Source organism: Choloepus didactylus, chromosome 3 (genome assembly GCF_015220235.1).
Source record: "Choloepus didactylus isolate mChoDid1 chromosome 3, mChoDid1.pri, whole genome shotgun sequence".
NCBI classification, from domain to species: Eukaryota; Metazoa; Chordata; class Mammalia; order Pilosa; family Megalonychidae; genus Choloepus; species Choloepus didactylus.
Genome location: NC_051309.1, coordinates 208,217,308 through 208,361,486, shown reverse-complemented (window position 1 = coordinate 208,361,486; position 144,179 = coordinate 208,217,308). Strand labels below are relative to the sequence as shown.

The 144,179-nt window shown below is 37.0% G+C and overlaps 1 protein-coding gene and 1 long non-coding RNA gene across 2 annotated transcripts; one reads left to right on the top strand and one right to left on the bottom strand.

Annotated features, from left to right (window-relative positions):
- Window positions 1-39,586: 39,586 nt before the first annotated feature.
- On the bottom strand, window positions 39,587-88,847 carry LOC119528965. The gene is made up of 4 exons (XR_005215791.1): window positions 88,793-88,847; window positions 75,382-75,624; window positions 73,797-73,963; window positions 39,587-39,806 (listed from the first exon to the last, which is right to left on the bottom strand). It is a non-coding gene; the product is annotated as an uncharacterized LOC119528965 (long non-coding RNA).
- Window positions 88,848-108,934: 20,087 nt separating this feature from the next.
- Window positions 108,935-110,293, top strand: LOC119528964 (12S rRNA N4-methylcytidine methyltransferase). Its single transcript, XM_037829123.1, has one exon. The coding sequence runs from the start codon at window positions 109,070-109,072 to the stop codon at window positions 110,291-110,293; it is 1,224 nt and encodes a 407-aa protein (XP_037685051.1). The 5' UTR covers window positions 108,935-109,069.
- The last annotated feature ends 33,886 nt before the right edge of the window (window positions 110,294-144,179 follow it).

Below are 144,179 nucleotides of genomic sequence, written 5' to 3'. Positions count from 1 at the left end.
TTTCTAATAGCTGAAGTTGGTTATCAATTTTCCTTCTATTAAATAGTGAACTAATGAGAATTTTAATTTCTTTAATCTCTATTCATTGTTACTAGAGAAACTGAATTACAGAGCCATGCTTTGGCTATTGCTTTTGGATCAAGAAAGAATAAAATCACAGCAAACAGAAAATAATATTATTTTCCTTAGAAAAACACAGGTCTAAAATATAGTGTCAGGGAATAACTAATAGTTAACAGTTAACTGTGATACCGGAGTCCAGAGACTGAACAAGCACTTGCCAATTATTTATATCTTGCTGGCAACCATGCTAGATGCTGGCTGCCTAACAAACTCACTATGGCTGAAAACAGTCTCTTTTGTTTAGCTTTCTTTGTGTGTTAAATCTTATTATGAATTAGTCTTGTCACTGGAATAGGAAGGGAAGCCAAGCAAACCAAAGGTTGGAGTGAAAGAAAATACAACATGAATCCATTAAATATTTAAAGTGCAGTTTCTCATGTTGACAAAAAGCAAAATGTATCAATTCTAGCAGAATTCCTGCCAATCTCCCAACTCTTGTGCTCTTTTTATAAATTTCCCCAAATTTTCAATTGTGTATCATTCTATCTACCATTTTCCCAACTTATGTTTCTATATTTTTATTATTGCATAGTATTCTATTATGTATGTACTATAATTTTACTGTGTATACACTATAATTTATTTAGCCAGTTCCCTAACAGAAACACTGTTGCAATGGCCAGCCCATATATATGACGATGATGTAATTTCATGTACGTGGGATAGAGTCTTTGAAGTGGAATTACTGGACTAAGGTTAGTTTTGGAATGTACTGCCAAATTGCCCTCACAGAGGCTGAGAGAGAGGGACTGTTTCCTTCACCATCACTCAAACATTCATTACAAAACTTTTTGTTCTTTGCCAATCTACTGAGGGGAAATTGTATCTTAGTGTAGGTTTATTGCATTCCTCTTAACATTAAACACCATTTTATATTATTTGTCCTTTATAATATGAGTTGCAAATGCATTTGTTTTTCATTTATCTTGTCTTTGATTTTAGTGAATTTTGCTATGCAAAAATTTAAGATTTTGTTAATTTCATTTATCAGTCTTTCCTTTCATAATCCTGGGTTTCACGTCATACTTAGAAATGCTCCTCACTTTGAGATTTTGAAGATGTCTTCTGATGATTTCTCCTAATATTTCTCTGGTTTTTGTATTTTAAATTTAAGTTTAATTCATCTAGGAGTTATTCATATGTATGAATCCAACTTTTTTTTTTACTAGATGGCTACCAAAAAATCTCAACATATTTTGATTGGTACATTTTTTCTTCTTTAGTCTGAAAAGCCACATTTATCAAATATATACCCATATGTATTTGAATTTATTTCTGCACTTTCTTTTCAGTTCAATTTGTCTGTCATACTATTTATGAGAAAGTATGACACAGCTTTCTTTTTATGTTTTTATAATGTATTTCATTTATGGTTCTCCCAACTTCCTTCTTATCTTCTTTTCCATGTTGTCACCCAAAAAATAGTATTGGAATCTTTATGATTTTGAGACTTCTTATTCCTGAACCTCATATAAGCGTCCAGTATATCAAGTCTTCATTTTTATTTCTTACCAGAATTTTACGTTTTCTTTATATTGATGTTGCACATTTCCTATTAAATTTATTCCTAGATTTTTCAGGTATAGAAAAATATTTATCATGAGTATAGCTCTTCTTTTTGAGTTAGTGTATTGTCAAATTCTTTTTCTTTTCTCAATGTGTTGAATAGTTTCTCCAGAATAAATTTAATAGTCATCATGATCATCATCTTTAACTTGATTTCACCTCCAGTCGGGATGCTTCTATCATTTCTCAATTAGGCACAATGCTGGCTTTTAGGTTGAAAGAAATATATTTTCTCATGCTAGGGAACTGCTTATTCTTCTTATGAAGAGTTTTAATCAAGAATAATGATAAGTTTATTACATGTCTTTTTAACATCGTAGGAAATAATTGAATTTTTTTTCTATAAATATGGTGAATTAATATATTTCACAATATTGAACCAATTTATTCCTAGCCCTGGTGTATCATTCTTTTTAAATATTTTTGGTTTCTCTTTCTAATAATTTATTTACAACTGTGCATCAATGAGTCAAGGTAAAGTTGACCCATAGTTTCTTTCTACTGCATGCTCTTTATATAGTACAGAAATTATATAGCATTGTACAGCATTGTAACTTTCTTTTCTTAAAAATACTTTCAGAAATTTTTGCTATTTTTATGCTTTGAAACAGTATTGGAAGTATAGACTACTTAGAGGTTTGGTAAAATTCACCTGTCAAATAATCTAGGCCTTGTACATATATTTTTGAAGGCAGAAAATTCTTCAATAATTTTAGTTTTCTTTTATAGATTTGTCCTTTCTGAAATCAGTTTTATAAGTCATATTCCTCTAGAAAAATGATCCTTTATGCTCATATTTTCAAATTTATTTATATAGAGTTGGCAAAATAATTTTCTATGATTCTTAGAATTTTCTCCATATCTCCATAATTTTCCTATCATTTATTATTTTGCTTTCCTTTGTTTTATTAATTTAGACAATAGGTCCATCATTTTACTTATTTTTAAGATAAGGATTCAATTTCCTTATTAGTAAACAATTTTTTGGTTTTCTAATTGACTAATTCATGCCTTTATATTCTTTTTTGTATTTTTTCAACTATCTTTTTTATCTTAGCTTTTTATTGTAGAATATAACATATATACATAGAAGTGATAACTTTCCAAGTGCAATTTAACAAGTATTTAGAGAGCAAATTTCAAAGAATGTAATGGATTACAGTTCCACTGTTTCTTTCACTAACTTCTTGAGTTGGTTGCCTAATTACTTTTATTTCCTTTTCATTAATATTCAACATTATGAATATTCCTCTGAGCATTGCTTTATACATGCTTCCATACATAATCAGCTTGTCCATTTCTGCAAAGTAGTCTGTTGGAATTTTGATTGGGTTTGCATCGAATCTATAGATTGCTTTGTGTAGAACTGACATCTTAACAATATTTAGTCTTCCAATCCATAAACACAGAATAATCTTTCATTAATTTAGATCTTCTTTGATGTCTTTAAACAATGCTTTGTAGTTTTCTGTGTACAAATCCTTTAAATACTTGATTAAATTTATTCCTAGTTATTGATTTTTTTAAGTGCTATTATTGTAAATAGAAATTTTTTCTTAATTTCTTCTTCAAATCATTCATTTCCAGTGTATAGAAACACTACCAATTTTGGAGAGTTGATCTTGAACCCATTCATTTTACTGAATTCATTTATTAGCTCTAATAGCTTTTTTTGTGGATTTTATAGGATTTTCTGTATATAGGATCTTGTCATCTGCAATGGGAAAGTTTTACATCATCATTTCCAATTTAAATGCCTTTCTTTTTTCTTGCCTAATTTCTCTTGTTAGAACTTCCAGTACAATATTGGATACCAGTGGTGACAGAGGGCATCCTTGCCTTGTTCCAAAGCTTTTAGTCTTTCACCATTAAGGGTGATGATATCTGTAGGTTTTTCATATATTCCCATTATCATGTTGAGGAAGTTTCCTTCTGTTCCTAATTTTTTAAGTGCTTATATCAAGAAGGCTGCTAGATTTTCTCAAATGCCTTTTCTGCATAAAATGATATGATCATGTGGTTTTCATCCTTCATTCAGTTAATGTGATAAATTTTAATTGATTTTCTTATGTTTGAACACCCTTTCATACATGGGCTAAATCTCACTTGATCATGGTGTAAAATTCTTTTAATGTGCTGTTGGATTTAGTTTGTTAGTATTTTGTAGAGGATTTTTTGCATCTATGTTCATAAGAGATGTTGGTCTGTAATTTTATTTTATGTAGTATCTTTATCTGACTTCAGTATGAGGATTATGTTGGCCTCACAGAATGAATTAGGGAGTGTTCCCACCTCTTCAATTTTTTGCAAGAGTTTGAGCAGGACTGTTGTCATTTCTTCTTTGAATGTTTGGTAAAACCCCCTTATGAAGGATTCCGGTCCTTGGCTTTATTTGTTTTGGGAGGTTTTTGGTTACTGATTCAATCTCTTTACTAGTTGTTTCTTTTTTTTTTTTTTTTTTTTTTTTTTTTTTAATCATCATTTTATTGAGATATATTCACATACCACGCAGTCATACAAAACAAATTGTACTTTCGATTGTTTACAGTACCATTACATAGTTGTACATTCATCACCTAAATCAATCCCTGACACCTTCATTAGCACACACACAAAAATAACAAGAATAATAATTAGAGTGAAAAAGAGCAATTGAAGTAAAAAAGAACACTGGGTACCTTTGTCTGTTTGTTTCCTTCCCCTACTTTTCTACACATCCATCCATAAACTAGACAAAGTGGTGTTTGGTCCTTATGGCTTTCCCAATCCCATTGTCACCCCTCATAAGCTACATTTTTATACAACTGTCTTCGAGATTCATGGGTTCTGGGTTGTAGTTTGATAGTTTCAGGTATCCACCACCAGCTACCCCAATTCTTTAGAACCTAAAAAGGGTTGTCTAAAGTGTGCATAAGAGTGCCCACCAGAGTGACCTCTCGGCTCCTTTTGGAATCTCTCTGCCACTGAAGCTTATTTCATTTCCTTTCACATCCCCCTTTTGGTCAAGAAGATGTTCTCCGTCCCACGGTGCCAGGTCTACATTCCTCCCTGGGAGTCATATTCCACGTTGCCAGGGAGATTCACTTCCCTGGGTGTCTGATCCCACGTAGGGGGGAGGGCAGTGATTTCACCTTTCAAGTTGGCTTAGCCAGAGAGAGAGGGCCACATCTGAGCAACAAAGAGGCATTCAGGAGGAGACTCTTAGGCACAAATACAGGGAGGCCTAGCCTCTCCTTTGCAGCAACCGTCTTCCCAAGGGTAAAACTTATGGTAGAGGGCTCAACCCATCAAACCACCAGTCCCCTATGTCTGTGGTCATGTTAGCAACCATGGAGGTGGGGTAGGCGAATACCCCTGCATTCTCCACAGGCTCCTCAAGGGGGCACTACATCTTTTTTTTTTTTTTTTTTCCCCTTGTTTGTCTTTTTTGTTTTTTTTTTTTGTTTTTTTTTTTGTTTTTTTTTAACTTTCCCTTCTTTTTTCAAATCACCTGTATGAAAAAAAAAGTTAAAAAGAAAACAAACATACAATAAAAGAGCATTTCAAAGAGACCATAGCAAGGGAGTAAGAAAAAGACAACTAACCTAAGATAACTGCTTAACTTCCAACATGTTCCTACTTTACCCCAAGAAAGTTACATAATATAGCAACATTTCAGTGAACTTGTTCCTACTACAACCATCAGAAATTAACAGACCATAGTCATTTCTGGGCATCCCCAGAACGTTAAATAGCTTATCTGTTCTTCCTGGATTATTGTTCCCCCTTCCTTAATTGCTCTCTACTGCTAGTTCCCCTACATTCTACATTATAAACCATTTGTTTTACATTTTTCAAAGTTCACATTAGTGGTAGCATATAATATTTTTCTTTTTGTGCCTGGCTTATTTCGCTCAGCATTATGTCTTCAAGGTTCATCCATGTTGTCATATGTTTCACCAGATCGTTCCTTCTTACTGCCGCGTAGTATTCCATCGTGTGTATATACCACATTTTATTTATCCACTCATCTGTTGAAGGACATTTGGGTTGTTTCCATCTCTTGGCAATTGTGAATAATGCTGCTATGAACATTGGCGTGCAGATATCTGTTCGTGTCACTGCTTTCCGATCTTCCGGGTATATACCGAGGAGTGCAATCGCTGGATCGAATGGTAGCTCTATATCTAGTTTTCTAAGGAACTGCCAGACTGACTTCCAGAGTGGCTGAACCATTATACAGTCCCACCAACAATGAATAAGAGTTCCAATTTCTCCACATCCCCTCCAGCATTTGTAGTTTCCTGTTTGTTTAATGGCAGCCATTCTAACCGGTGTTAGATGGTATCTCATTGTGGTCTTAATTTGCATCTCTCTAATAGCTAGTGAAGCTGAACATTTTTTCATGTGTTTCTTGGTCATTTGTATTTCCTCTTCAGAGAACTGTCTTTTCATATCTTTTGCCCATTTTATAATTGGGCTGTCTGTACTATTGTCATTGAGTTGTAGGATTTCTTTGTATATGCAAGATATCAGTCTTTTGTCAGATACATGGTTTCCAAAAATTTTTTCCCATTGAGTTGGCTGCCTCTTTACCTTTTTGAGAAATTCCTTTGAGGTGCAGAAACTTCTAAGCTTGAGGAGTTCCCATTTATCTATTTTCTCTTTTGTTGCTTGTGCTTTGGGTGTAAAGTCTAGGAAGTGGCCTCCTAATACAAGGTCTTGAAGATGTTTTCCTACAATATCTTCTAGGAGTTTTATGGTACTTTCTTTTATATTGAGATCTTTGGTCCATTTTGAGTTAATTTTTGTGTAGGGGGTGAGGTAGGGGTCCTCTTTCATTCTTTTGGATATGGATATCCAACTCTCCCAGCCCCATTTGTTGAAAAGACCATTATGGCTCAGTTCGGTGACTTTGGGGGCCTTATCAAAGATCAGTCGGCCATAGATCTGAGGGTCTATCTCTGAATTCTCAATTCGATTCCATTGATCTATATGTCTATCTTTGTGCCAGTACCATGCTGTCTTGGCAACTGTGGCTTTATAATAAGCTTCAAAGTCAGGGAGTGTAAGTCCTCCCACTTCGTTTTTCTTTTTTAGAGTGTCTTTAGCAATTCGAGGCATCTTCCCTTTCCAAATAAATTTGATAACTAGCTTTTCCAAGTCTGCAAAGTAGGTTGTTGGAATTTTGATTGGGATTGCATTGAATCTGTAGATGAGTTTGGGTAGAATTGACATCTTAATGACATTTAGCCTTCCTATCCATGAACATGGAATATTTTTCCATCTTTTAAGGTCCCCTTCTATTTCTTTTAGTAGAGTTATGTAGTTTTCTTTGTATAGGTCTTTTACATCTTTGGTTAAGTTGATTCCTAGGTACTTGATTTTTTTTAGTTGCTATTGAAAATGGTATCTTTTTCTTGAGTGTCTCTTCAGTTTGTTCCTTTCTAGCATATAGAAACATTACTGACTTATGTGCATTAATCTTGTATCCCGCTACTTTGCTAAATTTGTTTATTAGCTCTAGTAGGTGTATCGTTGATTTCTCAGGGTTTTCTAGATATAAGATCATATCATCTGCAAACAATGACAGTTTTACTTCTTCTTTTCCAATTTGGATGCCTTTTATTTCTTTGTCTTGCCGGATTGCCCTGGCTAGCACTTCCAGCACAATGTTGAATAACAGTGGTGACAGCGGGCATCCTTGTCTTGTTCCTGATCTTAGAGGGAAGGCTTTCAGTCTCTCACCATTGAGTACTATGCTGGCTGTGGGTTTTTCATATATGCTCTTTATCATGTTGAGGAAGTTTCCTTCAATTCCTACCTTTTGAAGTGTTTTTATCAAAAAGGGATGTTGGATTTTGTCAAATGCTTTTTCAGCATCTATTGAGATGATCAATTGATTTTTCCCTTTCGAGTTTTTAATGTGTTGTAATACATTGATTGTTTTTCTGATGTTGAACCATCCTTGCATGCCTGGAATGAACCCCACTTGGTCATGGTGTATGATTTTTTTAATGTGTCTTTGGATTCGATTTGCAAGTATTTTGTTGAGGATTTTTGCATCTATATTCATTAGGGAGATTGGCCGGTAGTTTTCCTTTTTTGTAGCATCTTTGCCTGGTTTTGGTATTAGATTGATGTTAGCTTCATAAAATGAGTTAGGTAGTGTTCCATTTTCTTCAATGTTTTGAAAGATTTTGAGTAAGATTGGTGTCAGTTCTTTCTGGAAAGTTTGGTAGAATTCCCCTGTGAAGCCATCTGGCCCTGGGCATTTATTTGTGGGAAGATTTTTGATGACTGATTGGATCTCTTTGCTTGTGATGGGTTGGTTGAGGTCTTCTATTTCTTCTCTGGTCAGTCTAGGTTGTTCATATGTTTCCAGGAAATTGTCCATTTCTTCTACATTATCCAGTTTGTTGCCATACAGTTTTTCATAATATCCTCTTATAATTTTTTTAATTTCTTCAGGATCTGCAGTTATGTCACCTTTTTCATTCATTATTTTGTTTATATGGGTCTTCTCTCTTATTGATTTTGTCAGTCTAGCTAGGGGCTTGTCAATCTTGTTGATCTTCTCAAAGAACCAACTTTTGGTGATATTTATCCTTTCTATTGTTTTTTTGTTCTCTATGTCATTTATTTCTGCTTTAATCCTTGTTATTTCTTTTCTTCTACTTGGTTTAGGATTGGTTTGCTGTTCATTTTCTAGCTTCTTCAGTTGATCCATTAGTTCTTTGATTTTGGCTCTTTCTTCCTTTTTAATATATGCGTTTAGTGCTATAAATTTCCCCCTTAGCACTGCTTTTGCTGCATCCCATAGGTTTTGGTATGTTGTGTTCTCATTTTCATTCGTCTCTATATATTTAGCAATTTCTCTTGCTATTTCTTCTTTAACCCACTGATTGTTTAGGAGTGTGTTGTTTAACCTCCAGGTATTTGTGAATTTTCTAAGTCTCTGATGGTTATTGACTTCTAATTGTATTCCATTGTGGTCAGAGAATGTGCTTTGAATAATTTCAATCTTTTTAAATTTATTGAGGCTTGTTTTATGTCCCAGCATATGATCTATTCTGGAGAAAGTTCCGTGAGCACTAGAAAAGTATGTGTATCCTGGTGATTTGGGATGTAATGTCCTGTAGATGTCTGTTAAATCTAATTCATTTATCAGATTGTTTAGGTTTTCAATTTCCTTATTGGTCTTCTGTCTGGTTGATCTATCTATAGGAGAGAGTGATGTGTTGAAGTCTCCCACAATTATTGTGGAAACATCAATTGCTTCCTTTAGTTTTGCCAATGTTTCTCTCATGTATTTTGTGGCACCTTGATTGGGTGCATAGACATTTACGATTGTTATTTCTTCTTGCTGAATTGCCCCTTTTATTAGTATGTAGTGACCTTCTTTGTCTCTCAAAACATCCCTGCATTTGAAGTCTATTTTATCTGAGATTAATATTGCTACACCTGCTTTCTTTTGGCTGTAGCTTGCATGAAATATTTTTTTCCATCCTTTCACTTTCAATTTCTTTGTGTCCCTGTGTCTAAGATGAGTCTCTTGTATGCAACATATTGATGGTTCATTTTTTTTGATCCATTCTGCGAATCTATATCTTTTAATTGGGGAGTTTAATCCATTTACATTCAACGTTAAAACCGTGAAGGCATTTCTTGAATCGGCCATCTTATCCTTTGGGTTATGTTTGCCATATTTTTCCCTCTCTCTATTAATATCCTTTATTGTACCCATACCGAATCTCTTTAGTACTGAACCTTTCTCCAAGTCTCTCTGTCCTGTCTTTGTTTCTCTGTCTGTAGGGCTCCCTTTAGTATCTCCAGTAGGGCAGGTCTCTTGTTAGCAAATTCTCTCAGCATTTCTTTGTCTGTGAAAAATTTAAGCTCTCCCTCAAATTTGAAGGAGAGCTTTGCTGGATAAAGTATTCTTGGCTGGAAATTCCTCTCTCTCAGAATTTTAAATATATCGTGCCATTGCCTTCTCGCCTCCATGGTGGCTGCTGAGTAGTCACTACTTAGTCTTATGCTGTTTCCTTTGTATGTGGTGAATTGCTTTTCTCTTGCTGCTTTCAGAACTTGCTCCTTCTCTTCTATGTTTGACAGTGTGATCAGTATATGTCTCGGAGTGGGTTTTTTTTGGATTTATTCTATTTGGAGTTCGCTGAGCATTTATGATTTGTGTATTTATGTTGTTTAGAAGATTTGGGAAGTTTTCCCCAACAATTTCTTTGAATACTCTTCCTAGACCTTTACCCTTTTCTTCCCCTTCTGGGACACCAATGAGTCTTATATTCGGACGCTTCATATTATCTATCATATCCCTGAGGTCCATTTCGAGTTTTTCAATTTTTTTCCCCATTCTTTCTTTTATGCTTTCATTTTCCATTCTGTCATCTTCCAGGTCACTGATTCGTTGTTCAACTTCCTCTAGTCTTGTACTATGAGTGTCCAGAATCTTTTTAATTTGGTCAACAGTTTCTTTAATTTCCATAAGATCATCCATTTTTTTATTTAGTCTTGCAATGTCTTCTTTATGCTCTTCTAGGGTCTTCTTGATTTCCTTCATATCCCGTACTAGGGTCTCATTGTTCATCTTTAGTTCTTTGAGTAGCTGCTCTAGGTGTGTCTCTTCTGGTCTTTTGATTTAGGTGCTTGGGCTTGGGTTATCCATATCGTCTGGTTTTTTCATATGCTTTATAATTTTCTGTTGTTTTTGGCCTCGTGGCATTTGCTGTCCTTGATAGGGTTCTTTTAGGGTTTGTAGACCAGTTGATGTCCTTATCTCTAATTTATCAGATCTACAGCTTCGTGGAGCACACTTTCTCTAACTAACCAGCAGGTGGCGTCCACGAGCCACCTGTTCTCCACAAGCCAGATCTCCCCTGCTTAGCCTTTTTGGTGAGTGGGGGAGTGAGTCTTGTGGGGCCCAATTGGTGTCCCAAGCTTGCGTGTGTAGTTGGTGTTGCCTGCCCTGTATGTGGGGCGTGTTTCTGGGCAGTCGGGGAGGGGGGGTGGCCCTAACAATCAAATCTCCCTGATGATCCTAGAGTTTTAAAGCTACTGCAATAGTCTAATCCTTCAGTTCAGTCCTGCCACAGTTTGTCTCTGCCACTGACCCACAAGTCTTTGGTATTGGCGTATGGCTCCTGAGACTTGCAAGTGGGCCCCTCTTCCAGGCTGTGCACCCCGGGTCCTCTGTTGAGGGATGACTGTGCTATGTCACAGGTGAGTGCCGTCCCCCCAGGGCAGTTCTGGGCTGCTGGGCTGTGTTGGGAGGCTCCCAGTCTGCTCAAATGATGGCTGAATGGGGCTCTGTTAATTCACACTGCTCCCCCTTCCCAGCTCTGGGACATTCAGCTGAGGTTGCAGGGAAGGCTAATGTCCACGCCCAGTTTTGTGGTGTGTGCCTGTTATTTGAAGCACTTCCGTCACACTGGGTTGTCTGGGGCAGCTCTGGGCTATGGGGCTGGCGATGGGCAGGAGTGTTTCCTGTCCACCAGGATGGTGGCTGTGAGCGGACACCCCCCTTTTCTTGGGAAGTTGTGTTGTTTAGTGAATTTTCTCAGCCACTGGATTATTGCCTTTTGTCTCAGAGCTCTCTTATTTCTGCTCTTGACTTGACGTGCCCAAATTTCAATTCTTTGAAGCTTTCTGTATTGAGCTTCTTAGAGTAATTGTTTTAGGAAAAGCAAAAAGGATTTAAAAAAAAAAAAAAAAAAAAAAAAAAAACGGCCCTCCTCAGAGATCTAATGGGTTATTGAAATGCTAATAGACAAAGCAACCAGGGCCATTAAGGAAAGGTGCCCTGGGCAGAGAGATCAGCCTTGCTTCGGGATTTGCATATGCGCCTCAAGGCCTGATCTCCGCCCTTCCCCTTTCTGTGTTCACCAGAACTCCAAAAATCCTCTGCTTTTACTTTGGAGCTTCTCGTGTTGTTTTCCTTCTATGCCCGTCTCCTCTCTGCTGGGCTGGCTGCTCTCAGAGTCTCTGGTGTCTGGCCTCAGTCTATCTATGGTTGGAGTTTGAATCAGTAGAATGAGTTTCCGATGAGAGCAGCCACTGCAATTCTCCCTTCTCCTTCCTGGAGCTGACAGCCCCTCCTCCCCCGGGACTGAGCCTGGCAGGGAGGGGCGCGGGTCCCCTGGCCGCAAAAACTTACAGATTTCGCTGATCTCAGCAGTTCCACGTTTTCATGAGTGTTGTATGAAGTATGCCCAAAGACAGATTGCTCTGTGGTGTCCAGTCCACGCAGTTCCTGGCTTTTTACCTACTTTCCTGGAGGAGTAACTAAAACATACAGCTCACCAGTCTGCCATCTTGCCCCGCCTCTACTAGTTGTTTCTTGAGATCTACTTCTTGAGTCAGTGTTGGTAGTGTGCATGTTTCTAGGAATTTGCTCATTTTGCCTGGGCTATCTAACCTGTTGGTGTACAGTTGTTCATAGTATCCTCTTCCAGTCCTTTTTATTTCTGTGGGATTGGTAATAATGTCCCCCTTTTCATTTCTGATTTTAGTTATTTGTATTCTCTCTCTATTGTCTTTGTCAGACTAGCTAAAAGTTTGCCAATTTTATTGAAATTTTCAGTGATCCAACTTTTGGTTTTATTGATTTCTCTATTTCATTTTTCTCCACTCTGATTTTTGCTTTTTCCTTCCTTCTGCTGGTTTTAAGTTTAGTCTGTTCTTTTTCTGTTCGTCATGTTTTGTGGAGTTCTCTGATTTGAGATCTTTCTTTTTCAATATCACATATAGAGCTATAAATTTCCCTCTCAGTACTGCCTTTACTGAATCCCATAAGTTTTGGTATGTTGTGTTTTCATATTCTTTCTCTTTCTTTATCTTGTGATTTCCTCTTGAACCCATTTATTGTTGAAGAGTACATTCTTTAATTTTTACATATTTGTGAATTTTCCATTTCTCTATTTTTGGTTTCTAGATTCATTCCATTGTGGTTGGAGAAGACACATTGTATGATTTCAACATTTTTGAATTTATTGAGGCATGTTTTGTGAGGTAAGATATGGTCTTTCCTGGAGATTGAGCCAATTGCACTAGATAAGAATGTGTATTCTGCTGCAGCTGGGTGAAGTGTTCTACATATGTCTGCTGGGTCTAGCTGGTTTAGAGTATCATTCAAGCCTTATTGATCCTCTGTCTAGATGTTCAATCCATTACTGAAGTAGCATATTAAAGTCTCTTACTATTAAGTTAGAATCTTCTATTTTCCCTTCAAATCTGTCAATATTTTTTTCATATATTTTGGGGGCTCTGCTGTTAGGTACCAATATATTTATAGTTGTTACATCTTCTTGTTGAATTCACCCAGTATATAATGACCATCATTGTCCCTTGTTACAGTTTTTGTTTTAACATCTATTTCATTTGATGTTCGTATCACTTACCCCAGCTCTCTTTTGGTTCCTTCTTTCATGGTGTATTTTTTACATCCTTTCACTTTCAACCTACTTATGTCTTTGAATTTAAGGCATATTTCTCATAAACAGCAAATAGGTGGGTCATGGTTTTTTATCCATTAAGCCAATCTCTGACTTTTGACAGGAGAGTTTAGTCCATTTTCATTTAAAGTAGCTACTGATAATGCATAATTTTCTTCTGCCATTTTGCTACTTAGTCTTCATAAGTCTTATACCTTTTTTACTCTTCATTTCTTCCATTAATTCTTACTTTTCATATTTATTTGATTTTTTGTACTACACCATATTGAGTATCTTCTCATTTCTAGATACATTTTCTCTATCTTTATATGTTTTTCATATATTTTCCTTGTTATTACCATGGGTTTAAATACAAAGCAATCATATTTGATTTAATACTAACTCAATTTCAATAGAACGTACACTGTTCCTATACAACTCCATTGCCCACCATTTTTGGTACTTGTTACAAATTTTATCTTTATACATTGTATGTGCAAACCCATAGATTTATTAGTTTTTATGAATTTGCATTATAGGGCCTGTAGCAAGTAAGAAGTAGAGATACCAAAAAATACACTAAAATAGTACTGACATTTCTAATGACCTGTCTGGTTACCTTCACTGTAAGTCTATTTCTTTATGCTGTGATGAACCACTGTCTAGTGTCCTTTCTTTTCAGTCTGAAGAACTTTCTTTAGAATTGCTCGTAGTGCAGGTCTAGTGGTAATGAACTCCCTCAGCTTTTGTTTAAGTGGGAATATTTTGGTCTTACCCTCTGTTCTAGTTTCTAATGCTGCGGAATGCAAAACACCAGAGATGGATTGGCTTTTATAAAAAGGGGATTTATTTGGCTACACAGTTACAGTCTTAAGGCCATAAAGTGTCCAAGGTAACACATCAGTAATCAGGTACCTTCACTGGAGGATGGCCAATGGTGTCCGGAAAACCTCTGTTAGCTGGGAAGGCACGTGGCTGGCGTCTGCTCCAAAGTTCTGGTTTCAAAATGGCTTTCTCCCAGGACGTTCCTCTCTAGCAAGCTTGCTCCTCTTCAAAACGTCACTCACAGCTGCACTGACTTCCTTCTCTTTGAGTCAGCATGTTTATATGGCTCCACTGATCAAGGCCCACCCTGAATGGGTGGGGCCACGCCTCCATGGAAATATCCCATCAGTTATCATCTACAGTTGGGTGGGGCACATTTCCATGCAAACAACCTAATCTAAACATTCCAACTTAATCCCCACTATCATGTCTGCCCCACAAGATTGCATCAAAGAATATGGCTTTTTCTGGGGGACATAATACATTCAAACCGGCACACCCTCATTTTTGAAAGAAACTCTCACTGGATATAAAATTCTTGGTCAGTGATTGTTTTCTCTCAGTACTTAAGTATTTCAACAACTATCTTCTTGTCTCCATGGTTTCTGATGTGAAATCATCACTTAATTTAATCAGCACTTCCATGTACATAACATGTTGCTTTTGTTTTATAATAAGCTTTCAGAGCTCTCTCCTTGTATTTTCCATTCAAATGTCTGACCAGTATGTTTTCATATGTATTTCTCTTCAAGTTATTCTGTTTGGTGTTTTGTGGCTCCTTGGATGTATATATTCACATTTTTGCTAACTTTGGGGAGTTTTCTGTCATTATTTCTTTGAATATTCCTTCTGCCCCTTTCTCTCTCCTTTTCTGGGACAACCATAATATGTATATTGGTACACTTAGTGGTGTCTCACAGGTCTCTTAGGTTATTTTCACTTTTTATAATCCTTTTTCTTTTTGCTTCTCAACCTCATTTCAATTGTCTTGTTTGTGAGTTGACTGATTCTTTCTTTTGCTAGTTCCAATCTGCTGTTGGAACCATCCTGTAAATTTTTCACTTCATTTATTATGCTCTTCAATTCCAGTAATTTTGTTTGACTCCTTTTAAAAATTTCTGTCTCTTTGCTGAGATTCTCATATTATTCATTCATTGTTTTCCTGATATCCTTTAGTTCTTTCTCTGTATTTTCCTTCAACTCCTTGAACATAGTGAAGATTATTTTTACAAGTCTTTTCTTGTGTATCCACAGTCATCTTCATTGATATATTCTGGATTTTTATCCTCTTTCTTTGGATCAGCTGTCATTTCCTGTTTCATTTGCTTTGTAATCTTTTTTTCACATAGTACATTTAAATATTTTAAAATATTTTAATTATATTTTAATATCATATTTAATTCTGGGCTTGTGTCTTACCCTGTGCTTGTGCTTGCTAGGGGCCTTAGACATTCCCCTGTATACAGGAATTTGAATACCTCTTCTACTCCCCAGGAAACAGATCTACTCCCTCTCCTGGGTGTTCCACTGCAGAACTTAAAACAGGTAAACCTTTGCCTCATGACAACCAACTCAATTGTTTCTTACTCTGCTTTTGCTTCCTCAAGCTGCTTTTGCCTGGAGGGCAATTCAGGGAGGGAGGCTTGCTGGAGTGGAGTTGTCCAGGTCAGTGTTTCCCAGCTGGAACAGGGCCTGGGATCCATAAAGGGAGTGCCACCTGGCTCCTAGGGAAGGGAGAAGGGTGGGACCAGGAAGGATGCTGTGAGCTTATTTTATGGCTCCCCAAAGCTGTGTTTTCTTGACTTAGCACCTTCCTAGCAAATGCAGCCCCTCAGCCATCCTCCACAGCTATGACAAAGTGTACCATCCTTAAGTTTCCTCCACTATCTTTGGGATGGGTTGGACCAAAGGCTGCTCTCAGAGCCAGGCTCCCAGTGGCTAAAGTAGCTAATTAAAAGCAGTGATTAGTGATGGGACCATACATCCCTGGATCTTGGGGGACTAGGTCTTTATGTACCACCCTAGCACTACCACAGTACCTCACTGCTGCCAGCTGTGAAACTGGGGGATGGGCTATGGTAGCCACCCATGGAGACTGCAATTCACTGGTATTTACCATAATTTGCCAGTGACTTCTTTCTGCTCCTCCGTGGATGCTGCACAGTGTTCTACTGGATTCTGGAGTTTCAAAATAGTTGGTTCAGACAGTTCCTGCCCATTTAATCATTGTTCTGGTGGCGGGACTGATTCCTAGAACTTCTACTCTGCCAACTTTACACAATACTCTAAGGGACTTTGTTAGTTTTATTTAATTCTTTGTAAGTTGAATTTAACTTTGCCTTTTATTAAGATCAAAATTGCTGGTTTATTTTTGTTCATTTCTTGGTTTATCATACTATCGCTTCATTTTCATTATAAAATTAAACTTTCATTTTATCAAAAATGGTATAGCACATAGTTTATAATTATAGTTCATAGCTTATATAGGTTTAGTTTATATACTTTAAAAGTAATCGAAGAGTAGGAGACTTAAATCAAAATACAGTGGCTCCCTGCTCCACTATTTCCCCATCACTTCTGGTCCAGATTCTTTCCCAGAAGAATAATAATTTTACTTTAAAACTCTTTTGGTTGATTCCCTAGTGTATATTAATGTATTTACCCTTCCACCATTTCAATAATTAAATTTCACTTGATTTTATGTTCTCAAGTATTTACCTTTTCATTTTTACATTTACTTTCACATCTGTTACTTTACTAAGTCTGAATAATTTTTGAATTCTAGTTATAAAGACAAAGAAATTACTACATTTAAATTGACTTCCTCTCTATCTCCCTATATTATTTCCAGATTGCAAGCATTTGTGACATATTCATTCTGAATAACTTTAATGCCCACATTTATTTGACACTTACAACTGAATAGATTTATTACTAACAGCTATTGTTTTGCCATAATTTTCCATGCATTTTTGGTTGGATGAACTTCACTATCTAATAGATTCTGTAAGAAGGGTACACAAACAAAATATTTTTTGTATGTTCAATAATACAGGTCTGATTTCTTCAATCTTTATTGTTTGTCTGAGTATGTAACTCTAAAATTATTGCTTATTTTCTTGAGGGATATTTAAAAGTCATCACTCTACTGCCTCCTAACATTGGATGTTGTTGATAAGCCTGAGGCTAGCAATACACCTTTACTTTTATAAGTGACTTTGATATTTGTTGAAATTTTGAAAAGGATTACATATTTATTTTTCAAATCAAGTAACTTACTAGAATATTTATTGTTATTTTTCTCAGTTTTTCCTTAAGGTAAAATGTGCTCAGCCAAACTGTAAATTTAAATCTTCTTTTATTTCTGGGGAATTTTATGGTACTATGTATTAAATATACATTCTTTAGTACTGTCATTATTTGTTTTAGTTTGCCCAATAACACATATATTGGATCTCATTTGCTTGTCTTCTATATCTTTTTCTCTTTTATCCTTTTAAATTCTTTATTAAATTCCATTTCATTTTCTTGATTCTCTTCTTCCTTTTCTCTATGTCCTAATTATTTTGTGTCGGTTCCGATCTCTTCCCTAGATCTGTGATTTTTCCCCTTCTATTTCTTTTCTGAGATTGGCCAGCCTAGCTCATATTTAATCTTTTTCTTTAGCCTTGTTATCACTCATCTGAATTTCTTTGTCTTTGTTTAACACCCTCATTTCATGTCAATTGATTCAAATTCTTTAAATTCATGAAAAACATTTGATTATAATTTTTATCTGTTCTGTGACAATCATTTTCTGGTGAGCATTCTTTGCCTACACTTGTTTCTGCTTTCCCCATCCTCCTCTAGTTTCTTAGTTTATATCTTATCTTGGATCCTTTTAAATTATTCATCTTTGAATAAAATCAGTTTTTTTCAATGAAATCTTTACCAGGTGTTTGTCTGAGGGCGAGTTCAGGGCTGTATTTCATACAAGCAGGAATTTTCATCATGACCTACTATGATTTTTAGGCTTTTCTTTCCTGCAGCAGTTGGAGGTAGGCAACTATATAGTTGCTTATAAACTAAAGTCTCTCTCTCTGCCCTTGCCTTATCAACAGACCACCACCTGAAAATGTGGCTTGTCTAAAAGAGTCCCTGTTTTGCTCTGAAAAGGTTCTAGTAGTCCTTGAACCACATTTATATTGTTGTAAACAAGGGATTTGGTTTAGCACCTTGGGGCGTATCTCTTACCTTTGAGACTTATACTTTTTGCATTTATAGAGACATACAACCTACACATCCTCTCTCTGATGTATTTTTCTCCTTAGTTAGATTATCAGTGCTTCATAGTTACTGTAGTTATTTAGCAGTTTGGAGTTTTAAATGATATATAATTTAATCAAGCCATAGTTATAATGCCAGCAGGGCTCAGTTTCCGCACTCAGCCATATCCCATGATCATGAACACGCCTAATACATTACAGATTTTTGAGTGACATGGAGGTCTCCTTCACACTCAGACCAAAATCTTGACTGATTTCTGGCTCTGAGAAGTTGACATCTTCCAAGGGAAGAATTTACTTTGAAAAGTTAAGAGAGCAGAAACAAAGAATAAAAAAATCTTAGAGAGATGTAAGAGAATAAACTAAGAATTAGACTAAAGAATTTGGAACTTTCATAGTTGACACTATTTAAAAATGTAAATATAGTAAAAGCAGAAGATAGTAAGATGATATGGAAGAGAGGAAAGAGGTGTGGGATTATAATTCTTGAAGTCTCCAAGTATTAATTTCTGGTCAGTAATCACAACAGCTTTGTAAAATTAGAATGCAAAGACAGATTTCTGCTAAAAAAATTATTTCTCAGAATAATTGTGATAAACTTGTAGCATGTTTATCCATAGCAAATCTCATCATGCCTATGATTTGCACTATGAAAGAAACAAATTGCTCTTTTTAAATCAGTTGCAGGGCCTCCTGGATGCAAATGCCAATACGATAACTACAAATGAATGTAGGTCCCTGAGCTTAGCTAATGACAGAGTTATAATAAATAAGAAGTAAAGGCACTAATTTAATGGCAAATGCAGTATTCACATAAGGATTAGAGTTGAAGCAAAAAATTCTTTTTGGTTCACTGTTTTATTGAAAGCAGTTGCTAGAGGACATTTGTTTTGTGAGTTCCTAACACCGTTATTAACATCCCTAGGAGTTCCTTCAGTTCAATTTAAAATCTATGTTTATATTTTCCATTAGCTGAAGTTGTTCCCTGGTTTGGCATTAATTATCACAGGCATGTATCTAGTATCCAAATTTATGGTTCATCTGTTCTTCAGCTGCTGTAAATATTAAAATTGCATACATAATATTTCCTATAATTCAAATACTTTTAAAAAAATCAGTTTGTTTTAGCTTCTTTATTTTCAGAGTTATAGTTCTAAACTCTGTATTCTCTAGCTTTTCCAGAATTAGGATTGAATTTCATACTTTAACACAAGTCACAGTAGTAATAATGGATTTAATGGAAATATTCAGTAAATAAATTTACTATTGAGGTCAAAAATCCTCTGTTCATTTTATTTGTATGAAATTTTATTCTGATGTAATCAATCCAAGGGAATTAAATCTTATTACTTTCTTAGGAACTGTTACACTGATCACTATATAAAGAAGTTAATCTTTTTTCTGCTATAATGTGAGACAATAATGTTCTTTGTTTAGTGTATATTTGCAAATGTTTTCCTTCACTTCATTTGGAATGACAGCAGTTTACATGCAATTCATATCTACCAAATCAAGTGTTTTCTTCCTGTGCCTTATTTTAAAGTCCTAAATATTTCCCCAGTTTGTTCTTTGAACTGTAAAATGTTGCTGGTTGAATTCAATCATTATCCCATTAGACGGCTCTGTTAGTGACTTGTCTGAGAATGTTACCCACATTCCTAACTCCTGATAGCAGTAGAGCAAATGTTTATTGAGTATCTATGGTGTGCTAGTCACTCTTCTAGGCACTAGGGACACCCTGATGAACAAAACAGATGAAATCCCTGCTCGGAAGAAGCCACAACCTAACACAGTCACGTGACCTAGATTACCAGCTCTTCCCAGCTGAGTAACAGCAGAGTGTTCTTGAGCTATTTACTCACCCTCTGAGTCTCAGTCCCCTCATCTGTAAATCAATCCTAATTCCTACCTTGTATGATTGTTATGAAGACTAAATGTGGTATTGCACGTAGAACACATAGCACAGTAACTGGAACATAATAAAAATGATATTTTTTTTTCATTGATTTTTTTTTTCATTGATTTTTTTTTCATGATAAGCCTTTGAAGTTTTTATTTCTTATTTTCTTTCTGACAGTAAACATGACCCAGGACATTTCTAAACCAGAGGCAGACTGAGTTTATTTACCAAGGGCCTTGGCATTGGTTTCCCATGCGCCAGTGCCAAACAGGGTGATGTGATGAGGGCAGATATCACCTGTGTGTGTGAAGGAGGGGTTTGCACCACAGGAGAGGAATCCGAAATTATGAATACTGGGGCTTATGTAGGAGATAGACAGCTGCCTCTCCTCCCTTCATAAGAGAGGAAGAGAAACATTTTCTCTCTAATGTAAACAAATCCTCTCTGGGAAGATAAGGAGAAAGTTCTTAGGTTTATTAAAAATTTTTTTTTAGTAGAGACATTGTAGATTTACAGAAAAATCAAATCATGCAGAAAATACAGAATTCCCACATATCCCTCCCCATGCACAGAGCTTTCCATATTATTAACTCTTTGTACTAGTGTGGTACCTTTGTTACAATGCATGAAACAATATTATCATAATTGTACTACTGATTATATTCCATGGTCTACGTTAGGGCTGGCTGTTCATGTTGTAGAGTTCTATGTTTTTTTTGAATTTTTATTCGAATAACATATATATAACTTAAATCTTCCCCCTTTTAACTATATTCAAATATATAATTTGGTGGTGCTAAATACACTCAAAATGTTATTCTACCACTACAGTCATCCATTACCAAAACTTTTCCATCAACTCAAACAGAAATTAAGCATTAATTCCCCATTCCCTACCCCCAACCCAGCCCCTGGTAACCTACACTCCAGATTTTCACTCTATGGGTTTGCTTATTCTAATTATTTAATATCAGTGAGATCCTACAATATTTGTCCATTTATGCCTGGTTTATTTCATTAAACATTATGTCTCCCAAGTTCATTCGTGTTGTCACATGTCAGAACTTCATTCCTTTTGATAGCTGAATAATATCCCATTGTGTGTATATACCACATTTTGTTTATCTATTCATCTCTTGATGTACATATGGGTTTCTTCCATCTTTATCTCTCTAACAAACAAATCCTCTCTGGGAAGAGAAGGGGAAAGTCCTAGAGACATTGTAGGTTTACAGAAAAATCATGCAGAAAATACAGAGTTCCCACATATCCTACCTCAATTGTGAATGATGCTGCTAGGAACATCGGTGTGCAAATATATGTTCAAATCCCTGCTTTCAATACTTTGTGGTATATACCTAAAAGTGGCATTGCTGGGTGGTATGGTAATTATATATTTAACTTTCTGAGGAATCTCAAACTGTTTTCCAGAGAGCCTGCACCATTTACATTCCCACCAACAGAGAATTACTGTTTCTAGATCTCCACATCCTCTTCAACATTTGCTATTTTCCTTTTTTCTTTTTTTTAGTAGTAGCCATTCTGGTGGATGTGAAATGAAATCTCATTGTGGCTTTAATTTGTAATTTCCTAATAGCTTAAGAAATATTTCAATGCATTTACTGGCCTTTTGTATATCTTCTTTGGAGAAAAATATATTCAAGCCTTTTGCCCATTTTGTAACTGGGTTATTTGTTGTAGGATTAAAAAACATTCTGCATATTAAACTATTATAGGATATGTGGTTTCCATATTTTTTCTCCCAATCTGTAGGTTGTCTTTTTACTTTTATAATGAAGTCCTCTGATACACAAAAGTTTTAAATTATGATTAAGTTCCATTAATCTATTTTTTTTTCTTGTGTTACTTGTGGTTTTTGAATAAAACCTAAGAAACCATTGCCTAACAAGATCCTGAAGACACTTCCCTAAATTTTTTTTGCCAGGAGCTTTATAGTTTTGGTCTTATATTTAGGTCTTTGATCCTTTTTCAGTTAAGTTTTGTATAAGGAGTGAGGTAGGTATCCACCTTCTTTCTTTTGCACATGGAGATCCAGTTTTCCCAGCACCATTTGAAGAGACTGTTCTTTCCCCACTGAGTGGACATGGCAGCCTTGTCAAAAAATCAATTAGTTACCAAAGTGGGGGTTTACTTATGAACTGTTAATTCAGTTCCCTTTGTCTATATGTCTTTCCTGGTGCCAGTATCATACTGTTTTGGTTACTGTAGCTTTGTAATAAATTTTAAAATCACGAAATGTGAGTCCTTCAACTTCATTCTTCTTTTTCAAGACGTTTTTGGCTATTTGGGACCCTTACCCTTCTATATAAATTTTATGATTGGCTTTCCCTTTCTGCAAAGAAGACTGTTGGAATTTTGATTGGGATTGCTATGAATCTGTAATTTGGTTTAGGTAGAATTGACATCTTAACTATATTTATTCTTCCAATCCATGAGTACAGAATGTCCTTCCATTTATTTTTATCTTCTGTTTCTTCTAGGTCTCATTTGGTTACTATTTACATGGTATACATTTCATCCTTTCACTTTCAATTTACTTGTGTCTTTGAATTTAAGGTGAGTCTCTTGTATACAGCATATAATTTGGCCATGCTTTTATCTATTCTCTGACTTTTGAATAGAGTTTTATCTATTTACATTTAAAGTAATTACTGATGATGCAAGACTTTCTTCTGCCATTTTGCAATTTAGGGTTTGTAAATCAAACCTGTTATGTCTCTCAATTCTTCCATTAATGCCTAGTTTCATATTTATTTGATTTTTTTATATCGTACCATACTGAGTTCTTTCTCATTTCTCTCTGGATATATTTTTAAGATATTTTCTTTGTGGTTACTATGGGGCTTAACTTTAACATCCTAAATCTATAACAATCACATATGATGTTATACTAACTTAGCTTCAATAGCCTATCCCCACCTTTTTGCTGAATTTGTTACAAATTATATCTTTATAAATTGTATGCCTCAATCCATAGATTTATCATAACTTTTGTGCACTTGAATTTCAGAACCTCTAAATAGCAAAAAGTGAAGTTACATACCAAAAAATAAAATACAATAGTATTGGCATTTATTATTACCCATATGGTTACCATTACTGAGGTCTTTTTATTTAAGCCAGTTCAATCCACTCACTAGTGTCCTTTCATTTTGTTTTGAACTACTCCTTTTTAGCATTGCTTTTAGGGAAGGTCTTGTGGTGATGAACTCCCTCAGCTTTTTTTTTTTTTTTTTTTTTTTTTTAATCATCATTTTATTGAGATATATTCACATACTACGCAGTCATACAAAACAAATTGTACTTTCGATTGTTTACAGTACCATTACATAGTTGTACATTCATCACCTAAATCAATCCCTGACACCTTCATTAGCACACACACAAAAATAACAAGAATAATAATTAGAGTGAAAAAGAGCAATTGAAGTAAAAAAGAACACTAGGTACCTTTGTCTGTTTGTTTGCTTCCCCTACTTTTCTACACATCCATCCATAAACTAGACAAAGTGGAGTTTGGTCCTTATGGCATTCCCAATCCCACTGTCACCCCTCATAAGCTACATTTTTATACAACTGTCTTCGAGATTCATGGGTTCTGGGTTGTAGTTTAATAGTTTCAGGTATCCACCACCAGCTACCCCAATTCTTTAGAACCTAAAAAAGGTTGTCTAAAGTGTGCGTAAGAGTGCCCACCAGAGTGATCTCTCGGCTCCTTTTGGAATCTCTCTGCCACTGAAGCTTATTTCATTTCATTTCACATCCCCCTTTTGGTCAAGAAGATGTTCTCCATCCCACGATGCCGGGTCTACATTCCTCCCTGGGAGTCATATTCCACGTTGCCAGGGATATTCACTCCCCTGGGTGTCTGATCCCACGTAGGGGGGAGGGCAGTGATTTCACCTTTCAAGTTGGCTTAGCCAGAGAGAGAGGGCCACATCTGAGCAACAGAGAGGCATTCAGGAGGAGACTCTTAGGCACAAATACAGGGAGGCCCAGCCTCTCCTTTGCAGCAACCGTCTTCCCAAGGGTAAAACCTATGGTAGAGGGCTCAACCCATCAAACCACCAGTCCCCTATGTCTGTGGTCATGCTAGCAACCATGGAGGTGGGGTAGGCGAATACCCCTGCATTCTCCACAGGCTCCTCAAGGGGGCACTACATCTTTTTTTTTTTTTTTCCTTGTTTGTCTTTTTTCTTTTCTTTTTTTTTTTTTTAACTTTCCCTTCTTTTTTCAAATCAACTGTATGAAAAAAAAAGTTAAAAAGAAAACAAACATACAATAAAAGAACATTTCAAAGAGACCATAGCAAGGGAGTAAGAAAAAGACAACTAACCTAAGATAACTGCTTAACTTCCAACATGTTCCTACTTTACCCCAAGAAAGTTACATAATATAGCAACATTTCAGTGAACTTGTTCCTACTACATCCATCAGAAATTAACAGACCATAGTCATTTCTGGGCATCCCCAGAACGTTAAATAGCTTATCTGTTCTTCTTGGATTATTGTTCCCCCTTCCTTAATTGCTCTCTACTGCTAGTTCCCCTACATTCTACATTATAAACCATTTGTTTTACATTTTTCAAAGTTCACATTAGTGGTAGCATATAATATTTCTCTTTTTGTGCCTGGCTTATTTCGCTCAGCGTTATGTCTTCAAGGTTCATCCATGTTGTCATATGTTTCACCAGATCGTTCCTTCTTACTGCCGCGTAGTATTCCATCGTGTGTATATACCACATTTTATTTATCCACTCATCTGTTGAAGGACATTTGGGTTGTTTCCATCTCTTGGCAATTGTGAATAGTGCTGCTATGAACACTGGCGTGCAGATATCTGTTCGTGTCACTGCTTTCCGATCTTCCGGGTATATACCGAGAAGTGCAATCGCTGGATCGAATGGTAGCTCTATATCTAGTTTTCTAAGGAACTGCCAGACTGTCTTCCAGAGTGGCTGAACCATTATACAGTCCCACCAACAATGAATAAGAGTTCCAATTTCTCCACATCCCCTCCAGCATTTGTAGTTTCCTGTTTGTTTAATGGCAGCCATTCTAACCGGTGTTAGATGGTATCTCATTGTGGTCTTAATTTGCATCTCTCTAATAGCTAGTGAAGCTGAACATTTTTTCATGTGTTTCTTGGCCATTTGTATTTCCTCTTCAGAGAACTGTCTTTTCATATCTTTTGCCCATTTTATAATTGGGCTGTCTGTACTATTGTCATTGAGTTGTAGGATTTCTTTGTATATGCAAGATATCAGTCTTTTGTCAGATACATGGTTTCCAAAAATTTTTTCCCATTGAGTTGGCTGCCTCTTTACCTTTTTGAGAAATTCCTTTGAGGTGCAGAAACTTCTAAGCTTGAGGAGTTCCCATTTATCTATTTTCTCTTTTGTTGCTTGTGCTTTGGGTGTAAAGTCTAGGAAGTGGCCTCCTAATACAAGGTCTTGAAGATGTTTTCCTACATTATCTTCTAGGAGTTTTATGGTACTTTCTTTTATATTGAGATCTTTGGTCCATTTTGAGTTAATTTTTGTGTAGGGGGTGAGGTAGGGGTCCTCTTTCATTCTTTTGGATATGGATATCCAACTCTCCCAGCCCCATTTGTTGAAAAGACCATTATGGCTCAGTTCGGTGACTTTGGGGGCCTTATCAAAGATCAGTCGGCCATAGATCTGAGGGTCTATCTCTGAATTCTCAATTCGATTCCATTGATCTATATGTCTATCTTTGTGCCAGTACCATGCTGTTTTGGCAACTGTGGCTTTATAATAAGCTTCAAAGTCAGGGAGTGTAAGTCCTCCCACTTCGTTTTTCTTTTTTAGAGTGTCTTTAGCAATTCGAGGCATCTTCCCTTTCCAAATAAATTTGATAACTAGCTTTTCCAAGTCTGCAAAGTAGGTTGTTGGAATTTTGATTGGGATTGCATTGAATCTGTAGATGAGTTTGGGTAGAATTGACATCTTAATGACATTTAGCCTTCCTATCCATGAACATGGAATATTTTTCCATCTTTTAAGGTCCCCTTCTATTTCTTTTAGTAGAGTTATGTAGTTTTCTTTGTATAGGTCTTTTACATCTTTGGTTAAGTTTATTCCTAGGTACTTGATTTTTTTAGTTGCTATTGAAAATGGTATCTTTTTCTTGAGTGTCTCTTCAGTTTGTTCATTTCTAGCATATAGAAACATTACTGACTTATGTGCATTAATCTTGTATCCCGCTACTTTGCTAAATTTGTTTATTAGCTCTAGTAGGTGTATCGTTGATTTCTCAGGGTTTTCTAGATATAAGATCATATCATCTGCAAACAATGACAGTTTTACTTCTTCTTTTCCAATTTGGATGCCTTTTATTTCTTTGTCTTGCCGGATTGCCCTGGCTAGCACTTCCAGCACAATGTTGAATAACAGTGGTGACAGCAGGCATCCTTGTCTTGTTCCTGATCTTAGAGGGAAGGCTTTCAGTCTCTCACCATTGAGTACTATGCTGGCTGTGGGTTTTTCATATATGCTCTTTATCATGTTGAGGAAGTTTCCTTCAATTCCTACCTTTTGAAGTGTTTTTATCAAAAAGGGATGTTGGATTTTGTCAAATGCTTTTTCAGCATCTATTGAGATGATCAATTGATTTTTCCCTTTCGAGTTTTTAATGTGTTGTAATACATTGATTGTTTTTCTTATGTTGAACCATCCTTGCATGCCTGGAATGAACCCCACTTTGTCATGGTGTATGATTTTTTTAATGTGTCTTTGGATTCGATTTGCAAGTATTTTGTTGAGGATTTTTGCATCTATATTCATTAGGGAGATTGGCCGGTAGTTTTCCTTTTTTGTAGCATCTTTGCCTGGTTTTGGTATTAGATTGATGTTAGCTTCATAAAATGAGTTAGGTAGTGTTCCATTTTCTTCAATGTTTTGAAAGAGTTTGAGTAAGATTGGTGTCAGTTCTTTCTGGAAAGTTTGGTAGAATTCCCCTGTGAAGCCATCTGGCCCTAGGCATTTATTTGTGGGAAGATTTTTGATGACTGATTGGATCTCTTTGCTTGTGATGGGTTGATTGAGGTCTTCTATTTCTTCTCTGGTCAGTCTAGGTTGTTCATATGTTTCCAGGAAATTGTCCATTTCTTCTACATTATCCAGTTTGTTGCCATACAGTTGTTCATAGTATCCTCTTATAATTTTTTTAATTTCTTCAGGATCTGCAGTTATGTCACCTTTTTCATTCATTATTTTGTTTATATGGGTCTTCTCTCTTTTTGATTTTGTCAGTCTAGCTAGGGGCTTGTCAATCTTGTTGATCTTCTCAAAGAACCAACTTTTGGTGATATTTATCCTTTCTATTGTTTTTTTGTTCTCTATGTCATTTATTTCTGCTTTAATCCTTGTTATTTCTTTTCTTGTACTTGGTTTAGGATTGGTTTGCTGTTCATTTTCTAGCTTCTTCAGTTGATCCATTAGTTCTTTGATTTTGGCTCTTTCTTCCTTTTTAATATATGCATTTAGTGCTATAAATTTCCCCCTTAGCACTGCTTTTGCTGCATCCCATAGGTTTTGGTATGTTGTGTTCTCATTTTCATTCGTCTCTATATATTTAGCAATTTCTCTTGCTATTTCTTCTTTAACCCACTGATTGTTTAGGAGTGTGTTGTTTAACCTCCAGGTATTTGTGAACTTTCTAAGTCTCTGATGGTTATTGACTTCTAATTGTATTCCATTGTGGTCAGAGAATGTGCTTTGAATAATTTCAATCTTTTTAAATTTATTGAGGCTTGTTTTATGTCCCAGCATATGATCTATTCTGGAGAAAGTTCCGTGAGCACTAGAAAAGTATGTGTATCCTGGTGATTTGGGATGTAATGTCCTGTAGATGTCTGTTAAATCTAATTCATTTATCAGATTGTTTAGGTTTTCAATTTCCTTATTGGTCTTCTGTCTGGTTGATCTATCTATAGGAGAGAGTGATGTGTTGAAGTCTCCCACAATTATTGTGGAAACATCAATTACTTCCTTTAGTTTTGCCAGTGTTTCTCTCATGTATTTTGTGGCACCTTGATTGGGTACATAGACATTTATGATTGTTATTTCTTCTTGCTGAATTGCCCCTTTTATTAGTATGTAGTGGCCTTCTTTGTCTCTCAAAACATCCCTGCATTTGAAGTCTATTTTATCTGAGATTAATATTGCTACACCTGCTTTCTTTTGGCTGTAGCTTGCATGAAATATTTTTTTCCATCCTTTCACTTTCAGTTTCTTTGTGTCCCTGTGTCTAAGATGAGTCTCTTGTATGCAACATATTGATGGTTCATTTTTTTTGATCCATTCTGCGAATCTATATCTTTTAATTGGGGAGTTTAATCCATTTACATTCAACGTTAAAACCGTGAAGGCATTTCTTGAATCGGCCATCTTATCCTTTGGGTTATGTTTGCCATATTTTTCCCTCTCTCTATTAATATCCTTTATTGTACCCATACCGAATCTCTTTAGTACTGAACCTTTCTCCAAATCTCTCTGTCCTGTCTTTGTTTCTCTGTCTGTAGGGCTCCCTTTAGTATCTCCAGTAGGGCAGGTCTCTTGTTAGCAAATTCTCTCAGCATTTCTTTGTCTGTGAAAAATTTAAGCTCTCCCTCAAATTTGAAGGAGAGCTTTGCTGGATAAAGTATTCTTGGCTGGAAATTCCTCTCACTCAGAATTTTAAATATATCGTGCCACTGCCTTCTTGCCTCCATGGTGGCTGCTGAGTAGTCACTACTTAGTCTTACACTGTTTCCTTTGTATGTGGTGAATTGCTTTTCTCTTGCTGCTTTCAGAACTTGCTCCTTCTCTTCTGTGTTTGACAGTGTGATCAGTATATGTCTCGGAGTGGGTTTTTTTGGATTTATTCTATTTGGAGTTCGCTGAGCATTTATGATTTGTGTATTTATGTTGTTTAGAAGATTTGGGAAGTTTTTCCCCAACAATTTCTTTGAATACTCTTCCTAGACCTTACCCTTTTCTTCCCCTTCTGGGACACCAATGAGTCTTATATTCGGACGTTTCATATTATCTATCATATCCCTGAGGTCCATTTCGAGTTTTTCAATTTTTTTCCCCATTCTTTCTTTTATGCTTTCATTTTCCATTCTGTCATCTTCCAGGTCACTGATTCGTTGTTCAACTTCCTCTAGTCTTGTACTATGAGTGTCCAGAATCTTTTTAATTTGGTCAACAGTTTCTTTAATTTCCATAAGATCATCCATTTTTTTATTTAGTCTTGCAATGTCTTCTTTATGCTCTTCTAGGGTCTTCTTGATTTCCTTCATATCCCGTACTATGGTCTCATTGTTCATCTTTAGTTCTTTGAGTAGCTGCTCTAGGTGTGTCTCTTCTGGTCTTTTGATTTGGGTGCTTGGGCTTGGGTTATCCATATCGTCTGGTTTTTTTCATATGCTTTATAATTTTCTGTTGTTTTTGGCCTCGTGGCATTTGCTGAACTTGATAGGGTTCTTTTAGGGTTTGTAGACCAGTTGAAGTCCTTATCTCTAATTTATCAGATCTACAGCTTCGTGGAGCACACTTTCTCTAACTAACCAGCAGGTGGCGTCCACGAGCCACCTGTTCTCCACAAGCCAGATCTCCCCTGCTTAGCCTTTTTGGTGAGTGGGGGAGTGAGTCTTGTGGGGCCCAATTGGTGTACCAAGCTCGCGTGTGTAGTTGGTGTTGCCTGCCCTGTATGTGGGGCGTGTTTCTGGGCAGTCGGGGAGGGGGGGTGGCCCTAACAATCAAATCTCCCTGATGATCCTAGAGTTTTAAAGCTACTGCAATAGTCTAATCCTTCAGTTCAGTCCTGCCACAGTTTGTCTCTGCCACTGACCCACAAGTCTTTGGTATTGGCGTATGGCTCCTGAGACTTGCAAGAGGGCCCCTCTTCCAGGCTGTGCACCCCGGGTCCTCTGTTGAGGGATGACTGTGCTATGTCACAGGTGAGTGCCGTCCCCCCAGGGCAGTTCTGGGCTGCTGGGCTGTGTTGGGAGGCTCCCAGTCTGCTCAAATGATGGCTGAATGGGGCTCTGTTAATTCACACTGCTCCCCCTTCCCAGCTCTGGGACATTCAGCTGAGGTTGCAGGGAAGGCTAATGTCCACGCCCAGTTTTGTGGTGTGTGCCTGTTATTTGAAGCACTTCCGTCACACTGGGTTGTCTGGGGCAGCTCTGGGCTATGGGGCTGGCGATGGGCAGGAGTGTTTCCTGTCCACCAGGATGGTGGCTGTGAGCGGACACCCCCCCTTTTCTTGGGAAGTTGTGTTGTTTAGTGAATTTTCTCAGCCACTGGATTATTGCCTTTTGTCTCAGAGCTCTCTTAGTTCTGCTCTTGATTTGACGTGCCCAAATTTCAATTCTTTGAAGCTTTCTGTATTGAGCTTCTTAGAGTAATTGTTTTAGAAAAAGCAAAAAGGATTTAAAAAAAAAAAAAACAAAAAAAAAAACGGCCCTCCTCAGAGATCTAATGGGTTATTGAAATGCTAATAGACAAAGCAACCAGGGCCATTAAGGAAAGGTGCACAGGGCAGAGAGATCAGCCTTGCTTCGGGATTTGCATATGCGCCTCAAGGCCTGATCTCCGCCCTTCCCCTTTCTGTGTTCACCAGAACTCCAAAAATCCTCTGCTTTTATTTTGGAGTTTTTCGTGTTGTTTTTTTTCTATGCCTGTCTCCTCTCTGCTGGGCTGGCTGCTCTCAGAGTCTCTGGTGTCTTGTCTCAGTCTATCTATGGTTGGAGTTTGAATCAGTAGAATGAGTTTCCGATAAGAGCAGCCACTGCAATTCTCCCTTCTCCTTCCTGGAGCTGACAGCCCCTCCTCCCCCGGGACTGAGCCTGGCAGGGAGGGGCGCGGGTCCCCTGGCCGCAAAAACTTACAGATTTCGCTGATCTCAGCAGTTCCACGTTTTCATGAGTGTTGTATGAAGGATGCCCAAAGACAGATTGCTCTGTGGTGTCCAGTCCACGCAGTTCCTGGCTTTTTACCTACTTTCCTGGAGGAGTAACTAAAACGTACAGCTCACCAGTCTGCCATCTTGCCCCGCCTCCCCTCAGCTTTTGTTTATCAGAAATATCTTGATCTAGCCGTCCTTTTTGAAAGACAGTCTTGACAGATGTAAAGTTCTTGGTTGGCAATTATTTCCTCTCAGAACTTTAAAAAATATTATTCTTCTTCCTTTTTGCATGCATGGTTTCTAACGATAAATCAGCACTTAATCTCATTGGAATTCCCTTGTACATAATATATTGCTATACTCTTGCATCTTTCGCATCTGTATCCTTGTTCCTGGTATTTATCAGTTTGAGTATTATGTGACTGGGCATGGTTCTCTTGGAGTTTATTCTGTTTGGGGTTTGTTGGGATTCTTAAATATGTATAATCATGTCTTCCATTAAATTTGGGATCTTTTCTGCTATTATTTATTTGACTATTCCTTCTGATTCTTTCTATCTTTCTTCTTCTTCTCAGACTCCCATAATGCATATATTGGTACAACTGATTGTGCCCTACTGTTTTAGTTTTCTAAAGCTGCCAAAATGCAATAGACCAGAACTGGTTTGGCTTTTAACAATAGGGATTTATTAACTTACAAGCTTACAGTTCTGAGGCCATGAAATGTCCAAATCAAGGCATCAACAGTTGATACTTTCTCCCTGAAGACCAACCATGGCAATCCTGGACTCCTTTTGTCACATGGCAAGGCACATGCCAGCATCTGTTGGTCTCTCCCTTTCCTCCCAGATTTCATTGCTTTAGCTTCCAGCTGCTCCATCCAGGACTTTCCTTCTGAGCTTTCGTGTCTTTTTCTCTGTGTCTTACTCTGACTTTCATTCTCATACAAAGGACTCCAGCAAAAGGATTAAGACCCACCTGGGGTACACCACAACTGAAATAATCTAATCAAAAAGTCCCACCCACAATAGGTTTACACCCACAGGAATGGATTAGCTTTTAGAATATGATCTGCTGAGTCCATAAATATTCAAACCATCACAGGCTTTATTTGATTTTTCCATTTTTAAAAATTTGTGCTCCTCAGCCTTAATTTTTTTGATTCTGTGGTCTTCAGGTTCACTGATTCTTTCTTCTGCAAGCTTCACTTTGCAGTTGAACCCCTTCATGGAATTTTTCATTTCAGTTATTGTGGTCTTCAACTCAAGTATTTCTCTTTGGTTTCCTTTTAAACTCTCTTTATGGAGAGTCTCATGTTTTTCATCCATCATTTTCTTGATATCCTTTAGTTATTTTTCCATGTTTCTTTTATCTCCATGAGCATTTTGAGCATCATTTCAAATAGTCTTGTTACATCTCAAGTGTAGTCCTCTTCATTGATGATTTCTGGATTTTCATCTTCTTCCTCTGGATGGACCATCATTTCCTTTTTCTTTGTTTATATTATAATCTTTTGTTGCACAGTATACATTTTGATATTTTAAAGTATTAAGTCTTGGATTTGGACTCTGAGATTTCTGTTCCTTAAGTTTGTATGCAGCCTGCGATATGACAGAGATATCCTTGAGTGCCAGTAGCTAATACAACACCAAAAACAATGGCAAAAAAATAAATAAATAAATAAACCCTCCAAAAATGTCATTCAAAGTCTTTGCAAATTGGCTTTGCATTGGCTGCTGCTCTGCTTCCTATCCAGATCAACCTGAGGCAAATGTGAAGTGGAGGGTCTTCTATGTTTTTTCTGAGCCTGTGTCTGGTCCCAGGCTGGTGTTCACTCACTTGTAGTCTTAGGAATTCCCCCCCTATAGGAAGTCCAATTTCCCCCTCTATGAAATAGACCAACCCCTCTCAGGTACGTTATTATATTTCTTAAAGCAAGTAATCCTTTGCCCCAGGTTAATTTGACTTAATTGTTTCTTACACTGTGTTACCTGTCACAAGCTGTCTCTGCCTGCAGAGCAAGTTCTGGGAGGGTAAGCCAGAGAGGAATTTCCTGGTTCCATCTTTCAAACTGCCAAGCAATAGACTGGCAATGACATAGAGTCACCTTAGTATATACACAGGGTTTACTCTGATTGGCCTGGAACTGGTCCATGAACCCACAATGGGAGTGTAGTCTGGCTCCATATTGGGCCAGGGAGGGGGTGGGGGGAAGGCCATAAAAGGTGCCATAAAAGAGTGCCTTTATAAGGTTGTGTGTTTTTTTTGATTTGGCACTTGCCTAGTTATTGCAGCCTTTTAACTACTTTCTAGGGTTTTGAGGAAGAGAGTTGTACCAGTTTTTGCTAGTTGTCAACGATTCTGTCACGGAATGGCACCTTGGAGTTTTATCCCACCATCCTGGCCAACCAGAACATGTTCCTTAGGTTTTTACAACCTTCTGCATCTAAACAAATGGCTTCAGGGGAGATAAACCTGTATATCTCTCTGGGATATTTCATTATCTTTAACCTTCAAGGTTTTGCCCCTCATTTGCCCTTTTAACCAGGGTGCCAGTTTTTGCTCAGAAATCCTAGGCCATGCAAAAACATGAAAATATTCCTATTGTTTTCTAATAATGCCCAGTAACCATTAATGCTTATTGGTATCTTTTCAGCAGCAGCTACAGCATAGGAACACAAAAAAGGGGAATTCCTGAGGAAGGGCATTATAAATTGAGAGCATTTATCCTCAGAGTCTTTTGCTTTTCCTTTCTGTACTTGTTTTACCACTTTAAGGACCTTTTCATGGGTATTGCCAACACACTACCCTCCCCTGCCCTGATCTTTTATATGGCAAGAAAATTATAATATATTGATGTTAATTAGTTTACCATGTCCATGTTCTGTGCAATCCTAGTTAAACATACTGCTTGAAAAAAGAGATCTGAATCAAATGTTTGGTAACATATGAAAAAAGAGTTCCAGATCAAATAAGTTTGGTAACATATGAAAAAAGAGTTCCAGATCAAATAAGTTCGGTAAAGTCTGTGGTATTCATTTCCCTTCTTCAACACTCACAATGCAAAAAAGCATACTATGTCCTTTAAGCAATTCTGCTAAAATTTTGACTTTTCAAAACCTCCAAGTAGTGGAGCAAGAAAAATTTAAAGGCCTCAATCTACAGCAGTGGGTTTCAGATTTTTGGATAGAAGAGATCACTTCAACAGTTGTACATTCTTAGCAGCCCAGAAATCATGACATAAGTGAACTCCAGTGCAATAAAATTCAAGATATATTTCATAATTTAGAATTTAATATGTAAATATTTGTGTGTATATAATCTCCCACTCTATGCCAATATTAGGGACACAAAGATGTCTTGAAAGGTATGGCTTTGCCCTTGAATACTTCCTGTATCCATAAGGTTTGTCCTGAATTGTTAATTGAATCTCCTATAATTATTGCATAAACTCTCAGGACAATCCTCCTTTATGCTTTACTTAAGGTGTTTGTTTTTAGTAAATCAATCTATTTGGTTTATTGGAGGAGAGAAGTGACATCTTATTTCTGGAAAATCCATTAGATATCCCTTCTCAAATGTCCTAATCAATTTCAGTAAATCTGTAAGTAAATCACCTTCCCAATCTATTTTATCTCTAAAGAAGTAATGATGTTTTTGTTGTTAGTGTAGAAGAATCCACCATAATGACAAACTGTTTTAAAGAAAGTGAGACAAAAAATAATGCCCCTGGGTTAATTCTTTATCACCCATGCTTGAATGTGCTGGATGTTTACTTATTAAAGCTTTTATGTGACCTATTTACTAACCCTCAGTTTATGAAGCATGCAGAACTTGAGGTTATTTCCTTCCCTCAGTCACTCAGTCATTAACTCAACAGATATTAATTTAGCATTTGGTATGTATCTGACAAGTGCTGGGTGCTGTGCTTTCAAAGTTGAATACGACAAATCTCAGCTGTTAACAAGATAAGAGTCCATTTGAGGAGACATAAATAGGAATAACCATAGCAACATGTTCAAGATAGAGGGGGAGAACAAGGGAGGATGCGATGAACACAACTGCTGTCTGAGGAGACTGGAAGGAGGTCAGAGAAAGACCCATGCCCATAACTCAGAACTAGGTTGTTCACTTTTTTCCCTGCCCCTGAAATAACAAAAAGATAATGGCTATGTATAATTATATTGATAATTTCCACTATTGCTATGATACATAGCTTTATAACCTTTCATTTTTTACTGGTCCTAGGAAAGTCATTCTTTGAGTCTGTGTATTAAGATAAGCATGCCTACTTCATCAGAAAACTTGACACCACCTACTTTAGATTACCATCCTATGAATTTCAATAGAAGTGATTCTGGCTCAGTGCTTTTAGAGCTTATTTTTTCTAGAATCTCATTTTATTTTAAAGCAATTTAATGGAGCAGTATGAATATCTGATACTCTAAGAACCATCCTAGCGATGATCATGAGTGGTCTTAAATTTTTTACCACCCCTTAAAGCAATATATTACCCTGACATTTTGAAATAACAAGAAAAGATGAAAATAAAATACAAGGGAAACAGATCAGAAAATGCAACAAATCAAATGGAAACAGTGCCACCTAATTACCAATCTCTTTTAATTTGAACCCATCTAGAAAGCTACTAATAGCTTTGGATAAAGCTTAATCATGAATTACAAGAATAAGAAAAAGCCTGATGCTTAACTTACTGCATAATTCAAGTCCCTCATATAATGAGTTGCTGCAATTTGGGTGATAACTCTAATCAGATGTAGGCTAAGCATTGGGATACCTGGTCCTTACGTGCTTCAACACCAGTTAGCTATGCCACTGGGCAAGAGATGTGAGCTCTGAAAAATGAGGAGCTTTGATTTAATGGAGGGTTCACCTGGCTCAGGAATTCTTCATCTGGTACCAAGCAGCTAAAGAAATCCCTGAACACCCTAAAATCGCATTCAAATTTTTGCATTAATATACATATGTGCATTTTTCCGGAGAGATAGTCCCAAACTTTCATCAGATTCTCTTCACCCACAAAAAAGGCTAATAACCACTGAACCAGATGATCTCTAACATTGCCTTTTGTCTAAAACATTTTAGGGTTCTGTGACTTTTACGGTTTAATATTTTAGTCACATTTCTCAAGGCTTAGGAAGCTTTCAGAGTGAATTGGATCCCTTGACACAACTGACCCTTTGAAGCCCTGAGTACACATTTTTTTAGGGGGTGAAGTATTTTGTTCTGCTCTAGGGGTTTGATCACAAGCCCTTTACTCATTTCCAGGCTGTGATTATTTCACAACAGTTATATGCATATTCAAACATTATAGGCCAGCGTTAGTATTACTCATTCATAAGAGAGTTATAAAGCTGCTCTCAGGACAATTCTTTTTCATTGTGGGTGTTTTACATATAAATATTGAGATTCCTGTGGTTACATAGTCAGCACAAATTCACATGCTTTAATGTTTTTTAAGATTGCTTCACTTAAAAGTGGTAAACTCCAGTCAGACAGCCTGGAAACCCATGGATTTAAGCTAGAGAAAAGTGATTCTGTAATTTGTGCTTCCTGTTCCCAACCCCCCACACACGTGCCCAAGTCTCAGACTGACAGGTAGATAGTGCCCCTCAAGAGGAATTGCTGGGTACCACTCTAAGCCCCCAGCCTCTACAAAACAGAGAAAAAGGCAGACGAATTTTTGAAACTAGATGCATTCCTGTATATCTCTTCAGTCCCATGGATATCAAGAACACTTCTTGGCAGATTTGCATAGATTGGCCAGGGACTGGAAGTAGGAGGGAGAAGCAGCAGAGGAATTTTGAACCACTGTGTTCTGACATGTATGTGGAGGGAGGTGTGAAACAGGAGAGTCAAGAGGAGAGAATGTATTTTTATATGTATTCTCCAGTCAAGGAAAAATTACTTTGGGTACACTTGGTTCATTTCTCTTTAATGCCTTTTAGACTGCTAGAAATAGTATCTGAATCCTCTCTCAGCTGCATCTGATTCTGAATGCTTCTCTCTGGGTGTAAATCTTAAGGTGTGTGGGTCTGAACTCTAAATCCCTGTCACCTGTGTACTTCCTCTGGCCACAATATGTGGACAGGCTTATCCTCTTCCTCTCTGTTCTGCACCCATGTCTCTTTTGCTTTCTGTACTTCTAACATTTTCTAACCAAAAAGAGGTTTACCTAGTTGACACCACTTTCTCTGCTGCCTTCTCACATGGCAGGCTGTGAGTTGTAATGGAAAGGGCATAGATTTTAAAGTGTTGTAAAAATGACTCTGGTTTGGAAAGCTAATATTTTAATTTCTAAACTTTTGATCTTGCAAATATTAAATAACATCTCTGAGTTCATGGGAGTAAAATGTAGAAGCAGAGTGTATGTATGAATCCTGGAGTTCAATCTCCAATAAGTCTATTTTCTATAATATGGAAGGGAATAGAGGATCTCTTTGTACCCCTGTGTCTATCACAAGCCCTGGTACCCAACAGGTTATAAGTGAACATTTGCTGATTGAATAATTTCTTCATTGAAATGGGGAGTATCACACCTTCCAAGATTTTTTTGTGTGAGAAATAAATGTGATCATTCTTTCATTCATCAAATATTAATTGCTATATATAAATCACTGATCCATATGCCTAGAACACAGTGGACAGGCAGTACATACTAGCTCACTTTTTCCTTCCTTGCCTGTCCTTGACTCACTGCAGGAAGGTGCTGGGACCCGTCTTATTTCCCAGTGCCAGTTCTGACCTGTTGTACTGTCATCCTCTCAACAAGTACAGTACATGTCATTTGTCTGGGATCAACCACAGGAAGCCAACTTACCTACACTTATCTGTGGTGGGTCAAGGACCTGCTTTAACCCTTGCCTGCTGTTGTTCCAGAGCAGTAGTGACATTGGGGTACACATCATTCAACTTGGAGCACACACAACAGTTTGAACAGGTTCCTGAGTTCATTTGGGGATAACTTCTCTGGGGTTATCTTTCATATCCATCAAACAAGGGGATTGAAATAGTTGATTTCTACAGTGCTTCTGTTTTAAGTTCTAGAACTGATTTAGCATGTAACCTCATACAATAAGAGTATCTTACTATATTTGCTTTTATTTCAGGCCTTATTTCCTCACCTCAGTTGAAAGTTTAACAGGCCAAGATTATGCCAGATATTTCTATATCCCTTACATATTCAGGACACTCTAATGAAGTAAGAGCTCAAAGCCTTATTTGTGAATTAGCAAAGAGGAGTAAAGAATTTTTCAGATTTGTGTAACAGTCTGCAAGGCCTAAAAATAAAAGATATTCTATTTGGTCATAGTCCAAACTGAACATTTGGGACAGTTTAAAAACCATAACATAACATCCCACTTCTGTCAAAATATTTGAGGGTGATTTTATATATATATATATATATATATATATATATATATATATATTCACCTAACATCTAAAATCATACTTTGGGAATAACAGAAGAGATTCATTTCACAGAAGAGATTTATAAAGGCATAAACTTTATAATTCATTTTATGAAAGACATAGACCTTTCTTATAAATGTCCATCAGTTTCCTAAGGAGAAAGTTCCCACCTGGAGAACCTGAAAATCAAGTATACTGACTTTGGGGAAAGTATTATGTTAAGTCTGCAGGAGATAAAGTAAACAAACAAACGAAAGAAGAAAAGAAACATGAAAAAGAGAAAAGAAAAAGAAAAATAAAGCCCAAATAAAAGAAATCTACCAGGAGTTACAATTTACCCTCCAGCATTACTTTTAATGGAAAGCAACCTGGACAGAAATGCTCCAAGCATCCATACCTCTTGTTGCAGCTTCCCCTCCATTCCTACTTACTTTGCTTTGGATTCCTGCAGCCCCATGCTCCCATTTTCCATCCCATCCCAGGATTGCTCAGGCAGTACAGGTGGGGATGAGGGATAAAGGAAGGGAGAAGGCAAAGCCCTCGTTCAGCATTCCTTATCCTGTCCCTCTGCTACTGGGTTTTCTGTTTCCAATAATGATCTCCAGCCCCATGCTATCCTTTCTTCCTTTCTCTCCTTCCCTCAGGCTCCACTCAGTTATGACTTATTGCACAAAACTGGTCAGTACTCGAGCCCAGCTCTTATTTTCTTGCCATTTAAGAGTACGGTGAAAATTCACTTTAAAAAAATACCTTGTTTTTATCTACCATGTCTAAATGAAAAGCACAAAGAAGTAAATATTTGTCTTTGGGATTGATGGAGGTTGTGAGATTTAGAAGATAAAACCATTTCCTGAGTGCTAACACTATGCCAAATAACATTTTAAGCATTGACTAGGTATGATTTGCTTAATCATCACAATAACCTGGAAAAGTAGAGGTTATTATTATTTTATAGGGGTATAAACTTATACACAGAAGGATCAAGAAACTTGCCCCAAATAATCCAGATATTAAGCATAAAAAAATTATTTTATTACAGGATAAAAACTGTGAGTCTATTATCCCAAAGAGTCCTTTGATTTTCTGAGCTGTGGCTCCATACCCCACAACTGCCAGCAGAAAGGGGAGAAGGAGAGCCCATTACTGGAAGCTCATAAGAACAGAAATGGCTGTGTCTAGGTAACTGTCAGGACATGAAACATTGCCACGTGTTGACATAACTTACCCTTGTACTTCCGAAGGGTCCATCTCTGTTGTCCTCACCCTGCTGGACTACTCGCCTCAGGCCATGGGAGCCGCCATTAGGTCTGGGAGGGGCAGAGCTCCATCCCTGTGGTGTTAAGAGGGTGGGGCAAGATACTTAGGAAAATGCTCCCATGTGTTACCCATAATAGGTAGAGTTTGTAGTACTCTTTGTCTAGGCACTTTATCTCAGGCAATTTATGGATCAAATAAGCTTTTTCTGTTTTGTTACAAAAACTCTACGGGAAAATGTCCTTTGTGTTCCAAACATGCTTTTGGAAAATAAAGTTGGCAATGCTTGTATTTCTTATATTCCATTATGCTACTCTAAACACGGCTGACCCAAAGTAAACCTTGTCAGGTGCTTACTGGGTTTGATTGAGAGATGCCTCCAAGATTTAGTTAACTTCCCTTTGTCCCACTAGCTTGGCCACATCTTATAAATGATGCCACAAGATATAGGGGGTCAAATGAGAGCCTGTCCGTACCACTACTGAAGAAAGAAGTACCACAAATATTTGTACATAAGATTCTGAATTCTCCTCAAGCTCCTGCACAGAAAAACACTCATTTTAAAGGTTTTACTCCAATCCATTTTTGCCTTTTTTCATATGGCGCTTACCACATTCAAAACTGTTGGTAGGAAGAGAGGAATAAGTAAAAAATAGTCTTCTCAGGACAATTATGTGTTTGCCCCTTCATTTTAGGATATAAACATATGCATTCATTTAAAATATTTTCATGGCCTTTTGCTCAAGTATGTAGCAAGTAATTAAACTGTCACCTAACAACAGATGTTTTAGTAAGAAAATAAAAAAGATAAGATGAAGGACTTTGAAGCAAACAATAGTGCAGCCACCTATTTTTCAGAGGAAATAATAATTTTTTTCATACATATTCATTGCTGAATAAAATTATTACTTTTTCTTAAATCTAACAGTGAGAATTAGAAAACATCAAATACTTTTCCTGGAATTTGCATAAACAAAAGAGAAGATGTATAACATAGCTCTACCCCTGAAAAAAATGTCCCTCATTAATTTAATAATAGATCATCTTAATGCTGCTTTATAAAGTTGAAATGGACATGAATGAATTTAGCACAAATTTTCCTAGGAACAAAAAGGGCAAAATAATGGTCTTTTTTTTCCATTTACTGTTATACATGATCTTCATTTAAACTAATCACACCACTATAAAGGGAACTATTTGCAGAAAATATCACCTTAGAACAAATGAGAGAGCTTTAAACTTCAATATACAAATAGCTTGTGCACTCCCCACTTTTTTGTTTTATACAGTGCAGTAAAAACTCGGCAGCATTTTTACACAGATCGTGAGGAAAATTCATCTGGGATCTACCTCTGCTTGACCCTAGTCTCACTTTCATCTCTGTATTGACTCTACATAATCTGCATTAATGGGGTGGGAGGTGAATTTGTGATTTGAAACCATCTACCTGCCCCATTTGCTTCAATGGGTGTGCAAGAAATCTGTCTGACACCCCCAGCCTTGGTTGTTGAACCCCACTGAATTGAAATGGCTCAAGGAAATCCTTCTGAACCAGCTTAAAATATAAATTGTTTGAAAAGGAAGGAAGCTGTTGAATTGCTTCAGTTTCCTTAATGTTATATGGGAACCCAAAGGCAAATATTGTTCAGAAGTTTTCACAGATTGATTTATGTGCAAGATTTATTTCTGTCCTCTGACTTGAAGAAAGCTTCCAAGCAGGCTGAAGGCCAGAGAACAGCAGGTGCTGGGGAAGCTCGCATTCTTCTCCTTGACAGACTACTTCATCAGTAAACATAGAAAACAATTGTTCCCACCAGATGCCCTTGAGTGAGGCAAAGCTGCTGCAAGGATCAAATCTTCCTTTTGTCTGTCTCTCTGAATCCCAGATTCTTAACTTTTGAAAGTTCTCTACCTGCTTTGCTTCAGCTCTTGCATTCCTGGTGCCAACCAAAATTGGTGATAAACATAAAAACAAAAAACATTCCCTTCATATATAAACTACAAATCATTATTAAAGAAGGGAAATTAGAGGATTATTCAAAACTACATACAAATTCATTTGCCATTAGCAATCCTATTATTGATGGTAACTGGCTGATATTTGATTTGCAGGGTTTTTGCTGTAGTGAATGAGGATGTATAATGTAGTGGCAAGTATACAGACTTTGAAATCTAACATGTGGGCTCTGCCACTTTGTAGCTCTGTAAACCTGGACAAGGTTCTCAATCTTTCCAAACCTTACCGAAGCCACCCGAAAGAGTTCAGCAACACATTATACTTCGTGAGACTACAAAGATGTATTGCAATCAGGCACTCAAGATGACATTGAATTCTCAGCTACATGAGGATAGTCAGCTGATTTTACTACAAAAAATGTATTGAAATGAAGTCTATTCAGCAGAGCATTTCTTCAGGCAGGTACGTGGAAACAGAAGGCTGATGACAGCATCAACAAGCAAAGTCTCTCATCAGATTTCACCGATTCCTCGCAGAATTGGTCTCTTCACATGGCTTTACTGCCATTTTGGAGGCAATGAGGTGCCCACGTTTCCTGAGAAGAGGCTTTTCATTCTGACTCTGCTGCTCTCATTCTGGTTGGCCCCTGCCGTTTATTTACTCTGAGTCATTTTCAAATTATCTTACTTTTTAAACAATGCTTTTCTCACTGTAGCATTGTGATGATAATACCAAATTTACATGGATATTGTGGGATTTAAAAACAAAGATGTCTGGATGATGCCTATTTTTGTCTCAGTTCTCCCTCTCCTTTCCAGTTGTTTGATGGCCAGGAGAAAGCATGTACCTATGACAAAATCAGGCAAAAAAATTCTCACTCCTGGCTACAAGGGGAATTTTGAGCATGCTCTAGGCAGGGTCCTTATCAGTTGTACTAAGCCTTAGAAACTGAGAGGCTTCATGGAAAGCTGATCTGCTCATTTATGATTAGGACAACTAATGAAATCCATGGTATTTGAGAAATTGGTCATTAATAACATTTGTAGGTACGACATAAGAATTTTGCACGGAAAATGTAGAATCCATAAGAATAAACATCTCCAAAAAATAGAAATTTAAATACTGTCCTCAGAGCATGCTATTTTATATTTTGTTGTATCTGGAATATCTTCCTAATAATTTGGCTTTCAGACACAACTTAACTTACACAAGGGCTAGGATTAGATGCCAACAAAAAAGGAACTCAATATGATTTTGTGAGAGTAAAACTTTCTCCAGTGTTCTCACCCCCACCCCAGAAGGAATTAATCCCTCCATCCTGTATAATTCTTCTATGTGTGGGGTGGTATCTTTTCTCAGTGTATATTTCTAGTATTATGCATTATACTGAGTTTGTTCACATGCCTGATACATGCCAGTAGACTGTTAGCTATCTGAGATCAGGGTCTGTATTAGTTTCCTAGGGCTTGTGGTAACAAAACATCCACCACCTGTGTGGCTTAACACAACAGAAATGTATTTTCACACAGTTCTGGAAGGGTAGAGTCTGAAATCAAGGTGTCTGCAGGGCCAGCTCCCAATGAAGGCTCAAGGGGAAGAATCTGTTCCATGCTCTCTTCTCCCAACTTCTGGTGGTGGCCTGCAAATTCTTGGTGTTCCACGGCTGTGAGTGTGTAACTCCAGCCTCTGCCTCTGACTTCGCATGGCTTTCTCCCCTGTGTGGGTGTGTGTCTCTCTGTGAATCTTCTCTTCATATAAAGACACCAGTCATATTGGATTAAGGACACGCTCTACTCCATTATGACCTCATTTTAACAAATTCCATTGGCAATGACCCTATATTCATATAAGGTCACATTCTGAGGTACTGGGGATTAGACATCAATATTTCTTTTAAGGACATACAATTCAACTGATCACAGGGTTTTATTCATTTCTATATTCTCAAGGCTTGGCACAGTGCCATGCACAAGAAGCGTTTTTAGAAAAAAAAAAAATGGATGGATGACAAAAAAGGCTGCATATGTAGGAAGACTTGTTTAGGGAATTATTGTTATTATTTAGGGCATTGATATCCATGTATTAAAATCCAAGAAGAGAGAAATGCTAGTGTATCACTTCTTAGAAGAACAAACTTTTGTCTTAAAAGAGATTTTAAAAATATGACTTGGTTATTAGCAAATCTCATTTCTTTTTCAATGAGTGGTGTATTAGTCAGGGTTCTCTAGGGAAACAGAACCAACAGGAGATATCTGTAAATATGAGATTTTATAAAAGTGTCTCACCAAACTGTGGGGATGCATGATCCAAATTCCATAAGGCAGGCTGCAAGCTGGCAACTCTGATGAAGATTTTCAGTGAATTTCCCAGAAGAAGCTGGCTGGCTGAAGTAGAGAAGAAAATTCTCTTTGACTGCTGAAATCATCACTTCTTCTTTTGAAGTCTTCAGCTGATTGAACTATATGTCTCTCATTGCTGAAGACGCTCTCCTTAGTTGACTGTAGAAATAATCTGCCATAGACGCAATCAACTTACTGATAATTTAAGTCCATGAAATGTCCTCATAGTAACAGGTCAGTGCTTGCTTGACCAGACAACTGGGCACCATCACCTGGCCAAGTTGACACATGAACCTATCACATGTGGTCTCTGTTACCTGAGGAGCAATTAGGAATTTCTTCTGTTGTCTTTATCATCTGGCTTTTATCTAGTATCTTCTGCAATTTTTCTCCATCCTCACATCCAACTTGAAGACTTGCCTATAATCAACATCATCTTCAAGTCTCTTTGTCAATCACTGTGCTGGTTTGAATCTATTATGTCTTCCGCAAAAGCCATGTTCTTTAATGCAATCTTGTAGGGAAGAATTATTAGTCCTGTGGTTAGCGTGGGAACTCTTGATTAGGCTGTTTCCATGGAGATGTGACCCACCCAACTGTAGGTGAGACCTTTTGATTAGATCATTTCCATGGAGGTGTGACCCCACCCATTCTGGGTGGGTCTTGATTAGATCACTAGAGTCCTTTAAGAGAGCTCACAGAGAGAAGGAGCTCAGAGAAGCTGAGAAAGGCATTTTGGAGAGAATCAAAGAGATGTAATCTAGAGTTTGCCCCAGGAAGAAGCATCTAAGAGCTGACAGACACTTGGAGATGCTAGGAGATGCTGAGAGATGCAGGACAGAAGGATGTTTTGAAGATGATAAGCTAAAAGATTGGAAGCCCAGAGTTGCCCTGGAGAAGATAAGAGAGGACACCCAGATGCTTAGTGAGAAACACCCCAGGAGAACCAAGTCAAGAGCTGAGAGAAGCTAAGAGAGGCAGAAGCTCAGAGACATTTTGGAGAAAGCCATCTTGGATGAATTAAATTAGAATCTTCAGGGATGAGACATAAGCATCAGTACATCAGTACTTTTTAAAGCTCTCTGGGTGATTCCAGTGTTCAGCCAATTAAGAACAGCATCCCTAGCAGGCATAGAGTTTTATGCTCTCTGAAAATCCATTCTGCAAAGGGTTCAAACAAACATGAATTGATGACAGTTTGGAAAGTGGGCCAAAACTGAAGATTTTAGTTGGTTTATTATCATTTTAATCTCAAAATGCATTTAAATATGGATACCATGTACACAATATATATTTGCTAATATGACTTTATATCAATTATAATGATAATGTTGTTAATGGTAAGATTTTTATGAAAGGGAAAATTTGATTTATTTTTTAATGACAAATCAAAGAATCTAACCATGAGAAATGAATAGTGGGATGGTTATTTTTTGAAAAGTAATTTATTTTTCTTCAGACAATAGTCTCTCAATTGGATAATGCTTGGTTACTTAGCAATCAATTTTTAAAATTTTCTCTTCCTATTTTGAATTTATTTTATCCTTTAAATAAATACTCCATGAGGTGGGTTGGGTGGGTGAAAAGTGGCAGGCAGACGGTTCATTTTTTAAAGCAGTTTTTTTTTAATTTTCAAGCATGCTAATCTCAGTATCTTCTAACAACTTAAAATTATTATTCTATTTTTTAAAAGTTGTAAATAAAAGAAATAAAATATAGTTAAACAGACAGATTTTTCAGAATTTTGTTGAAAACTTGGAAAATCAAACTCTGTAAAAATTCTTGTGGATAAATTGCATTTTTTATTACTTGGGAGAATTAAATTGATTATACTAGAACAAAGGAAACTCTCTTCACAAATACACCTCACGTGTTTTCTTTTTTTTTCTCTCCCTTTTTTTGGCTAAACCAACTATTTAGCCCATAGATCACCAAAATAATGAAGAGAACCAGAAATGAATGAAAGGAGAATGGACATTAAATGGAAATCATGCTCTCTGAGAAAACTGTTCAATTGTATCTCTTCTATAAGAAGTAAATGTAAGATGGCAGCATGGTGTGGCACAGAATTTAGTCTCTCCTCTAGAGCAGCTGATAATTACCCAAGAACTATGTGAAACAGGGTTTTTGGGGTCTCCAGTAACCAGTCGCACATCAGACACAAGGTTGGAATCAGAGGAAAAGCTGCGATTGCAGTGAACATTGTAAGTTCCCCTGACCAGGGGATGGCACCCCTCCTCACCCAGACCCCATCGACTGTCTTGCTGCTGGCTCCTGAAAGGGGAAACAAACAAACAAACAAAAAACAATCTGCTGAGGGCAAAAAGGGGGGCTCAACCCAGCCTCAAGTGTAGAATTAATTAACAAATTAATTAACTAATTTTTGGAGCTGAGGGTGCTAAAGAAGGGCTGGGCTCTGAGAAGGGGGGGGGCACATAAAAGTGGGCACCCATTCCCAGGCTCCAAAAAAGCCTTTTTTTTTCCCACCCTACATTTTGTCCCTTCTCCCTTCTCACTAATTCCTTATCTTTTTGCATTTCAATAGCCCCTGGCAGTGGTGGAATTGATGCTGTTGGAGAATAATTATCAGACAGTAGTCCAAAGTACATCTTTAAAAGCTCTGTTCTGACACTGACAAAACGTCCAGGCTGGGGAAAGGCTTTTAAAAGAGACTCCTTTTTTTTTTTTTTTCTTTTTTCTTGTTTTTCTTTTCTATTTTTTTAAATCTAAAAGTAATATATGTGGTTATTTTCTATCAGAAAGCCCAATTTGAAGGACTAGGCTAGTCTTGGGGGGAGACAGAATACCCAGAACTTCTTTGAATTCCAGATTTACTTCTGAAGAAGGTCTCCACCCCCATCTTTAATTGGCAACTCAGGCTGACCAAGGAATTAAGCTGGAGTTTCCCCAAAGAGGAGAGGGATGAAGGGAATAGTACCCCTAGGAGACAGATGTAGTTCCTAGGATTGAAGGGTGGAGGGAGGTCCAGCTCAACTGGCAGCCCTCCTTCTGGGAACTCAGACCCCAAGGGCTGGAATTCAGATTACAGCTTCAGTCAGCGAAGCCCCCAAAAGGATTAGAGTCACCAGAAGAATTAAAGTCTCCATAACTCCTTACACTGGTAGGGGAGCTGAGGGTTGGCAAGTGCCACCTGCCAGACAGGAAAGGAAAAGCACTGATTCTAGAGGCCTCATAGGAGGGTCTCATTCTCAGGGAAATCCCATACCCTCTTCATGAGACCTGGCCTCTCTAGACTGGGAAAATCTAACTGGGGTCACCATATCTGAGGGGACCCTCTCACAAAAAGGTTACATAGAGGCAGGGCAAGAAACAGAAAAACAAGAGGTAGAAAATTCTGATCAACTAAACAGAACCTAAGTTAGGGGTCTATAATAAGTTGAACTGAACAACAGTCTTTGGTCAGAGAACAAAGCCAACCAACAAGAAACCTCTAGGTAAAAGAGTGAAAATGAGCTCCAGAATAAACTAATCAAGAAAATCAGATGCCTAGACAGCTTAAGATAACAAGCCATACCAGGAACACAAAAATATGGATCAGCCAAAGGAACAAATAGTTTAACCAAGATATAGGAGTTGAGGCAACTAACGCTAAATCAATTCAATGAACTGAAAGAAGATATAGCAAAAGAGATGAGGGTATAAAGAAGACACTGGATGACCATAAAGAAGAATTCATAAACTTGAAAAACAAATGGCAGAACTTATGGGAATGAAGGCCACAAAGGAGGAGATGAAAAACACAATGGAGGGACACAACAGTAGATTTGAACAGAAGACAGGATCAGTGAACTGGAAGACAAGACATTTGAATTCGTACACACAAAAGAACAGATGATGAAAAGAATGGAAAAATATGAGCAGGGTCTTAGGGAGCTGAGTGACAAGAAGAAACACACAAATATACATGTTATGGGTATCCTGGAAGAAGAAGAGGGGAAAGGGGGCAGAAAGAATAATAGAAGAAATATTCACCAAAAATTTCCAAACTCTTAAGAAAGAAAATTAGAGATTCAAGAAGTACAGCATATAGCTGTTTAATCTGGGACAAGTTAACTAACTTTATATGCTTCAATTTTCTCATCTGTAAAATAGGGGTAATAATAGTACCTGCCTGATGAGAGTGTTGTGAGAGTTAAATGAACTAATTTATGTAAAGAACTTATAATGGTACCTAATAAACATTACCTACCATTAAAAAAAAAAAAAGAAGAAGAAGTACAGCATACCCTAAACAGAACAGATCCCAATAGACGTACTTCAAGACATTTACTGACCAAATTGTCCAATGTCAAAGACAAAGAATTCTGAAAGCAGCAAGAGAAAAGCAATCCATCACAACCAAGAATTTTAAATCTGGCAAAACTGTCCTTCAAAAATGAGGGAGAAATTAAAATATTTTCAGAAAAAAAAAACACTGAGAGAGTTTGTGAACAAGAGACCAGTGCTATAAGAAATACTAAAGGGAGTGCTACTGCCTGATAGGAAAAGACAGGAGAGAGAGAGAGAGAGTTGGAGAAGAGTGCAGAAATGAAGACTATCAGGAAAGGTAAAAAGAGAGAGGAAAAAATAAGATATGACACATAAAATCCAAAAGACAAAATGGTAGATGAAAGTACTGCCCTTATAGTAATAACACTAAATGTAAATGGATTAAACTCCACAGTAAAAAGACACAGACTGGCAGAATGGATTAAAAAACAGGACCCATCTATATGCTGTCTACAAGAAACTCACTTTAGACACAAGGACAAAAATAGACTGAAAATGAAAGGTTGGAAAAAGATATTTCATGCAAACAACAACCAGAAAAAACTGGGAGTAGCTATATTAATATCAGACAAATTAGACTTCAAAAGTAAAACAATTAAAAGAGACAAAGAAGGACACTATATATTAATAAAAGGGTCAATTCACCAAGAAAGCATAACAATCATAGATATTTATGCACTAAGCCAGAATGCCCCAAAATTCATGAGGCAAACACTGAAAACACTGAAAAGAGAAGTAAATAACTCCACAGTAATAGTTGGAGACTTCAATACACCGCTCTCATCAATGGATAGAACATCCAGACAGAGGATCAATAAAGAAACAGAGATGTTAAATTGTATGATAAATGAACTAGACTTGACAGACATTTTTTTTAATCTTAATTTTATTGAGATATATTCACATACCACGCAGTCATACAAAACAAATCGTACATTCGATTGTTCACAGTACCATTACATAGTTGTACATTCATCACCTAAATCAATCCCTGACACCTTCATTAGCACACACACAAAAATAACAAGAATAATAATTAAAGTGAAAAAGAGCAATTAAAGTAAAAAAGAAGACTGGGTACCTGTGTCTGTTTGTTTGTTTGTTTCCTTCCCCTATTTTTCTACTCATCCATCCATAAACTAGACAAAGGGGAGTGTGGTCCTTATGGCTTTCCCAATCCCATTGTCACCCCTCATAAGCTACATTTTTATACAATTGTCTTCAAGATTCATGGGTTCTGGGTTGTAGTTTGATAGTTTCAGGTATCTACCACCAGCTACCCCAGTTCATCAGAACCTAAAAAGGGTTGTCTAAATTGTGCGTAAGAGTGCCCAACAGAGTGACCTCTTGGCTCCTTTTGGAATCTCTCTGCCACTGAAGCATATTTCATTTCCTTTCACATCCCCCTTTTGGTCAAGAAGATGTTCTCCATCTCACAATGCCGGGTCTACATTCCTCCCTGGGAGTCATATTCCATGTTGCCGGGGAGATTCACTCCCCTGGGTGTCTGATCCCATGTAGCAGAGAGGTCAGTGATTTCACCTTTCAAGTTGGCTTAGCCAGAGAGAGAGGGCCACATCTGAGCAACAAAGAAGCATTCAGGAGGAGGCTCTTAGGCACAATTATAGGGAGGCCTAGCCTCTCCTTTGCAGCAACCGTCTTCCCAAGGGTAAATCCTGTGGTAGAGGGCTCAACCCATCAAACCACCAGTCCCCTATGTCTGTGGTCATGTTAGCAACCATCGAGGTGGGGTAGGCCAATACCCCTTCATTCTCCACAGGCTCCTCAAGGGGGCTCTACATATTTTTTTCCTTGTTTTTTTTAACTTTTTTTGTTTTAAATCAACTGTATGAAAAATAAAAAAATAAAAAAAATAATTAAAAAAAAAACATACAATAAAAGAACATTTCAAAGAGACCATAACAAGGGAGTAAGAAAAAGACAATTAACCTAAGATAACTACTTTACTTCCAACATGTTCCCACTGTACCCCAAGAAAGTTACCTAAAATAGCAACATTTCTTGACAGACATTTATAGAACACTACACCCAACAACAGCAGGATATACTTTTTTCTCAAGTGCTCATGGAACATTCTCTAGGATAGACCAAATGTTGGGTCACAAAGCAAGTCTCAACAAATTTAAAAATATTGATATTATATATGAAGTAAATGAATGACCTTTAGTTTCCTTTCATTGGGGAGGAGGTTGATGCATGCATTTGTGTTTGTACATGGGAGAGTTTAATCATTGTAAGTGGGTGCATCTTTTGAATTGCATGTGGGAAAAGAAGAGCATATTTGTTTTGGACATCCAAGAAGTGTACTGTAGAAGATAATTTTTGCAGTGTCTGTCTAGTTCACAACTTCTGTGAAAATCATACTCCATCAAAAAAAAAGTGGATACTAATAGCTATGTTTGTGCTATTACAAGACTAATCACTTAATACTCTTTGGAACTGAGGGAGACACAAGATGAGCAAATCAGGTTTTTTCTCAAGAGAATTTGAGTTGGGAGGTATAGAAATTAAAAATGAGGAGTCATGTTATTAGCAGAACAATAGTGTGAAGATTCATAGGTTTTTCTCCTGAGGTTCCATAACTGCCTGGTTCCCACCCTTCCTGAGTCCTGTTTTACAACATTCTATGGTATTTCATGATATATCACAGTATACTGTCAATAAAATATCTTTTTGTTTGTTTGATGTAGTTTGATGCAGTTTTCTGTTACATGCAGTCAAGAGAACCATGACACAGGTTCTCAGCTTTTGAGCATTTTGAAATCCTCCTGAATACCTTACATTTTTTAGATTAGTGAATTGAGATTTGAAGATGTTTGTTCAATTGCACCGTTACAAAACTATGTAAAAACATATCTCAAACTTGAAGCTTGATAAAATACCCATCATACATTTTCAAGTTAGTATCTTTATATAAAGAAAAAAATAGAGCATATGCTTTATAAAAGGATTAAAAAAATAAGGAATAGAGGTCATAATAATTTAATAACACTTAAAACAGAAACTTGAATTAATTAGATACATACTATTTGTTATTTGTGTTGTATATATTATTCTGTTAATGCTAAACCATAGCTGAAACTTTAGCCTCTACAAATTAGGAAACTGAGGAAAGCAATATTAATTTGTTCAAAGTCTTCTGCTGGTAAATGAAGATGGATTTGGGATATAATTCCAGCTCTTCTTGACTCCACTGTTTGTGCTTCAATTTTTCTATGGCCTATGATGTAAAATGAATCTTGGGAAACAAAAGCTTACAAAAATCCCAGTTTATTTAACAATGAACCTTCTTGAATAATTGTTTATCAGTGCATTTTAAAAATAACTGAGCATCCACAGATTCTATACAAGGGTATCTGACAATTCTCATCAATAGAAAGGTCTTCTTCATAACATAAGTAAGGTATATCTGATGACAACAAATGATTTACCAAAGAGCTCAGAGCCATGAAGGGAAAATGAAAAAAGTAAAAATCACTTTTAAAAGGATACTAAACAGCAAAATCAGACTCTAGACATAGTGAAAATCTGTCTGCTTTTCCTTCTTGAGGGTGTTTTCTATTTATTTTTTACTGACATTTAATTTTTTGTCCATTGTACTGGAATTCTATCATTTTAAATAAATGATCAGTATTCTGAACTAATTGTTCAAGGCCAGATCCAATGTGAACTTAAAACCGAATGTTCACCTTCAAGTCTTTACTGTGATCTCAGTGAGTTATACCTTGCTACTTCCCTATACTCAAATAATTAAGTATGTGTACATGTATGTATGTACAGAAAGTTCTTAGATGACCAAGTTATAAATCAGGTGTAAGTACACATTATTTACCATCAAAGAAATTTAGAATATAGAAGGAAAAAGAGGACTGTGCATATACTATAAGGGATGGATTTGGGAGTGGGAAAAGAAACAGGGATATACTTTATGTAGAATGTATACGAAAGCAGCCAGCCTCAAAATTTGTAATACAATTATTGGTGCTTTGCTGTGGTGATGGCATCTTTATATTTATCTTTGTTTTGGTGTTCTTATTTGAGAAACTTACTAAAATTGGAGAGCCCTAGAACTGACTGGAAGCAAGGACAGATTATATCTCCAGATCTAGGTGGTAAAGTCATCCAGAAAGAGCAGTACCTTAATTTGTGTTTTGTTTATGATAGCACTTCATTTGTATTTTATCTGCCATCTTTACAATAAATTTCAGTGCTAAGTCATGTGAAATATACTGCTTTTTTATTGTAACTAGTTGTATCTAGTAAATGATTTTGTTCTCTTCATGAATTCTATAATCATTCTAAGCAGGTTCACCTAATACAATTTAGTGCAGTTATTTTGTAACATGTAGCAATTCATAAAATACTGCTTACATGGTCTGTTCACATGGCACTATTCTGTCAAATGGCACCACTGTTTTTATTTAGTACAATATACTGAGTCCTTCTATTCCATGTATTTATGTATATTTGTATGTATTTTTAACTCAGAACTAAGGAGGGCAATGAAATAATTAATAGTAAAGTAACCCTTATTATGAGATAAGCAATTTCTCTTAAAATTGACTCAACGTGTAGATATGATATAGAAGTATCCACTTAATAAAAGGTTTGTTTGAAGCACTTCTGGAATGGAGGGACTAAGGGCCCAAAAAAATCCACTCCTCCATAAAAGCAATAAGAATACTGGCAAAAATTGTTAAAATCAACTTTTTCAAAACTCTAGAAATTAACTAAAATCTTGCAATAATAGAAAGAGCATTTATTCAATAAAACAGCTGAATCTCAGGAAGAACAATGTTTTAACTTGCCATATTTTCGTTCCCCACTCTCAACTGTGTTGTAGCCTTGAAAATCAACAGCCTTGCAACCACAGTAGCTGTGAAAATAAGCAGCTTAGCAGCCAAAACCCCATCCCCACAGATTTGTCACTATTTGGAAAGTCTTATAGTAGCCAGGAAAAACTCAATCATCACAGTCTGTCTTTATTCAATCCAATTCAGAGCTTGTTATCCTCAGACATTTGTTGAAAAAAACTTAGTAGCAATTGGTTAATATTGCAGCTGCCTGAGGTAGAAATCACTTTGAGGAGACCCAGAGACTAACCAAAAATGTAAAATGAAAAATTGGAGAATGACATGTCTATAGGGGGCTTTGAAAACCTCCAACTAGAACACACACAAATGCACAGCTGTGCACATGCTCAGGAAAGACTGATAAGACCCTAATTTCTCAACTCTGACTGACCATAAGGCTCTGAACAGGAAGTGAAGTGTAACACAGATCTGTAAACTGCCTGCAGAAGTTCACATACACACGCTCAGAGCTCTATGGCAAAGGCAAGAAGGCAAAGGCTCAAGGTTTTTAAACAGTAAATCTCTGTCCAATCATTAGCTAGTCTAACCCAACCAAGCAGAGACTTAGTGGCTTCACAGAATTAGTGCATGAAAACACTAAACAAACAGTAATAATAAAAACAAACAGCAACAATCACAAACACTGGGGGGTGGTGGGGTAATTTGATTTCCAGAGGTCACACATTATATTACTTTAAAAAAATGGTTTCCAACCAAAAAAATGGTCTATCAATGAAGGATGGGGTGGGAAATTGGGTGCAGTTAATAGAAACTACCCTGAGGAATCTGAGACATTGGACTTACTAGAAAAAGACCTTGTCAGTTTTTATAAATATGGTCAAATGAAACCACAGCTGAAGATTTAAAGGAAATAAGAATTATGCCTCACCAAGTAGAGAATGTCAATAAATAGGAAGAAATTATAAAAAGGAAAGAAATAGAAATTCTGAAGTTGAAAAGTATAATACCTGAAAGGAAAAATTCACTAGTGGAGCTCAACAGCAGATTTGAACTGGCAGAAGAAATAATCAGCAAACCTGAAGATAGGCCAGTTAAGATTATCCAGATGAAGTTTAGAAATAAAAAAGGATGAAGTAAAGTGAACAGAGCCTTTAGAGACCCATGGGGCACCATCAAGAATACCCCATATCACATAATGGGAGCTCCATAAGGACAAAGGGACAGAAATAATAACTGAAGGCAGAATGGCCAAAACCTTCCAAATTTGATGAAAAACATTAATGTATGCATCCAAGAAGTTTAAAGAACTCAAATAGGCTAAACTCAAAGAGATCCACAACTAGATACCTCAGTCAAACTGCCAAAATACAAAGAAGGTGGTAGATTATTAAAGTCACCTAGAGGTAAATTACTTATTGTATACAAGGGATTGTTGATAAGATTAATAACAGACCTATCATCAGAAACCATGGGAGTCAGAAGGCAGAGGGATGACAAATGAAAAATGCTGATAGAAAAAGACTGCCAACCAAAAAGTCTACTTCCTGCAAAACTATCCTTCACAAATGAAGGAGAAATTAAGACACTCCCAGATGAACAAAAACAGAGAGAATTCATTGCTACTAGATCTGCCCTACAAGAAATACTAAAGGAAGTCCTTCAGGTTAAAGTAAAAGGATACTAGACAGTCACTCAAATACACACAAAGAAATCAAGAGCATGCACTAAGATGACCACAAGGTATATATAAAATCAGTATAAATGAATTCTTGTTTGTAACTCTCTTCTTATCCTATCTAATTTAAAAAACAACTGCACAAACCAATAATTATAAAACTATAAAACTGTGCTGATGGACTTATAATTGTATAAATATGTAATTTGCATGACAATAACCAAAATTGGAGAAAGAATGAAGCTATATAGTAGCAAGGATTTTACTAATGAAATTAAATTGCTATTAATTGGAATGAGATTGTTTTAGGTTAAGATGTTAATTGTAAAAATATAGTAAGAGGAAAAACAAGAGAATTTAAATGATACACCAGGACATATTGATTTATACCACACACAAAAAATGCAGTAATTGAGGAATAAAGGAAAAACAACAAAACATGACATACAGAAAGTAAATACTAAATGGCAGATGTAAAGCTAAATTATTAGCAATTATTTAAAATAGAAATATGAACACTCCAATCAAAAGGCAGAGATTTGTAAAGTGGATAAAAACATGATTTCACTAGATACTATCTACAAGAGACATATGTTCAGTTAAAATAGTTGAAAGTAAAATAGGTTGAAATTACATGAAGTATCTTCTCTCTGACCACAATGGAATGAAATTAGAAATCAATTACAGAAGTTAAACCTGGAAAGTTCACAAATATGCAGAAATTACACAATATACTCCTAAATAACCAACAAATAAGGAAGAAATCAAAAGATAAATTAGGAAATATTTTCTGAAGAATGAAAATGAAAAAAGATACCAAAATTAATCAGTGAAGCTAAAGCAATGCTTAGCAGGAAATTTATACAGTAAAAGCCTGTATTAATGAATGACAAAAGACCTCAATCCAGTTGGGTTAAATTTTTACCTTAAGAAACCAGAAAACTAAACCTAATGCAAGAAGAAGGAAAGCAATAATAAAAATTAGAGTGGAAAAATGAAATAGACAAAGCAGAAGAGAAAAATCAATAAAATGAAAGGAGATTCTTCAGAAAGTTTACAAAATTGACAAACCTTTAGCTAGACTAAAAAAAAAAAAAGAGAGAACACTCAAGAATTGAATCCAAGAATGAAAGAGGGGATATCACCACTGACCTTACAGAAATAAAAAGATTATAAGGGACTATTACTAAGATAATCTAGATGAAATGGACAAATGCCTTGAAATATTTAAACTACCAAAACTGACTCAAGAAGAAATAGAAAATCTGAATAGACCTAAAACAAAGGAAAAGATTGAATAATTAATCGAAGCCTTACTCCAAAGAAAGTCCATGCCCATATAGTATCACCGGATTCTACCAAATGTTTGAAGAAGATTTATTAACAGTCTCAGAAACTCTTTCAAAAACATGATGAGGAGGGGACACTTCTCTTCACATTGCATGAGGGCAGTATAACCTTGATACAAAAAAAGAGGAAAAGAAATGACAAAAAAAATAAAACTACAGATGAATATCCAATATCCATTATAAATATGGTACACAAAGATCTCAATGAAATACTGGCAAACCAAATACAGCAGCATATAAAATAATTATACTTGAAGACTAAGTGGGGGTGGACTATTTCCACATTGTGCTCTGAACTGGCTGCCATTCAGAGCAGCTCCTGAAACCATCCAGAGAAGCTCCTGATTTCAGGACAATGTGGCTAGACTTCCACACCCTGTAGGTAAGCCCTATAATAAAAGCTCATGTCTCAGAATGTGTCCTGTGCTTTCTTTAGTCCTTTGGCTACAAAAGCCCTCTTGGGCCATGACAATTGGTGTGCCAGCCTGGAGACTAAAGAAATCCCAGCCACTGATGACATGAACTTGGGGAAGGGAAAGGGGAAGTCCCCGGGTGGGATACTGGGGTGGCCTGTGACACTTATGTGGGGAGGAGTGGCTACCCTCCTAGATGAATGGGGTCTGCTGAGGGACTATGGAGATGCATATGACTCCCTGGCTGGACTAAGCTCTCCTGCTTCAGGCTGCAGGACTAGTAGGATTTCATGAGAAAAGGAAAGCTGCCAGGCTGCTGCAGCAGTAGCCTGGCCCTTCTTGGAGGCTGTGTGTGCAGCTACAGAAAAGGCCTTAACAGCTGATGTGGCAGTCTGCTGCTTAGAAGAGGAATTGAAGTTAGAAAGGGATATGCAATTGACCCAAGATGAATTGAAAGACACTCTGGATAAAAGTTTAGAAATACTGGCATGCCAGTACACTAGAGTAAGAGGGCATAAGCTGCCCAAAGGGCAAGTTAGGCATACCCTAGCTTCCCCTGACTGGAACCCTAAATTGTGGGACACTGTTGATTCCTCATCAAAAGATGATGAGCCCCTGTCTGACCGTGAAATTAAAACTGAGGAAAGTAAGCATGCGTGTCCTCTGGTCCAACAAAAGGTGCCTTCCCCCAGATGTTCTGTGGCAATATATCAGTATAAATTACCAGGGTCATTTAATAGCCCTGTCTGGCCAATGGAAAAAACTAATGGTACCTGGCAGTGACTACTAATTATATCTAACTTAATTTAATAACTTCTTTGTTTGCAGCTGTGTTGAATATAGCTATCTTGTTGCAGGATTTGAGTACTCAATTAAGCCAATTTCACTTTGTGTTAAAGCTTGTCAAAGCTTATTTAGTATTTTAGATCCCTCCAGCCAGACTGCATCCACTTTCATGTGGGAAAACCAACAATGGACATTTGCTGTGCTTCTACAAGGATACCCCCACAGTCCCAGCATCTGCCATGGACTGCTAGCACAAGATTTAAAGAAAAAGACACCCCCTACGTTTCACTATAATGATGATATCATGCTGTTCTAGTTTGCTAATGCTGCTGGAATGCAAAACACAGGAATGGATTGTCTTTTATAAAAGGGGGTTTACTTGGTTACACAGATACAGTCTCAAGGCCGAAAGTGTGCATCAACAGTAGGATACCTTCACTGGAGAATGGCCAATGGTGTCCTGAAAACCTCTGTTAGCTGGGAAGGGATATGGCTGGTGACTGCTCCAAAGTTCTGGTTTCAAAATGGTTTACTCCCAGGACGTTCCTCTCTAGGCTGCAGTTCCTCAAAAATGTCACTCTTAGTTGCTCTTGGGGCCTTTGTCCTCTCTCAGCTTCTCTGGAGCAAAAGTCTGCTTTCAATGGCCATCTTCAAACTGACTCTCATCTGCAGCTCCCGTGTTTTCTCCAAAGTGTCCCTCTTGGCTGTAGCTCCTCTTCAAAAGGTCACTCTCAGCTGCACTGAGTTCCTTCTGTTTGTCAGCTCATTTATATGGCTGCACTGATCAAGGCCCACCCTAAATGGGTGGGGCCACACCTCCATGGAAATATCTCATCAGAGTTATCACCTACAGTTGGGTGGGGTGCATTTCCATGCAAACAACCTAATCCAAACCTTCCAATTTAATCCCCACTAATATGTCTGCCCCACACAATTGCATCAAAGAATATGGCTTTTTCTGGGGGACATAATACATTCAAACCAGCACACATGCTAACCAGTAATTCTGTTCCAGAACTAGAAACTGCTGCTAGCACAATGGTGACCCACCTTGAAAGTCGAGGATGGGTGATAAATCAAAGCAAATTACAAGAGCCTGGACATTCTATCAAGTTCTTGGGTATTTCTGGTTGGGTAAAATTAAAGCTATTCCTTTAGCTGTTGTTGTTAAAATACAAAGTTATCCTATACTGCTAACTTCTAGTTTTTCTGAGTTTATTAGGTTATTGGAAACTGTTTATACTCTATTTAAAAATTTTAAAACTTTTGTACACCCTAATTAGAAAAGGAAAAGCATGGGAATGGGATTTTCCATGGAAGGCTGTGTTTATAAAAGCACAAACACAGGCTTTAAGAGGGCTGGACCCCAATATATCCTGTGAATTGGATGTGGCCAGTGCCAATATTGGCTTTAGGTGGGGTTTGTGGCAAAGGCAACAGGCTAAATGTGTAAGCATTAGATTCTGGTCCCAACTTTGGAAGGACACAGAACTCAGATATAGCCCACTGGAAAAACAATTGTGTGCAGCTTATAATGCTCTGTTACAAGTGGAAGGTTTAACTCAAAATTGCTGGGGCCACACTCATACAGGGGTGGACACAGGCAACTATAAGTAAGCCCCATTCAGGGAGTGCTCAGCTAAGCATGCTGACAAAATGGAAAGCTTATGTCCTACAATGCTGAATTTTTAACAATAGCCCTGTGAGTGCAGAGATGCATGAAATTTTAGGATGGGTCTCCCATGTGGAAGAGCAGCATGCCCTGCCTCCTGTTGATCCTCCTGAGGTGGCTCCCCCCATGCCCACTGTTGATGGACAAGGGAGTATACCTGACTCTGCATGGTATACTGACGGATTGGCACTTGGGCAACATGCTATCTGGATGGCCGTGACTGTCCAGCCAAGTACTGACATCATCTGGTGGGAGACTGGAAATTTGCAAAGCGGCCAGTGGGCTGAGCTGCTGGCTGTATGGATGGTAATTGCCCATGAACCACTTGACTGTCTGCCTAGATAACTGGACCATATAGTGAGGCCTAACAGTATGGACGGCCACGTGAAAGCAGGAGCAATGGATGGTGGTCGACCACCCCATATGGGGGAAGGAACTGTGGGAAGACATCTTGATGGCCTGCCAGAAATGTAAGGTAACGGCTTTCCATATTGCTGCCCATAATGTTAACTCATTGCCAGGTAATGCAGAAGCAGATGCCCTAGTGAAATCCCACAACCTAACAGCAATGATGCATGAGGTGACTGAATGGCTGCATCAGAAAACTGAGTACCAAGGGTACCAGACCCTGTGGAAGCTGGTACAGCAGTTTCAGCTGCCTATCACCCAACAAGAGTTAAAAGGAGTAGAGGACGCTAGCCCCTCCTGCTGGCTGCAACAGCCCAGAATGCTTCCTCACCATCTTGGACCCATCGGCCAAAACCAGATTCCTCTCACCTGGTGGTAAGTAGACTATATTGGCCCCTTCCTCTGTCCAAAGGGGCAAAATATGCCTTCACCACTGCAGATACAGCTACAGGACTGCTGCTGGGCTCCCCAGGGATCAAGATCAGCTAGTGAGCTACCATACGTGGCTTAAAAAAAAAAAATTAAGTGCCTTTTCTGGGGTCCCCACACACATGGACAGCACTAGGTGCACCTCCTTCACAGGGCAATTAACCCAGCCTGGGCTACAGAACATAATGACCTTTGGACTTTTCACTTGCCCTATAATCCCACAGCAACTGGGTTAACTGAAAGAATGTATGGCCTTTTAAAGGATGATAGAAACTCCTTACAACAGTGGACTTGACAACTGTACCAGCATTAACTCCAGACCCAAAGCAACGGCTCCAGCACCTGTGGAAATGGTAACCAGGGGGCCCATGCAGGCCTTATGAATTCAAATAAAGGGGGGCCAGCAGTCTTCACACCACAGTGAGGCAACAATAATATTCTGCTCTTGCCTGTGCCCAAAACACCAGAAATTAGGGAAAATAAGGTCAATTGGCTCTGGTTCTGGCCCATGCAGCCAACCTGGTTGAGAATCCTAAGCCCATGGAGTATTATGCCAAAGGTTATTTGTATTCCCCATCTGGGATCCTCATCCCCCAGGGAACTGTATAACTTTGCAACCCCAAACTAACTGTAGATCTGACCTAAGGGCTCCCTGCAGGGGGAAGAAAATATGGCAGTTAAAAACCCTTACTGGGGGTTCATGATGGTGGATTGGTGAGGTGTATGTTTTAGGTATTCCTCCAGGGAAGTAGGTAGAAAGCCAGGAACTGCATGGACTGGACACCGCAGAGCAATCTGACTTTGGGCATACTTCATACAACACTCATGAAAACGTGGAACTGCTGAGATCAGCGAAATCTGTAAGTTTTTGCAGCCAGGGGACTCGTGCCCCTCCCTGCCAGGCTCAGTCCTATGGGAGGAGGGGCCGTCAGCACTGGGAAGGAGAAGGGAGAACTGCAGTGGCAGCTCTTATCAGAAACTCATTCTACCGATCCAAACTCCAACCATAGATAGACTGAGACCAGATACCAGAGAATCTGAGAGCAGCCAGCCCAGCAGAGAGGAGATAGGCATAGCAAAAAAACAGCAAGACAAACTCAAAAACAAAAGCGGAGGCTTTTTGGAGTTCTGGTGAACATAGAAAGGGGAAGGGCCGAGCTCAGGCCCTGAGGCAAATTTGCAAATCCCGAAGAAAAACTGATCTCTCTGCCCCCTGGATCTTTCCTTAATAGCCCTAATTGCTTTGCCTCTTAGCATTTCAATAACCCATTAGATCTGCCAGGAGGCCCTTTTTTTTTTTTTTTTTACATCTTTTTTTCTTTTTCTGAAACAATTACTCTAAGAAGCCCAATACAGAAAGCCTCAAAGGCTTGCAATTTGGGCAGGTCAAGACAAGAGCAGAACTAAGAGAGCTCTGAGACAAAAGGCAATAATCCAGTGGCTGAGAAATTTCACTGAACACAACTTCCCAAGAAAAGGGGGGTGTCTGCTCACAGCCATCATCCTGGTGGACAGGAAACACTCCTGCCCGTCGCCGGCCCCATAGCCCAGAGCTGCCCCAGACAACCGAGTGTGACAGAAGTGCTTCCAATAACATGCATACACCACAAAATTGGGCGTGGACATTAGCCTTCCCTGCAACCTCAGCTGATTGTCCCAGAGTTGGGAAGGTGGAGCAGCATGAAGTAACAAGCCCCATTCAGACATCATTTCAGCAGACTGGGAGCCTCCCTACACAGACCGGCAGCTCAGAACCGCCCTGGGGGGACGGCACTCACCTGTGACATAGCACAGTCATCCCTCAACAGAAGACCAGGGGTTGCAATGCCTGGAAGAGGGACCCACTCGCAAGTCTCAGGGGCCACACGCCAATATCAAGGACTTGTGGGTCAGTGGCAGAGACAAACTGTGGCAGGACTGAACTGAAGGATTAGCCTATTGCAGCAGCTTTAAAACTCCAGGAACACCAGGGAGATTTGATTGTTAGAGCCGCCCCACTCCCTGACTGCCCAGACATACGCCCCTTATACAGGGCGGGCAACACCAACTACACACGCAAGCTTGGTACACCAATTGGACCCCACAAGACTTAGTCCCCCACTCAGCACAGAGGCAAAGCAGGGGAAAACTGGCTTGAGGGGAACAGGTGGCTAGTGGATGCCACCTGCTGGTTAGTCAGAGAAAGTGTACTCCACGAAGCTGTAGATCTCACCAATTAGAGATAAAGATTTCAATTGGTCTACAAATCCTAAAGGAACCCTACCAAGTTAAGCAAATGCCAAGAGGCCAAAAACAACAGAAAATTTTAAAGCATATGAAAAAACCAGACGATATGGATAACCCAAGCCTAAGCACCCAAATCAAAAGATCAGAAGAGACACAGCACCCAGAGCAAGTAATCAAAGAACTAAAGATGAATGATGAGACCATGGCATGGGATATAAAGGACATCAAAAAGAGCATAGAACAGGATATAAAGGACATCAAGAAGACCCTACAAGAGCATAAAGAAGACATTGCAAGACTAAATAAAAAAAATAGATGATCTTACGGAAATTAAAGAAACTGTTGACCAAATTAAAAAGATTCCGGATACTCATAGTACAAGCTGAACAACAAATCAGTGACCTGGAAGATGAAAGAACGGAAAATGAAAGCACAAAAGAAAGAACGGGGGAAAAAATCAAAAAAATTGAAATGGACCTCAGGGATATGATAGATAATATAAAAGTCCTAATATAAGACTCATTGGTGTTCCAGAAGGAGGAGAAAAGGGTAGAGGTCTAGGAAGAGTATTCAAAGAAATTGCTGAGGAAAACATCCCAAATCTTCTAAACACCATAAATACACAAATCATAAATGCCCAGTGAACTCCAAATAGAATAAATCCAAATAAACCCACTCCGAGACATATTCTGATCACATTGTCAAATATGGAAGAGAAGGAGCAAGTTCTGAAAGCAGCAAGAGAAAAGCAATTCACCACATACAATGGAAACAGCATAAGACTAAGTAGTGACTACTCAACAGCCACCATGGAGGCGAGAAGGCAGTGGCACGACATATTTAAATTACTAAGTGAGAAAAATTTCCAACCAAGAATACTTTATCCAGCAAAGCTCTCCTTCAAATTTGAGGGAGAGCTTAAATTTTTCACAGAAAAACAAATGCTGAGAGAATTTGCTAACAAGAGACCTGCCCTACTGGAGATACTAAAGGGAGCCCTACAGACAGAGAAACAAAGAAAGAAGAGAGAGACATGGAGAAAGGTTCAGTACTAAAGAGATTCAGTAGGGGTACATTAAAGGATATTAATAGAGAGAAGGAAAAATATATACGACAAACATAAACCAAAGGATAAGAGGGCTGATTCAAGAATGCCTTCATGGTTATAATGTTGAATGTAAATGGATTAAACTCGCCAATTAAAAGATATAGATTCGCAGAATGGATCAAAAAAAAAAATGAACCATCAATATGTTGCATACAAGAGACTCATCTTAGACACAGGGACACAAAGAAATTGAAAGTGAAAGGATGGAAAAAAATATTTCATGCAAGCTAGAGTCAAAAGAAAGCAGGTGTCGCAATATTAACCTCAGATAAAATAGACTTTAAATGCAGGGATGTTTTGAGAGACAAAGAAGGTCACTACATACTAATAAAAGGGGCAATTCAACAAGAAGAAATAACAATCTTAAATGTTTATGCACCCAATCAAGGTGCCACAAAATACATGAGAGAAACACTGGCAAAACTAAAGGAAGCAATCGATGTTTCCACAATAATTGTGGGAGACTTCAACACATCACTCTCTCCTATAGATAGATCAACCAGACAGAAGACCAATAAGGAAATTGAAAACCTAAACAATCTGATAAATGAATTAGATTTAATAGACATATACAGAACATTACATCCCAAATCACCAGGATACACATACTTCCCTAGTGCTCACGGGACTTTCTCCAGAATAGATCATATGCTGGGACATAAAACAAGGCTCAATAAATTTAAAGATTGAAATTATTCAAAGCACATTCTCTGACCACAACGGAATACAATTAGAAGTCAATAACCATCAGAGACTTAGAAAATTCACAAATACCTGGAGGTTAAACAACACACTCCTAAACAATCAGTGGGTTAAAGAAGAAATAGCAAGAGAAATTGCGAAATATATTGAGACGAATGAAAATGAGAACACAACATACCAAAACCTATGGGACGCAGCAAAAGCGGTACTGAGGGGGAAATTTATAGCACTAAATGCATATATTAAAAAGGAAGAAAGAGCCCAAATCAAAGAACTAAAGGGTCAACTGAAGAAGCTAGAAAATGAGCAGCAAACCAATCCTAAACCAAGTAGAAGAAAAGAAATAACAAGGATTAAAGCAGAAATAAATGACATAGAGAACAAAAAAACAATAGAGAGGATAAATATCACCAAAAGTTGGTTCTTTGAGAAGTTCAAAAAGATTGACAAGCCCCTAGCTAGACTGACAAAATCAAAAAGAGAGAAGACCCATATAAATAAAATAATGAATGAGAAAGTTGACATTACTGCAGATCCCAAGGAAATTAAAAAAATTATAAGAGGATACTATGAACAACTGTATGGCAACAGACTGGATAATGTAGAGGAAATGGATAATTTCCTGGAAACATATGAACAACCTAGACTGATCAGAGAAGAAACAGAAGACCTCAACCAACCAACCACAAGCAAAGAGATCCAATCAGTCATCAAAAATCTTCCCACAAATAAATGCCCAGGGCCAGATGGCTTCACAGGGGAATTCTTCCAAACTTTCCAAAAAGAATTGACACCAATCTTACTTAAACACTTTCAAAACATTGAAGAAAATGGAACACTACCTAACTCATTTTATGAAGCTAACATCAATCTGATACCAAAACCAGGCAAAGAAGCCACAAAAAAGGAAAACTACTGGCCAATCTCCCTAATGAATATAGATGCAAATATCCTCAAGAAAATACTTGCAAATCGAATCCAAAGACACATTAAAAAAATCATACACCATGACCAAGTGGGGTTCATTCCAGGCATGCAAGGATGGTTCAACATAAGAAAATCAATGTATTACAACACATTAACAAATCAAAAGGGAAAAATCAAATGATCATCTCAATAGATGCTGGAAAAGCATTTGACAAAATCCAACATCGTTTTTGATAAAAATACTTCAAAAGGTAGGAATTGAAGGAAACTTCCTGAATATGATAAAGAGCATATATGAAAAAACCCACAGCCACCATAGTACTCAATGGTGAGAGACTGAAAGCCTTCCCTCTAAGATCAGGAACAAGACAAGGATGCCCGCTATCACCACTGTTATTGAACATTGTGCTGGAAGTGCTAGCCAGGGCTATCTGGCAAGATAAAGAAATAAAAGCATCCAAATTGGAAAAGAAGAAGTAAAACTGTCATTGTTTGCAGATGATATGATCTTATATCTGGAAAACCCCGAGAAATCAATGACACAGCTACTAGAGCTAATAAACAAATTTAGCAAAGTAGTGGGATACAAGATTAATGCACATAAGTCAGTAATGTTTCTATATGCTAGAAATGAACAAAACTGAAGAGACACTGAAGAAAAAGATACCATTTTCAATAGTAAGTTAAAAAATCAAGTACCTAGGAATAAACTTAACCAAAGATGTAAAAGACCTATACAAAGAAAACTACATAACTCTACTAAAAGAAACAGAAGGGAACCTTAAAAAATGGAAAAATATTCCATGTTCATGGATAGGAAGGCTAAATGTCATTAAGATGTCAATTCTACCCAAACTCATCTATAGATTCAATGCAATCCCATTCAAAATTCCAACAACCTACTTTGCAGACTTGGAAAAGCTAGTTATCAAATTTATTTGGAAAGGGAAGATGCCTCGAATTGCTAAAGACACTCTAAAAAAGAAAAACCAAGTGGGAGGACTTACACTCCCTGATTTTGAAGCTTATTATAAAGCCACAGTTGTCAAAACAGCATGGTACTAGCGCAAAGATAGACATACAGATCAACGGAATCGAACTGAGAATTTGGAGACAGACCCCCAGATCTATGGCTGACAGATCTTTGATAAGGCCCCCAAAGTCACTGAACTGGGTCATAATGGCCTTTTCAACAAATGGAGCTGGGAGAGTTGGATATCCATATCCAAAAGAATGAAAAAGGACCCCTACCTTACACCCTACACAAAAATTAACTAAAAATGGACCAAAGATCTCAATATAAAAGATAGTACCATAAAACTCCTAGAAGATAATGTAGGAAAACATCTTCAAGACCTTGTATTAGGCAGCCACTTCCTAGACTTTACACCCAAAGCACAAGCAACAAAAGGAAAAATAGATAAATGGGAACTCCTCAAGTTTAGAAGTTTCTGTACCTCAAAGGAATTTCTCCCAACTCAATGGGAAAAAATTTTTGGAAACCATGTATCTGACAAAAGACTGAAATCTTGCATATATAAAGAAATCCTACAACTCAATGACGATAGTACAGACAGCCCCAGTTATAAAATGGGCAAAAGATATGAAAAGACAAGAAATACAAATGGCCAAGAAACACATGAAAAAATGTTCAGCTTCACTAGCTATTAGAGAGATGCAAATTAAGACCACAATGAGATACCATCTCACACCAATTAGAATGGCTGCCATTAAACAAACAGGAAACTACAAATGCTGGAGGGGATGTGGAGAATTTGGAACTCTTATTCATTGTTGGTGGGACTGTATAATGGTTCAGCCACTCGGGAAGTCAGTCTGGCAGTTCTTTAGAAAACAAGATAGATACCCTTCGATCCAGCGATTGCACTTCTCGGTATATACCCGGAAGAACGGAAAGCAGTGACATGAACAGATATCTGCAAGCCAATGTTCATAGCAGCATTATTCACAATTGCCAAGAGATAGAAACAACCCAAATGTCCTTCAACAGATGAGTGGATAAAGAAAATGTGGTATGTACACACGATGGAATACTACACAGCAGTAAGAAGGGACAATGTCGTGAAACATGTGACGACATGGATGAACCTTGAAGACATAATGCTGAGCGAAATAAGCCAGGCACAAAAAGAGAAATATTATATGCTACCTCTAATGTGAACTTTGAAAAATGTAAAACTAATGGTTTATAATGTAAAATATAGGGGAACTAGCGATAGAGAGCAATTAAAGTAAGGGGCAACAATAATCCAAGAAGAACAGATTAGCTATCGTGGGAAAATTTAACGTTCTGGGAATGCTCAGGAATGACTATGGTCTGTTAATTTCTGATGGGTATGGTAGGAACAAGTTCACAGAAATATTGCTATATTAGGTTACTTTCTTGGGGTAGAGTAGGAACATGTTGGAAGTAAAGTAGTTATCTTAGGTTAGTTGTCTTTTTCTTACTCCCTTGTTATGGTCTCTTTGAAATGTTCTTTTATTGTATGTTTTTTTTAATTTGTTTTTTAATTTTTAATTTTTCATACAGTTGATTTAGGAAAAAAAAAAAAAGTTAAAAAAAAAAAGACAAAAAAAAAACCCTTACTGGAACTCTTCTATCCACTAATGAAAACTCAGCTTATATATTGTTCCATGTGCTATTAATTCTTGTAAAAAAAACCTGTATATTATTGTTTCAGTAAGGCATTAACTAAAGTGTTGTATTTAGTATTATTCTAACAAGTTTTAATTTTAGTAGTAATTGTATGCTGTAGAATGCCTGCTTGAAAATGGTTTTCAAAATTATTTTGGTAACTTAAGTATAAGAGGTATAAAGAATGTTTTGTATGAAAAGGATAAGGAAAGTAGTTTTGTCCTAAATGACTGGTTGTTTCACAATGGAAAAGAGAAAATGTAGGACAAAAACCTAGATGATTATAGTGAGTTGCACAAAGTTTGCAGAAAGGGGAATTTATTTCTGTGGACAAAGTTAGGAAATGGTAAAAAAAAATAATAATAAAAACTAGGTATAGAATAAAACAGACTGCCTGGTAGTTTTATCCTTTAGCTATTTTAGCCCCAGGTGTACCTGTGCTTTAATTAATATTCAATGTTGTGTATATGTACCTGATAACTCACAATATGTAACATGAGCTCCTGATCATATGCCAGATCATACTGAACATTTATCCGACAATCCTTTGTTCAAATGGTTTAATTCTTTAACTTGGCCATGGTGCCATGGGGATTACTGTCCATATGTACTGATTTACTTGTACTCTGCTATTTAATGTATTGTTGTTGTGAATTAGGGATGCAATGTTTGTCCTATGGTCAATGCAAATCATTGTGTGGGGGTGGAATGTAGAAGCCCCTGGCCCCTCAGTGTATTGAGAACTGCACACAGCCTTTTGCTTGACCTAGGACAGCTGAGGTTTGACCTATTCTCCTTGTAATATCAGATACTAACTGTAATCTGTACCCAAAACTACCTTCTCCCTGAGATTCCCTGAGATATTGTATCTCTATAATCCTCCCCTCCTCCCTGTTGATTACAAGGAACCCCTCCCTACGTTGCACTACCCCGCTCCCTGCCTTATGCGCTCATACCCATTGGAATGTCGAGACCTTATAACCAGCTTATTAAGCCCCACAAAGTGTGGACTATTTTCATGTTGTGCTCTGAACTGGTCGCCATTCAACTGGCAGCTCCTGATTTCAGGGTAACGTGGCTTGACTTCCCCACCCTGTAGGTAAGCCCTATAATAAAAGCTCATGTCTTAAAAAAAGACTAAGTGGGATTATCCATAATGAAAGATAGTTTAATATAAGAAAATTAATCAATATAATATACCGTATTAATGGAATAAAGGACAAACCCACCTGATCACCTCATTAGAGGCAGAAATAGCATTTGACAAAATTTAACAACCTTTCATGATAAAAATGCTCAACAAACTAGGAATAGAAAGGAACTTCCTCAACCTGATAAAGGACATCTATGAAAACCCACAGCTAACATCACTAATGCTGAAAGATTAAATGCTTGCTCCCTAAAATCAGGAACAAGATAAGGACGTCTGCTCTCATCTCACTTTCAATCAACATTGTACAGGAGGATCCTGCTAGGGCAATTAAGCAAGAAAAACATATAAAAGACACTCTGATTGGAAAGGAAGAAGTGAAATTCTATTTTCAGATAACATGATCTTGTATATAGAAAATCATAAGGAATCCACAAGAAAAATAATGAAATTAATAGAGAAGTTCAGCAAAATTTCTGTATACAATAACAAGATATAAAAATAAAATGTTTCTATACAATAACAATGGGCAATCTGAAAATGGAATAAAGAAAACAATTCCCTTTACAATTTTATCAAAAAGAATGAAATATTTAGGAATATATAATAATATATTAATAAAATAGTAGATTCTACAGATTATATGCAATCTTTCAAACCCCAGTTGCCTTTTTGCAGAAATTGATAAGTTGATCATAAAATTCGCATTGGAAATTCAAGGGACCCAAAATAGCCCAAACCATCTTTAAAAGGAACAAAGTAGGAGGTCACACTTCTTGATTTCAAACTTTACTATGAAGCAACAATAATCACATGAAGATAAACATTCAATAGAAGGGAACATAATTGAGAGTTCAGAATTAAATCCTCACATTATGATCAGTTGGTTTTTGACAATGGTGCCAAGACAATTCAATGGAGGAAAGAATGGTCTTTTAAATGTATGGTGCTGGGGCAAGGGGCTATCTGCCTACAAAAGAACGAAGTCGGTCCCTTACCTCACACCGTTTACAGAAATTAATTCAAAATAGATCAAAGACTGAAATGTAAGACCTAAAACTATAAAATTCTTAGCAGATAACATAGCTGTAAATCTTTGTGACCTTTTATTTGGCAATGATTTGTCAGATACGACCCAAAAAGCAAAAGCATCGTTAAATAAAATAGATCAATTGGGCTTCATCAAATGGGAAAACTCTTGTACCTGAAAGGAAATATCAAGAGAGTAAAAAGACAATCAACAGAATGGGAGAAAATATATGTAAATCTTATATCTGATCAGGCTAATAATGTCATTATTTTCTCCCAATATTTTGGATGGATTTTTCTTGTAGTTTGGATCTAAGCTGAAAATGGGTTCCTCTTTGGGCAGATATGCCACACAGGAAACACATATTATACATCAGTTTAATTTTTCCTGGATACAGGAGTTTAAAGGATTAACATTTAATTATTTAACACCTGTATCATATGGACCATAATAAAATTTATCAATATATTTAACATAAACTATCACTCTACAAATGCTTACAATAGTGAATCTAATTCCTTAAGGAGAAAAAATGTTTATGCTTTATGTAAGAAGAATATTTATATTTGCTATTTAAATTTTGATTTACAATTATATAAATAAGTCATTACACATGTCTACTTTAAGAATTTTACCAGCTAATGAAAAGAATACTGAAAAATGAAATTTCCATTTGTTCATGCATTCATTCATTTCATTAACAATGTACTGAATGTCATCTATATGCTAAGAGTTTGTTCTAGGCACTATAAATATATCTTCATTCTTTGAGTTACTGATATTCCTGGGAAGTTCCCTTTTTAATGCAGATTATCTTTTACAAAAGAAAATAACAGAGTGTAAAGATACCACAGTTCATTCTCATCTATCCATTTTGGAATCATGTCTTGATATACACATACAAGTGCTGACTAATTCTTTATAGTGCCTTCTTCAACCATCAGTTAATTTTCATTTCAATGGCTGCAACTCTAATTTAAGTCCTGAAAAATTCAATAACTTGCTTTACTGGTTTCCTTGTGTTTAGATTCTTTGCCAACTATTTAAAAAAGGGCAGTCTTATTCTACTGTAAACTAGGCAGATATTGTACTAGGTTCCAAAACATGTAAGATTAGTAAGACCATTTCTGTTTTCAGATAAGTTATAATACAGGTTGAGAAGACAACTATTAATACACAAATATGTATAGTCAAAGGTATGACTTTTAAGATTCATAAAAGAAGAGAAAAAAGCATGTCTGTAGTATTACAAAAACTAAAAGAATTGTGTAAGTTCCATTCAAAAATTTCAATTACTTCCCATAGAAAAAGGTTACAACTGCCTAGCTGACATTAAATTTTTTTCATATACGTTCCTATTTTAATCATATCAATCAGCTAGATTAAATAAATACTCTAACAAAAAATCATCTATTGAACCCGAAAAACATTTGTTCTTTCTGCTTTCATGCCTTTGACCTCCTCTACTCTCTGTCTTAAAAGACCCAGTAAAAATCTCACTTCTTCCATTAAAACTCTCTGCTTACCTCAGATAAGTCTTAGTGAACTTGATTTCTTTCATCTTTACAATAGAATAACTATGTTTTGGCTTCTTTGGTGATTATATGCACACACCCAGACACACACACAACTGATGGAGAGTGTCTCTCTCCATCAGTTAGAATTTAGCACAGTGCTTTGTAGGGAGTAGGTGCTTGAAAAATATTCAATTTTTTGATTGACATAAGTTTTGCTTGACAAGTTTTTCTGGGTTTGTCTTCTAAACTCCTTTTAGAAATAACATCTTATTGCTATATTCACTCAGTTCATGATCTTAACCTGGATGTGACTGAACGTGTCCATCAAATTTAACATTTCTATTCTTTTGAATTTTCAGTGACTGCATGACTGTTTTTTCCCCCTTTCCTTTCTTCTTTCCAAAATGAAAACAGATTATACTTCACATTGTCATCGTTACGGTTATCTGCATTCAGTTGGCATTTACTTAAGACTCAGTTGGCACTTACTCAAAAGCTCTGCCTTCAATGTCAGAAACTTGCATGGAATCTGTTCTCTAAGTTAAAATCCCAAGTGTCCTTTTTTTGATGCTTGCTTTCATTATAACATTAATTCCTTTAACATTTAACACTCATTGGGATCAAATCTAGCATTTGTTTTACCCATTTGAACAAGCCTAAATTTTACTACACTATGGTGAGGCAGATATTTTTGTTTTCATTGAACTTTCAGCTAATTGATTATACATTTTCCTACATATAGATGCATTATTTTCACTACATTACTCCCAATTTCCCACTCCTAAATTCTCCATCAAAATATAAGACCCATTCAAACTGTAAAGATTTTTAGTTAATCATTCATGTATAAACGTATGTGTGTACTATCGCTCACATACAGAAAAATTCACAAAACAAAAATGAACTGCTCAAATGTTTACCACAAAGTAAACATTTAAGTTACAATGCAGGTCAAGAAAGAATATTATCAGCACCAAAGAAACCCTTTCCAGGCCCTCTCCCATTCACTACTCACCTTTCTCCACAGCAATGGTAACCACAGCCCTGATTTTCTTGCTTTTCTGTATAATTTTATCTCTCAAACATGTATCTCCAAATACTATAGCTTACATGGAATCATATCGTATGTGATATTTTATGGCAAGCTTCTTCTGCTCAATATTAAGATTGTGAGATTTGTTCATATTTTTGCATATAGTAGTCGGCCATTCATATTCAGTTTTCTTCCATAGTATTTTATTGGTAAGTAAAAAACAAAATACTAATCCTTTCTAATGGTGAGGGACATCTTGCCTATTTTCTGTTTTTAACTTATAAATAAAACCATTGTGAAAGTTTTTACTAATCTCTTTCAGGCACATGCACTTATTTGTTGGGTAGATACATAGAATTGCTGGGTTGTAGAATACACATATGTACAGCTTTTGTAGATATTGCCAAACAATTTTGCAAAATATTTTTACCAATTTACAATCCCACCAACAATGGACGGAGTTCCACTGATACCAGATATTTGCCAAAATTTGGTGTATTCTTTTTATTTTTCGCAATTTTGGGTGTGGGGATGTGTGTGCTGGTACTATTACTTTTAATTGTGCATTTCTGTGGTGACTAATGAAATTGAGCATCATTCATATATTTATTGACTGTCTGGCTATTCTCTTTTTGTTAAATGACTGAATCTCTTGTCCATTTTTCTATAGAGTTATCTGTCTTTTTCTTGATTTGTAGTTTTTGAAAATAAAATTCTGGATATAGATCATTTGTCAGTTATATGTGGCTTGCCCTTTCACTTTCTTAATTTGTTTCTTGATGGATAGAAAGTCAATTTTAATGTGGCCATTTAACAACATTTTACATTCTATTTAATGATTTTTATGTTTTTTTAAGAAAGAGAATGCTGATTTCAAGAAGGTATTCTCTTTATGATTTGCCTTTTTCACTTAGATAGACCATTCATCTAGAATTGATTTTAGTATATAGTGTGAGTTGGCATCAATTTAAAATTTCCCTTTTAGGCATATCCATTTATTCCAGGACTATTTATTAAAAAGGCCCCCTTGTCCTACTGCTCTGCAGTACCAACTTTATCATAAATAAATTAATACATTTTTGGGTCTGTTTCTGGTCACTATTAAATTGGCCTGATAGTCTATCCTCCCACAAATGCAACACTGCATTAATTCCTGTAACGTCATTTCACCTGATTTGTTTTAGTGTGTATCTCTAAAGACTGAGGACTTAACCAGGAAACTCCCACTTGTACCTCAGATGTACAAAGTTGCAGGGCAACATGCTTCTAAAAAGAACAAGCCAGGTAACCTACAAAATTATTGTTTAAAAATTATAGCTGAGGATGCAAAGCAACCTAAATAAACTAAATTCCAGAAAATGATGAGCCCCTTTTAGGACAGAAGCTGTCCAACACTATGTTTCATCCTTGGCAGTGGGAGGAGGGAAAAACAAACCCATAGACTGGGTGAAATGAAACCTAGCTAATCAGTTAAAATTTTTTGATTGTGGTCTGGCTCAATGGTTTAGAGTCCCCAGAAGCTCCAGTCAACCCGCCCCCCCAAACCCAAAAAGTCAGGACTCACCTGCTAGCATACTTAATGGTTCTTCATTAAGTGCTCACACAGAAGACTGAAGGAAAGTGAGAGCAGCCGAGAGAATCTTCTGAGAACTGAGGGAGAGGTTGCCACTGCTAGAGGAGGAGCAGGCGTTCTACGCGGGTCCTCCTGGAGCTCCCAGGGCCTGCTGAAGGCTGAGAACAAAGCAGGGATTGCAAAAAGCCTTTCAGGCCTCCATCGAGTTAAATCATGGGAGAAGGAGAGTAACAGCTGAGAGCCCCACCCTCCATCCACACTCAGGCCCTGCTGAAGGCTGAGGGCACCACAGGAGAGCAGAGAAAAACCCCCGGGGCAATCAGATATCAATCAAGTCCTGCTGAAGGAAGGTAGTGATTGTGCCCTGAAATCCTTTGAAGTCAGTGATGAACCGAATCTAACCAAAGGAACAACTCTCTACAGATGAGAGTGATTCAGCTACCACTATGCCCCTCTCCACCCACCACTAGCAGTTTAACCAAAGGTGCTTGTCCTTTTCTGAGTGTATGTGCCTCAGTTTTACTGGTTTTACACGTAACATGTGACATACAGAAACCATCTTGAGACACCATGAAGAAGCAATAAAGTGAGACCCACCATAGAACCAGACCCAGGGATGGTCCAGATGTTGGAACTATCAGAAAGGAACTTTAAAACAACTGTGATAAATATGTTAAAGTAACTAGTGGAGAGGGTGCTCACCATGTGTAAATCGACAGGCAATTTCAGCAAAGATCAAAACTATTAAACAAAAAAAATCAACCAATTGGAAATGCTACAAATGAAAAATGCACTGTCAGAGGGGGAAAAATAGCCAAGAAAACAATTTCATGCTAACCCAGTAACAATAATTCCTTAATAACATCAAAGACTGAGTCAACATTCAAATGTCCTAAATGTAAGAATTTTTTTTATAGGTAGTTGAAATAAGGCCCATACATTGAAACTACTTGGTTTGGTTTGGTCCCTGAAGACCTTTTAATTAATAGCTTCATCTTCATCTTTTTTTCCCCCCATGCAATTTATCAACCAAAGAAATTGGGTTATTTGACAATTTCCCACCCTCTGTATTTTGCTAAATTCATATCCAGGCTATCATTTAACATGTTTCTGTGTTCCCTGTATTTCCTGTAAACTGGTAGATCTAGATACTTGATCAGATTCAATTTCAAGTTTTGATAACTGTCTAGTATTTCCATTCTGATTCTTTGAAGTCTTTATTATTCTGGTAGACTGTTTTGTGTTTCTTTGTTATTAGACCATGTGTACTTGTGCCTAATAATGCTAACTGAAAAGTTAAATATTTGAGTTAACCATTTCCAGTTTTGGGGCATTTACATCACAAAAAATTACAACTAAGACAGATTCCTTTTTGGATTTTTTTAAAGAATTCTTTTTCACTGAATTACTTTGGCTTTTCCACTGTGCAGTTTCCTGTTTTTTTCTTTTGAGCTCACAGACCCATTCCCCTTTAAATTTCCCATTGCATTTTTATAGGGAAATGATCCATCAGTCACCCTCACAAGCTAAAGCTCCTGCTGAGAGAATGGTGCCTTTGGGCTCACCAAGTACGCACTAAAAAAGATGTCTGCTGAAGTCCAGTGATTGGGGGGTGCAGAGCTGCTTCAGGACTTGCTACTCCGGCGTTCCCGCTTGCATCTGCGACTCTCCCTAGGCTGCCAGCCCAGGGGATGAGGTCTTCTCCCCAGGAACAAGCCCCAGACAGGGCGTGGTCCCGCTCCTCCCAGAGAGCGCTCGCTGACGGGGGCTCACTCTAAGATGGCAGTGGCACCAAGAAAACACATTCCTCTTCTTTAGTCTCAGAGGGAAAAAAAAGAAAAAACAAATCAGCTTTGAAAAGAATTAAATCTGTTCCTAAATATCCCCACTGCATTGAGTACCAGAAAATAAAACAAAACAGACTTGAGGTAAAGCTGTGATTCTGAATTTTGAAAAATAAATATGCTTTGATTAATCTTTACATACACTTGAATGCTATCAATGACTGCCCTTCTCTGGCAGACTGACATTTAGATGAGACCATGACCTTCTATTCTGGTAAGATCGGCAGAGAAGAAAGAAGGGAGATAAAAGAGCCACCTAATTACAGTGATTTTTGTTATGGATAAAACCTTAGAATAATTTATTTGACCCAATGGTCTTAAGTCAAGTAAGTTTACACTTACTGACCATCTGCTATTTTTGGGCTTTGCAGCACTTTCAGATCATCAGTACTGATAGGGCTTAGGTACAAATCCTCCTGTTCTATGGCCCAATGACCTTTTAAAATCACTTCTGAAGCCTCATATCCTTCAGGGCTTTGGGGTTGGCTTGTCTGTTTACTTAGAATAAAAGTGTCAGAGTAGGAGAGTAAGAATTAAAAGGACGTACACAAAAGCAGGAGCTGGGGAGAATCAAATAGCATAACAACTGAAAAGTTGCATTTATTATGTAGTATTATCTTATTAAAAATCTTATGTTTGATATAATGAGCATATATTCATAATATTCATATATAATATATGTATATATAAGCTATTGAATTATATGTATATATATAAGCTACCTAACTAAATGGAATCATTTCTTCAGGGATAAATTACTTTTAAAAATGGCTCCATTTTGTGAACAGCTGCTTTCATTTATATCACCTGCATTTAATTCAGAGTTAGGAAGGCAGCATATTAGAGTGGCTCTCTGGGCAGGTTTTCATGTCAGTCAGTCTGTCTGGTTTCAATATCTGGCTTCACCACATTAGGTTGGTGAATTTGGGCAGCTAGCAACTCTTTTTTCTTTCTTTCTTTCTTTCTTTCTTTCTTTCTTTCTTTCTTTCTTTCTTTTTTTTTTAGTATTTTGTGTACTTTATGTATTGTGTTATTGGTTTTTTTTTTCATTTTTTATTAGAGACCAATAATGCATAAAATACAGGATTCTCATACACCACCCCACCACCAAACCTGCATTGGTGTGGAACATTGGTTACAATTGATGATAGTACTTTCTTTGGTAATTGTTCTAATTTTTTTTTTAAATAATAGTTACTTTTGTTAGAATTCGTGAAAAATTATTAAAACTACTACTATTAACTATTGGCCATGGTTTACAATACGTGTTTTTTTTCCCATATAAAACGTATTATTATCACCTTGCATTAGTGTTGTACATTTGCTATAATTCATGAAAGAACAATCTTGTACTATAAATTATAGTCAATTGTTTACAATAGGGTTCACTGGTTATGTAATCCTATGCTTTATCTTTTAATTTTTATTCTAGTAACATATACAACCTAAAATTTCCTCTTTAACCACATTTACCCATATAATTCAGTGATGTTAATTACACTCACAATAATGTGCTACCATCACCATCCACTTCCAAACCATTACAGTCAACCTAAATAGAAACTGTACATTTTAAGCATCAATTCCCCATTCTCTAATCCCTAGTAACCTATTAAATTCTATATTCTAACTCCATGAATTTGCTTATAATAATTAGTTCATATCAGTGAGATCATAAAGTAACTGTCCTGTTGTGTCTGGCTTCTTTCATTCAGCATAATGTCCTCAAGTTTCATCCATGTTGTCACATGCATTTAGGACTTCATTCCTGTTTACAGTGGAATAATATTCCATTGTATGTATATACCACATTTTGCTTATCCATTCATCAGTTGATGAACAATTGGGTTGTTTCCATCTTTTGGCAATTGAGAACAGTATTGCTATGGACATCGGTGTGAAAATGTCTGTTCATGTCCCTGCTTTCAGTCCTTCCAAGTATGTACCTAGTGGCAGTATTACCAGATCATATGGCAATTGTAAACTTAGCTTCCTGAGGAATGGACAAACTGTCTTCCACAGTGGCTTTCAGCAGCTGTACCTTTATCTTTCCACCAGCAGAGAATATTTGTCCTTTTGTTTCTGACTTCTTTTACTCTGCATAATGTCCCCAAGGTTTCTCTTTCTCCACATCCTCTCCGACATTCGTAATTTTCTGTTTTTTGAATAGTGACCATTCTATTAGGTGTGAAATGATATCTCGTTGTGGTTTTGATTTGCATTTCCCTAAAAGCTAGTGTGCTTTTCAACCATTTATAAATCCTCTTCGGAGAAATGTTTATTCAATTCTTTTGCCCATTTTTTAACAAGGTTGTTTGTCTTTTTTTCTTGAGTGTGAGATTTCTTTATATATCCTGGATATTAAACCCTTATCAGATATGTGGTTTCTAAATATTTTCTCCCACTGAGTGGGTTCTATTTTCACTTTTGTGACAGTCTTTTGATGTGCAAGTTTTTAATTTTGAGAAGGTTCCATTTTTCTATTTTTCCTTTTGTTGCTTCTGCTTTGTGGGTAAAGTTTAAAAAACTATGGCCTAAGATAAGATCCTGAATATGCTTCCCTACATTTCCTTCTAGGGGTTTTATAGTCTTGGTTCTTGTATTTAGGTACTTGATCCATTTTGAGTTAATTTTTGTACAAGGTGTGAGCTGGGGTCCTCTTTCATTTTTTGGGCATTTGGATATCCAATTCTCTCAGCACCATTTGTTAAAGAGACTATTCTTTCCCAGTTGAGTGGACTTCGCATCCTTGTAAAGTTATTTCAGGATATCATGCTGTTTTGACCATTGTAGCTTTGTAATATGCTTTAAAGTCAGGAAGCATGAGTCCTCTGTTCTAGTTTGCCAATGCTGCCAGAATGCAAAACACCAGAGATAGATTGGCTTTTATAAAAGGGGGGTCATTTGGTTGCACAGTTACAGTCTTAAGGCCATAAAGTGTCCAAGGTAACACATCAGCAATTGGGTACCTTCACTGGAGGATGACTAATGGTATCTGGAAAACCTGTGTTAGCTGGGAAGGCACATGGCTGGCGTCTGCTCCAAAGTTCTGGTTTCAAAATGGCTTTCTCCCAGGATGTTCCTCTCTAGGCTGCAGTTCCTCAAAAATGTCACTCTTAGTTGCACTTGGGTATTTGTCCTCTCCTAGCTTCTCTGGAGCAAGACTGCTTTCAACGGCCGTCTTCAAACTGTCTCTCATCTGCAGCTCCTGTGCTTTCTTCAAAGTGTCCCTCTTGGCTGTAGCTTCTCTTCAAGATGTCACTCTCAGCTGCAGCTGCACTGAGTTCCTTCTATTTGTCAGCCCATTTATATGGCTCCACTGATCAAGGCCCACCCTGAATGGGTGGGGCCATGCCTCCATGGAAATATCTCATCAGAGTTATCACCTACAGTTGGGTGAGGCACATTTCCATGCAAACAACCTAATCCAAATGTTCCAACTTAATCCTCACTAATATGTCTGCCCCACAAGATTGCATCAAAGAATATGGCTTTTTCTGGGGGGCATAATACATTCAAACCAGCACAGCCTCCAACTTCATTATTCTTTTTCAAGATGTTTTTGGCTATTTGAATCCCCTTACCTTTCCAAATAAATTTGATAATTGACTTCTCCATTACTGCAAAGAAGGCTGCTGGAATTTTGATTAGGTTTGCATTGAATCTGTAAATAAATTTGGGTAGAATTGACATTTTAACAATATTTAGCCTTCTAATCCAAGAGCATAGAATGTCCTTCCACTTATTTAGGTCTTCTTTGGTTTCTTTTAGTAATGTTTTGTAATTTTCTGTGTACAAGTCTTTTACATCCTTGCTTAAATTTATTCCTAGATATTTGACTCTTTTAGTTGCTATTTTAAATGGAATTCTTTTCTAGATTTCCTCCTCAGATTGCTCATTACTAGTGTATAGAAACATTACTGATTTTTGCATGTTGATTTTATACCTGCCATTTTGCTGAATTCATTTATTAGCTTTAGTAGCTTTGTTGTAGATTCTTTAGGCATTTTTATATATAGAGTCATGTCATCCACAAATAGTGAAAGTTCAACTTCTTCCTTTCCAATTTGATAATTTGATTTTCTTTCTTTCTTTTCTTTTTTCTTTCTTTCTTTTTTTTTTTGCCTAACTTCTCTGGCTAAAATTTCCAGTACAATTTTTAATGGCAGTGGTGACCACATCCTTGTCTTGTTTCAGATCTTAGAAGGAAAGCTTTCAGTCTTTCACCACTGAGTATGATATTAGCTGTGGGTTTTCTAATATGCTTTTTATCATGTTAAAGAAGTTTCCTCTATTCCTATTTATCTAAGTGTTTTTATCAAGAAAGGATGGTGAATTTTGTCAAATGCCTTTTCTGCATCAACGGAGATGATCATGCGGTTTTTCCCCTTCGATTTGTTAATGTAGTGCATTACATTAATTGATTTTCTTATGTTGAACCACCCTTGCATACCTGGAATAATATCCTGTTGGTCATGATGTATAGTTCCTTTAATGTGCTGTTGGATACAATTTGCAAGTATTCTGTTGAAGATTTTTGCATCTATATTCATAACAGTATTGGTCTATAATTTTCTATTCATGTAGTATCTTTATCTATTTTGGTATTTAGGTTATATTGGCCTCATAGAATGAGTTAGGCAGTGTTCCCTCTTCTTCAATTTTTTGCAAGAGTTTGAACAGGAATCATATTAAATATACTTTGAATGACTGGGAGAATTCACTTGTGAAGCCATCTGTCCTGGTTTTTTCTTTGTTGGGAGGTTTTGATGACTGATTCAATCTCTTTACTTTTAATTGGTTTGTTGAGGTCTTCTATTTCTTCTCAAGTCAGTGTATGTTGTTCATGTGTTTCTAGGAATTTATGCATTTCATCTAGGTTGTCTAATTTGTGGGCATACACTTGTTCACAGTATTCTCTAATGATCCTTTTTATTTCTGTGTGTTCAGTAGTAATGTTCCCCTCTAATTTCTGATTTTATTTATTTCTGACTTCTCTTGTTTTCTTTGTCAGTCTAGGCTAGGGGTTTGCCAATTTTATTGATCTTTTCAAAGAACCAACTTTTGGTTTTGTTAACACTATTGTTTTTTAATTCTCAATATCATTTACTTCTATACTAATCTTTATTTCTTTCCTTCTGCTTGCTTTGGGATTAGTTTGCTGTTCTTTTTCTATTTCTTCCAGGTGTGAAGTTAGATCTTTGATTTTAGCCCTTTCTTCTTTTTGAATGTATTTAGGGCTATAAGTTTCCCTCTCAGCACTGCCTTTGCTGAATCCCATAAGTTTTGATATGTTTGTTCACATTTTCATTCATCTCAAGATATTTACTGATTTTCTTTGTAATTTCCTCTTTGGCCCACTAATTATTTAAGAGGATGTTATTTAATTTCCATGTATTTATGAATTTTCCAGTTCTCTGCCTGTTATTGATTTCCAGCTTCCTTCCATTATGGTCAGAGAAGATGCTTTGTATAATTTCAATCTTTTTAAAATTATTTTAAACCCGTCATGTGGTCTACCATGGAGAGTGAGCCCTATGCACTTGAGAAGAATGTATATCCTGCTGTTTGGGGGTGCAGTATTCTGTATATATCTGTTAGGTCTAGTTCATTTATCATATTATTCAAGTTCTCTGTTTCCTTATTGATCTTCTCTCTTGATGTTCTATCTATTGATGAGAGTGGTATATTGAAATCTCCAACTATTATGTAGCGGTGCCTATTCCTCCCTTCAGTTTTGCCAGTGTTTGCCTCATGTATTTTGGGGCAACATGATTAAGTGCATAAATATTTATGATTGTTATTTCTTCTTGGTGGATTGCCCCTTTTATTAATATATAGTGCCCTTCTTTGTTTCTTATAACAGCTTTTGACTTAAAGTCAATTTTGTCTGATATTTGTACAGCAACCCCAGGTCTTTTTTGGTTACAATTTGCATGGAATATCTTTTCCAAACTTGTCCTTTCAATCTATTTGTGTCTTTGGGTCTAAGGTGAATCGCATATAAACAACATATAGTTAGGTCATGCTTTGTTAATCCATTTGTCACTCTGTCTTTTGATTGGGAAGTTTAATCCATTACCATTCAGTCTTATTACTGTAAAGACAGTCCTTACTTCAGCCTTTTCAGTCATTTCGTCCTTTGGTTTTGGCATGTTATATCTTTTTTCAGCCTCTATTTTCCTTTATTGCAACCTCTTTTTCCATATAGTGGATATTTTGTTATATATCTGACAGATCCCTTTCTCATTTCTGTTTTTGTATATTTTAAAAAATATTTCTTTGTGGTTACCCTGGTGTTTATATTACACAACCTACATCTATAACCTACTAATTTGAAAAGATACCAACACAGCTTCAGTAGTATACACGTTCTGTGCTCCCATATCCCTCTCTTTCCCCTCTTTATGTGTTTTTGTCCCACTTTACCACTTTATATTTTGCATGTTCATTATCAGGAAATGTGCCTTTTTCTTATTCAATTATATTCTGACTCCTGCAGGAATTAAAGACTAGACTTCTATATTGAGGATACAGTATCCTTTATGTTGGGTTTTGCATTTACGCTTTTATTTATCCTTACTGATCTTCATTTTTTTCCGTATATTCCAAGTCATTCTCCCCAGTCTTTTTCTTTCCACCTCAGAACTCCCTTTAGTAAATCTTGTAGGGTAGGGCTTTTGTTGACAAACTGTTTCAGTTTCTGTTTATCTGTGAATGTTTTAAACTCCCTTCATTTTTAAAGGATGGGTTTGCCAGATAAAGAATTTGGGGTTAGAAGTTTTTCTCTTTCAGTAGCTTAAATATATCATACTCTTGCCTTCTCACCTCCATGGTTTCTGATGAGAAATCACCACTTAGTCTTACTGAGAATTCCTTGTATTTGACAAATCACTTTTCTCTTGCTGCTTTCAGAATTCTTTATTTCTTGGCACTTGGCATCCTGATAAGTATATGTCTTGGGGTAGGTCAATTAGGATTTATTCTTTTTGGACTACGGCATATTTTTTGGACATGTATATTTCCTTCTTTCATATGAGTTGGGAGATTTTTGGCCATTATTTCCTCAAATATTCTTTCTGCCCCCTTTCTCTTGTCTTCTACTTCTGGGACATCCATGATGCATATATCTGTGTGCTTCATGCTGTCACTCAAATCCATGAGACACTGCTTAATTTTGACTTTTCCTTTCTCTTTCTCTGTTCTTCCCACTGCATGATTTCGATTGTCCTGTCTTCAAGTTCACTGATTCTTTCTTCTGCCTGCTCAAATCTTCTGTTGTATGTATAGTGCATTTTTAATCTCTACTATTGTCTACTATTGTGCTTTTTGATCCCTGTAATTTCTATTATGTTTCTTTTATAGTTTCAAATTCTTCTTATGCTCATACATTTTCTTCTGAATATCCTTTAGCTGTTTATCCATATTTTTTTATCTCCTTGAATTGATTTAGAAGATTTTTTGAAATTATTTGATTAGTTGTTCCAAATTATGAGTCTCCTCTGCAGTTTTAATTTGTTCCCTTGACTAAGCCATATTTTCCTGTTTCTTAGTATGGATTGCAATTTTTTTGGCTGATGTCTAGGCATCTGGTTACCATGATGAGTTAACTCTGAAAGACTTTTTCTCCCTTTGTCTATGGTTTTATTGTCAATTGGCTTTGTGATAAGGCTCTTCTTTTGAGGCTAGGTTCAACTTATTCTAGACCTTCAGAATAGCCTGTGTTTAACTATCAGATTTTCTCAGCTTTTCTTCATCTGATTCTTGCCTTGGATATGTGGTACAATTTTTAAGACTGTGTGTTTTGTATAATTGTTTCATCTCCAGGTGAAAATTTCCTTTCCTCTGTTCTTTCTCCAGGAGTCTTGATCTGTTCTGTTTTTGTGCAGAATTTTCTCCCCTTCTCCTCCAATTTGTTTAAGTTTTCTCCCTCTCTCAGTGCCTTGTTTTCCTTACTGTTTTCATTTCTAGGACTCTCCTGTCTTACAGAAGTTCAGTATCACCCTCCCCCACATTTTTTCTCTGTGATGCTTTTCTGCCTCTGATTTTGACTGATGGGCATTATGCCCTGAGAAGCCAGAAGGCATGAATCCAGAAAGTGAGTTTCTCCAGAAAAGTCCTTTCTGTGGTTTGGTGGGTCAGTCAACAGAAATTAGATCAAGCAAGTGCAGCACTTTCCAGCCACAGTTTTACCATGATCCCAGTCTCTCTCTCCCTCTCTCTCTCTCTCTTTCTCTCTCTCTCCTCCTGGGGGACCTTTCGTATGCAGGACTTCTCAGTGGCTTGTGTTCTGTCCCAGGTGTCTGTGGACTTGGGTTCCTGTGCCTAGATATTCATGGGGTTCTATCACTGCTGTTACTGGTTCTGTTGCCACTGTTTTCAGTGGGAGAGAGCCAGGTCAGTGCCTCTGAGCAACTCCCAAGCTGTATGAGATTGAGTTGGTGAGTGGACTAGCAGATCCAGGATCAAAGTTTCCTACCTAATGTTTTCTTTTTTCTCTGATTCAACATTTGTGAAGTCTTTCTCCCGTCTCTACCAGAGTTCTAAGCAAGTGGAATTTGTGCTTGTATTCACAGAATCTTGGGGAGGTTTTTTCAGGGGATGCCTTACATTGCTATGTTGATGACATCCAGCTATTAACTCCTGTGTGTGTGTTCTTATCCTCAGGTATGGAAAGAAATAAATTGACACATTTTATAAGATTGTGACAATCGATTAAATTTATATTAATGAATATATTTATCATCTCTATTTTAGGATAAGGAAACTCACATGCAAGAGTTTAATAGCTACTCTAGTTTACAATTTATATAATTAAAATTAGCCAAATTATGTATGCATTGTATTATTCAGGTATCTAGAATGAACTAGAACATGCAACCAGCTGTGTGGGTTCCCATGGTAATAGATATAATGTAATTCATTGGCATGCATTCATTGTAGTTGAACTGAAAACTAAGTCCTGGAGTGTGATGGGGGCCTCAGTTTCCCTATCTGTAAAATAGGGAAAATATTTTCTATTATAGAAAGTTGTTGTGAATATTAAACTAGTTTATAAAGTCCCTGACATACAATAGGTGCTCAACAAATATTATTAGCATTTTTCTCCTTCCCTCTCCTTAACAATCAATGATTTGATAATACAAAAATTGTTCACACTAAAAATATTTACCCTAAGGCTGAGAGCTGGAACCATACAACTTTAAAAACAGTATCGACATCTTTAACTATATGCCATGATATCTCTTTCTCTGCTCTCAGTAAATAATATGTGCATTTTATCTTTACAAGATAAAACAGATTATATAACTTTGATGGTAAATCAGAAGTATCTTTTCCTCTATAAACCACATTGGGGCCATCCTTATCCACAATGCTACATGTCAGGAAAAATGATTTTTCTGCTTCTGGAGTCTTGGAACTTTTCTACTTTGGCTTGAATTTTTCTTATAGTTATCAAAATTCCCTTCCATAAGCTTGTCCCAACTCTTGCCCAATTTTTCCCTGTCTTGGGGATTCCAAATTTAAGAGGAGAATTTTGTCTACTTTTGGAATTCTGCAACATTTTTAAGTAAAGGAAACTGAATGCATGTTATCATTTCTTTTTAACTATTTCAAATAACTATCTTATTCCAAGATAAGTTTAAGTTGTCCCCTTGACTAAAACTTTTAGTTTGTACTTTTATCCTTTTTTAAATATATAACTAGTACATGAAATTATCATTTCAAAATGCTGAGTAATAAGTCTTTTCGAATTCTCGTTGCAAATATTAGCTGCAAACTTATTCCACTGCATTGGAAGGGCATTCAATTTCACAAACACTTGTTTCAATGCATTAATATACATGGATGATAACCCCCTCCCCATTTAAAAACTGGTTTATTTTAAAGTGTCACTAGAGGCTTTGGCCATTTAAGTTCTTACAGTTAAAGAAATAAACCCCATCATTGTCATAAATACATATATGTACATGCACATCCAGCAAAGAACATAAATATGACAAAGTTTATCACTAAACAGATTTGAAAAAGTTCTCTCTAAACATTCTTGTGCACTCTAAAAATTTCATGTAAGAAAACCAGGATGTCCCCCATTTACATTCTCATTAAAGAGTTCCACTCTTATTTTACCACAGACTTTAATAGCAGGCTATTTACTGGGTTGCTTTGTTCATAAAATCTCAGTTTGGCCAGGGAATTTATAGACATCTAGTATTTGTCAAACCTGATTAACCTGGATTACCTAAGAAGCTTTTAAAAAATACAAACTTCTCCATGCCTGGAGATTGTCATACTGTCAGTGAGGGTAAAGACCAAGAGTCTGTCATTTTAACAATTTTTAAAGGTGTTTCCAATGATAAACTAGATTAGCAACCATCCATTGTAGAACTGAATCTTCTCTATAACGTCTTTGCCAAATTGTCATTTGATCTGTGATTGAACGCTTTTGGTGACAGAGAACTTGAAGTAATGATTTTCCTTTTTGGATATTTGTCTCTGGACATTTTTCCTTATACTGGGTGAAATCTACTTTTCTGTTGTTTCTAACTACTCATCTCAGTTGTCATTTGTGGCAAGAACAAGTAGTTCTTTGAATATTTAAAGATTCCTTAGAAGTCTTCTTGAATCTTATCTAGGAGTAGTAATCCCAATTTAAGTTTATTTTTGTCTTAGATGATTTTTTTTTTAACCTTTTTGCCATTTGGTGGCTCTCCTTTGAACACTTTTGCATCTGCCCCACTGTTATAAAGTATCATTCTCTTCATGGTATGGAGAGCTGTGTTTTAGACATTTTAGTTCCCTGAAGCTAAATTAGGTTGAAAGTAACCCTGCTAATCCATAGGAACCTCACTTTCAACTAAAATTATTTTTTCCTGACATGTGCTAAAGCTAAGTCATGTCCTCCCCATCAAATTAATATGTGCATGATTGGTTTTTGTACTCTAGTTTTAAAATTTATCTTGTGTTTAGACCATCAGTGCAAGTGTTAATAATATTTTCAGATGTTGCTCTTCAAATGTATTTACTATCCTTCTTAGCTTCATGCCATTCTTGATTTTGATGAACCTACCCTATGTATCTTTATTAGGTTTCAAGGATACATGGCTGAAAACAAAGACCTAGAATCCTCATCTAGACATCTCTGTACAACTTACTATCACTCCAGATATGTGAATGAAGTTATTTAATGTGCTTCTGAATGCTCCTGGACAAACTTACATTAGTCTACCTTGTTTCCAAGAAAATAGTGGGAAACCTTGTAAAAATCTTACTGAAGTCCAGATATCCATTTACCAGAATTGTTCTTTCATTACTTGCTTTCTTTTCCAGACTCTCCCAATGCACCTTTCTTTTCATATTCCCTCTCATATTTTTAACTGGTGTTATTGTTAAAGTCTCAGCTTTGTGAAATCCACCTTCCTTCCGCAATTTGTAAAATTGGACCTTAATGGGCAGCCTCCAGTGCCTCTTTTATTTGCCAAGATTTCTCAAAACCAACTGACGGTGTTTCTGGGATATCACTTATAAGCTCTCTGTGACTCTGGCTATTTTCAAATCCCTCTAGATAGTTTTGAACTTCTTTCATGGCAGCAAGGACAGGGAAAGAAATGAAGGTAGAAAGCTGCCACAGTGGCAATAACTCAAGTTTATTATCAAAGGCTATCAGGAAAGTGAGCTCTATTACTTCCTAGACCTGAGGTTCCTTCCCATATGGCAATATGCATCAGGGAGGACAGAGAAAAAATGTAGACAATTAAAGCCTTAGTTCACTGATATCCAGTATGACCATGCCTGCAGAAAAGATAACAGATTTGTAGCACTTGAGAGGTTTCTGAAGACAGGGGCTCAGTAAACTTCCTTTAATTTAGAATCTACTATAATTTATTCCTGAACTCATCTTTTGTCCACTGCACAACACTCTCCCAAACTCCTTCTCTGACTTTCTGACAAAATGAAATTAAATGGTACAGAGAACATGCATTGCTCAAGCTCAGGTTATTGCTCACTGCTTTAGTTCCCTTTGCATTCAGAGGAGCCCTGTTGCCATGGCAATCGTGAGGAGGGTCTACAGAGCATAGATTCAAATCATCACCTTCAAATCATCAAACCAGCCAACTAAGTCTCATGGCTCCTTCTTGTAAGTATGGTCCAATCTACTTACCTGTTCCCTTAGTAGCACTGCTAAATTTACAGACTTAACCTATTCCATTTCTGTTAACTGAGCCTAATTCATTTTCCCACTCAAATATGATAGATTTTGCCTTCTGATCAATATTACCCAGTGCTCTGGGGTGGAAGACCTGACCTCATTTAGAAGAGTTCCTCTTATTGTCAATGTCTATCCTACACATTCCAGTGTGGAGATCAGTCTCTTTACTGAGAAAGAGAGACAAAATAAGAATTGCAGAGTTCTATTTCCTTCCTTTTCTCCAATAAACATCCATTTTTCAACCTTCTTTGCCTTCACAAACAGAAAGATATCACAGCTGCTTTTCCACATGATTCTGTGAGAGTTCTTCAAAAGCAGTTTTTCCTTGTTGGTCACAATCAGGCCCAGAGTTGCTCCTATGTCTGCAGTTTATTGATTAATTCCTATTGTCTCAATTCCTTGTGATTTTTCTCAATTTTAAATTTCACATGTTTTGTGCCTACTCTGAAATCTTTTGTTCTTGCTTGATAAATTAGAAGAAAACAATGCAATCTTTGAGTCATTTGTGAAAGCCGTATTCCTCTCTGAGTAGCTGCATCTTTTTCCTGGCTTCGGAGAAAATGGGAAATCCCCTCCATTAGTATTTATCAGCAGTGCTGGTTTCTTGTCATTTCATTTCCATGGGAATCATATTTATTAGTTTTTGATCAATATTCTTTCAAGTATATGTATACGCTAGCACTCTAGCATAAAACTGTGATTATTTAAAGTCTTGTTTTGTATTAAATATATTTCTCATTGAAACGAGGAAAACAGTATGGCTTTTAAGGGGAAAATATGCATTATGCATTATGACATAAATTAAGAAAGATCCTTGGTAAAGTTTTAATTTACATATGTATTAGTTAGGGTTCTCCTTGGAAACAAAATCAATGAGAGATGTCTCTGATTATCAAATTGTAAAAGTGACTCACGCAACTGCGGGCACTCACGAGTCCAAATTCTGCAGAGCCGTCAACAAACTGTCAACTCCAAGGAAGATGTCCGATGAACTCCTCGGGAAATGAACCGACAACTTTGATGAACTCCTCTGGAAATGAACCAGCAACTTCGACGAGCTCCCCAGGAAATGCTTCACTGAGCAGCCCAAGAAGAAGTAAAGGTTCTCTAACCGTCTGGCTTATAAGCCTCCAACTGATCACCCGGACCAAATCCAGCCCATTGCATTCTCTCACTGTGGAAGCACGCCCCTTGATGAGTCATCAGTCAGCTGCAGTCAATTGACTGATGATCCGACAAACCAGCCCGTTGGTTTATTAACCAGCCTCAAATAGCCTCACAGCAATCGTCAGGCCAGTGCCCACTTGACCAGACTGCTAGGCCACCTAGCCAAGTTGACACATGAACCCAACCATCACAACATAATAATACAAGAGACATAAAATTAAAAAAAAATTCTTGAGAAATAACTTCCCAAATTTATTATAATTACCCAGCAATGAAATTACTTTTCATAGTGGTATTGCAACTTTGGTCAGGATTTTGTACTATTAATATTATCATCAGCACTTACTGAAGCTTAAACACACTAGATTAAGATGTGTACATGTTTTCTCATTCTAGGATCCATTTGGTGACATTTCAAATAATGGTATGATGCTTGAATGATATTTTCTTCTGTCTATTTACCTTCTATTCCCCGCAAAAGTATATACACATAAATATATAGTATATGGTATGTGTATATATACATATTTATCAGTAACATAAAGATTTTTCTTATATCATGAGATAGTGCACAGTACCCCATTGGAAATGCTTGTATGATGTGATGGTGTACACATATTCAAAAATAGTAGGCATTTAAACTCGGCAGGTGAACTCACTGCCCTCCCGCTCTATGTGGGATCTGACTCCCAGGGGTGTAAATCTCCCTGGCAATGCAGGATATGACTCCCAGGGATGAATCTGGATCCGACATCATGGGCTTGAGAACATCTTCTTGACCAAAAGGGAAAGCGAAATGAAACAAAATAAAGTTTCAGTGGCTGAGAGACTCCAAACAGTCAAGAGGTCACTCTGGTGGGCATTCTTATGAACTATATAGATAACCCTTTTTAGGTTTTAATACACTGGAATAGCTACAAGTAAATACATGAAACTATCAAACTGCAACCCAGTAGCCTTTACTCTTGAAGATGATTGTATAACAATGTAGCTTACAAGGGGTAACAGTGTGATTGCAAAAGCCTTGTGGATTGCACTCCCTTCATTTAGTGTATGGATGGATGAGTAGAAAAATGGAGACAAAAACTAAATGAAAAATAGGGTGGGAGGGCAGGATGATTTGGGTATTCTTTTTTACTTTTATTTATTTTTTTTCTTAGTTTTACTTTTTCTGGTACAAGGAAAATGTTCAAAAAATAGACTGGGGTGATGAATGCACAAGTATATGATGGTACTGTGAACAACTGATTGTACACCACGGATGATTGTATGGTATGTGAATATATCTCAGTCAAATTGAAAAAAAAAATAGGCATTTAGTAGTAGTTTGTCAGTGATCAGTGGAGATAAAGACCATTGAAGAAATGTCTTACAATACCTGACTCTTGGGACAATTGCATCAATCAGTTTATGTAGCCATTTCTATCCAGACCATTTTGGGTGCAAAGTTTTCACCGAATTAACTTAATGTTTTTTATCACATTGCCACAGCTTTGTTACATCTGAAAATCGGCAATGCTTTCCCAAGTTTACATCTCTGAGACCAAGTTTCTTCTCCTGTTACAAATGGAGTTCTAAAACACATTAATCTTGGCCTATTCTGATTTTAGCTTCTTTGACTATATTTACGTCCAGAAGCGATAGAGTGAAGTTGGAGTTTCAGAGGTACAAGGTGTTAAAAATATTCTCTGCTCACTCCAACAATTTCTCCACAGTACTACCTGTCTGTCTTTCTAATCTTCTTTTGTCTCCAAGGTGAGTTCAAGCTTTCTGCTGGCATCAGGAAACATCTTGTAAGTAAATGAGTAAATCATGTCACTAGTGTTCAGGATGTATTACTTGGTAACAGAATCTTTTGTGAGTAGTGGTGATACAAATAAGAGTAAAAAGGAATTGTCCTGTAGCTCTGTCTATTTAAAGATAACATGCCTTAGGTTTCCTTTACCTCGGTGCCTAACTTCTGAACCATGTCACGTAGAATAATGATAATTTTTGCTTTTTTAAAAGATAAATAAAACCCATAATTACTGAATTTAGAGTATTTTTATGTAATTTCAAGTTAGTATAAAGACTCTTGCATTTAGTTTGCCCTATGCTATTTCTGATAATGAAAGCAAATGGAAATATATACTATGTTCAGTTCAAAATGCATGAAATAATTAATCTGGCAGAAATATTTTCAAAACTTATGCCCAAAGAACACTGTAAACCAAATAGTCTTAGGAAGATCTTATAAAACAGAAGATCCAATGAAAGTACAGATTTGAGGGCAACCCTATGTCAGAGAACCCTAATGTCAGGGACACCTGAGGACTTTTCATGGAATGTAGAAGTGTAGTGGTGTAGACAGAGGTATGGAGAGGAACATAGGCTCTGGAGTCCAACTGCCTGTTTGTTACTCTGCTGCTTATTTTAGGAGCTCTCAGAACTACAGCAGGCTTTTAAGCCTCTTTCTCAACTCTCTCCTATGTCAAATTGGGCTACCTTCTGTGGTGAAGATTAAATGCAATAATATATATTTTTGTTTGCTAAAGTTGCCAAAATGCAATAGACCAGAAATGGGTTGGCTTTTACAATGGGGATTTATTAACTTACAAGCTTACATTTCTGAAGCCTTGAAAATGTCCAAATAAAGACATCGACAGGTAAAGGTTTCTCCCTGAAGACGCTACTGGCCATCTTTAAGGCATATGGCAATGTTTGTTGGTCTCTTCCTTCTCTCCCAGGTTTCGCTGCTTTCAACTTCTGGCTTCAGTGGCTTCCTCTTCAGCTTGTCCAACTTTTCTTTGAATTTCACCTCCTATAAAGGATTCCAGTAAGAGGATTAAGACTCACCTGGGGCATGCCCCCACTGAAATTATCTAATCACATGTCCCACCCACAATAGGTTTACACCCACAGGAATGGATTAGCTTTAAAAACATGATCTTTTCTCGGGTACATACAGCTTTAAGCCACACCACAATATAAAGAACATGGTGCATTAACTGTTGTCTGGAAATCACTCAGTAAATGTTGGCTATTATCAAACAAGTTTTCAAATGTCAGGCTATGAGTCCCACTGTGGATTATAAGGTGTTCTCAGAGTCACACACACACACAGGAGTGGGTAAACTGGGCTCAGCTCACTGACACATTGACAACTCTACCTGTCATCATCTCATCTGGGTCCCTTATTCTCTTTGTTCTCTCTACCATTGTGTTCCTGGTCCATTCATCCTGCTTCCTCTAAACTCAGACATACATATCACAATCTGGCTCAGCACTCAGTTTGATTTGAAATAAATGAAACAATCAAAGGGAAAAGAGGTTTCTATCAACCTTTCCTGCATCCTTGACTCAATTCCATGGATATTCTTCTATAAATTTCCAGTTACTGCTGTGGTAATATAGTGTGATGCAGGGTGTAGAGGTCTGTAGATGAAAAAACAATTAAGTCTTCTGGAAGCCAGCTAGTTAGCAGTACTATTGGGGATATTTGGGTTGCGCTTCTGAAACATTTCCCCATGCATTGTGTCCAAAGAGTCTATTATTGAGCAACAAAGTTTGGGGTTTGAGAGCAGTCTAACATGGGAGTCAAAGTCCAGTGGCTGGGGGAAAGGGACATAAGCAGCTTTGTGCTCTATCACCTGGGGAAACAGGGTGAGATAGGAAGGAGCAGGAAGGGGACAATGTGGGGGATAGGATGTATCTATTCCCAGCACAAGTCTAAGGCATCCTCTATAGCCTGGGCTATAGGATAGGATTTCTTATGGCCAGAATCTCATGAGACATTTCTAATGAAAACAAACCATTCAACTAAGCTTATATCACTTCTCTTTTTCTTCCACAGAATGTGGAGGCATGTGGGTATTACTTGAACTATTATATTTTTAAATAGATACTCTCTTTCTTGCAGATGTTCTAATGTTACTACCAGATTTACACTGTTTTGGTTATCTATTGCTGCATAACAAATTACCACAAATTGAGTGGCTAAAAACAACACACATTTATTATTTCACACTTCCTGTGGTCAGGATTCCAGGCCCAAATTTGCTTGGGGTCTTGCAAGGCCGGACTCAAGGTATAGTCTGGTGCTGAGCCCTCATCTGCAGGCTCAACTAGGGAGGGATATGCTTTCCCACTCACATGAGAAAACATACATGGCATGGCTGTTGGCAGCATTTGGTTCTTGCCACTCTAGGATTTGCGGCAGCTTACTTCTTCATAGTCAACAGGAGGGAGACAGAGAGAGTAGACAAGGTCTGCTGGCAAGATGGAGCCTGTGCTGGTTTGAAGCTGCTATGTACCCCAGAAAAGGCCATGTTATTTTAATGCACTCCTGTAGGTGCAGACCTACTGTGGGTGGGACTTTTTGAGTAGGTTGTTTCAATTGAGATGTGACCCACCCAATTCTAGGTAGGTTTTAATCCTTTTATTGGAGTCCTTTATGAGGATAAAGAACAGAGACCTCAGAAAAATACACCCAGAGAAGTGTGCAGAGAGCTTAGAGAGAAAAGTCCTGGAGTTGCTAAGAGAGGACCCACGGATGCTCAGAGAACAGACCACTGGAACCAGGAGATGAAGGCAATGAAACCCGGGAGCAGAAGCCAGCCATGTGCCTTCCTGTGTGACAGAGGTGTCCCAGATGCTGGCAGCCTTCAGAGTCCAGGTATCATCTTGCTGAGACCTTAATTTGGACATTTTCATGGCCTAAGAACTGTAAATTGTGAGTTGATAAATCCCCATTGTAAAAGTGGTATACTGTGTTGCTGCAGCTTTAGCAAACTGAAACAGAGTCACTTAAGGCAAAAAAATCACAGGGATAATAGCACATCACCTTTACCATAGTCTATTGGTCAGCAGTCCCCAGACCTGCTCGTACTCAAGGGGAGGGTATTATACAACATGTGGACCCTGGAAGGTGGGCTCACGGAGGCCACCCTCAGAGTCTCTCAGCCACATCCAATTAACAGGGCCTGCACACACTCTTCCTCGGCAGAGATACACCGTCTGACTTTATCAGTCATGCCTCCCATTTGGGTTCTTTAGGGCACATTAAAATACTGTCTCTTTATAATCCACTGTGATGAGGTTTAAGAGAGTTTTAATACATATTGTTGCTTCATAGACTGATATTCTTTAGTAAAATTTCCTACTTTTAGACATTCTTTTGCTGTTATTTCATAAGGAGTCTCAAGATAGATGTTATGTTTTCCTACGCTTGCTATTTAAAAATTTTTATTACTACTTATTTTTATATTTTCTGTTTTGTTGCTATTATATCTCAATATGGTAAATTGCAACAGAATAAACAATCCATTTTAATCATAAAATATCTCTCAAGATTCCATAATCAGTTGTCAGGATGTAGTTTCTTTGCAAATTTCAGCACCTTCATTTCCTTCAGAATGGGCAAGTGGTCTCATCTTTCCAAATATTGTTTTTTGACTCTGAATTCTTAACCAATGTATCCCTTCTGGTTTGAAAACTAAATGTTACATTCTTGGGTTTTTGAGGCAGAAGATGATGAAAAGTCAATTTATTTTTTTGGCCTGGCCTACCAGTTATGCTGTCAAACCTCTGCTTTGCATCAGTTCTGGCAGCCTAAATTAGAAGAAATGCTTTCACACATTTTTCTTGATTCACCTACCAAATCAATCACTAAGGTAGTACAAAACAAGGAATCCAATGGTTCTTCAGAAGCCTTAGAAGTAAGCTTTAACTGCATTCAGTTTCATCAATTCACAGGAAAGGCAAATGATACTTCCTTTTTTCATAAAAGAACGAGCTTCAAAATATAAGTTCACATAAAAGTTTTAGAAGAACACAAACTTAAATCTATATAATGATATACAACTTTTGAAATTGGTCACTGTTGAATACAAATTTATTCTTTCTCTTGTGACCATGCGAGATTTCCTGGTTCCCTGCAACCCGAGGTACTGGTCTGTCTGTGCTGTAACATCAGCCAGTGCTTTACTCTGCATTCCTTGAGAGTGTTCTCACATTTCACGATATCCCGGAAACTCCCACATAGGGAGAATATGGAGGTCCCCAAATAAAGTTTATCGAATACTTTAATGACAGATTTAGTGAATGAGTAAGTATTCTGATTTCTGAATACATTTACGGTATCTGATTATATATATATATATATGTATTCTTTATCATTTAGTCTTGCGTGAACTTTGTTAGGTTTGGTTTTCAGGGTACTATGATACAAATATAGTGATGGGCAAGACGCTCATGAAGAGGCACCAGAAATAAACAATCATAGATTGCCGTAGGCAGTCGTGACTTTTTTCTTAGAGTGACTAAGAATTTCAGGAAAGAAATCTCAGCAATACGTGAGCTTATAGATTGCGACCTTTATTCCATGAGAATTAATTATAATGCATTCTATTTTTTAATGCTTTTTGGTATGTATCAAGCTATATGTTATCAGGAACTACAGTATTAACTAAGTGAAGGCTTTCTAGACTTAGAGTGAAAGGTGTTAGTTTTGAATTTTGTCTCCACCCCTAGGGTGGACATTTCTCTTATACTTACTCCTGTTGACTGTGAAAAGGGATAATAACAGCTCCCTTTTCTGCCTCTCAGAGTTTTACATGTGTAGGTAAAACTCGCATGTGTCATTTGCAACAAAGATAAAAATAAACATGATTCTTACAAAAAATTTTTTTTAATGCATGTGCCAGTGCTTTAGTAAACTCTAAAGCAACTATACAAATGTAAAGTCCAATTAGGAATAACCTCTTGAAATATACACTGTTCTGGAAATCAGATTACACACAAAAGTTGTAGCATTAAAACTCATGATGCGGCAATACCAAGAACCCATAAGGAGGCTAAAAGAATGAAGAAGATATGAGAACGACAAGTACCTAAATCAAAAATAATTTTTCTACTTGCTTTACATGGCAGTAAAGTTAATAATAATATGTCCCGATTCAGGGGCATCTTTGTGTCTGGTCACACTGCCATCTACGTCCCTGGGTAGGAGGAGGCAGGAGTGAATGGCAGACCAGAGGAGGGAGAGATGCTGTCAGAAATATCATTTGGATTATAAACGAAATTATTAGGAAACTTCCTTGGAGAGGGCTGAGTTGTAAGAAGCGGAAAACAGAAATATTTGCCCTAGAGATACATTCTTCACACAGTATTTAGTTTGACTCCTCAGAGACTCTTCCTTTCAATTTTAGAACAACACTGCTCACTGGCACTGAGACTGTGAATTTAAATAACTTTTTGTCAGCCAATTGTGGACTCCATTCTAAAAAAGAGCAAAAGAAGCAAAATCATTTGTAGAAAGAAAAAAAAAATACTGCTTGGCTTTTCTTGACTCCTGTAATCTAAGTATGAAGTATGTTTGAGATAGAGTACTTTTTTTTTTTTTAACACACCCTCTAAAGCCTACTTAAATTTACCAACTTGCTGAAATAGCATCAATTCAATTTTATGAAATGTAACCAGTCAACTTCTGTGAATTTCTTTAGACACTACAAAGAAAGCAAACATTGACTGTCAGACTACCTGTAGTTTTAAAGGACAAAAGGAATAACAGTTTTAAGCATATATATATGTATCTATATATATCTATATATACACACATGCATACATAAATACACACAATGGAATGCTGAAAACTTCATTCCTAGTGTAATGGGAACAGAGTCCTCAAAAAGTATACTCTGCCTTTCATACAATCTGCAAACTCATAGCAGGCTAAATTATATTCCCAAATCAGAAGCAACACATCTAAAGTAGATGAAGCAGTAAATCACCACAATGGTACAGCAAAAACATACTTCCCCAAAACTTCATATAGTGACAACTTCAAAAAGTAGAAAAACTTCTCTCTAATCTTGATGGTATTACTGATTTGCAATATTTCCCTTATCAGGACAATAAATAAATGGAGTTCACATTCCTTTTATTAGGTTTTTTGCCAGGCCATGTCCTTGAATGTAAAAATTACAAAGGATTGAAGTGACTGAGAAAAAGTAGCACAGCTTCAGTTGTTTCGATGAGCAGGAAGCTTCTTTTCTTTCATCCCTATATTTTAGCAGATCTCAGTAAAACAGTAACTGTAATTGTTTTATTATAACGACCATAGCCTCTTTCCTTTATGAGGGACAAAATCCATTAATAGTTGTTTGTGAGTTCAGTAGTTAATGTTCCAAACGCTTAAAGACCTGGAGTGTAATACACTTCCAAATGTAGTTCAGCAAAGTTGCATGCTGATTCTATCGAAGTAATCTGTTAGAATTAGAAATTGAACAAGTCGGGACCCATAGATTGCTTTCAGCTGAAACCAATAACTCATCCAAACTAGCATGCATTTCTGGAAATGCATTTGACAATAGATTTACTTCATCTGTTCCTTTTCCACAACTACAATGCTGATTTTATTTTCTTGTCAGCTAAATATATTTGCTTAAAAATAAATGAAATTTGTAAGTAGATGTATTAATCTGTAACTGGGGAAGACTTGAAGAGCCCAAACACTTCAGAGGAGAGCTTCTCTGAGGTGGTAGTTCCCATCATTAAATATGATAGGTTTGAGATGAAGGTGCTAATTCTATATCTTTAAATATACCTGAAAGGAGTTTTCAATGATACCCAGATGGACAAAAGAAATTGATTATGCTAAGGTAAGTCCTTCCTTTCAAATTTACTGAAATAAGGAATTAATTCTTAATGTGAGGAATTAGAAGCAATCTATTCATTTTCTCTTAATGATAAATCTTCCCTGAAAATAAGTGTTGTGAATAGCTCTGCTCAACTGAGATTGTTGCCTAAGAGATAATAATGTACCTGTTTGGTCATGGTTTCATGGTTATCCTGTTATGGATATATTAAAACATTAGGTTCATGTCCACAGACTATCAAACATTTAGTGACTTAGCTTTATCAAACTAATTGATTAATTCAAGTTCCTTGCAAGCATTTGTCATACTTTAGAATTAACCTTACTTTGAAAAATTATAAATGAAGATGTCTTTGCTCAAATGTCCTACCTTCATGAGGACTTCCCTGACCACTTTATTAAACTTTGTAACCTCCCCACCCTGCAATTCTGATCCCCTTAATTGGCCTTTTTTCCATAGCTTTCACCTCCTAAAATATTAAATAATTTGCTTATTATATTTATCATTTATTATTCATCTTCCTTCTTAAAATGTATGTATAAAACATATATGGTGTATGTGGGTTGAATAAGTTAGAAGATGATTGAAAAGAATTCCACCTTACTGAAAAAAAGGCAAAACAAAACAATATTCAAACAAACCGAAGAAACCAACCCTGGTTTTAACTAATATTGACAATAGAAGTGCAGCTTGGGAGTGATGCTTACAGCACCAGATGCCCAGAGGAGGTGCAACAAGGCGGAGGATTGTGAAGCGGGAGTGAAAGGGAGAATCCCGAGTAGGTAGTCAGGCTCAGGCCCTCTTGTTACAGCTGGGAGAAGCCTGTCCCTGTGCTCCACAGGAGCAATTTGGCTACTCTAATTGCAGTCTGGCAGCTTGAAATAATACAAAAAATAGAGAGAAGGGATCTCTTTGATCACTGGACCCATGAAATTTAAAGTAAGCTTGTACTGGCTATATATGAAATGAATATTTAAAAGATTTTTTACATTTGATGGGCTGTCTCATCTGGGAAGGAATTTCTCAGATATTCCCATACATCTGTAAAACATCACAGAACACGCTGATTTAGTCTTTTAGGGAGAATATATTCCATATCTCTTGAGGGTGAATTGTATTGGAACGTATAAATAATTCTGGATCTAAAGAAACAGTAATTTAAAATGGAATATTAAATGGTTTATTTCCTCCATCATACTATGTCAGCATTTAACAATTTGAGAGCTCTAGTAATTTGAACACAAAGTAATAAAAATTACTAAGTATTTCACTTGAGAATGGGGGTTATCACTAAATTTTCTTGACAATTTCTGAAATTTAGTGTGCACCTAAAAAATGTACTATGTATTGTTCTCAGAATATATGTTTCCACAAGTATAACAGATGAATTTAAATGGTCTATGATGATCCCCACAGGGGAAAAATTAAAACAAACAATAGAAATCCATATAAAACAGGTAAGTATGTACACATGTACATAATATTTACCACATATTAAAGCATTTCTTTTTAATTTGCATAAAACTTGTATGTGAAAAAAATGTTATTTTTAGCTAAGGACCAAAGCTTAGCTAAAAATAACGTCTTCAAGAGCTTATTTACAATGGGTTCATACCCATAGGAATGCAGATTAAGACCAAGAACATGTCTAAATTTGGGGTTCATAACTCAAGCCACCTAAATTTTGATGAGAATGCCTGCACCTGTCTAGGGAGAGCTTGGAAAATGAGCTGTGAAATGACAACTTTCATGCATGCTTTTATCCTGTTTTATAGCTTTGAATGATTGAACATGGTTTGAGCTCATTTGTGGGAAGCTAATGCAACGTGTCCATTGCTACCTTACTAGCACTGTTCTGTGTGTCACATAATTGCTTTCGGACCATCAGGTATGGCAAAAATGTGTCAGACCTAATATTTATAAGATTATGACTTGGAATAAAAATATCCTTAGGAAAATGGGCCTATTTTCCTTAATATATACTGAATAGAGAAGGGGGGTGTGTGAAGAGAAAAGTTTATAGAAAAGAGGGCAAGTTTGTATGTATCATGAGAAAGCAGAATTTTAAGTTGTCTAAAAAGTTTTATTTAAAAACTTGACTTCAAATATGATCCACTCCATTCCACAGTAAGATGGAGTGATGTTTCAAATGTAAATGGTAGATTGTTCCTGACATATTTGGGCCAGGTGCGAAATTAGAGCATTTACACTCTGAGACTCTTTCCAATTGTTAAAAAGTCCTTCTACCTTCTGTGTAATAAGGAGCACCCCTATATTTAATTTGCCTGGTACAGCTTAAGGAAGTAGATTATGATTTTTTTTTCTAGAATATAATGAACATTTTTATGCATTTTACCTTCCATATAATTTGCTCACTTATGAGCAAAAACAAATGAACAAAAAGGCTATGGATTTGACATGGAGAAAAAGTACCACCCATGTGACAGAAAAGAACCACCCATGTGACAGTGGCAGCTGCAAATATCATTTCTGAGCTGACAGCTTGAGACTAATCATTACAGTTCAACAGGAATGAGAAGATTTAACCAGAGAGAAATTCTGTAGTTTTTAAATTAAAAGAATCGACATTTCAAACAAGAAATGCAGTCTATTCTTTTTATATAACAGAAGAAAAATTTCCAGTCTACAGAACAATAAGAACCTCATAGTTTCTATATTATGTAACTGGAAACATTATAGAGACATCAGCAGGGTCATTTCATGTCAAGATGTTACTTCATATGACTTATGTTTTGGCACCCTCTGTTTCAAAGATGAAAGCTAAATCTGTTTTTGTAACAAGTTGAAGACAAGGCAGTGTTTCTAAGGGCTTAAACATATCTGTGTACCCCTAAAGGGCTTCTGTATGTAAGGATTTTGTTCACAAGTCGTCCATTTTCTCTAGACTTCTGATAAGCAGTGGACAAACTGCAGGTTTCTGAATATCCTTTCAGTGAGCAATTTAAAGAACATGCTGCTTATGAATGCATGGCAAGCTATCACTCAGTGAAGGCCACAGGGCATGCCTGGGTAAAGATTTACTGTAGGAGCAAGATTCATGGCTCAAAGAGTCACAGATTCTACAACCAGAGTCCCAGATCCCTTCCAGATATATTTCACAACAAAATCAACTTACATATGATAAACTGTCACATACTTTCTATAAGATAATGCTTTTTCCTTGCACAATTATTCCTTTGAGAAAAAAATATGGGAAAACATAAAATCATTATTTTTCTGAGAGAACTAATCTGCAGATTATCTATACTCACCTATACTCAAAATCAACAGATTAAAGCCACACCCTGTAAAGAGAGCACCCTCTCTCTCTCTTTTTCTCCTGTATCTAAGAATAGCTATCTCCAAAGGAAGCAAAGAGACTTGGGGTCAAATATGATCTAATTCCAGGTGAATCATTTCCTCAGGTACAGGAAGAGATAAATAAACAAACATTTGTTTTTGTTCATGAGGAAGAAGTAAAAACTTTTGTAGTTTTACACATTAATTGAGGATAAACCTATCTTGGCTCATTATGAGAGCAACTGTGATGAGAGAGAGTGCTAGCAATGGAAGGGGAAGTCGACAATTGATTGACAGGTTTTCCTTTCCTCCCCACCAAGTCCCCGTTTTCACAACAATCAGCAAGTCCATGAAGTAGACAAAAGGGTATTAAATGCTTAAGAAAATGTTTAACTAAGTTATTTTGAGCCTTTTTATAATGAATTACATATGGCAAGTGGTTAGCCTAATTCCTGGCAATTAGAAATGATCACAAAAAGAGTGGCATCTATTGTTGGTAATACCCTCTATTCTGGATGAAGCGTAAATGGACCGATTCCATCTTGTTACAGTCCTAAACCTAGGAGAATGATCCAATGGGATCAAAAGTGCCTATAGGAAGAAACTTTCTGTTTATTGACAAGCAAGTTCAAAAGACACAGGGTGTGTACTGAAAAGAAAAGGCACTCCTATTTAAGGAACCCCTACCATGAGTCAGATGCTGTGAGGACTCGACACTTATCTCATTTAATAGTGAATTGAAAAGAAAAAACAAATCCTCCACCATGTCTACCACGGCACCTGTGAAGCAACATTATTATGTGGCTAGAAGAGCAAGACTCTAGGGGCAGAGTTCCTCAGTCTGAGGTCTGACACCTGCTTTCTAACTGGATAACCCCCGGGCAAGTTACTTAACTGCTGTATGCCTCAATTTGCTTACGTGTGTAATGGGGATGGTAATGGTGCCTACCACGTGTGGTTTCTATAGTAACTAACCAGAATGATGAATGTAAACATCACAATGTTAGCTGTTGTTATTCAATAGTAATAATTTGTTATTTTAAGTACTAGGTATCAAAGTACTTCTACATGTTGCATCATATTTAAGTTTTTCTTTCTCTCTTTTACACCACGTATACACACACACATGCTCACACATGCTCACACACATTCACTCACACATCTGTAGTGGGCTGAAGCTTCAAAATTATCATTCTCTGCTCTGTGGGGCTAAGTGCTTTGTTAAGTTTTGTCTGGCTTATGAAGGGGCATGTGTGGACCAGAAGTCAGTATTTGGATCCCAGTGCTCTTTTCATTATAACATTCTGCCTTAGGGAAATCGCTTGACTGACTGATACTTTGATTAACAGAGACAGCCAATCTAGATAAGAGAGACCTAATTATTTAGTTAAATAAGAGGCTTGATATAAGACTTAAAGAGAATTAGGTTCAATGTTGTTTAAACATGGGAATATATCCCTTTTTGAAAGACAAATATAATAAGGGAAAGTGTTTTCTGGTGGGTTTATAAAGTACTTGTGATGAAGTTATGTCAGAGAACTTGTCAGATCACTGGAGCCCATGGATTTCTGCAATATGAGATAAGGCTGAATAAGCTGTGTGTTCCTCTTTGTAATTTTCTTTTGTAGCTTTATGTTAGACTATTCACAGACTCTATAAAGTTCATTTGCTTCAAATGGGGACTGAGTCTTTAATTTGTTATATTTTGCCTAATGATGATGAAGTTGTTTTATAATAATACTAACAAAGCAGCATGCTACAAAATTTCATACAATAGATGTTCACTCACTCATCTAAACAAATATTTATTGGGCCATCACTACATACAAGCTATTTTCTAGTCACTAAGGATACAGTAGGGAATAAGACAGACATTTTTTCCTGCCCTTGTGAAGCTTCCATTTTAGTTAGGGAGACAGAAAATAATAAGTAGACAAATAATTTAAATTATATAATTTCAGGTTGTATTAAGTGCCCTGAAGAAAAATAAAGTTGAATAAAGGAATTGAGAGTGATGACTAGTGGTAGAAGGGAAGATTTAGGGTGATGAGTGAATAGGTAAGGTAGGATTAGCCTCCTTGAGGAGATAACACAGAGGCAGAGACCTGAGTGAGGAGAGCAAAGAACTGGATGAAGCAGTGGAAACAATAAGTGTGTATGTCCTGTGGCGAGGGCAAAGTTGTAAGCCAGGATCGTTGGAGTGGATTGAGGAGAAGTCAGATTGATGAGAGGGAAGTTTGGTCAACTGGCAGGGGCTAGAGCATGTAAGGTCTTGTCATCCCTGGTCAGGAGTGCAGATTTCAGCCTATCTAGGACATATAGAGACTTGTGCTTTAAAAAGATGATTCTAGCTGCTCTGTGGTGAATAGATTATAAGAGATCAAGTTGAGGAGACAGAAGAGCAGTTGTCCGGAGGCTGACAGAATCCAGGTGAGAGAAGATGGTGACTAGGATGGGAGTAGCAGCAAGAGAAGTGTTGGAAAGTCATCAGTTTCTGGGTATATTTTGAAGGTAGAGCCAACAGGATATCTAAGTCACCTCCTCTGCTCCCAAAGAGCCAGGTGATTATACTACCCCTCCTCAGTAGGAGTTGTGGGGGGTGTTCTCTGGTGAAATCAAAGCAGAAAAGCTCTTAAAATAGGGATACCAGGCACAAGGGGAGGCAGGGGCATTGGACTTAAAACAGGGATCAAGCAAAAGACTTACACTGAATAGACAGAGACCCTCAGCATCTTTTCCTCAATGATTTCCCAGAAAGGTGAAAGACAGGCAGTCAATTCTCACATCCTAACAAGACGCAACACTTTTTCTCTAAATAGACTTAACCATTCCACCTAGCTGAGTCTTACCCATTTACATAACAGTGAAATCCACTGTTCATTTCACAAAACCATTTGTGTACAGAGTTCCCAAATAGCTCTTTTGAGACTCATTCTAGAGTCCAATTCCAGCAGAAAAGATAGGTCCAAAACAAATGGGACATGATGTTTGCTTTCCACCATGTTACAGAAAGCAGTATCAAATTAGCCCTCCCATTGTAAACAATTATAAAGGATGAAAGAGATAAAACAAATGGTATTTGACACTGGACCACAGAAAATGCAGGACTGTGGTCTCTATGAGAAGGGAAATATACCAGTTTGGATATATTATGTCCCCCAAAAGAGCCATGATCTTTTAAACCATCTTGCCAGGTGGAAACTTTTGATTGAGTGTTTCCATGGAGATGTGACTCACCCAACTGTAGATAATACCTTTGATTAAATTATTTCCATGGAGGTGTGGCCCCACTATTTAGTGTGGATCTTGGTTAAATCACTGGAGTCCTATAAGAGTTTACAGACAGAAGGAGCTCAGTGTTGCAGCTGAGAGAGACTTTTGGAGAGAAACTTGGGAGCTGACTGCTTTTGAGATGCTAGCCTAGAGTTTGCTCTGGAGAAGCTAAGAGAGACAAGCACAGGGACATTTTGGAGAAAGCCATTTTGAAACCAGAACCCCAGAACAGATGCCAGCCAAGTGCCTTCCAGCTAACAGAAGTTTTCTGATGCCATTGGCCGATCTTCACTTAAAGGTATCTTCTTGTTGATGCCTTAATGTGGACGCTTTTATGGCCTTAGAACTGTAAAATTGTAACCCAATAAATAAACCCCATTTATAAAAGCTAATCCATTTCTGGTATTTTGCATAACAGCAGCCTTAGCAAACCAGAACAGGAAACAAATGAAGTAAGCACCACAACAGCCCTGACTTTAGGCCTTTCAGCTCAAGGAATTTTCTGCGCTGCAGCACAAAACTCAGGGAGCAAAAACTGAGAACAGTGCTCTTGCTGAGCTGAATAAAAAGCATGAGGAAAGCAGCAATGCCAAGCTCCCCCCACCTCTCCCTTTTTCTCTCATTGTAGAGACAGTCCCTCCCTGTGAGTCAGCTTGTCACTGTCCCCAGCTTCTTCTCTTCCTCTGCCCCCTCCTCTTCTGCTTATTTTCTCTCTCACCAAACTGATCACAATTTTCTCATGAACTAGATTAGGAACGAGCAAAATTACCAGTTATTTACAATCAATAATGAATATTAATGGTAGCAACAAAAAAATTTTAAACTGAAAATGGCTAAAAATAAAAATTCTAAAATGTCTTATTAATAAAAAACAGAGGACACCAATCAGCTAGACAACATTTAAATTGCCAAATACGACCAGGAAGATTTAGATTTGTTAGATATAGTGGCCATAAAAGAAAACCTATATTAGTAGAAATTATAATATTTAAAAATTTTATATGGACAAAAAATTTTGAAATATGACTTAAATCTTAGTTCCTGGCCTGGTAGATGTTAAAACCTTGAAGAATAAGCAAATGAACACCCATAAAGTGTTTCAAAATGTGAAGTGCTATGAATGAAGCAAATGTTGTCCTGTTCTGTGGAATAACAGAGTGATTGTGGTGGGACACTTAGAATAACCACAAGGGGAGAACCTAAGATGGCGGCTAGGTGAGACAGGGCAAAAAAACAACTCTGTGAAAAATACTAGATAAAAGCCAGAAAGTGACTCAGAACACCAGTTCCAGTGATGCACCAGCTGGACAAGGTCTGCTAAATCCACAGGGACCATGCACTTGGTGAAACCGGGAGACTGCATTCTGAAACGAATGAGTAAGCTGCTGAGTATCTGGCAGCCATGTTAAGGTTTGGGGAAACTGAGGGTTGGCGTTTGGAGGTGGACTGGTTCTTTTTTAAAAACCCAAAAGTGGCTGCAGATACAGCAGTGAGAACTGCACAGTGAAGCGTGGCAGGAATGGGCTAACACTTCAATATCTGGCATGGAAAAGAGCCTTTCACGCACCTGCTGCTAATTGTCTCGGAGTGAGGAAGGCAGAGGTGAGCCAAAAGGGGAAAAAACCACACCCCTTGCAGCCTTCTTCCTGGTGGGCTGGGAACGTTCCTGCTTGGTGCTGGAGCCACAGCCCAGAGCAGCGCCAAAAAACCCAGCGTGACAGGAAGTGTTTTCAACAACACACGCCCATGCTACAACATCAGGTGCGGGCAATAGCCTTTTGCGCACCCACAGCTAATTGACCTGGAGCTGGAAAGGTGGAGCTGTGCAAAAAGGTGAAATTTACATGCCCCATTCAGCCAACTTTATAGCAGGCTGGGAATGCCCTTAACAGCCGGCGGCCCAGAACTTCCCTTGAGGGACGGTGCGCACTTGTGACATAGCACAACCTTCTCTCAGCAGAGGCCCTAGGAGGGCATGGCTTGGAAGAGGGACCCACTTGGAAATCCCAGGGACCATATGCCAATACCAAGACTTGTGGGTCAGTGGCAGAGGAAATCTGTGGTGAGACTGAAATGAAGGTTTAGACTCCTGCAATAGCCTTAAATCTCCAGGAACACCTGGGAGGTTTGATTATTAAAGCTGTCCTCCCTCCCTAACTGCTCAGACACACGCCCTACATTCAGGGTGGACAGCACCAACAACACACCCAAACTTGGTGCACCAATTAGACCCCATAAGAATCAGACCCTCACCCCTCACACACCACAAAGACAAAGTTGGGGAGAACTGACTTGGGAGGAATAGGTGACTCGTGGATGCCATCTGCTGGTTAAAGTGTATGCCACAAGGCTGTAGATCTGACAAATTAGAGATTCATCTTTGTATAATCCTACATATCCTAAAAGAAACCTGACAAGTAAAGCAAATGCCAAGAGGCCAAAAACAACATAAAATTTTAAAGCACATGATAAAACCAGACTGTATGGATAACCCAAACCCAAACACCCAAATCAAAAGATCAGAGGAGACACAGTACTTGGAGCAATTAATCAAAGAACTAAAGACAAACAACAAGAGCATGGCATAGGATATAAAGGACATGAAGAACACCCTAGAAGAGCATACAGAAGAAATTGCAAGAGTAAATAAAAAAACAGATGATCTTATGGAAATAAAAGAAACTGTTGACCAAATTAAAAAGATTCTGGATACTCATAGTACAGACTAGAGGAAGCTGAACAATGAATCAGTGACCTTGAGGACCACAGAATGGAAAATGAAAAAACAAAAGAAAGAACGGGGAAAAAATTGAAAAATTCGAAATGGACCTCAGGGATATGATAGATAAAATAAAACATCCAAATATAAGACTCATTGGTGTTCCATAAGGGGAAGAGAAAGGTAAAAGTCTAGAAAGAGTATTCAAATAAATTGTTGGAGAAAACTTCCCAAACTTTCTACACAATATAAACACATAAAGCATAAATGCCCAATGAAATCCAAATAGAACAAACCCAAATAAACCCACTCCAAGACATATTCTGATCAGACTGTCAGATACTGAAGAGAAGGAGCAAGTTCTGAAAGCAGCAAGAGAAAAGCAATTCACCACATACAAAGGAAACAACATAAGACTAAGTAGTGACTACCCAGCGGCCACCATGGAGGCAAGAAGGCAGTGGCATGACATATTTACAATTCTGAGAGAGAAAAATTTCCAACCAAGAATACTTTATCCAGCAAAGTTCTCCTTCGAATTTGAGGGAGAGCTTAAATTTTTCACAGACAAACAAATGCTGAGAGATTTTGCTAATAAAAGTCCTGCCCTACTTGAGATACTAAAGGGAGCCCTACTGACAGAGAAACAAAGAAAGGAGACAGAGATATGGAGAAAGGTTCAGTACTAAAGAGATTCAACATTGGTTCATTAAAGCACATTAAGAGAGAGAGGGGAAAAATATATCTGACAAACATAAACCAAAGGATAGGATGGTTGATTCAAGAAATGCCTTCAGAGTAATAATGTTGAATGTAAATGGATTAAACTCCCCAATTAAAAGATATAGATTGGCAGAATGGATAAAAAAAAATGAACCATCAATATGTTGCATACAAGAGACTCATCTTAAACACAGGGACACAAAGAAATTGAAAGTGAAAGGATGGAAAAATATATTTCATGCAAGTTACAGCCAAATGAAAGCAGGTGTAGCAATATAATCTCAGATAAAATAGACTTTAAATACAAGGATGTTAGGAGAGACAAAGAAGGCCACTACATACTAATAAAAGGGGCAATTCAGCAAGAAGAAATAACAATTGTAAATGTCTATGCACCCAATCAAGGTGCCACAAAATACATGAGAGAAACACTGGCAAAACTAAAGGAAGCAATTGATGTTTCCACAATAATTGTGGGAGACTTCAACACATCACTCTCTCCTATAGATAGATCAACCAGACAGAAGACCAATAAGGAAATTGAAAACCTAAACAATCTGATAAATGAATTGGATTTAACAGACATATATAGAACATCACATCCCAAATCACCAGGATACACATTCTTCTCTAGTGATCATGGAACTTTCTCCAGAATAGACCATATGCTGGGACATAAAACAAGCCTCAATAAATTTTTAAAAAATTGAAATTATTCAAAGCACATTCTCTGACCACAATGGAATACAATTAGAAGTCAATAACCATCAGAGACTTAGAAAATTCACAAACACCTGGAGGTTAAACAACACACTCCTAAAATAAATGGTTTATAATATAGAATGTAGGGAAACTAGTGATAGAGAGCAATTAATGAAGGGGGAATAATAACCCAACAAGAACAGATAAGCTATCATGGGTAAATTTAATGTTCTGGAAATGCCCAGGAATAACTATGGTTTGTTAAATTCTGATGGGTATGGTAGGAACAAGTTCACAGAAATGTTGCTATATTAGGTTATTTTCTTGGGGTAGAGTAGGAACATGTTGGAAGTAAAGTAGTTATTTTAGGTTAGTTGTCTTTTTCTTACTTCCTTGCTATCGTTTGTTTGAAATGTTTTTTATTGTATATTTAAAAAAATTTTTTTTCATATAGTTAATTTAAAAAAAAAAGAGTTAATCAGAGTTAATGACAATCAATGCAATAGATGATACTGAGTTGATCTAAGAATGAAGGAGAGTCTCAATCTGTACGTTCCTGCAAGTTTCCCCCCTGGGCTGGGATCTACACGCGTGACAAATTCAGTTTATCAGGCACCGTGGTGATCTTCGCTGGCCAGAGTTAGAGGCCGACGAGAAATCTTCCTGCCTCAGATTTGTTGACCTACAGAATGCTTCGATACTCACATTTTTGTAGAGTCTATAAAGAACTTCTTTCATGCTGGTTGGAATCTGGCGTAACTAATTTAGTTGTCTGGCCAAAAAAAATACACACTACAGCAGAAAGATATAATGAATCTGAAGCCCAAGAGCAAACAGAAAAAACCGGAACTCAGGAGTTACACAGATCTCAAGATGGAGATTCTGGAGCTGTGGCTAAATTACATATTCCAGTAATGGTGGATGAAGTTGTTCATTGCTTAGCACCACAAAAAGGGCAGGTTTTTCTAGATATGACATTTGGTTCAGGAGGACACACAAGAGCCATTCTACAGAAGGAGTCAAATATTACTCTGTATGCCCTAGATAGAGACCCAACCGCTTATGCAATAGCTAAACAGCTTTCAGAATTGTATCCTAAACAGATCCAAGCTATGCTAGGCCAGTTCAGCCAGGCAGAGGCATTATTAATGAAAGCTGGAGTCCAGCCAGAAACTTTGGATGGAGTCCTTTTGGATCTTGGGTGTTCCTCCATGCAACTTGATGATCCTGAAAGAGGTTTTTCCCTTCGGAAGGATGGCCCCTTGGACATGAGGATGGATGGTGGCAGGTACCCTGACATGCCCACTGCTGCTGATGTTGTGAATGCTTTAGATCAACAGGCACTTGCATCCATCCTGAGAACATATGGGGAGGAAAAGCACGCCAAGAAAATCGCTTCAGCAATCGTTCAGGCACGTAGCATTTACCCAATCACCAGAACCCAGCAGCTTGCCAGCATCATTGCAGGTGCATTTCCTGCTTCTGCGATTTATGCACGAAAAGACTTGCTCCAGCGATCTACCCATATTGCTACCAAAACTTTCCAAGCTTTTCGCATATTTGTGAACAATGAACTTAATGAACTCTACACAGGACTGAAGACAGCTCAGAAGTTTTTGAGACCTGGTGGTCGACTTGTAGCCCTTTCCTTCCACTCACTAGAGGATCGCATCGTCAAACGATTCTTGCTTGGTATAAGCATGACAGAAAGATTTAATCTAAGTGCCAGACAGAAGGTGATACAAACATCAAGATTGGGTTTGGGTCAAGAAAACAAGGAAGGCATCCCTATAGAAAGGGATCCTTTAATGTGGAAATTAATACACAAGAAGGTACTCACTCCAGAAGACCAGGATGTACAGGACAACCCCCGAGGACGCTCAGCCAAACTCAGAGCAGCTATCAAATTATGAGAAAAAAAGTTACCATGATCTAATCCTTCAAATTTTTCCTCACAGATTAATTTTTTTCATATGATGTTCCTGAACAGTGTTACAGCAACAGTGTTACTGAACATGTGGGAAAGTTTGAAAATTAAAGATATTTAGGATTTTTTTTTCTCAAAAAGAAAATGTAGGGAATGTTAACATGACACAGAAAGTTCAAACCAGGGAGCATCATTTAAAGACTAGAAAAATGTTTCATTTTATGTTGTATTATGTTATCTAAATATGTACACTCAAACTGTCAAAGAGAGAGATAATATAATCATATCTACATGTGCTAAATTCTGTATTTAGATATTCAAATTTGCAACAGCCTTTCTATGGCTCAAATAATTAATAATGATCATGGAATGAATTTTAATTTCCTTCTTTGGGGATAATTAGTTGCTACTATGCTATCTCAAATATTAGCAACATACAACTATAAAATTTTCAAGTATTATTTTGGAAATGCATTATACTGATACATTTTCAATGCTGAGATTTTAGTGTTCATTATTTTAAATAGATTTTCTGTATAATATATGCCATGTTTTTATATATTACAGAGCAAAAATATAGAATTTCTTTAAGAGCCTTCACATAGAATTGTTTTATAACACTTTTATTTAATGTCAGTTGTGTTTATTTTAATAATAGCTTACAATGTCTTTGATAAATAATAAATCCTCCTATTATTTGAATCCTGCATTTTTAAATTGATCTATTCAAATTAATTCAGCAAAGTCTATTCGAGTTAGAAAACTATCTGATTTCTTTAATATATTAAAATAAATGCACTCTGAGTATTTTCACTTGCATATAGTAACTGTAATAAGGGTAAAACATTTATTTGGAAGTCTGTTTGGTGGAGGATTCTTTAAGAAATTGTTGAGAATTGATTCAGAATTCATATATCAACTCTTTATCTGTAAATATGCACTTCTAACTTATTCAGTTATTCACCAAGTACTGAACTAGGCACTAGAGAAACAAAGGTAAGTAAAATACACATAGCCCACAGTATCTCTTCTTGGGAATCTAGTGGAGGAGAATGATATTAGTGAAATAATCATAAAAATAAATATAAATAAAAATATAAATAAATAAAGTTGATACAGTGGTAAGTGCTACAAAAAAAGCAGTACATGGTACTGTACGAGTATCTAGTAGGGATATATCTGTCTATCAAAGGAAACCAGTCTGAGAAAGTGGTGTTTGAATTGTGGCCTGAAGGATGAGTATGAATTAATTAGGGAAATGGTACACTGGGTGGAGAATGAAGCATGTTGATTAAAAGTGTGCATAAATGTTTGCTCTCTTAAGAAGTTATCCTTGAAATTGTGTTTTTATTATTAATGTGTCCAGTAAACTATTTCTTCAAATACAGTGAAAATTAATCCTTGCTGTTATGATTATAATTTCTAAACTGGTGAATCCAAGTGAACAAAATTTTGGTACAACTATATGGATAAAGTAGATAAGATTTACTTTGAATTTCCTCAGACTTGTCATTTTATCTACCTCTATAAACATATTTAACCCTAAAAAAAAAAAAAAAAAGAATGAAGGAGAAAAGCTCAAAGAGTGCATAAGGAAAAATTGGAATATAGAATTTAAGCTTTATATCCATATTAATTTTCTTGAATTAACTGCAGTTAAGTTAATGACATAAGTGAATATCCTTGTTCATAGGAAATGTACATGAAAGTGTTATGAGTTCAAGGAGTATGATATAAGCAACCTGCTCTCAAATGTTCAGAAGATGATAAGTAGGTAGATAGATAATGATAGAGAGATAATAGATATAGTTGAAAGAAAGAGGGGAGGGAAGGAGGGAGGGAGGCAGAGATGAAGGAAGGAAGGAAGGAAAGAGAAAGAAAGGTACTGCAAATGTAGAAAAACATAAAATTGGTAGATATGGATAACTGGGTGTGGGGGGGGTGTTGGAGTTCTCTGTATGTGGTTTGTATTGTATTTGCAACTGTCCTGTATGTTTGAAATTATTTTAAAATAAAAATTTAAAAAAAGAAAAAGAAAAAAAAAGAATAATCAGAAAAGGCCTCAAGGATAATGTGCATCAAAGATGGGGAAAGGCATTCTTGCTAAACTCAGGGATTAGCATGAGTAAAATACATTGGGGAGGGAAAGCACAGGCTGTATTACAGTACTGATGTCTAGCAAGGCTCAAGCAGGGTGATATGAATAGCACTAGTGGTAAATAAGGTTAAAATCATACTAATGGTGTAGTAGAGATCAACAATATGGGATTTAGACTTCATTCTCTAGACAATAGAGAACCATTGGAATAGCTGTACTTGAGGGAGGTTGTGGGGGTAGAAGTTGAGAGAGAATTAGAGGGAAGACTTTTAAAAGAGGAGGCTTTTAGAGAACAATGACTTTAAATAAGAATGAAGTCCTCGACTAGAGGTATGGTAGAGGAGATGAAAAGGAGGACATAGACTCCAGAGCCATTGTGGAGTTTTAGTTCAGGTTTAGGCATGAACAGCATGCAGGAGGTAAGAGTGTGGGTGGAGTAGAGACCACCCTGATCTGAATCTGTTGGGGACATTGATGCCTCTTATAGAAACGGAGTGCAAGACAAGGAGCAGGTCTTAGACGGAAGTTTGTGACTATTTGTTTTGACATATTCAACTTGTTGTGTTCCTGAGATGTCCAAGTGTGAAAATCCAACAGAGATGGATATTAGATCTGAAGCTCAAGACCCAAAGAAAGATTTGATCAGGGCCAAAAAGATGAGAGAAAGCAAAGAGGGTAGAAACCAGATCTTAGGAGAATGTCTACCCAGGAGGGGTCTGCCTAAAATTTTGTTTAAAAATAGATATAAGTAAATAATAAATTTAGAAGTTGGAAATAGAAACTAGTGGGGAGCCAAAAAAGGAGTTATGAGATGGAGATTATGTGTTGTGGTGGCCAAGGTAGGGAGATTCTCTAGGAGGTCTGCAAACAGTTCAGCTAAATAGATTAAGGGCTGGGCTAGCTGAGTAGCCTTTCAGGGTGCCATTCTCTAAGTGTCCACAAAGTCTCACTGATGTAAGAAAACTTCATTGAAAATTTGAGAAAGGAAAAAATGTGTTTGCCAGGATTTTGTGTAGAGCACTAGGTATATTGGGGGAAGGAATACTTTGGAAAGCTATTTGAATAGAGTGTCCGATCCAGACTCCAGGGTTATGGTCAAATAAAAACAGATGCTATACTACTTTTTAAGTCACTGGGCTTGGTTAACTCTTTTTGTTTTGCTGAATGGTGTATTCATGTGTGAGGACCGGGTCAGAGTGGCTGAGATTCTAGAGGGGAGGATGAGTGCAGCCACCAGCACTTCACTTCTTCCCTCCCACCTCCTCCCTCTCCTTCTCTTCCCTCTTCTCTTCTACTTTTCACCCTCCCAACCTTCCATTCCCTTTCCCTCTTCCTCCTCCTCTGTCTCCTCCTCCTCCTCATTCTACTCCTTCTCCTCCTTCTCTTTCTCCTCTTCTTCCAACTAGGCCACCAGTCTCAAATGAAACCTCAGCTTCTCATCTACAGAAATGCTGAAGAAATACTTAATAAATTTTGGTTTGAAGAGAAACTGACTCCAGAGAAGAGCTATACTTTTATACTCACTAAATGAAGGATACAAATAACTGAGATTATAGCTAAGTCCTATTAATAACTATAATTTTGGAATTTGGGAATGAAGCATTTTGGAATTATTTCATTAAGACTGTAAGAACAGCAAATGTCAAATATCAATTCAAGAGAGGTGGGGCAAGATAGTGGGGGAGGAAGAGATGCTTATTGGTGCAAAATTTATATTTTCTGTAGCACACTATATAATTTAACTTGTATGGTCAGTTTACTCAAACACCATGATTACACTGAACCTTGAATAGGGTGTGAGATCTGGTTGGTTTGTACAGGTTAGTGTGAAGTGCTGATACATTCCAGAGTAACTTGGGCAGAGGATAAAAAGTATTTGCAAAGCCCCCTTGAGGCACTGGGGAAAAATGTGGAAATATTAAACTTCCCCACCTGGCGAATTCCTGATATTCTCACAAGTAGGGGGGACTACCAGTATAATAGGCTGAGCCCTTGATCTTGGGGTTTGCCCTTATGAAGCTTGTTACTGTGAAGGAGAGGCTAAGCTTACTTATAATTGTGCTTGAGAGTCATCCCCTAGAGAACCTCTTTTGTTGCTCAGATGTGGCCTCTCTCTCTAAGCCAACTCAGCAGGTAAACTCACTGCCCTCCTCTTTATGTGGGACGTGACTCCCAGGAATGTAAATCTCCCTGGCAACATGGGACGTGACTCCTGGGGATGTGTGTAGACCCAACATTGTGGGATTGAGAAAGCCTTCTGAACCAAAAGGTGAAAGAGAAATGAAACAAAATAAAGTTTCAGTGGCTGATTGATTTTATATGGAGTTGAGAGGTCATTCTGGAGATAACTCTTATGTGTTATATAGATATCCCTTTTTAGTTTTTACATTATTAGAATAGCTAGAAGGAAATATCTGCAACTCTTGAATCCTTGATTCTTGAAGATGATCATAAAACTATATAGCTTACATGGTGTGACCAAGTGATTGTGAAAATCTTATGGCTCACACTCCCTTTACCCAGTGTATGGACAAGTGGGTAGAAAAATGGGGACAAAAGTAAATGAACAATGGAGGGAAGGGGTATGGGATGTTTTGGGTTTTCTTTTATACTTTTATTTTTATTCTTATTTTTATTTTTTGGAGTAATGAAATGTTCAGAAATTGATTGTGGTGATGAATGCATAACTGTATGATACTGTGAACAGTTGCACACTTTGGATGATTGTATGGTATGTGAATACATTTCAATAAAATTGCATTAAAAAAGCAAAAAAAAAAGCCACAAAAAGATGCTCAATTTCACTAGCTATTAGGGAAATGCAAATCAAAACCACCATGAGATATCATCTCACACCTACTAGAATGGTCATTATCAGAAAAATAGCAAACTACAGTGGAGAGGATGTGGAGAAAGAGGTACACTTATTCACTGTTGGTGGGAATGTAGAATGGTGCAACTGCTCTGGAAGACAGTTTGGCATTTCCTCAGGAAACTAAATAAAGAATTGCCATATAATCCAGCAATCCCATTACTGGGTATATACTCAGAGGAACTGAAGGCTAGGACACAAACTGGCATTTGTACATCAATGCTGATAGTGGCATTATTCATGATTGCCAAGAGATGAAAACAACTCAAATGTCCATCAATGGATGAGTGGATAAACAAACCATGGTAGATGCATATGATGAAATATTACACAGCTGTAAGACAGAGTAAAGTCATGATGCATGCAACAAAGTGGATGAAACTTGAGGATATTATGTTGAGCAAAATTGGCAGAAAACAGAAGGACAACTAATGTATGGTCTCACTAATGCAAACTAACTATAATGAGCAAACTCTGAGAGTTAAAATTAAGAACACACATTATCAGGAGGCAGAAAGAGGGTAGATATTGGGCATTTGATGCTGAAGGAGTACAGGATGTACAAAAGGATTGATTGTAAAGATCCAGAAATGGATAGTACAATACTATCTGATGGTAGCACAATATTGTAAGTATAATGAACAAAGTTGAGTGCGAATGTGGTTGAAAGAGGAAAGCTAGGGGCATGTATGACACCATAAGGAAAGATAGAGGATAAAAACTGGGATTGTATAACTTAGTGAAGCCTAGAGTGGACAATGATGGCTATTAAATGTTAAAATGTAAGAAAGTTTTTACATGAGGGAGAACAAGTGAATGTCAGTATTGCAAGGTGCTAAAAATGGGATGGTATATGGGAAAAAATACAATCAGTGAAAACTGGGGTCTATAGTTAACAGAAACATTGTAACATTCTTCCATTAATTGTAACAAAGGGAATATACCTAAGCTAAATGTCAATTGAGGGAGTACAAGGAAAGGGTACGGGATTCTTGTTGTTGTTTTTTCTCCTTTTTAATTTTTTAAATTTTTTACTCTTTTCTTTTTTTTTCTCTTCTTTTTCTTTGTGGAAGAAATGGTAATGTTCTCTTATAGATTGTGGTCATGAATGCATAACTATGTGATTATACCTGGAGCTACTGATTGTTAACTTAGGATGGATGTGTGATGTTTGAATAAAAGTGTTTAAAAAATAAAAACAAAGATACAAGTGCTGGAGAGGATGTGGAGAGAAGGATATAACTATTCACTGTTAGTAGGGAAATAGAATGGTGCAGCTCCTCTGGAGGGCAGTGTAGTGGTTTCACAGGAGGCTAAGTATAGGGTTGCCATATGATCCTGCAACCCCATTAACTGGTATATACTTGGAAGAACTAAAAGCATGGTCACAAATAGGCATTTGCCCACTAGTGTTTATGGTGGCAGTTTTCACAATTTTCAATGGATGGAAGTGGCCCAAGTGTACAACAATGGGTAAACGGAAGGGCAAACTGTGGTGTATACAAACAACGGAATATTGAGCAGCTGCAAGAAGTAATGAAATTGTGAGGCAGGAAATTAGATGAATGAAACTTGAGGACACTTAACTGAGTGAAATAAGCCAGAAATGAAAGGACATGTATTGTAGACCTCACTAATATAAACTAACTATAACAAGCAAATGCTAAGAATTGAATTCTAGGGCATAGACTATCAGGGGATAGAACGTGGGCAGAGACTGGGCAATCAATGATGCAGGAGTAGAGAATGTTCAATAAGGCTTATTTTAAAGGTTCCTAGATTGTAAGCTCTTACAGCAGTCATATCTCTTCCTGAGTTTTAACTGTTATTTAAGAGATGATTATTTGGTAAAAAATTTATATTCTCTGTAGCACACTATCTAATTTAACCTGTCCAGTTTATTTAAACAACATAATTACATGGAACATAGAATAGGGAATGAGATCTTGTAATTCTGTACAGGTTAATGTAATACCCCAAATAAATCCCAGAGTATTTTTGGCAGAAAATACATATATATATATATATATATATATATATATATATATATATATGCAAAGTCCCCTTGATGGATTGGGCGAAACATGGAAATATTAAAACTCCCCACCTGGGGAATTCCTAATATTCTCACAAGCATTAAAGATTCCCAATTTTTAATTTTTTAATTTTTAATTTTTAAGTCAAGCCCTCAGCCTTGGGGCTTGCCCTTATGAAACTTATTCCTGCAAAGCAGAAGCTAAGCCTACTTATAATTATGCCTCAGAGTTACCACCAGAGAACCTCTTTTGTTGCTCAGATGTGGACTCTCTCTCTCAGCCAACTCTGCAAATAAACTCGCTGCCCTCCCCTCTATGTGGGACATGATTCCCAGGGGTATAAATCTCCCTGGCACCATGGGACATGACTCCCAGGAATGAGCTTGGCCCTGGCATCGTGGAAGTGAGAAAGCTTTCTTGGACCACAAGGGGAAAAAGAAATGGAACAAAATAAAGTTTCAGTGGCTAAGAGATTTCAAATAGAGTCAAGAGGTCATTCTGGAGGTTATTCTTATGCATTATATAGATACTCCTTTTTAGTTTCTAGTGTATTAGAATAGCTAGAAGGAAATACCTGAATCTATTGAACTGTAATCCAGTAGACTTGATCCTTGATAATGATTGTATAACTATCTTGTGACTATGTGATTGTGAAAATCTTGTGACTGACACTCCCTTTATCCAGTGTATGGGCAAAGACAAAAAATAAATAAATAATGGGGGGGTAAGGAATATGGGATGTTTTGGCTGTTCTTTATTTTTATTTTTTTCTTTATTTTTGAGTAATGAAAATGTTCTAAAATTGATTGTGATGATAAATGCACAATTCTGATGATACTGTGAATCATTGATTGTATACTTTGGATGGATTGTATGGTTTGTGAATATATCTCAACAAATTGCATTAAAAATAATAATTTGAATACTTACCTAGAGTAAAATGTACTCTCTCTGAAAGGAAAGACTAAATTGAATTAAAAATGATCTTTATTGAAGTTAAATGCTTACCTTTTCTTCTACATAACATTTAAAGCTTTGGTAATATGCAGTTAAAACAGCTTGCAAAAAAAAAGATATTAACAGAATTGCACAATGGCATTTTTGTTTTCTCTGTAAGTATATAAAAATTTTGTCAGCTTCATAGAACCCTTTAATCTTAAAAAATAAGTAGTACTTTGTTATATAAAAGTGTGAATGACCTCTGGGAAGAGGGTATGCCTCAGTCTTCAGGTGTGCAATAATCGCGACATTAGAGAACTCTAAAGAGCTTAAGAGTTAATAGGCCAAGACTTTAAGGTTATAAAAATATTTTTTAAAGTTAAAAGTATAAAGAAAACTGGTTTTTAAGAACTTAAAAGATAATTTCCCAAAGGAAAATACACAATGGCAAGTCTGAACATTCTCATTTTAACTCTAGAAGGATGAATAGGAAGTAGGATCTCTTTGTCAGAGCCTTCAAATCCACTTCTCATTTCTAATTAGCTCTCTAAATGGATAGTGATGTAGTTGGGATTAATTCCAGTACACAAAGTGATTTTTTTAAAATTTAAGTTGATTTCCTATACTTCCCCTTACTAATAAATGATCCAATCTGTAAAGATATTATTATCTTAAACATATTAAAATTATAGAGCTGATCTGTTGAGATGGTATATGTATTTTCAGTTTGATTTGTATAAAATTTTGTTATATCAAAACAAAGTTGAAGATTGAGTCATGGGTTGTGGAATGATCTGATAATTTCATCACATATTGAAACAGTATCTTTGTCAAGTGTGTTTTAAATCTGCTTGTTTTTATAATTTCCCATATGGTTTTGATTGATATTTTGCAACTGAATGGAGTTATCCTTTCAGAAGTAGTGATCTGGCAATTGGAAATACCTGTGGTTGCTGAATTTTATACGGACTTTAACCTGTGATGAAAAAATACATACATTTTTCACTTTTCTTAGAGGAGAAATGGTAAAGTGAGCAAAACATTTCAGGACAGTTTCAGGGATCTCAGATGGAAATGGTTTCTTCCATAAAGTTGTACAGTAAAATTTACAACAAAAATTTTCCTTTCTGTTCCTGTTCCGAATGCAAATAATCTTGTTATAATTGTGAAGCTAACATTTAATCATGAAACAAGCAGTATAACTGCTATTAGGTATGCAACTTCCTTAATTCAATATTTTCTTTCACAGCAGTTGCCATACCATATTGAAATTTTAGCTTATCAATAGCATCATTGATAATAGTAACTGAGCCATTAATATGTGTTTGCTCTGGTGGCTTTCTAGGTGCTTATACTTACTAGCTTATTTGATCCTTATATCCACTCTATTTTACAGATGAGAAAACTGAGACTCAGAGAATTTATACAAATTTCTCACTGTCATGTGGAAGCAAGTGGTAGAGCCTAGAATGGCTCTTTCTGATTCTGATTACTCACTTGCTAGATATTATGTTATACCTTCTCTTGGTGTATTCATCATTCCTACTAGACTGTGAGGGATTTTAAGATAAAGGCCTTTCCAATAGAGAAGTCTATTCTATGTGACATTCTGTTGGGATTTAAGAAATCTTTACACAATTTACTATTACCTTGACATGTGAAACAAATTAAGAAGCTGTGTTTGGTGGTACTATTTATAAACTGTAATTTAAAAGATTGAAATTATGAAGGAAGAGATAAATAATCTATGTATAATGAATAACTGTATATCAGAAGTGGGAAAATGAATACTGATTAAAGAACATTTTTTTAAACAATGTAATTTACCATTTCACAAATTAATAAAATAGTGTGTTACCAAATATAGACCTCGTTTCTTCCAATTAATGTTTTTAGGAACATTCAGCCAGTGCATTAATAAGTATTTACTGAGCACCCACAAGGAAATAAGTTAGTACTAGGAGTTTGAGACTATGATTCTGTTTTTAAGGAGTTTAAAAATCTTATTAAGGAAACACAAAATTAACTGAATTGCAAGTATACAAGCAATGATTATAAAAGTGAGTTGAAGGTAAGGGCAGGATGAGGATACGGGTTGGTAATAGAAAATAGAACAATAGAGGGATGTGGTTTTGGGGAAAGTAAATCGATGTTTCAGGCAACTTCATCCCAATGCTGAAATATCATATCCCTCATGGCAACTTCCTTGACAATTAATTGCTACCTGGGCTTGCTCATCTCACTGAGTCTCCTTCTCTGCACTTTAAGAAGAATGGATATATACCTCTGTTAGCTCATATCTTGTTTTAATACTCAGTTTGCAAGTACATTCTTACTGAGGATGAGTTTCTTTATGGCAGGGGCTCAAACTTACTCATATTAGTAACCCTGGCACGTACTACAATGTCTGACATATAGTGGGTGCTTAATAATGAATAAATGATGAATGAATAGTTATAGCCATAGGGAATGGGAAAAGATTTGGGTTGGAAGAATTAGAACTCCTTTCTACTCACTATGTTTTTCTAAGCTTATTCCCTGTATAGCCTTCATTGATCATACATAGTTTACATTTCCAACTCTAAATAGCCTACGCAAGGAGAGTACTGAAAACTGACATGATCACAAACGTAACAGTGGCATGTTCCTTATAATAATCTTGGATTTCTCCATGGTAAAGGGAACAAATACCCAAATAAAACACTGGCATCTTTGCTCCTTTTTTATGCTCTACACAGTAGTTAGTTAGATTTGCTGCTTTGAACAACTTTGCTTTCATTCAATACACAATTATAGAATGCCTATTATGTGCCAGTCATTGTATTTGACACCATGAATACTGAGCTGAAAAGCAAGAAATTCACAGTCTTTTGGGAGACAGAGAATTACAGTAAAGCTTGATGAATATTATTTTAGAAATTTGCACAGGGTGCTATAGAAGAACAGAAGAGATCACCTAAGACAACTTCATGGGCTGTGAAGATACTTGGAAGAGGTCATTTCTGAGCTGAATCTCTTCTTTGCCAAATAGAAAAAGGTGACAGGACAGACCACCCAGAGGAAACGGCATGGGAAAAATATGTGAACAAAGGAAAGCAAGATCCCTTAGGGGGCTGAAGGAAGTTTGGTGTGATTTGACAACGGATTTTTGTGTTGGAGAGATGTAGGGCTGAAGCATGAGGAGTGGGGAGTATGCAGGAAGACGAAGTACAGGATGTACATATGCAGACCAGACCATGACAGGTCTTGAATGCCAGCCTTTCTCCCTAACACTCTGTGGTACCTATGAAAGGGCATGACCTCAGCAGGTTTATGGCTTAGAAAAGTTACAATGACAGGAGAGTGATCAATTGATTAGAAATGATGAAACTGGAAGCAATGTAGGAAGGTAACAAAATATTGTAATATTTCTCAAAATGATGGAGAGTGTTAGTGGTGATGAGGGAGAGATAGTTGAGGAATATTTAGGAAGTTGAAAGAGCAAAACATCGGATTAATTTGGGAGGGGAGTAAAAGGACTATGAGAGCCATGAGCCAAGAGTAAAACCAGGATTTTGGTTTTGTTTTGTTTTTCCTCTTTCAGTGTCTGAGCATATAAAGCTCACCAAGATGGGGCATTGAAAGAATTGTTGGGGTCAGGGGATGATGATAAATTCAGTTGTAGAGAAGCTGAATTTAAGACCCTGTAGATTATCAACAAACATATGACTTTTGGAAAGTAGATGAATATATATATGTACTGAAACTCAGGAAAGAGGTGTTGCACATGGAAGTCATAAGCAGGAAGCAATGGATAGTCAAACCAAGGGAGAATGAGATCATCCTGGGAAGGAGGACAGAATAACAGAAGAAGAGGACCAGGAAAGGGACACCTGGTGACACTAATATTTAAAGGTTAGACAGAGGAGGGAGAAGCCTGAAAATGAGACTGGGAAGGAGAGCCCAGAGTTGTAGGAAGAATATCAGGCTATCACCATATTTCAGAATGCAGAGGAGGAAAGAACACGAAGAAAGAAAGATCAGCAGTATCAGATATTGTAGATGTTGTGAGCAAAATAAAGAACATGAAGAAAGAAAGAAAGAAAGAGAGAGAAAGAGAGAAAGAAAGAAAGAGAGAAAGAAAGAAAAAGAAAGAAAGAAAGAAAGAAAGAAAGAAAGAAAGAAAGAAAGAAAGAAAGAAAGAAAGATCAACAGCATCAGATAGTATATACAGTGTGAGCAAAATAAGGACCAAACTGTACATTGGGATTGACCACTAGTTGGTGATGCTGGAGCAAAACAAATTTCAGTAGCAATTTGAGGAGTGAAAAACACATGAGGAAGTAAATGCAAAGAATAAAATCTACTCTTGCAAGACAGGAAAGAAAGGATAAACATAATATAATACCTGAGCAAAGGTAAAAGGGGAGGGGTTAAAGATGGAATGACTTTAGCAATTTATGTGCTTGGGGGAAAGAGCCAGTAGAGTGGAAGCTGTGTATGTGTATGTATGTGTATGTGTATGTGTATGTGCATGTGTGTATGTATAAATGTTTGCATGTGTATGTATGTAAGAATGTGCATGCATTTTTTTCTCTATTCCAACTATATATGAGATAAGGGAACACTGATGGAGAAGGGTGATTGAGAAGCAAGAAAGAATGGAATCCAGAGTATAAGAAGAACTGGATTTAAACCAGAGAGGAAGGAAAGACATCTCATCCTCTTCGACTAGAGAAGAAAAGCTAAGGCAGATATATTTGTAGCTGGACAATAAATTATCAGGCAATTGAATTATTTCTCCATTTGTCTGCTCACACATGTATTCAACAATATTTGCTATGTAGTAGTCCCCTTACTTTGTGAAAGGGATACAACCAAAAAATGGGACAAAATTCATGTTCTCAGGAAAACGGAGATAGAAGAGTAACAAATAATTTATAATACTGTGCTATACATAATGAGGAGCTTAATGGGGCTTCAAAAAGTTTTTGAAGCTGGCAAATTATTATTTTAAAGTTGCTAGTAGATTTTTTTCTTTAGAAATAGAGAAATCATTGGAGTAAAATGATTATGAGAAAATCATACAAAAGTGTTCTATAGTTAGGCAAACATAATGTAAGAATCTATCCATTAAGATGTTAAATGTAAATCATACAGAATTGTAACTATGTGTCCCTTTAAGGGATTGTAGTTGGAGAAATTTTCTTTCTCTAAGTATGGATTTAGATGAGACTATTCCTGAAAATTATTTGTTGTTAACAGGTTTGTGTATCTTTTCCTCAAATATTTACTCACAGAACAGAATGAGATGGCAACATTGTCTTAAAACTGTGCAGATATGACCTCCTTTTCCCAAACTGGAGGAAGAATTATGAAAATGAATTGGGCTGGACTTGGTATAATGAAGTTGATATTTCATACACTGATTTATTTCTGACTTGATAACCCAAACAGACTCTTAGAAATGCACCATCAACCACTCGGATTGCCTTGCCTGGACCACAGAGGCTAGAACATATAAGAAACATTTTTTTAAAAATTATATTGAAGCTGGAGAAGTGGAGGGCTGCCTTTGAATTCTGAAAACCAGAGAGATTCTTGATGGTGGGGTTTGAGCTAGCACCTTCCACATAGAAGTTCCATAAAGTTAGAGATGGTCTCTGACTTTGGATCTGGGCCTGTGATCCCTAGGAATAACTAAAAGTAATATGAGTAACTTTCTGACATGGTACTTCTCTAAGTTTCAAACATTCAGTAAAGATTGCCAAACATGATGAGTTGTTCTTGACTGTATTTTGAAAGAATTGAGTGGCTTTTGTCTACACTTAGAACAAATTGATGTGGGAGTAGCTGAGCTATTCCCTGAAGAAGCTGGTTAGAAGAAAGCCTGAGTTGCTCTGAGCCATAGTGGTTTAGAAGGCGGCTTTCTGACAGAAGTGACAAGCACTCACCAGGACTGCTCACAGACCACGTAAGAATTTCATGGGGATTCTTGAAACTTACTTGGGGAGGGGAATCTAAACTAAGGCTGGATATTTTGGTATATGAAAACTTGGAAAAATTGCACATGGTATATTAAAGAAAATGTGTACTTTTCAAAAATATCATGGTTGTAGGGTATCATAGAAGGGACATCTAAGCCCGGTTTGGGGGCAACCAGGAAAGGCTTCTTAAAGAGAGCATTTGAATGAAATCCTAAATGATGGGCAGCTGATTAGGCCCATTTGTGTTAGTTTCTGCTAGGCAGAGGAAATAGCATGCTCTGCAGCTTGAAGGGAAAAATATAAATCACACACCTGAGAACTGCAAGTAGTTTACAGAATTTCTCACATTCTAGGAAATCTGGATTATATCCCAAGGGAAATGGGGAATCACTGAACAATTTCAAATTTGATTCCATTTACATTTTATAAATACCAAGATTGAAAGAAGGCATGAGAGGAGACAAGGGGACCAGTAAGGAAGTTCTCGTACCACAGTTGAAAAAAGATCACGGTCTCTATGCCAAACAAGGCCAGTGGGTATAATGAGACATGGACCAGATCAAGAGATTTCTAGAAAGTATAATCAACAGGATTTGGTGATCAGTTGAATATGGTGGTAAGGGGAAGGGAGGTGTCAAAGATAACTCCAGGGTTTGTGGCTTGGGCAACTGGGTGGATATTGGTGACTTTCCCATGAGAGGGGGCCACAGAAGTAACAGCAAGTTTTGGGGTGGGTGGAAAATTATGACTTCAGTTTTGGAATCTGAACCATATATGTAACAGGAAATATTCAATAAACATTTGGATATATTAATTTGAAATGTGGAAGAAGTATCTAAGTAGGAGATATGGAAATGGAGAAGTCATATGTCAACATTGTTTGAATACATAGCAGTGGAAGGTAACACTTAGCTGCAATGACAAAGTGAGAGTACCAGAGAGCAAGAGACAGAACTTGGATATGGACACAGGCACGCACACACACACACACACACACACACACACACACACACACACACACGAAACGCATATGGAAGAAGAGTCAACAAAACAGACTGAAGAGGAATCACTCAGGTCAGGACATAAGAAGAAAATGAGAAAAGTGGGGATTCACAAAAGCAAAGAAAGTATTTTAAGAAGAAAAAGTTGAATAAGGATGTGAAATGTTATAAAGAAGTAAAAAAATAAAGGAACGGGAAGTTGTTCATTGGATTTTGTAGATTTTGCATCAAGGCAAGCTAGGGAAACTTCATCTGAGAGACGGATGAAGAAGACAGTGCATGGGAGGCAAGAAGTGTAGAGTGACACTGTTTTACTGAGGAAGAAGGGATAGGAGCTAGAAACATACCTGAGGTGTGCATCAGGTCACACAGCATTTCTTAAGATGGGAAAGGGCTGAGGATACTTGTGAAAGAGCCAATACAGGGAGCTTTTGAAAATGTGGAAGAGAGTATAATAAAATAAATGAATTCTCTAAGGGATAGGAAAAGAATGAGACGCAGAACACAGGGAACAGGGTTAGCCTTTTTCTTCTATTATGATTGGAGAGAAAGAGAAAAAGATTCTGTGTATGTGAGTAATTTAATGGTAAGGGGTGGGAGTAGGAGGTGCGATTATATGGTGTGAATAATGAGGTGTTGGTAGGGGTGAGCACCTAGGAAGAGGGGAAGAGTTTTGAAATAGCCACTTTGGAGAGAGAGTTGAATAGGGACATATAGGATAGACAAGCAGTGTGCAAGGCATGATTAAATGTTGAGTCATGAGTTTTTAATTGCAACAAAACTTGTGATGGTGCAATTTTTTCAACAGTGCTCAGGAGTCCTGATGGAAGTATGAGAAAGGATTGACCTGGTTGGAATGCTTTTCTGGACCAGGTTTTATGAAGGGAGCAGAAATCAAGGGAGACCAGGACATTGGCAGTGGAGTAGTTGTGATGGGTCAAACGGATTAGGAAGGAAGTGAAGAAAAAATGAGAAATAATGGGATGAAAATGGAAGAGTGAAGAAATTAAGGTGGAAAAATAGCTACAGTGGGAGTATGGAAGTGAGAGATGGAAGGAATAGAATCTGGGATATTGGACTCACGAGAGCTTGAGTTAAAACAAGGCTTAAGATGCGCCCATGAAGTTGGGTCTCTGGGATAGAGATAAGAACCCTTGGAATTAAATGATACGAGGAACTATAAACCTAGAGAAACATGATTTTCATTACTTTTAAAAATATCTTGTGTCTTAGAGAACAATATAATATTACTGTATTATTATTTTTAATGTGCTTTTTATATAAAACCGCTGTTTAGAACTTTTATTAAGCTTATTTACAACTTGTTGAACAATAACTGGAGTCTATTTTTCATGAACTTAATGAGATCCATTATTGCTACTATTATTATTTTACAATTGTCTTTTAACACAAAAATTAATATTAATTGCCAGTCTATATTAGTAACATGTACCCTGGTTCCATCTTCACTTCTTCTATGAGAAATTTCTTTTGGTACAAATCTACAGCCTCTTTCCGCCCGCCACCCCATCCTGGCATTTGCCCTACTACAGACATTTAGGCCAGTAAGGCAAGCTTGTTCAGGAGGACAGAGGACATCTATCTAACTCTACCTTCCTTTACATTGTTACATGTTCTTATATTCAATCAATTCTTACATTATATTCAACCAATTATTAAAATTCAATCACTATGTTTTCACAGACCGTTTGGAGAAGATTAAGAGGATGAAAAAAAGATATCAATTAGTGGTTAATATCATCTAACAGTAGTCACAGCAATTCCCTGCTTCTTAAAATCACCTCATTGATTTTGCTAATGACCACATAAATAATATGAAATTGAACACTTACACAATGTAACTGTTGATTATCATATGATGATTCTACAGGCAGTGACTGTGTTGTTTTCAGGCACAGCCAAAAAAAGACCTGTATTATGTATGATCAAAAAACTTGCATTTTGTCCCTGGGGTACAAAAATATGTGCCAATTACTGTAAACTTAGCTTTTAAACTAAAATTTCTCGAGGAAAACAGCTCATCCTGGTAAGAGGAAGAAACATCATTTATAAACTATGTAGCACTTATGTTTTTAAGTAAATTAAATGAAATTAAAACATGAATGATTAGAATATACTAAGTTTTAAAATTCAGCATACTTCATTGGTGATTATGCTAAATGAATTCATAGATGCAAGATATGAAATAGAGTATGTCCATGAGAAGGCAGTGGCAGTTTAGATGAGATTAGTCATTTAAGAAAGAGGAGATCTTAATGATACGAGGATGCTCATGTGTGACTATAGTTCATTAATTTTCTTTTGGACCATATTGGAAGGAATGAAGTTATTTCACAATATTTGTTTTTCCCATTGCTCTGCTTTGTTTTGTTTGGAAATGTTTTTTTATTTGATAAATAAAATTAATTTAAACATTTTTAAAAAAAAAGAAAGAGGAGATATTTTAGGTGCATTTGCTAAATGTCTATAATTCTTGAAAGGTTGCTATCTTGATTTTACTCTCCGTCACGTTAACACATAGGAATATCTCACCTATAATGAATGAAATGTGATCCAGTGATCCCAACAAATCCGAAGGGCAAGATCAACACCAAACCCTCAGTTCTGCAAAATGAGCCTGAGATGTGGGATGTATGTTCAATTTAGAATGGAAATGTGTATAAATGTGTATAAATCCATTCTTCTAGCCTTTGACTTCATATTGCATTCCTTCTGTGAGAGACACAGCTCTTTTACTGGCACAACTCTTAGTGGCCCACTAGGGACTTGAGGGAAATTAGTGAGCTAGATTGTTCTGGCTTGCAAAACTGTGGATGATTTCATGGTTGAAATAATGCCTGGCAGGCTACCAGGGAAAAGGGCAGGTATCTCTCTCACTTTGTACAAAGGGTATAATACATCATCAAGGAAAAGGAAAAAAAAAAAAAAACTTGATGCATTGTAATGTTTTATAACTGCCTCTCAGAATCAGCCTCCTTCTATCATGTAAAACTGATTCCTAAAATAGAAAACGATTGTACATAAAAATTACACAGACCAATTTCACTTGTGCATATTGATGTAAAAATCCTAAATAGATTTTTAGCAAACAGAATTTAACAGCACATAAAATTATATAACATGAATTGCAGCGTATATTCCAGAAATCTAAGGATGTTCCAAGGATAGGAAATCCAGTATATAATCCATCATATTAATGGATCTAAGAACAAATGATATGATCTTTGCCATAGATATTGAAAGGGAATTTCATATAATTCAACCACCATTCGTGAAAAAAGAAAACTTAATAAAATAACAATAAATGGATAATACCTGAAAATAAATGTATCTATCTATCATCCGTCTATCTCATCTGAAGTTAGCATCTATTTTCTTTAATGGGGATACTCAGAGATATTCCCAGTATCACCACCAAGATTTAACATCATATTGAAGGTATTAAACAATGTAAGTAAACAAAAGAAAATAATTAGGGGCATAAGAATTGAAATGAAAAAGTTAAATTGTCTCTTCATGCAGGTAATATAATTGTATACCTAGAAATCCCTGGAGAATCATTAAAAACAAACTGCTACGAACATGAAGATAATTCAGTCAGGTAACAGTATATTAAGTTAACATATACAAATCAATAGTCTTTTGATCTATAAGCCCTGCTTAGGTAGTAGATACAATGAAAGAGAAAACTTCATTTATAAGACAAAGAATAAAGATCTTTTAAAAACTAGGAATAAACATAATAAGAAACATGTAAAACCTGTATCAGAAAAACTTAAAAATGGGATAGAAAGACATAAAAGTATACTTGAAGAAATGGAAACATATCCTAATTTTTTAATGTTGATATGTCATTTTAGCATGGTCCAAAGGAAAGTACTGATAATTTATTTTTGGAATTAGAGAGGTTGGTTTTACAGTTAACATCATAGATGGGCAAAAATAGCCAGGGAATCCTTGAAAAAGAAGAACAATTGTGAGGAGGGCTCAGTCCTAACAGATATTAAGCATAAGTTAAAGCTTTGATAATTAGAACAATTTTATATTGGTATAAGAATAACAGACCAATGGAACAGAAAAGTGCAGAATTGATCTAAGTACATATGGAAAATTCTTCCTTGATAAAGATGACATCTCAAAGTACTTGGGAAAATATGGGCCTTTAAGAAATTCTGTTGTTGAAACTCAATAAATACTTGGAAAAAGATAAAACTGGATATTTACCTGACAGAGTATACAGAATATGATCCAAATGAATGAGAGATCTATATGTAAAAATATAAACCATACAAGTTCTAGAAGAAAAGAGGAGTGAATTCCTTTAAAATCTGAGAGTGGGAAAACTATTTCTACTTTTGACTCAAAATCCAGAAGGAATAAAAAAGATTGACACATTTAACACGTTGCATAAAAATATTTGCAAGGCAAAGACAACAACAACATAGAGTGAAAAAACAAATGACAAAGAAGGACAAAATATTGGAAATTTATAAGACAAAGGACCAACTCCTGAAATACCTAGAGCTATTAAAAATTAGTAGAAATGACTAAACACCCTACAGAAAATTGGCAAAACACATGAGTATATTGTTTACTAAAAGAAGAAAGGCAACAAATTCTCAACTTCACACATAATAATAGAAATGCAAATTAAAACTAAAAAATATTTCTCACCTGTCAAATGGCAGAAATAAACAATTTGATAAAACATTCTGATGGTAAAGATGTAGAGAAACAGGTACTTGTGTAGCTGGTGAGAGCTTAGAGCTTAATAAGTAGAAGGGAATTTGGTGAAATGTAACAAAATTAGATATATCTACCCTTGACTCAGCACTCCCATTTCTAAATATCTACCTTGAAGGTACATCTTCAGGAATACAAAATCACGCTTTTTGCATTACTTTTGTAATAGCATTACTAGGTTGGGCCTGAACAAGGAGGCTTGAGGCCATGTTGACAGTTCCAGATTTTTTCCCTCAGGCAATGGTAAACCTTTAAGGTATTAGCATGAGAACACTTTGCTTTTTAAAAAGTCAGTGTGGCTGTAGTATGGTTGGAAGAGTAAGATTTTGGGGACCAGATTAAAAGGTTGTTATAGTCACTCAGGATGATTGTTAACACAGAATGCCACTGTCTTAGTTTGCCACACCTGCTATAACAAAATACCAGAAATTGGTACTCTCCAACAACAGGAATCTCTTGGCTCACAGTTTAGGAGGCTCAAGCCCAGAATCAAGGTATCACAGGCCGTGCTTTCTCCCGTCTGTAGCAGTTTGGTTGTGGCTGGCTGGCAGGCACTCTCTGCCTCCGTCACAAGGCTGTCTTTCTGTCTCTTCCTGTGGCTTGCGCTTCTGTGTCCAAATCTCCTTCACTTATAAGAGTGCCATCAAACCAGATTGAGACCCACCCTGATTCCATTTGGCCTCATCTTAATCAGGTCTCCCAAGATCCTACTTACAAATGAGTCTACAGCCACAGGTCCGGGGATAGAACTTGAACGTTTCTTGGTGGGGGCTTGATTCCATCTACCATGGCCACACTTCCACAAAGCAGAAAGGATTTAGTGGCTACGATCTTGGAAATTTTATTGTTCATGTTGCATAATGTACACCATGGGGATTAATCAGAGTTTCATGCCAGGACCAATGGGGAATGAGGCTTTCACAGGACATTCAAGTTTCTGAATAACCACAGTTCTCTAGTTGTCCTCCTAGTTACCCTTCCTGGAAGGGTTGTCACTGATCAGAGACGCCAAATGCTGTGGGCTGTAGCTACACTACTCGCTGCCTCGTGCTAAACACCACATTTTAGATGCTATAGAACAGATAGCTGAAAATAGACATTTTCCCCATTTTCCATCTCTATCCTTGTTTACAGGGCCTAATACTGAGTGGCCAGTTTAGGAAAGGGGTCAGCAAATGGTAGCGTAAAGCATGTTTTGTAAGGCCTGAGAGATTAGAATGGCATATTTGTTTTGTAGGACTACCCAAACAAGGGACCACAAATTGGGGGGCTTGAAGCTACAGAAATTTATTGTCTCAGATATGGAGGCCAGAAGTCCAAAAGCAAGGAGTCTTTCGGGCCTTCCTCTCTCAGAAACTTTTCGGGGAGGAATCCCTCTTTGCCAAGCTTCTGGGGGAGGCTGGCAATCCCTGTATAACTCCAGCGTCTGCCTCTACCCTCACATGGCCATCATCTCCCCTGTGTGTCTGTCTTCACATGGCATTCCCCTCCCTGTGTCTCTTCTCCCCTTATATGGTCACTGGTTGTTTTGGATTAAGGGCCCATCCTACTCCAGTATGATCTCATCTTAATATCACTAATTAAATAGGCAACAACACTATTTCCATATAAAGTCACATTCTGAGGTACTGAACCGAGAACTTCAACATATGGGGGGGGGGGGGTGACACAATTCAACTCATAACAAATAGCTTTTATATTTTTAAATGGTTGGAAAAATTCTAAAGAATAATATGTCCTGATATGTGAAAATTACATGAAATTCAAATTTTAATTCACAAAGTCCACTCTCCCCAACACAGCGAGGCTCATTCATATGCATGTTGTCTGTGGCTTCTTTCACACTGCAATGACAGAGTTGAGCAGTTGTGACAGGGACAGTCTTTACTAAATGGCATTAAGAAAAAGTTAACTCACCCCTAGTCTAGGGACATGTTTGTTTCTCAGAGGCATTTTGATTACTGTGAAGAAAATGGAGGAAAGTTTGTCATTCGCAGATGCCCATTTATTTAAAGATATCCTATTTTGAGATGAAAGTAGGTTGTCTTTAAATAAAGACATCTTTATTTACATTTGATTATGTGTATATTACATGTACATGTATGTGTGCATGCATATGATGTCATACGATAAACATATTGTATTCTATCACTCCTTAACAGATTTCCATATTAGGTTCTGCTTCTTCCTGATTGGCCACAAGAATTATGACTTGCTGGTTTCCCACTTTTCCTGCTTTCTTTGCAGCTAGGGCTGGCAATACGACCTAATTTTGGCCAAAGAAATATAAGTGAAATTCTGTTGGAGGGTGTAAATTCTGGGAAAGCTTTCTCTTTTCTGGTGAATAGATTTGAAAAAGTTCCCAAATTACCTCAGTTTTCTAAAGATACTCACTTAGAAGGCCCATCCCCCTTCTCCCTGCTTTGAATGCAGAAGTAATGGCTGGAGCTATAGCAGCACCACCACAACCATGAAGCTACGCCAAGTGAATAGCAGACATAGTGACCCTGACATTCTTGAACTGCTGAGCCAGCAGAACCCTCAGAAAAAGTGTCGTAGAATTGGCTTCCATAAGCACAGACCTATATCATCTGAGACTGCATAAACTTCCTGAAAAAATAAAGAATATTCATCCTCTTTCATAGGGAAACATCTGAGAATTCAAAGGCACAGATTGCCAAGTATCACAAATAAACACATTCACTTAGAGACTGAGACTAAAAGAGAAAATCGGCACAAATACTGGCCTTAGAGATTTTGTCGAAGTCTTTTCTCATACTTTCTTTCCCTATATGCCTCTGGGTCTTTAGGTACCTCTGTCTGAGCCCTACTCTTTGAATCCATTTCTCTTTCTTGGTGGACCATTCCTCAGTCCTTTGCCACAGGCAGTGTCACTGCTACTTCTTTCTCTTCTACTTCATAATGCATAGCAATCTCTGAGAACCCTAATCAGATAAGCCTTTGGCAAACTGCACACTGCAATGTCAGAATGAGGCAGGCAACATCCTTTCACTCTGTCCCCAAACCGGTGCGAATCTACCCTTCTGGAAGCCTTTGCTCCATTTTGTAAGAAATAGTTTAAAGGTCTCCCCCTGCTCCCTCACTCCCACCCGCCCCCCCACCACTGGAGGAAACAGGTCCAAAATAAAGGGCTTGTTCCTTGGGGGTGCAAAGGAACAATTAAGCAAAAATGACCTACTCTGGAAATAACAGATCAAACCAGCAACAAATAATTTGTTTTAGTACTGAGTGTTTCCTGATCAATATTTAACCTAATTCTAATTTCTCAGAGTGGTATGCAGAGATACCACTTACTTTAGTTTCACGTTTTCTGTACTATCCCAAAGCTAGTCAAGAATGTAATAAAATACAATAAAATTAATATTAAAAAGTCACCAAATTTGTAAATGGACAAGTCATACCTATAAAGTTCTGTGAGACAATGACAAGTGCCTATAAAATCTTCACAAAAACCTGGATCCCCAAGAATCAATCACAGCCATCCAAAGATAAGTGGATGGTTGGTTGGTATTGTGGATTATAGTATCCCAATTACAGTGCCATATAATACATCTAATGCCATGAGAATTATTTCCCAATTTTTTTTTTGTTACAGCCCAGAGTTGTTCAAACATACTAACAGGAAATGTAAAAAGTTGCAGCCATTTCGGTTTTAGTGAAATTCACTCATTTTTTAATGGAATAAAATATGTTATATGACATTCCCAGTTTTACCAACTGTGGTACATGTTTAAGGTAACGAAACATGTAACCATGTAAATTTAAGGCCACAGAAATAATTTAATCCACCAATACAATTAATAATATCATGTAAGAAAATTTTCAAAATTGAGAAGAATTGACATAGTATGAATTCTATCTATTTAAAAGAAACCTTTTGTATTTGTTTCACAACTAGCATGCCAAATGAAAAGCACTAATTCATAGTATCTAAGAAACTGTCCTTCTTGCTTTTTTGAAACTTCAGTTTAGTAGTTATAATCTGGCCTTTTGGCAGACTTAAGTACTTGCCTCATACACTTGAATATATCTAGAGAGGAAAAAAGTCTCCCAGAGTGGAATTCCCACAAAACAAAACCAAATTCCATGAAGGGGTAAACTCCCATGGAGGCAGTACTGCATTTTCCCCAGTTGTATGCAAGGGCAGATACACTACAGAAAACAAACTTCTTTGAAACTAAGTAGTCTTTGGAAAGGCCTCATTAAGCAGCAGATTTTTAGCATCAAAGCTACTCCCCTGCAGACCCTGAATGCAGAGTGCAGGAGCTCTTTCCCAATTTAGAAAGGAAAAACACCAATTAAATGGAAATACATAAAAGGAGAGTAAATTACTGCCTCGGAGAGGAAAATTGTATAATTTTTTTCACATGTAAAGCATGCTGGTGTGTACACTGTGTTGCTCAGGAATAATTCAGTTGCCGGCAAAAGAAATGCAACTTGAGCTAGTTAAGCCAAAAAGGGGAAATTTATTTTCTTATCTAACTAGAAACTACACCTCAGAAAGGCTGGGGCAGATCTGGGCATTTCTCTCTCTCTTCTCCTCATGAAGGACCCCAGCAAAGGGATTAAGACCCACCTTTAATTAGTTGGGTCACACCTCCATGGAAACAACCTAATCAAAAGGTCCCACCGACAATAGATCTGCACCCACAAGAATGGATTAAAAGAACATGGCCTTTTGTGCAGTACAGAAAAACTCCAAACCAGCATACCACCCATACTTGCTGAGCTGTCCTCAATGACTCACTTTGGCAAATGGAATATTGGCAAAGCTGACACCAAAAGAGGCTTCAAAGCCTTGTACATTTGGGATGCTGATCTTGGTACCTGCAGCTGCTATGGATGTCTTCTGGCTAGTCTGCTGGATAATGAGAGGCCTGTGGCCAAGTCATCCTGTAACCCTAGCCCTCGGCCACCCACTTCCTAGAAGCAGAGCCACCCTGGTGACTGCAGTGATATGTGCAAGCCCGTATGAGCACAGCAGAACTGCTCAACAAAGCCCAGCCTGAATTGCCAACCCACAGAACCATGAAATGAATAAACGGTCATCGTTTTAAGCTTCTAAGTTTTGGTGTGGTTTTCATATAGCACTATCTAGCTGATGTACAGTGCTGTCCTTAGACTCTGGCAAAAGGGCTTTGGGGACCCTGAGATTTATGATGCCTTCCTAGAACTACCTCGTCTGTCTCCAGGGGCTGTGACCAGATGGGGCACTCCAAGCCCATGTCTTCTTTCTGGGGAGCTCTCTAACCCTCTAATATCCCTCCCCTTCATTAAGGAATAAAAATATAAAGAGAGCAAGAACAAACGAATTAGGAATGAGAAAAGAATCATACAGAAATAGAAGTGAGTAGTTGTATGGAAATTCTGGAGACAAATTTGAAAACTTAAAGGACTATAATAATTTCAGAGTAGTGAGTGATCTATTTAACCTTTAAAGAAAAGTTAATTCTAATGTAATTTAAACTTTCCTAGACCATAGGAAAACATGGAAAAACTGTCCAATTAATTGTAAAATATCAGCAAAATTTTAATATCAAAATCCCATCTAATCAATAAAATAAATAGACCAATTGTATTTAAGAGTTTAATTGCAATAATTAATAATAAAACATTAGCAAGTGGAATCCAGCAATATATCAAGGGATGCTGTTATGAGCTAGCAGCCTTAATTCAATAATATGAGGGTGACTTAATATAGAAAACATTAAAAAAAATTTACAATGACAAAATAAAGATCAAAATTACATGATAATATAAATAAATACTGAAAAATCTATTGATATAAATAACAGCTATTTCTGATAAAAATCCCCAAGAAAAATGGCAACAGGAGAAAATGACTTAAATATGTTAAATATTGTTTATTATAAACACAGATGTTATTCTACACCATGTAACCCTAAAAGCATGCCACTAAAACCAAGACACAGAAAAGGATAACCCAAATTCCGGTATTATTTAAAGTTATCTTGGAAGTACTAGTGAATTCAGTGAGAGAAGAAACCAAAAATTGGAATAAGCATTATAAAAGATGAGAGAAGTTTTGTTTTGCTGGGGATATGTTTATATAGAGAGAAGACATGAGAGCATTTAGTTAAAAACAAAGAAATCAACAAACAAAAACACAAAACCTCAGTACTTCTAGATTAATAAGAGATTGTGAAAAGCCAGCTCCCAGAAGCAGAACTGCCAAGGGGACTACAGTCACATGAGCGAGCCCAGCTGAGCCCAGCTGAAGAACCACTCAAGTAGGCTCAGCCTAATTAATATGCAATATTACAATATACAATACACAATATGCAAATATCAATACATTCTCTTCATGCTAACAATAAGTACCTGGATATAGAAATACAAAAAAAAAATTAAAAAAACTTCATTCATAAGAGTGAACAAGATTTATGTAAAGACAACCATAAAATAATATTGATGTACATAAAGCAAGAGTCCAATTATAAAAGTGTTCTTTCATGAATTGCAACAAATATACCATGCTAATAATAATAATAGGTGGTATATGGGAATTCTGTATTTTATGCATGATTTTTTGTAAACCTACATACAACTTCTCTAATAAAAAAATGAAAAAAAAATCTGTGGGACCTACTATTTTGTTCAGTAGTTTGAACCATATATAAACTGTACAATATTTAAAGTTATAGAATTAAATAATTAAATATACATCTATGAAAACTGGTTAAATAAAACTAATATTTCTTTACACACACACACACACACACACACACACACACACACACACACACACACAAAGCCCAGGTTTCTGTCTCCTCCATGGACTGTGGAAGAACTAGAGAGATATATGTGTTCTCAGAGGGGAAGACTTAATCATATAGTATTATTTCTCCCAATATTAATCTATAAGTATAATGCAATTCCAATTAGAATGCCTTCAAAATGATTTTTTTTTTGGAATTGGACAAAATCATTTAAAAATTTATATAGAAGGATAAATGTTTAAAATAACAAAGGGAATTATTTAGAAGACTTTCCTTACTAGATATTTGAAAGAATTATGAATCCACATAATGAAATCAGTATCTTACCGGAATAAGAATAGATACTAGATCAACTGAATGGAACAATTCAACCCCCACCCCTAGGTGAATACACAGTAGTGCTACATTGATTCAGAGTGGGAAAATGGGCTATGGAACAAGGTACTGTCACAACCAGATCTCCATTTAGAAGAAAATAAACTTTATTCCCTATCACATTTAAAGATTTAAATGTAAAAATATAAAACAATACCAAAAACATCTTTGGGGAAAAAAAATGAAGTTCTACTTATACAATCTAGAAGAGCACAAACGTTCACCAAGACAGAAAACCAGCAGCTCTAAGAGATAAATAACAGTAAACAAATAAAATTTTAAAATGTGTCGGGAAATGTATACCATAGATATGTGAACAAATGGAATTCACCTGTTATACAACTGAAAGTAACATTTATAAATAAAACCAATAGACAAACTTGGAAATATGTTTGAACTCATAAAAATTAAAAATACTATATAGCACATCTGACATGCTAAGCAGTGTTCTAAGCTCTTGACTTTTATTGTTACTTATTCCTCATGCACCCCATTTAAGGATTTTCTTATACCCCACTTATGATATCTCTTCTTTAATCAAAAAACTACAGTGGCTCTCCATTGCTCATAATGAAATACACAGTTACTCTGAAATTCATAGCCCTTTACAATGACCCAATTTCCACTGTGATCTTATTACCTACTTTCCCTTTTTCCTTTCTTTATGTCCTTACTTCAGTAATAAATTCTGCTTGGGATACCTTGTTTATCCCACTCATTTCTGAATTTGAATCTATTTTTCTCTAGTTCAACATTCTCCATGAAATCTTTCCTGATCTCAGAGCAGTTATAATCTTACCTGTATTCAATCCCTCAGGACTTTTGATACCTTCCTTGTGTGCATGCACTGAGTTCTCGACTACAGAGTAAGCTCTTTGATAACCGAGTATATGTTTTACTTATCTTTGAATCCTCTGAAGTGTTTAGGACAGCACAATTGCTTGAGATGTATCTATTGAACTGAATATATTCATGGAGGAAAAGGGAGGTTTCTGCTAGGATTACCAGGATTTCCTACTCAGAAACTTTTAGTGCCTTCTCAGAGCTTATACTTAAAATTTTCTAGCATAGAATTTGAGGTCTGCCACAATTTCCTTTTCTAGTCTTTTACATTTATTTGAATTATTTCCAGTTTATTTAATTATATTCCCTCAAATGCATGTGTATTTCTCAACTTCTCTTTGATAAATACTTCTTCTAGTATTCTGTGAATTCTCTGAGGGCAGGGACTGTGTCTTACACATTTCACCACTTTTGTGACCAAACAGTGCAATGACATAGTAGGTATTCAGAAATTTTTATTAAATAAATGAGTACTATTCTACCAAACTATAATATCTTCCCATCTTCTCAGTTTTCTCAATCCAACTACTTTGATTTGTGAAATTTTCTCTGATCATTCCACTTGTGAGTAATCTCACTTGTCTTTCAACTAAAAATACATTATATGTGCCACTTTAATTTGGTGATTTTGAACCCAAATCAGTTGATATCTTTGTTCATATGATGTAGACATGTCTTCCAGATACTAGGCAAGCATCTTAATGATCAAGCCACTACCTATAAATGTCTGCCCAATCACAACACTTTTGCTAAGTTCACCATACTTTTTAATATTTTAAAATTATTTCCACATAGGCATTATTTCCCCTATAAAACCAAAAGTTCCTCCATCCAGTTTATCTTTATATCCCTTCAATACCTAGCATAGTGGGTAAGGAAAGCATAAAACAAACATTTAGTTAGTAAATAATCGTCATTTAGTGGGCATTTGCTGGTAAAAATATTAACTAAAGGAAAAGGAAAATCTAATGCTGGAAATAAGCTTTTAAAAGACATGGTCTTGGACATATTAGAATATCAGTACTTTTCAGTATAGGAATTGTACTTTCCAATATAGGAATTGTACAATTACAAAATAAAAATTATATAAGGTCACCATTTAAAATATATATGTTACCAATATACCTTAATGGTATTAGGATGTGTTTTATAGCATCTATTAATACCTGGAGGAATTCATGTTTTTCCACACCCAGTTTGAGTGATTTTGAACTAGAAACTAAAAAGTTACTCTTCCATTTAAAAATCAAGAGAAAAGGCTATAAGCACTTAACTGTCTAACAGAACATTTAAAATGCGAATTAGCCATATTCTCTGTATAAATCACTGTTGGGGAGTTAGTTTTGTAAGTTGGGAAGATTGTCTACCTCTTTTGAGCCTGTGCGGGGCTATGAGATGTTGGAGCAGTGATTTTCTCAATGATCCCCACATGGCCAGAAAAAGTTAATGTTCTGCTCAACATATTTAATTCACTCCTGGGATGTAATTTACACAGTGGGGTAATCTGGATGAATATTTAGCTTTTTCTGGCTTTTCTTACATCTATAAAACTCTGAATGATTCACAAAGGATGAATCATCAAGCTGAACAGATTAACAATCAACAGTTCAATGCAGAACTTTTTTTTTAATTTTGAGGGCAAATAGTCATACAGCTTTACAAAATGCACATGTAAATAATCTAATTTTAAAGGATTTAAATAGAATTTTGGAATTATTTGGAAGTATCCCATTGAAGTACCTCATTATTTTTATTTAATGTATCTGGACCCAGGGGAAAAGGACCAAATATTGAGTGCTCATCTTAATGATATTTATACCTCGGAATTAGATCAGCTTCTCCCAACTGGTAAAAGCATTAGGAATGAAACTGTTTACATGGAATAGGATAGACAGAAGGTTTGAGTCCAATCTGTACCTAAGGTTATGGGAAAGGAATATACATGGGAGAAAATTATATTTATGTGGAAAAGTTTTACAGTGAAGCTTTTTGTTTTATCACTTCCACTACCAACATAGAAACTTTCCACTCTTTTGAAAGGTGTAATTACCACTTAGTTCATATTCAGGAATAGTCTTAAAACTGTGGTTCTTCACTTTTTCAGCCTCATCTCTGCAGAGGCTTGCTGTAGACGCCCAGCAATAAGAGGTGCTCATTAGTGCAGGGATTTCAAACACAAAGATGAGCCCCTTTTATTGCAGTTTATCAGAAGAAGGAGAGAAGCCTTTGAAAATGCCTCACCGGTGATTCTAAGTTTGGGCCATTCTTCATGCCATTTTATCCACTGCCACTGCTGAAAATCGCAGCTTTCAAGATGACTGTCTATCTGTGGCGACAATGCTTTATTAAGCTACTAAATGATGATTTGTTTAAAAAGCTATCACACAGCACTGTTTCCTGACCTCTCTTAAAACAAACAAACACAACACCTTCACTGTCTCCTACTTGTTTTTAGGTCAAGTTAGATCTCCTTAGATTCACATAGAAGGTCGTTCTTAATTTGGACTTCTGTTGATATTCTGGCCATGTGGGAGAGGAGAGAGGAAGGAGTGTGTGGCAAGATAAGCAGAATGACCTGGAAGGGACCTTGTGAGTTCATGCAGTGATTCTTGAACAATGTGCTAATGGGGACTTGGTTGTCCCTTCTAGAGCAAGGGGCAGAACCCAAACAGGAGCTTCTTACCCCAGCAGAGAGGGTCACACCATGGAATACAAGCTGTCCAGGGCTCACCTGGTGCCAAGCAGACTGTTTACTTCCTCACTGACAAGGCTCCTTCCTTTAATTTGCGCTGTAGGAAGGGAGACCCACGGTGGGAGACTCCCTTCCCTGCCGGAATGATTTGGAGGCCTTTGTCTGATTTGGCTGTTTCCTGATGGTGGCACAGGTGATATCATTCTGGCAGCTATGGCAGATGCTTTCTAATTCTGCAGCTTCCTGAGCAGTGGCAGAAGCAGCATTTGTCTTGGTTGGTGGTCCAGTGCCGTGATCAAGTTTCATTCGTCATTGCTGGAAGCTCAGTCTAGAACCTATATTTTCATCCCTTCCAAAAATTCTGTGACATATTTAAACTATTTAATTAATTCCATTAAACTAGTTAAAGTAAATTAATTGGCCTGCAATTAAAAAGCTGGTGGAAGACAATTCTCCAGGGATCGCACACATTTCTGCACGTCTTGTGAGCGGAAGCACTGACTGCCTTTTTTTTCCCGTCACTATCTTTTCAAGGATGCCTTTTAACATGTTGAATGGGTATTTGAATAAGCAGAGATAGAATGATAAAGATGGTGTGAACCTCTGGAACAAAGGGTAAGCATAGTCACTGCCCAATATAATAAAGCTGCCAGGTTGTGAGCTGGCCTTGGGAGACGCCCACAGGGCCAGGAGTTGTGGGTGGTCACCACCCCCCAGCGAGGGCAGAACTGAGGCCCTCAGTCCATCAACTGATGAGGTGCTGCATCCTGACATCATCTACACAAGGGGGTGTGGAAGCAGATCCTGCCCCAGTAAAGTCTTGAGATGAAAGCAGTCCTAGGTGACACTTCGATTATAGACTTAGAGCCTGAAGAAGAGGACCTCGCTAAGCCATGGGTGGTTCCTGACCCACAGAAACTAGCAGATAATAAATGTTGCTGTCTTAAACCTCTAAACCTAGGGCTAATCTGTTATATGGTGTGCCAGTTTGAATGTATTGTGTCCCCCAAACCCCATTATCTTTGATGTAGTCCTGTGGGGCAGACGTTTTGGTGCTGATTAGATTTGCTTGGAATGTGCCCCACCCAGCTGTGGGTGATGACTCTGATGAGATATTCCCATGGAGGCATGGCCCCACCCATTCAGGGTGGGCCTTGATCAGTGGAGCCATATAAATGAGCTGACTCAGAGAGAAGGAACTCAGTGTGGCTGTGAGTGACGTTTTGAAGAGGAGCAAGCTTGCTAGAGAGGAACGTCCTGGGAGAAAGCCATTTTGAAACCAGAACTTTGGAGCAGACGCCAGTCACGTGCCTTCCCAGCTAACAGAAGTTTTCCGGGTGCCATCGGCCATCCTCCAGTGAAGGTACCCGATTACTGATGTGTTACCTTGGACACTTTATGGCCTTAAGGCTGTAACTGTGTAGCCAAATAAACCCCCTTTTTATAAAAGCCAATCCGTCTCTGGTGTTTTGCATTCCGCAGCATTAGCAAACTAGAACACATGGCAATAGAGCATGAAAACATTCTCTATCCAAGATTTTGGCCTGGGGAGGTAGATGGCACACTAAAAGGCAGAAAACTGGATTTCTAAGTCACTGTTTGGAGATGAGCTGCCTGAGGCAGATCACCTGTTTTGGACTTTTATGTGACTGAGAATAAAACTTTTATTTTTTTAATTTTTATTTTTTATTTGCTTAATTTTTTTATTTTCTTAATTAAACTTTTATTTGCTTTTGTTTTAGGGTGGATTATCAGAGCATCTAGAATTAGTTACCCTAATGAAACAAGCTGCTTTCACCTAGTTGTCATTTACTAGTTATATTCCTGACCCCACAGAGTGATGCACACAGTTTTTCCCCTATTTTTTAATATGTTTAATTTTAAACTTTACAGTTTTTTTCCTCTAATGATTGGAGTTACACATTCTACTGTTTTTCTAAGGCTTGCCCTTAACCTTTTAACATATTGAATTGGTATTTGAATAAGCAGAATTCATAAGTTATGATCAGAAAGTAACTTAGTCTTTGTCTCCTACTTCTCATCAAAACTGACTCAATGAGGAAAGTTCAACCCTGCCCTGGATAAAAATTCAGGTAATCCCTAACTTTTCTATTAATGTTTAGATAATACATTAAGTCCCACAGTTACTTTAAGCCAAGACAAAACAAAACAAAACATGATCTGATTTAGAAATTAGAATGTCCAATCCAATGGGTACATTTCCCTGTTAGCCATCATTTAAAGAGAAGATCTCCCCTGCTACCTTCCAAGATAGGCTGAAGTCTGCTGGGAGAGAGGTGGGGTCCTGATCGCTTTTCAGGTGCCTTGTGTCCTCACTCCTCCTCCAGCTTGTGAGCAAGCTTCTGACTCCTCCAAGTTCAAAGAAGGAGAAGGGAAGACTGAAAAGAGATCAGGAAAGTTCTTGTTTGATGATCTTGCTTAGAATGTTGTCACTTACATTTGGCCAACAAAATATTAATCACTATAGTTATCTTCCACCTGAAGAATAATAAAACCTTAGAATGTTTTAGCTCTCATCACTCTATCCAATCATACATATTATTGCTGCCCAGTAGTTTTGCTTCTCTTCTTTTAAATCCTACCAAATTAGTTGTTTTGTTGTTATCATCATTTTATACATTGAAGTTTTATTTATTCAGGTTTACTCACAGTTTCCCATTTTTTAAATATTTCTATTTGCATTTTATTTTTCTCCTTTGCTTTAACATCTTTCCTGAATACTCTTGTCCTCCTTCCTTATTATCCTTCCCTCCATCCTTCCCTAAGGATACATACATAACACACATACACACCCCTGTGTATGTAGATAAGTATTACCCATATATACACTCACTAGTAAATAAATAGAATATCACCAGCACCTCAGAAGTTTTCCAACACTACTCTCTTCCTGTTTCCTACATATAACCACTATCCTAAATTCTAATAGGAGACATTCGTTTTGCCTATTTCTCTCTCACCATTGCAAGATCATTTAGCTTGCTATGGGATTTTATATTATCATTATTTTTCTTTCTGCATCTTGAGTATTTGGTAGATGCTGTAATTTGTATCTACCCAGTGTCAATTTTTGCAGTTTCTCTTGATGAGAGATGACTGAAGCCAAATATCAACTAAATAACTCTATTCTCAGACTTTGTTGCTGCTAGTTATTGCTAATAAGACATACATGAAACTCTGCTAGTCATTTCTGGGAAAGTTCTCATTTTTAGGACAAAAGAAGACAGACATTGCTGACAAAATCGTTCACTTATTCTTCTGACATTGGATGCATATGTCATTGCTGTAGCTACAGCAGCCACCTTGTGACTTTGAAATGACTAGTTTGAGGGATCAATAGAATTTTACAGATGGCTATTCTGACATTGCTGAGCCACTTCATTAATGCCAACAACTACATATCTAATTTTATATACTAACTCTTGTATTTTACACAATGTTATATGTGGCTTGCCTTGTGAATTAATCTGTGCACAGGCTCTTCTCTCTGTTTTTTTCTGCATA

Bases quoted from the DNA above. Each gene is read 5' to 3' on its own strand.
- LOC119528964 (XM_037829123.1), top strand. From the start codon at position 109,070: ATGCTTCGATACTCACATTTTTGTAGAGTCTATAAAGAACTTCTTTCA.